Source organism: Trachymyrmex cornetzi, unplaced genomic scaffold (genome assembly GCF_001594075.2).
Source record: "Trachymyrmex cornetzi isolate Tcor2-1 unplaced genomic scaffold, Tcor1.1 scaffold124, whole genome shotgun sequence".
Classification (NCBI taxonomy): Eukaryota; Metazoa; Arthropoda; class Insecta; order Hymenoptera; family Formicidae; genus Trachymyrmex; species Trachymyrmex cornetzi.
The window spans coordinates 279067-383722 of NW_017295806.1; the positions used below are offsets into that span (position 1 = coordinate 279067).

General features: G+C 30.6%; 4 protein-coding genes across 8 annotated transcripts in view; 1 reads left to right on the plus strand and 3 right to left on the minus strand.

The window, feature by feature from the left end:
- The window catches only part of Pfas (phosphoribosylformylglycinamidine synthase), a 10258-nt gene extending 5546 nt beyond the window's left edge, over positions 1-4712 (minus strand). The window contains exons 1-6 of the mRNA XM_018521805.1: positions 4253-4712; positions 2261-2402; positions 1937-2087; positions 1205-1595; positions 667-779; positions 549-562 (exon numbers count right to left, since the gene is read on the minus strand). Of these exons, the coding sequence (XP_018377307.1) occupies positions 549-562; positions 667-779; positions 1205-1595; positions 1937-2087; positions 2261-2402; positions 4253-4509 (1068 nt within the window). The 5' untranslated portion in view covers positions 4510-4712. The remainder of the gene's footprint in view (positions 1-548; positions 563-666; positions 780-1204; positions 1596-1936; positions 2088-2260; positions 2403-4252) is intronic.
- A 2409-nt stretch (positions 4713-7121) lies between these two features.
- Positions 7122-10132, plus strand: LOC108770310 (spermatogenesis-defective protein 39 homolog). Of its 3 annotated transcripts, none has more exons than XM_018521826.1 (9): positions 7122-7266; positions 7326-7470; positions 7879-8081; positions 8181-8317; positions 8480-8507; positions 8571-8715; positions 8783-9027; positions 9094-9270; positions 9370-10132. In XM_018521826.1, exons 1-9 carry the CDS (start codon positions 7186-7188, stop codon positions 9493-9495), a joined length of 1287 nt encoding a protein of 428 aa, XP_018377328.1. In that variant the 5' UTR covers positions 7122-7185; the 3' UTR covers positions 9496-10132. The 3 variants fall into 3 exon arrangements, with proteins under 3 accessions (XP_018377328.1, XP_018377329.1, XP_018377330.1); XM_018521827.1 differs by having other exon boundaries at positions 7885-8081; XM_018521828.1 differs by having other exon boundaries at positions 7122-7257.
- A 20548-nt stretch (positions 10133-30680) lies between these two features.
- Ecr (ecdysone receptor) lies at positions 30681-90749 on the minus strand. 2 transcript variants are annotated; one of them, XM_018521835.1, is made up of 5 exons: positions 90299-90749; positions 51960-52417; positions 44649-44906; positions 39760-40135; positions 30681-32640 (listed from the first exon to the last, which is right to left on the minus strand). In XM_018521835.1, exons 1-5 carry the CDS (start codon positions 90747-90749, stop codon positions 32396-32398), a joined length of 1788 nt encoding a protein of 595 aa, XP_018377337.1. In that variant the 3' UTR covers positions 30681-32395. The 2 variants fall into 2 exon arrangements, with proteins under 2 accessions (XP_018377337.1, XP_018377338.1); XM_018521836.1 differs by lacking the exon at positions 90299-90749 and adding an exon at positions 66410-66940 and having other exon boundaries at positions 32396-32640.
- On the minus strand, positions 80234-87174 carry LOC108770315 (uncharacterized). Of its 2 annotated transcripts, XM_018521838.1 has the most exons (6): positions 87099-87174; positions 86952-87014; positions 85877-86505; positions 82497-82575; positions 82134-82419; positions 80234-80626 (listed from the first exon to the last, which is right to left on the minus strand). In XM_018521838.1, exons 3-5 carry the CDS (start codon positions 86392-86394, stop codon positions 82417-82419), a joined length of 600 nt encoding a protein of 199 aa, XP_018377340.1. In that variant the 5' UTR covers positions 86395-86505; positions 86952-87014; positions 87099-87174; the 3' UTR covers positions 80234-80626; positions 82134-82416. The 2 variants fall into 2 exon arrangements, with proteins under 2 accessions (XP_018377340.1, XP_018377339.1); XM_018521837.1 differs by lacking the exons at positions 80234-80626; positions 82134-82419 and having other exon boundaries at positions 82426-82575.
- Positions 90750-104656: the final 13907 nt, after the last annotated feature.

A 104656-nucleotide genomic window follows, 5' to 3' on the forward strand; every position in this document is an offset into this window, starting at 1 on the left:
AAAAATAGATGAAAACTATACTTATCCCCCCTAACAGTTAGTAAATAATCGTAAAAAGCGATAAAAGACACGTGTAAGTGAAAATAAGTTACGCATGCGTATTGAATAAAAACCTTTCATGTGCCTTTTATCACTTTTTACGATTATTTACTGACTGTCAAAGAAAATAAGCATAGCTTTCGTATTTTTATAAATGTTTTAAAACAATCTCATTATTTCGTTTTATCCAAATTGTTTTTATTTATAAATGGTACATAATAAAAATTAACGTGTCATTTCTCGCTTCTGACGTTACAATTCAATATGGCTGTGACGACTACTCAGAGCTTTAAAGACTCATAACTCTGAAATTATGAGGAATGTTCTTAAGTTTTTTACAGCACAATACACTGCACTCTTTTTTCTTTCTTATGTAATTTTTTCATAACTTTTTTGCGTATTTTTATAACGTTTAAAATAAGAATTTTTCCAGTATGGTGGGATTTTGGCAACGAGGAAATTCGTTATTGCATCGTTATTGCAATATCGTAATGTCACTATAATGGTACTGTAATATTACATGCTATGTATACGGATATATGAATATGTCATTTGTCTTTTCACATAAAGCAATTTCCTCTATTAAAATTTATAACTTCAATAAATAAAAACACATAGATAATATACCTGGAATACAGAGATTACCAACACTGTAACCAGCAGTGCCTGCTATGTAATATCCAGCTCTACCGATTCCTTGAATGTCCCTCAATCGACCTCCAGTACCTGTTGTGGCGCCACTAAACAGTTTATTACATGTTTAAATAAGAGCACATGCAGACATAATCATGAGAATGCATCCCTAATTATTAGAATGCCAACGTTTCAGTCAAAGTAAATTGCATTGTTCAAGTGAACAGTGCAGTTCACTTCATCACGGTGAGGAGCAGCTTGACACTCCACCAAGTATCAGTGAACTACAATGTTTACGAAAAGTTAATGTAATAATTGATAATTGAATAAATAATATTCGAAATATTTTAATTTTTAAAAGATTATGTAAGAAGTATAACTTTTATATTATAGAAATAAACAGAGCAATAGGGTAAATATAAATATATTATAATCGTAAAGGAGATAAGTAAACGAATTGTAATGAAAATTTAGAAATTCAGTAATTTTAACTCCAACTTCTTAAACTTTATTACATTTTATTTAAATTTACCTGAAAGGTGCAACGCCAGTTGGAAAGTTATGTGTTTCTGCTGTAAAAATAAGATGCTGTTTGATATTTTCCAGATGGAAGTTACTGCATTTATAAGTATTTATAGGACGTAAAACAGGAATCTCAAATCCTTCTATCGCACTGCTATTGTCGCTGAATTTTATTACATTATTTGAATTAGAGTAATTTTGCGTATCCATAATCATGTCAATCAGAGATTGTTTTTCTTCTTTTCCATTCAAAATGATGCGTCCTTTAAAGAACCAGTGGCGACTATGTTCACTGTTAGATTGAGCAAGATCGAAACATTCTACGCTGGTTGGATTCCGTTTTAATTTTTTAAGAAATAATTCTGTATAAAAATCTAAATCCCAGTCATCAAATGCCAAACCTGCAAAATAAAAATTTAAAATAATAAAATTGTAGCAGCATACCCTGTTCAAAAGTGTCCAATAAATTAAAATGAGTCCAATTATTAAAAATAATAAAAATTTGCATCAATTCAATAACAACAAGAATATAAATTTTATTATATGATAATTTTATCACATGTATACATTTAACATTAAATTTTAAAAAAGAAAATTTATTTAACTTCCGTACTTTTTATATCTTTATTTTTATATGAATAATATATTCTTTTTATTTTAATTCAGAAGACATACATATTTCAACTATGTGTGCTTTTTCGTTTAATTAAAAAATGTTAGTCTTTTAAATATTACTACTTACCCAATTTAAAATTAACTTCTTCCAAAGCACTTCTACCTTTTTTAATTATATCAACTTCAAACCATTTTTCTGGTCTAAAACCATGATCAAATGTTTCAATAGGTTTCATATATCTATATTCTGTCATTCTATCTCCCAACACATTTATAATCTACAAAATTTATAATATTTTTTAAACATAGAAAACGTCTTGTAATAAATGACAATAATAAACTCGTCAACAAAATTATCGCAATAAATAAATTCTATCAAAATTTTTTCAACCATCTGCAAGAAAATTAATATCAAATATAATATCTATATAATAAAATAAAAGATACATACAGCGTTTTCTATTTTTTCGTTTAATCTTCTTTTATGTTTAATGCAATATCTGATTGCTACTTCTACTCTTTTTACTTTATTTAATTTGACAGTTTTGCATATAGAAACCACATTGGTAGAAAATGCAGTGGAGAAATTCAATCTACAACAGAAAGTTATTGATATACTGAGTATACCAGAAGTAGGTAATATCAGAAGATATGGTAGTGTCTCGCGCTAAGACATGCGTAGCGACATGTCAGCGCGAGACCGGCCGTGTAACTTTACGCGAACCGTACTACATACATAGAGCGTCCCCTTTTAAAAAAATACATTAAGATTTCTTGAAAACTATAGTAGATACGGAATAATGTTTCTAACAAGAGTTGTATGGTTCGAAGGAGGACATATCCAGATAACAAAACGTTCCTTGGCATAAGAAAAGAAATAGGTGTTTAGCACAAATTTCTCTTTAATTGCCATCATGTTGCTGTCACCAGGGCAATAATAATTTCGTTTAGAGCAACCTAGAGCAGACAATTGTTTGCGCAAACGAGCGGAAATGCTATAACAAACTTATTGCCATAAATATTGCTATAATCTGTTGGAAATTGTTTTCGTAAAATACTATTTAGTTCACATTTCTGTCAATTGAATAGAAATGGAGCGTCGTCAAGCAAATGATAGAAAAATTGGCCAGTCATTTAAAAATTAAAAATGAAAACGGAGAAATCTTAAACTATTTAGGAGATTTCCGAGAATATATATAGGCTTTTTCTCGTATGATGTTCTATGGCGTGCCGCAAGTAGCCATAAACCATTCTCTTGATGGAAAAGTATGTGTGGCTCTGAAATAATTTCACCTATTGCATCAAAATTGTTACAGTTGTCTCCGACATCCTGTGCTTACGAAAGAAATTGGTCAGAGCATGGAAGTGTCCATTCTTTGAAAAGAAATAGACTGAAACATGAAAAAGTATCGAAGCTTGTCGCAATGCAATTTCTTGAAAATAATAAAATTAATTCCTCATAATTCTCATAAACTCTCTGTCTCTGTCTTTAATAAGAATGCTACCAACACTGTTATGAATGACAGTTTTACTTCCGATGATGAATCATATAGTGAGAGATGAAAAATGAAAATTTTTTTATCGTAATAATTCTCATAAGAAGAAATTATAATTTTACAAGATAGATTTGCTTCTCATGAGAAGAAATCGCCCAGAAGTTCTATAAGAATTGGCGTATGTAAATCGAATAGGCAAATCTAGAGATTCCCAAGCTCTTTCGGAGTGTGCTTTCTGAATCTCTATATTTTTTTGACTATTTTATAACTTTCTCATTTTGAAATATAAAGCTAATCAATAATATTTTAACAATACGAAAACTGTATTGATTGTTTCCAATTTTCATCCTTCTTTCTTTTGTAAAATTACTTTTTACTGTAAATAACAATAGTAATGTGAAAACATTAAAAATAATTATAAGGATAATTTGCACACTATTTATTTTAGAAAAAATCAAGTTCGAAGAAATGTAAAACAATTACTTATGTATAATTATATATGAAATTATGCATAATTGTGTATAAGCAATTTTTTTTATATTTTTCCGAACTTGTTTTTCTCTAAAACGAACAATGCGAAAATTATCCCTTCAATTATTTTTTATGCTTTCACATTACTATTGTCATTTTTATTATACTAAAAAGTAATTTTACAAAAGAAAGAGGGATGTATGAATATGTATGGACATATTTCATATATATGATTATATATGTGTTTATGAATATTCATGTATGTTTATATACTTATTTATACATATTAATGTATGAAAAATTTTTTACCAGGATACTTCTATATATTAATACTAGATATTATATAATTATATTATATATATGTATGTCATACGTAATACATAAAAAAATAATATATAATACAAACATCAATGAAAGTTATGAAAAACAAAACTATAAGGCAAGATAAAATATATAATTGTGAGATAAAATTTTACCTGGGTCCAATTTCAATAACATGGTTTTGAGTATCACTGAACATACTATCACATCGCAAACATTCTCCTTCTAAGAGAGGTGACAAGATCCATTTTAATACTTGCACTTCATCTTCCTCTAGTGATTCTGTTTCTACATAATAACACAATTCGGTCTCAAGGCTGGTCACTGAGGCTTCGATTTGCAATACCTTATGTAGTTTATTTTTCAGTTGGCCTGTCTTTAGACCAGGCGTCTTAAAAAATTTCAAGATCATTTTCGATGGTCTGTAAAAAAGATGATGGACTAAGGAACCATGTAACGGACACGCAGAAACTATTTAAGGTTATGAATATCTAATATGCTTTAATACGTATCTACTGTTGTTTGGTGATAAGCACAGACGATATGGATCACTTTCAAAGCTGACATTTTTAATTTAATCTTGTTTTTCATTATGTATATGGATTGCGAAAGATTGACATAATCTTCATTACGTCAGTTTAACGTAACAAAAATTACATGATAAAACCAGTTATTAATTGATAAAACGAATCAACATAATAAAATTGGTTTGCTCAATTTAATTTAATATTCAATTTAATATTTTTGTAATATAACTTATTTTAAATAGTCACTTTAATATTTCAAAAAGAATGCATTTGTAACAAGGAAAAACTTTAAATAAAAAATATCTAATTTTAAAAGAGACAGCTTTTGTTAGCATGGTTTTGTCTCTTATAGATAAGGATGTACCGAAAAAGTCACTTTTATTTTCTTAAACGCACAATCATATGCTTTAGTTACATGAATCAGTTTATCACATCTTATATGTATAAAGTAAAATCAGCATGAAATACGAATATGAATATGAATATGAATAATATGTTTTCAAATCTTCTAATATAATATAGTCACAAAAGTATCTCTATAAAACATTTATTTCGTAATATGATTAAAATTTATAATCACTAATTAATACAGTTATATTCTTTAAAATTTAATTTAAATCTTTTAAAGTAATTGTTAATGCAAATATATTTTTAATATAAATATTTTTTTGCTACGTTGTTATATTTTCAAAAGAATTTTAGCTAATAATATTATTTAAAAGCAAAATAGCCACATGGCAAAAATTGTATTAATAATGTTAGATATTATATATCTACAAGATGTGAAATATATATGAATCTTCTAAGAATATAAGACTTAAAGATTTATTATTTCAAATAACTCTAAAATCTCTAAAAATCAGAGAAATACTTAAATGCGTTATGCCATGAAAAGTCACTGACAAGTTTGATTATCGTTTCAAGTCGTTATACGCAATATCAATATCGTAACTACTTCATCGATGTCGAAACTTGAAAACATAACAATATAAGGTCAGCCCATAGCAAGATTATTTAAATTCAACTTTAGAGATTATTTGAAGTACTCGTGAAGTAATCTTTGATTAATAAGAATCTTGTTTTAGATGATACATGTGAGAACACAATAATCGATACGAACTAGAAATTAAATGTCTATAACGATCGAAGTTGGATCTTTAATACTTAAATAATTCAATGTGAATTATATACTATATATATTTTTTTTTCATACGTATGAAAAAAAAAAATATATATAGTACATAATTCACATTGAATTATTTAAACGTAATTAACGTTTTTCAAAATATATTTTTTGAAAATATACACTTTCAACAAAACATAAAATAAATATTTTTAACAGAATACTTGCTTGTAATATATGTACATACGAGATAAACAACAAGAATGTAATGCGATGCACAGCTAGCTGTGTCACACCGTGTCATGTACGTGTGTCTCTTTTGTTGGAAGGCACCCATTATTATCAATTTCTCACATCACGTTGTTTGCTTAAAATGAGAAATTACAGAATAGACTCCTTAGTTTTAGAGAAAATATTTTGTAAATATTCTTTATATTGAACTAAATACACGTTCTCTGAATATACTTAGAATATGAAAAAGAATATTTATTCCGACCTATCTGGAATATTTAAATTGGTCTTATTTTGATATTTTGTGTATGTTTATAGAATATTTTTTAATACATTGTAAGAATATTTTAATATTCTCAACGAATGTTTATAGAATATTTATTGAAAGTGTTTGTGTTATCTGGGAAGTGTATATTTTCAAAAAATGTATATTTTGAAAAACGTTAATTACATTTAAATAAAATTAAAAACTTGAGTTGGCTACTTTTTGGGCTACTTTATTTTCAAAATCGGCTACTTTTCGTAAAGTCACTAAATTGTTAAAGTACCGCAATTGATTTCAGAAATGTCGCGTTAAAATGGCCAAAGTGCACATAGTACACGATTCGAAGTACATCAGGGTTCAGCTTTGGGTCAATTGGGTACAGCTAACCTAACCGTACATTTTCGAGACATTTTCGTCAATCTCGAGGTTGAAGGCGCAAATTCATTATCATTGTGTGTTGATATTAACACAATATAAATCTCTTAGAAGTATGTACTTATTGTACATATGTGTCCTTCGTGCACTTTTATGCACAAAACTTCTACGACAAATAAATCCGTATTAAACTAAAGAACACATAAATCGAGCATTCGTACATATTCTTTTGTTCATAAATAAACTAATTACAATTAAAAAACATTGATTAATATACTTGACGGCTTCATTTTCCCAAATAAAGCACGTAATACAAATGCATAAATTTGAAATGGCCGCGTTTCACGTGAAAATGGATGCGAGTTTGCGATACTTTAACAATCTAGTGACTTTAACTTTTGGGCTACTCGAGCGCCACCATTGGGCTACTTCTAACGAAAAATATCTGGCAATACTGGTGCTGTCAAGTTGAGTCTCCTTTTATCTTTTACTTCGTGGCGGTGACTTAACAGTGACGGACTTTCAGTGAATCTGGCTTGGAGTTAAATAGATATTCTGAAATCTGAGATGAACGCTGTGAAAGACGAAGATGATTTTTGGTACAGCAGCGAGAGGCGGTCGTTCTGCTTTGAGAACGAAGTTATGATTGTAACGAATTGTAAATTGTGAATTCTCTGAGCGGCAAGTATTTGAGAATCAAATTGCAGGTGGATCAATTGAAGAGCGACACGCAGAAACTGTGGACCGGAATTTTTAATACATCAAACCTTGAAAATAGCCTTCAGTCTACTAATGATCTTCAAACTACAAAATCTCTTCTCTCAGTTATATCTGAAAAGACGCTTTCACGCAGTATGTCAAGAGTATTTTTTAGAATTCTTCTAATGTTAATGACAAAGCGTTATTTGCATTTTTGAGATGATTATCAACAAATAATGAATATTCTTATTAGATGTTTATTAATATTAAAAAATTATCAAATTGCTTGTATGACTTAACAAGTAATATTATATATTACTATTCTGATTCTGTGTACGAGTATATTTCAAGTCCGGAAAAACAATTCAGCGCATGGATTGTGGAATCAGAAATGTATATAGTTCATACTAAATATAAATTAAAGCATTTAAAATCTACTTTGATCAAAAATGGAAATTCTTCATACTGAGTTAGTTATTCTATTTCTTTAGTCCTATTTCAAATAATTGTTAATGACAAAGTTTAAAATATTTTTGTAAAATCTTTTTGAGCATCTTGTAGTTTTAGATGCAGATAAATCAAAAAATGGTCATTCAAAAATAGAACATAAGTACCTTGAAATTGACGTTGCGCAGCCAGACATCACCTTGAGAGAGATATTGCTCGGACAATCATATTCATTAGAACGATACAAGTCTCTTGCTAGCAAAACTGCTTTATTAGATGCTGCTATCTCAAATGGAGATGGAAATTCTATTTTAATAGTACGAATTTAAAATATTTATACAGCTAAAATAATAATCTTGCAATAAATTATCAAGAAAAAAATTATAAATCTTGTTAATGCTTGGTTAACGTTGCAGATAATTTTATTTCTTATAAAAACTTTAAAACGATCGTTAGTACAAAGACTATTAGTGGAGAGACCGGATGCGGTAAATGTATATATTTATTATCTGTTTATAAGGCTGCAAACAAGTGAAATAACTGATATTTTAACGTAAGTAATATTTCTATAATATATTAGGTACCACGAAAAGTTCGTGTCGTTTTTCCCCCATAAACATCTTTTGAAAAAACGACACGAACTTTCCACAGTACTAATACCTAATACAATTAATGATTTATTTTAGTACTTCTTTTAATACTTGATGTTTTACAGAATGTTAGATCATTCCTCAACTGCTGCTGTAAGTATTATTATAAATATCATGTAATTTAAGTTGCAAATTTTATTTGCTGGTTGATTACAGATGAAGAATCTGCATATTATTATAAAAAACACAAAAGATCCAAATAGACTATGGCAAAAACTTCACAATTGTTACAAGGCACTGTTTACTATGTTACCCAATTGCAAAGAAACTATGTTTCTGGAATCTTATATTAAGTTGCTGGGTATGTTCGTATTATCTCTCTTTTGCTATCATGAAAAAATTATATTATTGGTATCGTAAATTGTTAGAATGGCAATTGGCGATCAAACAAAAAAAGAATGATGAGGAACTTCCGTTAAATTCTTCTATTCTGGAATCTCTATATCATGCATGTAAACACCATTGCAATACACCGAATGATTTTGTCACGATATCACCCATGATGCTCTCTCGAGATCATAATATTTCTCCTCGACTATATCAGAAGGTCACTTTACAAGTTAAAGCCGCCTGTGGTGGATGGGACGACATTGATCGTTTACTCTTAACAAAGGTAGAGTGTTCATTTATGTAAATCAATTTTTATGTATTCCATCAGAATTATATCAATTATGTTTAGGGAATACTTGGTAATACAAAATTACAAACGCATTTGTATATAGAAGATGTTTTGAAAGTTTTATACAAATATAATGCGCCACATGCTGTTCTCGAAAAATATTTAAAATTTATCGACAATCTAGAGAAACGATTGGAATTGGCAAAAAAACTATCTTGCCATACAATAGTAATCGATGTACGTAGATAAATACTTTTCTAATTTCTAAGAAAGGAGATTATGGATGAAAGAATAATGATATAGGATAGTACTACATTTATATGTATATGTTTCTAGATATTTGTTCAACAAGGGGATCGTATGGTACTGATGGATTACAAAGCAAAATTACAACCTCAATCTGAAGACTATTTTTATGCTGAGAGTGCTTTGCATTTACCAAATATTAAGTGGAAAAATTAAACATATATAAAACATTATATATACTTGAATTGTATATTTAAAGTATCATTTCTTGTGTGTTGGGTTACTTCTCTGATAAAAATAGTTGATAGAGAACAATAGAAAAATCCTATTATTTCGAATATGAGTCTGGTTCGTGAATTTACTAATTTGAATCAAATCTTGTAAGAATCTTATACAAATCTTATAGAATCCGATAAGTACGATAAGATTCATATCCGAGCAATCGTGATACTCGCGAGGTTGATGTTAGAAAATGATATAAATATTAGAAAACGATACAAATAGAGATTCTATCGTTCTCGCAATCGTTCCCTATCAACTTTTTTTATCAGAGTTTGCGCTCGCAACGTTTGCAAGCATTATTTAGCCTTGTTTAATTGTACAACTTTTGATAAACCACAAGGATGGAATGATTTCATAAGTATTGCAAGCGCCAAATGAAATGTCCTTTATGTCCATGAGATGCTACGTCGTGATCATGTAATTTCAATGGCGTAAAGTGAAATTCCACAGAATTTTACGTATCATTTGTATAAAAGATTACCTTTTTAAAAAAGATAAAAACAGTCATTAAGAATATATATATACCTTTCGAATAGAACCTAAGAAATACATTACGTATTTTTTTATTATTCCAACCCAAGAAGTAGTAGTTTTAGTTGTTCAAATATATTCTTATTGAAGATCTTTTTATTCCAACTCAAGTAATGGCAGCTTTAATTCTCTATTAAAAATTATTACTCCTCGAAAAAAATTATTATACCAAATTAAAACCTTAAATAAGTCTTAACTAAGTTAAATTCTATCAAATTAAAAAGTAAAATCCAAAAATAAATAAACTATTTTTGTTATTTACTTAACTCTAATGATATGTATCATTTGTATAAAAGATTTGATATTAACCTGACGCCAAATTACATGTAACATTCAGATTAAATTCGGATAATTATTTAGAGTACCCCCCTCCCCCTACCTAAAATTTTAATAAAAATATACTCACTCGACGCGTTCTCACTCAAAACAAAAGAATCTAACAGAGAAACATGGCGGCCAGCCTCGTGAATCGAGTTATTAAGCGTCAAAGTTCGAGACTTAAGGCGTTGTCTACAATATGCGAAGTAAGCTTGGTTTAAGTAGAGGCCTAAATAACAGAGATGCGACATTGAAGGGTATGGTCTGATTGGCTGTCTTAATCACGTGATCAGAGAGCCATTTTAATTCATTACTGCGTATGATTAGAATTCTAGGACTCTACGTATAGAGTCTAATAATATATGTACGTATAATGTATATACTATTAAGTACATACTATAAGTACGTACTATATTTTCTTCTTTTTCTAACAATTTAATTTTCCTCATGTAATGCATCAGCTGTCATCAGCTTATGCAGGTGCCTTTTCATGCCGACGCTCGACGCTCATTATCGGCGTCGAAATAAATCACGTGATAAAAATTGGCGAATATCAAGCGTCAATTTTGATCTTATGATTTATTTTGACGCTGAAAACAGCTGAAAACGATCGTTAAGCGTCAGCATGAAAAGGCACCTTATGATTATAAGTACTTATACTGAATTAAAATGGCGATGACAACTTAACCCATTCTAGAGTTCTAGATTTATCAAAGAGGCGCAACCGATGTTATGCATTCTGATTCGCTGTTGCAATCTAACCAATTGTATGACTTGGCAGCCATTTATAGTACTAGTGACATATTTCTATTTCATTTTATCCTATACATTCTATCTCACATTATTCTACACGTTTTATCTTGTTGACATGGCAGTTTCATAACATGTATGATGTAGGCCATGTTTAGTACTCTCCTTAGCACCTTTGTCATACTGACTTAAGCCGGTTGCGCCTTTCTGATAAATCTAAGGGTGGAGTCCCATGAAGCGTATTTGCCGCGTATTGCGTAACCGCGTAACCAATCAATAATCAGTAAAACACGAAATCACAACAGCGGATCGCTTCTGATTGGTTACGCGGTTACGCGATACGCGGTAAATACACCTCATGGGACTCCAGCCTGAGACTCTAACCTAATCAACGCAATGTCGCATCTCTGGTATCTAGGCTTCTAGATTTAAAAAGTAACAGTAAGAAATTGATCAATCACAGTCGATTGTGAAAAGAATAATTGACTATGGTTGGTCAATTTCTTACTCTTCTTACACCAAGCTTACTTCGCGTATTGTAGGTTAACATACCATCCCGATTCGATACAGCATTATGTATACGTTTTATGTATACCTTTGTAGTTATAATATGTAGTTATATATAAACCAGAGTTCCAGGACACTGAAAATAAAATTGTTACAGTCAATAAATTATAGAAAACGTTTTTTTTTTACACTGTGTGTGTGTGTGTGTGTGTGTGTGTGTGTGTGTGTGTGTGTGTGTGTGTGTGTGTGTGTGTGATGTGTGTGTGTGTAATGAATGTATGAATATAAGGCCTATTCTTTTTGTCTGAACTTTTGCACCAGTTCATCTTTCTTCTTCTTCTTTCCTGCTGGAGAGAAAAGGAAAAAAGATGAACTGGTGCAAAGGTTCAGCCAAAAAGAACACGCCTATATATATCTATATACTTGTATTACTACATATTTGCCGTCGATGGCCCCAATGCGCGCAATGGGGAAAATTTCATAATTGTTCGAAATTGTTTGCAATAGATAATCACTCTTCTTTTTCCAATCTTGGTGGAAGCACAAGACCATTAAGACAAAACCATATGGCTTCACAAGTTTCCTTGATGACGTTACAGTTGTTAAACCTCGCAAATACTGGTATTGAATAGAGCTCATCCCTCCAGATGCTAAATATTTGGTGAAAGAGATATCAGTTTTTAGTATTATAATTTAAATAATTTTGAATTAAATAAATGAAATAGATAAGTTAAGGAAATAAATTTAATTCGATTACCTCAATGTTATTGCTAACCTCTCTCCAGGACTCACAGCTTTTCTTATATCAAATTTTTTAGGGGCATTGACCACGTCTCGATTGGACACCACCAATCACAGCGACCGGTGCTTAGGAGCTTTGTAGTCTCAAGCGCTGTGAGTGGCTCGTGTCCAATTGAGCCGTGTCCAACTGGGTGCCACCCAATTTTTTAATCAATATGAGGACCAATGATCAAAAGCTCTTCAAATTGAATTGATGAAAATTCACAATAAAAAATGGAGGATTCCATTAAAAAATTTTATGTGATATGGACTTGACCTTAAGGACTTCTTATCAAGGTTCTTATCAAACGGAACCAAGGTCACCGTCTTTTTTCCCCCTTGAAACCATAAAATTTTTGTCTAAAACATTTTTTGAAAAAATTTCTCCTTTTCAAGATATTCGCGTGTATTGATTAAAATGGCCTATCCTGTATAAGTAAAAGAGAGACATTATTTTTTTAAACTTATTTTGATAATAATTTTACAATGAATGGTGACCGCCGCCGGAGGTTACTCAGGGTCATGACTTCGATAATATATGTCAAGATCAAGGTCATCGGCGAGGTTTAACCTTTCCGCAATAATTACCAAAATATTTTTTAATGAATCTTCACGACAAAATATGAACAAAATCTAAGGTAGCTTGTAAATCATTAACTTCTCACTTTAATGTTTTTTGTATACAACTCGAGCGCGAGCACATTGGTCTACCATGCCAGAGGTCCCAGGAGGAACCAAAAATATTTACGCTCATGTCTTCTCTCGGAAAAGGTCGGCAATCTCCTGAGAGTATTTTTGCTCACAAAAACACCTCTCGAAAAATCTGCCGTTCGGAATCGGCATTAAAACTGTAGGTCTCATATATTCGTGGGTGCGTACCACAAGCATATGAGAAAGATGTAAGAGGCCAGAGACCTAACGGAAGAAGAAGAAGATATACAGAATCATTATGGAAATTAAATTAAATAAAAAAATCACATAATTATATTTCAAATCAAATACTCTTGAAATCTTCTTCATATCTCTATGTACAATGACAGTATTAATACTGCATTACATATTTCTTGAAATTACAAAATCTTAAAGTTTCAACTTTTTCTGTTATTTAGAGTATTATATATATAGGGTATCTCGAACTTTTTTGCCAATCACTTTTGTGTAGATAAAGCGGACTAAACTGAATCGAAAAGTCCTATACCATTTTGCAATTTTCGCAGTAGTAACAAGATATTAATTACTAAAAATTGCCAAATATTAGTCTTGAATAATTTTTTACTCAAATACTCTTTACGCAAATGAACTTTATAGAAAAGCTGCAAAAGACAAAAATAATTTATTTTCTTCTCATAAAGTTCTGAGAATTTTTTCAGAATTTTTTCAGAATTTTTTAATACCGTATTTTTTTATGTTGATAAAAATAAGAAAATGCAATACTAAAAAGTTGATAAAATATTCTGAAAAAATTCTCAGAACTTTATGAGAAGAGAATAAATTAATTTTATCCGTTACAGTTACAGTTTTTCTGTAAAGTTGATAGTATTTGAGTAAAATATTATTCAAAACTAATATTTTGCAATTTTTAATAATTAATATCTTGTTAACTATTGCGAAAATTGCAAAATGGTAGAGGACTTTTCGACTCAGTTTAGTCCGCTCTATCTACACAAAAGTGATTGTCAACAAAGTTCGGGACACCCTGTATAATATTAGAGTGCCCGAGTTACAACAGAAATACTTTGTATTGTATACAGAGTGTCCCGTAATTATTAACGCAACGCTTATGGACTAATAGAGTAGAACTGAGTTGAAAAGTTATCCATTTACAATTTTCATGATTGGGCGAGTGAACGTGGGTTCATTTGATAATCTTTGTTAATTAATATCTCGTTAATTATCGTTCATGTACAGGTAGAATAGAATAAACTGATTCGAAAAGTTCTGTGTCATTTTGTAATTTTCGTAATAATTAACGGTCGGTGCAAACGAATATAAACGAATCATTCGGCAATCTTTAAAAATTAATATCTCAACTATTGCGAAAATTGCAAAATGGTACAGAATTTTCCGATTCGATTTAGTTCGTTCTGTCTACCCACAAGAGTTGTATCAATAATTACGGGACACCCTGCAAATACATAGATACAAATACATATGTATACATAAGAAAAGTACAATTTTTTGCGACTATTCGGATATCATTTTATTTTTGCAGATCCTGATTCGTATTTTTCTTCATGGAAATTGAAAATTATTATCATAATATTGATGATTCAAGGAAAAATTGCTCCAGTAGGACATGTTTGTTTTATGTACATTTTTTCGTCTGTAGAACATTTGATACGTTTAGAAAACGTATATAAAATATATATAAACCAATAGCTACCAATGTTACCTGGGTAAATAATATTATTATCAAATCATTATAATTTTCGGTTTCCATAAAGAAAAATACATAAGAAAATGTAGAAATAAAATCCTTAAACAATTACAAGAAGGTGAAAGTTGTACCGTCCTTCGCGCGCGCGCATTTATGTGTACATGCGTACATATGTGCCTGCGTATGTACATGAGTGTGCATGCGCACGGGTATGCGTACATTTACATACATGTATAAAACTTTCTAAATAGAAATAATATATTTGCCGATTAAATGATTCAGCTGAAACTTTGTTACTCTTTTTCTTTTCTTAAAATGTATAACAATAATTCAATCTAATACATTCCAAAGCACCAATTCATAAATTATTCAATCATAATTCATACTTATTATTAAATTTCTCCGTACCAAAACAATACATTTTTTACTTTTCGCTTACTTTTTCCTAAAAAGACTAAAATCAAATTGCATTTAAATGCAAATAAAAGTCACGCTAAAGTTTACAAAGAATTTTTTTCCTACAATATCAATTTGCTTATGTAACAACTTTCTTTCTCATACAAAAGTGACGCTTGCAAATAAATATACTTTTAAATCTATAATAAAAAGTAATATCAAATGTTTATAAATATCACCGATTTTTTGCAATAAAAATTTATAATAAAAGCACATAATACCGAGAATTTCTCATTCTAATAAACATTAACATATACCGAATATTAAGAAAAATTATCGAGAAACAATCGAGGAAAAAATGTTTTATACATATATAATTATATGAAATCATATAACATTATATATAAAAAATTTTACTTATACAATTATATATAATTTTATATATAAATTAGATAAATATATACAGTCGTACAATATACAATTTTATTATATATTGTATATAATTATATATTGTACAACATTATATATTATTTATGTACAATATATAATTATATAAAACATTTTTTCCCGGTAATACCGGGAACAAAGAAAGATTTCTGAGAATATGAATTAACGATACTAAAAAAATCTGTGCATTTGTGTATTTTATGTTAATGTGTATGTGTGCACTTGTATCATTGTCCGCCCACAAGTATGTATAAATGTGAATGTAAGTAAAAGTTAATAAGAGTTTAGTAGTATCAACGGTAACAGTAATAACAATAATACAGTAGCGATAGTATCAGTATATAATAACAATATGTAGTAATTTATATCTGCGATGGCCTAGTATTAATCGTAGCAATAACAACTGTCACAGTTAATAATAGCAGTATGTTTTATGCAAGCAATATATATCATTTGCATTGCTAGTATGAATAACATAAATTATTTTGGCGACAATTTTTGAAATACGAAATTTAAAATTCTCGATAATTTATTACAAATATTTTCTAAATGCAAATATGTAGTATAAAGAAAACGTGAACAAACTTTTTTGGATTTCAAGTCAAGGTCCTAAGAGATTTCTTGAATCTTAAATTAATTTTAAATTCTTAAAGTTTTAATTTAAAGTTCCCCCTATTCACATAAAACAGAAACATTGAAATAACATACTAACAATAAGTTGAACAATTTAGATAATATACCAACTCACATAATTTTAACCAAATTGAATCGTTAGTTTAAAAAATTGATTTTTTTTAAATTATTCCTTGTACCTACATTTCTTTCTAAAAATTTTTCAAAACAAATACGCGATATACATAAACATCCAACTAAATAATTATGTGTATGTTGCGTGCGTGCGTGCGTGCGTGCGCGCGCGCGCGCGCGCGTGTGTGTGTGTGTGTGTGTCCATACATATATGGATGATTCTAAAAAAAATTGGAATTATTTGATAATAATTTTGTTCACACACACTTTTTCACTAAATTTATGAAATGTGATAGGTTTAAAATATGCCGTAGGACATGTTAGTTTTGTTACAAAAGCAGTCAGACACAAATAAATAATATAATGATAATGTAATAAATTATAATATTATGATAATGTAAAATAATAATAATAACGATATGATAATATTATATAATGTATCTAATATGTCTGTCTATACAGGGTGTCCCGCAATTTTTGATAAAGCGCTTTTTTATAGATATAGCGGACTACACCGAGTCGAAAAGTCCTGTACCATCTTGCAATTTTTGCAATAATTAACGATATTAAAAAAATTAACGATAGTATAAAAATTCGCCTGTCCTATCGCCAAATGCAAGCGCACGGCAAGATAAGACCGCCCAGAGAGATGCACATATTTTATCGCTAGACACGTTGTTTGCGAGCGACATCGGCATTAGTGTGCCTTAGCGACGGCAAACGCGCGCCTCACTGGGCGGTTCAAAGAGTAAAGAGAAACAGGAGAGAATGTTTGGTTCTAAGCAAGCGGACGGAAGTGACATATATACTAGCATAAAAAGTAGACGCTTAAGATGGCTGCCATGACGTACATCCGTCCGCGGATTTAGCTACCCCCACTATTGATACATTCCCTCCTATTTCTCTTTACTCTTTGAGGCGGTTTTATCTCGCCGTCCGCTTGTATTTGGTGGTAGGCCGGACGAATTATTTTCATAAATTAATATCTCGTTAACCATTTCGAAAATTATAAAATGGTAAAGGACTTTTCGACTCAGTTTAGTCCGTTCTATCTACACAAAAGCGCTTTGTCAAAAATTGCGGAACATCCTATATAAATACAATAGACATAAATACAATAAACATTTTCATCAGTCTCCTGGGTCTACATATCTGATACTTTTTGATAGGGGGACCAGAGAACTGAGAATTTTTAGATTAAATGTGAATAATTTCACATACCGAATTAATATTTTATTCTATATAATATTAAAAAGCAAGTTGAACATCGGATAGCAGGTTGTATTTGGTTACGTTAAACAAAACATAGTAAAAATAGTAAAACTGCAGAAAAGGGGAGCAACAGCTGATGAATTTGACCTTGACATATTGTTAAGATCATGACCCTGAGTGACTTTCAAGATTTTAGTTGTCATTATTCGTTAAAAAGTCATTAACAAAAAGTTTTCTTGACTTATTTCTGCTTTATATGTATAATATTAAGAACTACTCCGCACTCGACCTGCCTAGGAGCATCAGACGTTCCACGCGAAACGGCTTCCACTCTGCCATCCCCCTCCCCCTACCAAGGAATCCCCCGTCAAATCATATGCCCCTTAACCGGGGAGGGGGGAGCAGGCGAGCTGAAAGTTGCTTCGCGTAGAAAGTAAGATACTAGGATATGTAGGTATTCTTATCCGTCATCTTGGTTTCACTTGATTGATGGATTATAGTCACTGAACTATATATACACTGGAATGGGCATCTCCGCTGTGAAGCATAGAAAATCGTGGCACCAATTGATCAACGCCATTTTAATTTGGTTAATATAAGAGTGAATCAGAAGCTTCCAGGTGCTCATGCGCACTTACGTTTAGCGTTTTATAGTGAGACTCATATGTCAGCAAGGTCATCGTATGTGGGGTTATATTTGAAAGTTACTTTAAAAGATTATAAAATCGCGTGACTGTAAAATGTGGAAAGCATCAACATGAAGTGCCGTGTGCCTGGGTGGGCAGAGAAGTAAAAAGGGCATTTCATTTCATAGGTAAGAATTTTTGTATTTAAATGTATCAATTCCTGCACATGTGTTAACGATGTAGGATATGAAAAGTGTTATTAATGTTATTTTATTGAATATACTAATAAAATTGAAGTGATATTATTTTTGTTTACATACCGTTCATGTCCATATAGATTTCCATCATCGATAGTACATCGATCGATACATCGATCGCAGCGCGCGCGCGCGGACGCTTCCAATTTGGTCAAATATCGTCCCAATAGAACTCGTAGCGGTCGTAGAGTCTTAAGTCGTAAAATTGATCAATCGTAGTCTATTATTCTTCTCATGTTCGACTGTGATTTATTAATTTTCTACGACTTAATACTCTACGACCGCTACCACTTCTATTGTAGACCCCGCATCCACAATTGATCTGTACAACACCTATTAATCATCTACGGAAGCTCTATAAAACAGCTATATTTAATCCATATAATGTCTTTTAAATATCTATTAGAGCTCTATAAAACATCTACTTTTAAATCGTATAACGTTTTTTAAACTTCTAATGGAGCTCTTTAAAATATCTACAATTGATCCATACAATATCCTTCCGAACTTCTGCTGGAGTTCTATAATTCATCTATAGTTGATCATTTAACGTCGTTTGTCACCCTAGACGAGCGCTGTAAAACATCTACAATTGATCCATTTAACGTCTATTATATAGACATTTTTTAATACGTTGAATGGAGGTCTTATCGACGTACAAAGTGCGGAACTCTGGATTTTTAGTAGACCACTTTTTAGTAGTCCACTGGAAGTTTCTCGGACATCTAATGGAGGTTTCGAATCTCCATGATGGATGTTTAATGGATATCTAATAAATGTTTTTGTTCTGTGTGGGCTTGTATTTTAAAAGCGGTGAATTTGTGTTTTTAAAGCAGTGAACTACTGCTATGATAGATTTCCTAACCCGAATAGTCGTCGACTTTAAGATTAATATCTCGGTTTGCGGAGCAAAACGACACCTTTTTCTTGTCAAGTTTTTATTTTTACGCAAAAATGTAACGATTCAATGTACTTTTATCAAAATTTGAGGTGAACGAGCTCTTCTTGATTAACATTTACCTTTGCCACTAATTATACTATAACGATCAAGTGGAATCAGAAGGCGAATGAGAATACCTACATACCTAGTGCCTTAGTAGAAAGTCAAGAGGGGAGGTGCAGTGAAACTCGCTTCGCGTGGAAAGTCGTAAAATATATTTTAAAGCATTTCTGTTTTATATGTTATACTAGAAAAAGACATCATTTTTCAAACTTTTTAAATAACTTTTTAATGAATAGCCACCAACACCTAAAACCTGTTGGTTAAATTCAAGTTTCTCATTTTCTATTGGTAATTTATTGCATCTTTAAGGGAAAAGACTTTCCCTTAAAGGATAATACCCAAACACAACTTTTCTTCTCATTATTTTTTTCTTTTTCATGCTCTAATTTTTTTAGAATGAAGGAATGATAAATTCCAGGTAAGTTCTGAAATTTCAGGGGTTTTCCTAGGAATTTTCTAGAATACATAAAATTTCAGTATAATTCTAGGATCCCAGGATATTCGAGGACCGCTGGACACCGATCTTATGCGTAATTTACAGTGAGGTCACTCAGGGTCATGACCTTGACAACATATGTCAAAGTTAAGGTCATCAGCGGTTGCTACCCTTTTCTGCAGTTTTACCGAAATAGTAAACGTTAAATATAATACATACCGTGGAACTGATAAGTTGATTGGTTTAGCACTTTTTCAGTAGCGAATATGTGGCATTACACTATAAATAAGCATGGCCATCTGTCAAAACCTAAGCTGTGCACTAATGTGGTGTCTAGCAAAATCTAATCAAGGATAATTACAGGATATTCCAGGTAAAAATTCTGTTTTTTTCAGGATTTATCCCATCGATTAATTTTCATTATTTAATTAATTTTCATCGATTTGCACAATATTATATGCTTTGTATTTAAGTTAGGATTTTATACGAATGAATTAAAATGCTAACAAATTTGGAACGATATTATTTATTGCTTTATAAATAATTTCAAACGAACATTCCATCAACACAAACAATTTTTCTACTATGTTCTATTTTAGACGTTAAATTCAAGTTTCTCATTTTCTATTGGTAACTTATTGCATCTTTAAGGGAGAAGACTTATACTCAAACACAACTTTTCTTCTCATTATTTTTTTCTTTTTCATGCTCTGATTTTTTTAGAATGAAAGAATGATAAATTCCAGGTAAGTTCTGAAATTTCAAGGGTTTTCCTAGGAATTTTCTAGAATATATAAAAATTCAGTATAATTCTAGGATCCCAGGATATTCGAGGACCGCTGGACACCATGACCAATCTTATGCGTAATTTACAGTGGCAATAACAGTAGTGGATGAGACTGAAGATTAAGAAATTGATCGATCACAGTCGAATGCCAGAAGAATATTCAACTGTGATTTGTCAATTTCTTACTCTTACAATCTTATTCATTACTGTTATTGCCATTGTAGACCACACATTACTTCATAATTTATAAACATGTGAAAATCGTTCTTTGCTAATACCATTTTTTAAGAAACAATCTTATAAGCTGGGAATTAAGACTTAAAACTAGTGACAAAGTTGAGGATATTTTTTGTAAACAAAATTTAATCGAATAAAAAAATGGGAATGATAAATATGACTAATATAGAATATACATAAAGTGAAGAAGTTAGTAAAAAACTCTAAATTTATATTATGAACATGGATTGTAGTATAAATTTCATAGCTGCGTGTGCCCGCGCGCGCGTGTGTGTGTGTGTGTGTGTGTGTGTGTGTGTGTGACACTCCAGGAAAATGAGATTTTCATGCATAAAAGTTAATTTTTAGACATTAGTAAATTAAATTAACGTCGATTTTTTATTGGTTGCCTATACAGGGTATTTGGAATTTAAATGTAAAAACTTCTGGAGCGTGTAGGGGATCGATAAACTAAGAAAAAGTCTGTAGAGATAATCGTTTTTGCTTCGTTTTGGAGAAAATTGCAAAAAAGACAAAATGTAGTTTTCACTTTTGTACTTTCTCATTACTTCACATTGTATTTATTCATTTGTTTAATGTTAAGCCTGCGGCACACGATGCTTGTTTTCCTGCTGGATTGCTAGCTGGATTAGAATCTTGATAGATATTGTTCAAAATGTTGACCTCTTGCAGCAATGCAAGCATTGCATCGAATACGAACAGCTCGTGTTGTCAAACACTGATCTGATGATATTTGATGCACTGCAGCCTCGATTCAATTTTTCGATTGTTCTCTAGAGTTGATTGACGACGAATAAACCTTCTGTTTCAGGATCCCCCACACAAAGAAATCCAGTGGTGTCAAATCAGGTTATCATTGAACGATTTCAGCGACGATACTTCAGAGGCAGTGCGAGAATGAAGTAACTACGTTTTGTCTTTTTTGCAATTTTCTACAAAACAAAGTAAAAACGAGCATGTCTCTACAGGACTTTTTTTCGTTGTTGATCTCCTACACGCTCGTGAAGTTTTGACATTTAAATTCCAAATACCCTATATAGATACCCTGTATATAGTTATAATCTTCCTCTGTGTTAAAAACTAAATATAATTTAACATATTTAAATGTATTTAAAAAGTGTGTGATGCATAAATTCCAATTTTTTAAAGAATCACCCACATAAATGGATGTATTACAACTTTAAGAAAAAAAAAACAAACTCGATTCTATACTTGGCAGTATTGTGAACAATCGCCCGATAGGCGTTTAACTGTTTTCCTCATTATACTTGATTTCCTCTTTCTATATCGTGCGATTCTTAAACTTCAAAAAAGACACCTCAACACCATGAGAATGACGTAAACGATGAACGTCCTTGGCAGTGATCGTAGAAGTGCATGTTCGTTTTGCCTTTCTTCTATACATGACTCCGATATTTTTCGATACACTTTGTTAAATATATTTCATATAATTATAATTTTATCTTTTTTGCAACTTAACAGCATGTATTATTATGAGCGTTGTTATGTTAAAGTAACGTTTAAGAAAAGTAAAGCAGTAAGATTAGGTACACGTGTTATTATATAAAATACGTCGTAGTTTGAATTCCTGGATTCATGGATTATGAACCTATTGAATACATAGATCACTAAATTTCAAAATTATTTCATAAAGCTCTAGAATTATTTCAAATTTCTAGATTCCTGACTTTTCAAATCTTTTTAATGAATTTAACAATCTCTTTTATCTCCAAATTGGGTAAAATCTTGAAATATTAATTCCTTTGACTCTTAGATTTTTGCATTCACTAGATTATAATGTAATATTAAAAATTACCTTTTTATAAATTTATTTTAAGTACATGAATAAGAAATGATTACTTAATAATCATTTATTATTTATATGACTTAATAATTAATTTAATTAATTGAATTATACTCAGATAACTAAGCGTGATTTAGCATATTGAGCAAACTGATGCATTGTATGAATTGTCTTATATTTGGCATACATTTGCTGACATCAAAATAGGACATGTTACAATGCATCAATATAATTACTCATGCATGCAATCAGTTGACGAAATTTCAAAAACAAACAGTCAGCAATAGTGAGACGTTATACTGTCGGCAAGATGACACCAACGTAATAGCAAGTAATGATTAATCGTTCCATCTTGAGCATTATGACGAAAATACGATGGCAACAAAACATATGTAACGATATTTATCCGTTGTTGCATATATGTCTTAATGTAAGCTATGAAGTTTTTTAATCAATGCTATCATAGTTCCTTGCTAACAAAATGTTATTACAAAAATCACTCACCCGCACGAGCATTATACATCTTAAAAAACTCAAAGAAACTTGCACAAACAGGAATCGCTCGGTCACTAGTGATCCATGTTAGTAAGGTAAGGGTTAAGATCGGTTCTTATGTCTTGTCTAAGAATTCTGTGTTTGTTTGTAAGTTAATGCCATTAGTTTGTCGCTTTATGTGTGTAGACTACATTCTTCTTAGACAATTTTGGAACCGGATCTTTACGAGCTTTTACAATGTCATTAAGTTTAGTCATACTAAAGAAAGGAAGTCTCATATTTAGATCTTTGGTAATATATTTAAATTTGTTCGAATTATATTCATTGAATGTATTGTGAACCAAGAATTTTTTATTTCGTCTACATTATTAGTTTTTTTAATGAGTATTAATGTTTTTTTGTTAATGAGACTTTTCATTCTTTCAGATATGGTGTCAAATGTGAATTTTAACGGATAGTCATTATCTAAAAGAACTTTTATAATAAATTCAAAGTTTTTTCTATGGAATTCTGTATCCGATAAAAAGAAAGTTCTATCCACTAAGCCTATTATCGTGCCCTTCTTTTGAGAAAGAGGGTGTTCTTTTGAGAAACATTGCGGATACTAAAATAATGGAAAACATACCGTAGCCTAATCTTATGCATCTCATCGCTTATTTAATCACATGGATTCATCTGTATATACTGAAGATGACTAAAAAGTTAGCCGAAACATGTATACAAATTTGTAATTAAATATGATAGATACAATATAATAATACCGAAATTTATCGCGCACGTAGTACAGTGCTATTTCCTAATAGTCAAATTTATTATAATTATATTTTTTATATCAGGGAATTTAGATTATCATTCATTAGAACAATTGTTATTGCAATATTTTTATAATATTACGTATTGTACACATATAAGTACTCTGATAGCAAAGCCTGCAGAAACAGATTTTAAGCAGGGCCTGCTACCAATTTTTTATTGCAGAAAGGCAACAAATTGTACCTAGAATTTGTATTATCTGACATTGTCAGCGAATTACTGTCAGAAATATGATAAAGTCTGCTAGATATGCTTTGCCAGCAGATTGGTAACAGAAACCAAACAAAGTCCTGCATAACTTGACAGTAGATTGAGAGCAGAACCTGATTCGAGCAAACTCTGATCGATTTCTACCATCAATCTGCTGGCACAGCCTGTCAACAGGCTTTGTCGACAAATCTACAGCCAAATGCGGACACAGATGGTTATGATTTTGTCAAAATCTAATCGAGTTTGCTGCCAATTTGGCCCCAAATTGCTAACATTTTGCTATCAAGGTAATTAATATCGGAATATATCACAAAATATCATTTCAACAATAAGATACTACGACGTGTGCCAGATGTCAAAACGAATTCATAATTATATTCATTTGCCTTGTATAATAAGGTAGAGCGGGGCTAGTTGCATAGGAGCAAGTTGGGCAAATGCAAATATCTAAATAACTAAAACATATATAGATACGTCTATGCTTGCATAAGGTAGCACAAAGACAGAGATTACTGCGCTTAATACAATAATTTATGTCCGGTTATTAATAGCAAATACGTGCGCTTTTTCGTTTTTGTACATCAAAAGTCAAATTATTAAGTGAGTATTCTTTTTGGTCTACGTGGTAATTAAAGCGATTAATGACAATCAAATATTTTTTAGATATAAGTTATTACCATATTTTTTAACTTTAATGTTCAAGTTGATATTTTATTTACTGTTTTTCAGTTATAAAAAATATTTCAGTCGCCGATATGGGGCTTGTTGGGACAGTATCTCATAACTAACCTTGTAAATTCAGCTGCTTAAATGAAATCTGTCTTTATCAATGCTTTTTATTCTATATTAACGATTAAACGTATATTTTACGTTTAATTATTATTATAAAGAGTAAAGATTTTATTGTAGTTTTTCTAATTTTGTTAATTAAAGTATTTAAAAAGAAAGAATATTATAAATTATTATACTTAAGATGAAAATAATAAAAATTTAATTAATATACACATCCTTTCATGTTTTTAATAATACATAACCTCATTAAACGATTATCTTCATGGCTCAACTTATCTTTCAAGGATGCTCAACATGCCCCATAGGTGGGGCATATTGATCGACTTTGCATCCTTATAATTAACGTAATTTTTTTCTTATTTATGACACATATTAAGGATTTATTAGTACTTAATTATTGAGCCAGACAAACATGCAACGTTTTAAAGCATTCACCATTAATCTATCATAATTGTGTGAAGATTTATAATAATTTAAAGAAAAAGTGTCACAACACACTAGCCCTGCCCTACACATTTTTGTAGTAATATTGATAGAGGAGTTATTTTTTACTCGAAAAGAATTTAATATGTTGATAAAGTAAAGTTAGTTGAAACATTGTCAAATACCTATTTAACTCTAATGCATTTATATAAAATTATCTCCACATACATTTCTTAATAACTATAGCAAAATATTGAAAAAAATCAGAGGTATAAAAATTGATATAGATCACATCAAAACATATGTGCGTATTATTAAAATTGCAATTGCATAGTATGCTGATGACAAGTTGCCTTCAAATAACAAGTTACCTCCAAATTGCTGTCTTTAGAATTAGAATTCTATTGAGTTCAATGTGACAAACATAATGCTATCTCACTTTGTTCCGAGTTTATCGAAATTAGTTGCTCCCACGATTTTCGGAAACATCAGCAAATTTGGCATCTGCCGCATTTGGCTATCTGGGAAGTTTAGTTCTTAACAGTATAATCTGTAAAGTTTGCCATATCAAATACTAATAGCAGAAAGACAGCAGAAATCAAGCATGATCTGTTATTACATTGTGACAGCGAAATTGTGACAAGGCTACAGCACGACTTATTATATCGAAAACTGACAGTAAAACTGCAGCAAAAACCGAACACAGCCTATCGTCATGACTACAAAAACGCGGCAGATATAGAGCGCAATCTGCGTTATCAGCTACTGAGGGTAAAAACGCAGCAGAAATGACGCATATTAAACAAACATAATTTATCATACATTTAACTTTTATTAAATTAAATAAATACATTTTTATTAAAGAAGTATATTTAATCAAAATAAGATTTTGCTAAATAGAAATTGTACTTTTAATTTTTTTACGTCTTAAAGTATTAACAAATGAACATTCTCTGTATTGAGAGAATTATTGCTCGGTTTTCAAAAAATCAATTTAATATTCTGAATTCTCTATAGGAACTGTGTTAGAAAATAAACTCGTAGGTAAATACTACATATTTTTAATGTTTTTATTTTTATTAGCCGCATCAGGGCTTGCGTATAATAGAACAAATATTAGGAACAAGAATAAATATTAAGATTTCAACCTACCAAATACCAGTTACACTAGAATACACGGTTTCTGATAGGTTGAAATCTTAATATTTATTTCTATTTTCCTAATATTTCCTCCATTGTGCGCAGAGCTCTATGCAGTCTTTATATTTGTCCGTAACGGAGATCTGCTTTTTTTAGCTAAAGTTCTTGCATCTTTCTTCTTTTTCTCTCCACGTTGGAAAGAAAAAGAGAAAAGAAATTGTGCAAGAAGTTCAGCTAAGAAGAACGGGCCTAGAAATTTAAATACGAGATAAATATTGATAGATACGTCGCATAGCGATAAACGGAAGAACTATGGTCTGATATAACATTTCCATGCTGTGTTTCTGCTGTATTTTTGATGTTACTTTTTGAGATAACAGTACATGCTTGACTTTTGCCACGTTTTCGCCTTCATGCCGTGCAGATAAATTCGATTTATGAAGACATTTACTAGTATAATATTATAATATTACGTTATGCTCAATTTTGGTTTCTGATAATATATTGTCAGCATGCAATGTTCAAAATATACTGTTTTTATGCTAAGAATTTCTACTTAATTTTTGCAAAATTTTTTATAATATATTTTGATATTGAAACTGCTCGAGTTCTGTCAACATATTACGTAGCACATAATAGTAATACATGATCTTGGCAGACTTGACTATCTGGAGTAATATCTCGCAATATCGATTAAATTGATATGTTGTGATTTATTGTTCCGATATTCGTATGTGTACAAATACGTTGCGTATAACGTAGAAATTATTTCTTAATAAAAATATCGTTACATATTTGTATGACAATCTTGACGTTGTTAAGAGAGCTTTCGTAGAAGCCTCTTACCACTTATCATGTCATCATGCCTGAGCGTAGGAAATATCGTTTCGTGATTAATGAAACTTAATCGCTAGTAATTCAAAAACTATTATGGTCTCGAAATTTTCGTATTAGGTTTGTCTTAAAATGTTTCAAAAGAAAGTTTTATTGATGTTAAAAAACCTAGGACATTTATAGTTATTCAAAACTATCAAAGTATGTTGCCCTACTTATCCTACATTTTTGATAATAAGTGTCTTCTCCCTATCTCTAACCGTTTTAAAAAAAAACGTGGTGAACTTTTTATCACTCACCCTGTATATATAAAAATATATATATATGTCTGCCCTTTTTTTGTTGAACTTCTTGCATCGTTTATCTCTTTCTTTTTTCTTCAATATAAATAAAAAAACGAAAAAAATAAATAATAGAAGTTCAGCTTAAAAGAACCGATCTTATATATATGCATACATATGCTTACACATTATATTTACATCTTATATTTATTTTACATACTTATTTTACATACTTATAAAAGTTACAATAACCAATTTTACATACAAAAGTTAGAATAATAAATCTTTCACAGAGAGTTTAAAAATAGTAACTGTTTCACACAGATATTCACCTTTTAAACGGTTTCTTTTTTCGGTGATGATATTTCCAGCTCGTGAAAATAATCATTCACTTGGAACGGAGAGATCGCAATTATACTTAAACATTTTATAATGCTGCGTTTTGTAATTCAGAATGCATATTTATTAGCTAATATTTTAATGAATTGTCATCTATTTTCATTAGTCATCTGGAGCCATATGCCATATCAAAAGTTCAATATTGCTGCTGAAATGGTGATACATTGTAGTATCATTGGTTAGCATATCGCTAGACTGTGCCAATAAGTATTGATATTTGAATATCGATGCTAAATCGCCTACTGAGTATGTATGTTCGAAGACACAAATGCCTTAACATCCCCAAAGTTGCACGCGTTTCGGAGAAGGCATGAGAAAGAATGAAAAGAAGGCATAAAGAGGCATTTATGTCTGCGTGTGTACATATGTATTGCGTGAGCCATGAATATGTGATGCTTATTTTTTTCCGATTTAATTAAACAAGACACTTATTTAGAATAAAATTTGATAAAAACAAACAGTTATGAATCTTTTCATTTCAGACTTAGAAGATAAGAATGAAGAAAATTAAAAAATATATTGTCTATATGAATCAAAGGATTTCATTATTGAAGGAAATCATTAAAAATTTGAAAATCTTGGAATCCAATATTTAACAATTTAACCGCTTCGAGAAGGAATGTGGAATCTAAAAATTCGAAGATTTAGGAATCCAAGAATTCTTCATCTCATCGTTATCTTTTAATTTTAATAATTTTAATTTTATTAGAGATTAAGTATTTTCTTGTATTAGCATATTCTGTTATGAATTCTGAGAATCTTTAATCAATTTTTACCTTTAAATCTCATCAATCCCTTTTTTCATAATTATTTCTTAAAACGTCCTATTAACTATATCCATCCTTAATAATTCATTTTCACAATTTATATTTTCTCCTGATTTCTCTACCTACTTCCTTTTCTCTATATTATTCTTTTCCCTTTCCCCTTTGTTGTTATTGTTACTACTCTAATAATAATACGGCCAACACTCATGTGATTTCTCTTACTTTTTTTATAGCCAGTTCGTTTTTTATTTCATTAAAAGATTAAAACGGACGGTTAAATTTCAAGTATTCCTTTTTTATTTTTTATTCTGTTTGTTGGTGAGCCGATATTCGCTGCTGAAGGCACAAGGCTTTGCACTAGAACTCGGTCACCTAATCTAGCTCACTCAATTACGAACTAGTCTCATGTTCTTATGGGAATTTTTTTAAACCTCGAGCAGAAGCATATATAATACCGTATCAATCGATATCTTGACATATTTAATAAAAATAATATAAATATTTGAAGTTAAAGACTTATTTTGAAGAGTATTATACAAATCTGTCATTTGATAGACCATGTTAATGTAATAATAAATAACAGCACATTTCAAATGATTGACTATTTTCTTAAAAGTGCAATCGCTCGAGAATTAATTCAATTCGACAAATTTCATCACTTTTAAACTACACATTACTGTTTTTTCTAAATTATCAATCGATCGCTACGCTCCCTCGTCAGATTGCTTTCAAATTTCCACCGAATTAGAACGAAAAATAATCGATTCATCTCAACCATATCATGCATCTCATTCGTCATTACTTAACTATCTTATAAAATTTAATCTTCGATCGTTTAACGGATAAAGGAAACCAATTTTAAATTGTTTCATTCCATCGAAAATTGTAGTCTACATAATAAATATGTTGGAATAATTCCGAAATTTTTAATTTTTTTAGTCTTGTTTACTTTCAGATTTTTAGTTTCTTTTGCACCATATGTTCTTAATTTAATTTTCTTCAATAATATATAGAATAGGAAATAATTGTAAATGTATAACAGATGCGATATCTAGTGAATTTGTACTGCGTTATTACTCACTATACAATTTTCGACTTAACAAACATTCAAAATTGATTTACTTTATTTACTTAAAATATATATTTTCATTCCTTAATAAAAAAAATATGCGTTTTCCCATATTTCTGTTTGAAAACAGTTCATTCAGAGATCTATACCATTTGCCCTCCCACCCCAAAAAAACATCAGTTATATTCATTATGAATATTATATTTCTTCGCACATCTTTGCAGGACGTCCCATACATTTCCTTTTTATTTACTAAAAATGCATTTTAATAAAAGTTTCTGCTATAACGAGATGTTAAAAAAATGAAGTCATATAGCATACAATTACATTTAGCAAATGTTCTATTTTGTTTTTTGTATATTATTTATATATTAATATTTCTATATTCCTTAAGAAAATAATACATTTCAAAAAAATTCCTGTTTCATAATATTTAAATAACATTTATATATATTCACACAGTGTATCTTAAAAAAATATGTCTTTTGCGAAGATAATATCATTCCTTTTTTTTCTAGGGACGCCCTGTACATCTTATGTAGTTTGTATTAATAAAGATATTAATACACAGACGCGCCATCTTGCTGACGTGTAGATCCTTTCCAATCTTTCTTTCTTATTTATTTTCACTCAAGTCTCTCCTTCTCTCTCCCTCCCTTTTCCTCTCTCTCTTTTTTACATACACACGCGCGCATACACACGCTTATTCCCTACACTCTTTCTCCTTCTGTCTAGTATAAACAATGCACATGCTAGCAAGATATATTATGCTGTATGAGTGATATAGACTCTATGCTATTGTTATATATATCATATCTATTTTCTTTTCTTTTTCTTTTTCGCGTTTCATTTATGCGAAGCTGCTTAACAGTTATATACGTTAAGGACTTCATTCCTTTAAATTTTTTTTAAGATCAATATCTGGAAAAATGCTGTTATTGATAACTACAGATTTTAATCTTTGAATTTGTTGCTCTTCGTCAGCAACATCGGCGATTGTTTAAATCATTTCTTCGCGATCATTCACGATTTTTTACAATTAGTCTCATCCTGCCAACATAATTTTCTATCTTTTCCCTTTCTTATATTAACCGCGCTTGCTGCTATTCATTTTCTCATGAATGACAAATGTGACAACACACATTCTTCAAATATATCAATACCTTATTATATAATACATTACATTTACATATCGATTGTGTGTAAGGATGTATCCAGGTAGAGGAAATAGCGATAAAATGTAAATTGCAGGTAGCTTTCTTTATATACCTTCAACCTCTGTTCTCTATGTATCACAGCCTGGGCCGCGCCACTGCCTTTTTCTTACAACGAAATATTTTTATTCCCATTCCTTTCCTTACTCCTATTTGGAACATGTGTGTATCTTTAATTTTCTGCGTGTATCTTTAATGTGCGAGGCCTTTCCTGTTCCGCGTTTTTGAACCAATCCCACACGGTTCACGTAAATTTAACGCAAGCGACATAATATTTGCGATTATATGAATAAAAAAAGGTATTGGTACGATTAAGTAAGTATAACTGTTTCAATTTAAATAATCATAATATATGAAAATTATAAAAGTTACAGATTTGTGTGTGTGTGTGATAAATGGTTACCTTCAAAAGATCTACAAAAAACGATAGTTTCATGAATCATACAGATATATTCTTTGAATCATTAATAAAGTATAAAGCAGACATGTCCAATTTTAGCTCCAAAGCCTAAACGCTTCCCTCACTCTAGTCTCTTACGGAATGAAATGAAAAAGATGAAGCGTGAGATAGATGCTGGAACGCCAGTAATGCTGGCGCACCAGAGTATTTATCTCATTCATCATCTTCTGTATTTTATTTTATTTGATTATAATGATTATTGATTTGAATCAAATCTTTCTAATCACAATATTTAAAAATATTTAATCGTGTGTATCTTGATCAATACTTTTGTTTTCAAATGTATATTTTATCATTAATCATTTTCACACATTTATAACTTTCCTTTTTTGCAGTATCATATATACATAAATCTACAAAGAATCTTTATAAAGAATACAATGACTTTCTTTGCGTCACACATAAGTCTCACGCGAATAATGTGGGACCGGTTTACATATGCTTGCCTTATAAGCCATATGAGGATCGATCAATCTAGGGTGACTAAAGATGGTCAATCAAGAAAAAACAAATGATCAAAATAAATCTAAAATAGCACTAATACAATATGTTGACTTGCGATGTTGAGGCAGTGGCATAATGGTGCACTAGTATAAGAATTACGCAGGCCGTTTTCCACGTCCATGCGTCCATCGACGTCGTTGTTGCTATTGCTGCTACTGCGACGTCAAAAGATTTATTCAGCCGACCGGCGCTATCGCCATTAATCGGCGACAGGGAAACTAGGGCACCACGTCCCAGATTTCGGCGAGGAAAAGTGGCAGCTTCTTGTTCTTAAATTTCAGGTTCAAGCACATTTCACTGTTTTGATTACCAAGGGTTCTGAGTTCGGTTAGAACTGATAAAAGTTTAGCGAAGATCGTACCGGACTTCGGTCGACGACGATTATCCACATATGCTTTCAGAGTCTTCAAGTAGATTTCTTGAAGTTTCTCCACTTTTCTGCTTTCCAACAAATTGGGTCTTTCTGCAAAGCAATAACCATTATTACATACAGCACAGAATTTTCTATTGCAACAATGTTATGTCATTGTAAATTGCAATATAATTTAACAGAGATGTATTATATCTAGAGTCCGATCGCGAAACCAAATTTTGTCCTTCGGTCGAAATCGAAAATAAATATTCGGTTGTCATTCAATTTCGGCCGAAAACGAAACCGAAACCGAAACTTAGATAAGTTAGATAAGTCTTACAAAAAAAAGAAGGAGAGAGAGTAAGAGAACGTTAAGCTAACGGAGTTACATTTTTTTCGGCTGGAGTTGAAACCGACTTTTTTGGATTAATTTTACAGAGATTTACGTATTATTTTCAGAAATCATGACAAATTTATATACTCTTTAAAAAACGAGATTTTATTAAAATATCTAACTATAATAATATAATAATATTGCACACTCAACTTTTAAAGAAATCAAATTACAGTTATTATTAGGATCATATCAAAGTTTGTACTCAAATTGTCTTAAGTTAATCAACGAGTTAATAATTAAAATCGAACAGTTGTTTTTTGAACGCTAACTGGAGCGTTGCAATTTGTATAGTTTCGATTTACCCACCGAAATTTCTTCTTAATTTCGGCCGAAACCGAAATCAAATCGAAACATTGATTTTTTACCGAAATTGACCGAAACTGAAATTTCGGTCGGACTCTAATTATATCTATTGATATTTGGTTCGCCATATTAATATAATATTAAATAAATACAAAAGAAGGGACGGCGAATCTAAATTGGATGTTTAATACTATATATATATTAACAAACACAGAAATTATAAAATCATAACAGATGTTTCTCAACTTCCATCGGGTCATTCTCAATGTTCAAATAGAATTAAAATTTAATGAATGCGGAACATTATTAAAACGGCAATTAAAAATTATTGAATAAAAATCCTAATAGTACAAATTACTTTCTTATATATTGATGTCATTCGTAATTTTTGTGAAAAGTAGAATAGATAAACAGCCGGTAATTCATAAATAGGTTAGATAATCGTAAAAAAAATTAAACAATCGTTGATCTTATTCGCGAAATAGCTCGTTGGAAAGTTTCAGGAATAAGATCAGGTTCGTATCAGGAAGAAGAAACGATTATTAAACGCTTATAAAAGAATGACACGAGTTTTAAGATGTTAACAGAGATTCCGGGGAAAAAGTTTTGTATACATATAATTATACAGGGTGTTTGGAAATTAATAATAAAGGGTTTCATACATGAAATGTATAACAGAGCATAAGCATAACATAAGGCTAAAGCGGGGAGCACAGACTCTTGCATAACGCATAACACGTAATGCATAAGAATATGTACCAATCGAAGTTCTCCGTTTCTTTCCCTTCCATATAATAGAGAACTCTGGTTGGTTCAATTTCTTATGCCTCATGTGTTATGCGTTATGCAAGAGTCTGTGCTCCCCGCTTAAACCAATGAGCATCTTATGTAAATCAATAAGGCGACATTATGGTAGATGCTCATTGTCCAGCAGTCTTATGTTATGCTTATGCTCTGTTATGCATTTCATGTGTGAAGCTCTTAAGTCTTTCGCACAGGGGTAGAATGGACTAAACTGAGAAGAAAAGTCCTCTACCATTTTACAATTGTCGCAATGATTAACGAGTTATTAACTTATGAAAATAGCCAAATTCGCTCAGCTCACCGCCAAATACAAGCTCGCGACAGGATAGTACCCGCTCCGCACGTTGTTTATAAGCGGCAATTGCTGTCGCTAGGCATTACGTGCCTAGCGACGGCGAACGCGCGCCTCATCGCGCTGGGCAGTCCCATGATGTAAGAATATAAGGTGTTTCACTCCCGAGATGCGCAGTGTTGGCCAATCAGAAAGTTGCCTCAAATGCAAAAAAACATGGCTTCATCAGAAAGTTGCCTCAAATGCAAAAAATATGGCTTCATCTATGATCCGCAACAGGATTTGTAACCGAATTTACAGGGTAAGTTACATGTTAAGTGATATTACTTGGATTCCATTCCGTTCTTAATCGTCGACGGTCGTGGTAGCGTCATTCCGCTGAGGGAGGATCGTTCTTATTCCTTATTCTAACAGTCACCTAACCTATTGGCTGAGGGCTTGATTAGTCCTAATTTACTGTGATAATTCTTTAATATTTTGTTCTTACAGAATCGAGTTTTCTATTATATCTTAAAAAATAAAAAAGAAAAATAAGGTTATTGCGTATTTCTTCATGTATTAATGTTATTCATATCTATGACAAGTACACCGTTTCCAAACAATTTGTTGTACAATTACGGTTTTTTATAGTAGTACGTATGTGTATTTAACATTAATTTCAAATCAATACATGAACATATTTGCCCTGAAAGAAGCAAACTTATTATTATTCACTATTATGAAAACTTTATATATTTTTTAAGCTTTTATTCACATTATGTATAATACTTAATTTGAATTTCGCGCTGCATTTGGGGCTAAATTTTGATTGGCTGCTCTATTTTTGGCCCCGCCTACATGTGCAATGAAACACCTTATATTCTTACATCATGGGCAGTCCTATCCTGTCGCGCTCTCGCATTTGACGGTGGGCTGGGCGAATTTGGCTATTTTCATAACTCGTTGATCATTGCGACAATTGTAAAATGGTAGAGGACTTTTCTTCTCAGTTTAGTCCATTCTGCTCCTGTGCGAAAGACTTATCACTAATTTCCAAATATCCTGTATATATTTATATATGTATGTATAATTATATAAAATCATATGTAATTATATATAACAATATATGGGATCATATATGGCATATTTTTGCTATATGTATATGAAATATGTTCATACATCCTTCTTTCTTTTGTAAAATTACTTTTTAATGTAATAGAAATAATAATAGTAATGTGAAAACATAAAAAATAATTAAAGGGATAATTTTCGCATTGTTTGTTTTAGAAAAAATCAAGTTTGAAGAAATGTAAAAAAATTACTTACGTATAATTATATATAAAATTATGCATAATTATGTATGAGCAATTTTTTACACATTTTTCCATACTTTTTTTTTTCTAAAACAAACAGTGCGAAAATTATCCCTTTAATTATTTTTTATGTTTTCACATTACTATTATTATTTCTATTACACTAAAAAATAATTTTACCAAAGAAAAAAAGGAAAATTAAAAAAATAAAATTTTTCTACTATTTCGCAAAAAAAGCCATATAAAATATAGTTATTAATTAAAAAACATTGGTGAATAATCGCTTCCGAGTGCAGTGCAGAATTTAATATCGCTTGGAGAGCGATCACTGATTGTCAATATTTTTTAATTAATAACTGAAAAACATAGTCTAAAAAAGGTCGTTTTTTTGCCAACTAATACAACAATGCAAAACATAGTGAATCTTATATAGATTTCAACCTACACTGTGTGAACACTGTTATTAATTTATAAAAATAAAAATCAATTTTACATCATAAATAAAGTGACCGTAAAAAAAGCTGGAATAGTGACTTAAGTTCAGCTTTTTTTATGGTCACTTTATGTACGATATAAAATTGATTTTGATTTTTTATGAATATAAAAACAAAATAATAGTAAATTAAATTGATAGATAAAAAACAAACATTCTTAATACTTTCTGCTTCTATAACAGACACATTTTTCCTAATTTTGGACTTATGCCACTTGTCAACTAGGGGGTTCAAATAATTCATTCATATTGAAATAATGCATATTACCAAGAGGATGAAAAATAGGACTTTAATTCGAAAAACGACGATATCTCCCGAATTTTCAATGAAAGCTAATAACACCATCATGTTCAACAGGTCGAAATTTATAAGATTCACTATTTTGTACTTTTGTATTAGTAGGCAAAACACGACTTTAGACTATGTTCTTTTATACAACTTCTTTTTTGCAAAATAGGAAAATTTTTGTTCAGCTTCACTTAATTATATGTATACACAAGCGTTTTGACATCTATCAGAAAAGAAAGTTTATATGCAATATGCTTTGCTTTGCATCGTCACGTGAAAAAAAAGCAGAGCTTTTATTGAATATGGCTCATCACTCATCGCCCATTGCGTCCAGTGTGCAGTAGGCATAAACGATAACAGCGACGTACAGGAACTGCCCATACTAGATTATGGATGCGTTTCGAATTGCGTTAAGTGCACATAGTATCTCTAGACTGCGCATTCGAGGAGTGGGGAGTAGTCCTCATTTAGAAAAGGACCCACTCACTTGGCGTTCTCTCTAGTTTCGCGCACGCGTGTAAGGTGTATCTGTCATGGTATATCCATACAACTTACATAGCCACATAAACGTATGCATAAAGAAAATTATTATTATTATAGTTATGGGTGGATATACTCTGTGAGAGGGGATCGAAAGCACGAAGAAGTTCTGCGGGCTAGGGTGTGCAAATTCCCCTCTTAGAAAGGAGGAAGACAATTTCAGCGCCACCTGTGCTATGACCCGGATAGGTCGAACTAAAAGCGGTCAACGTGACAACGAATGGGGATACGCCACATATGTGTATATGGGTTTGTTCGCATCGCATGCTCCAATATGTTCCAATATGCTCCTACTATAGCTCCTACTTACTCTATCAAGCGCGTTGGAGTGAGTAGGAGCTATGGTAGGAGTATGTTGGAACATGGAGCATGCGACGCGAACAAACCTTATATATACTTATATATATATATATATGCATATAATATCAGCTAAGATTCTTAATTTTGCTACAAATATTATTAGTTTCTGTTTCAAAAAGAAATTATCTTAATATCTTCAGCTGAACATCATTTTACTGTAGCAGTGAATATTTTTCGCTGTAGCGCCTAAATTTTAGCAGATAATAAATTGGGCTTTGGCAACAATGACATTAGCTGTCCCTATTATAAGAACACATTTTAACTGCCACAGCTATATTTTAACTGCGTTGGCTAATCTTTTCTCTGCGTGTAGACTGATTGGCCGGAAAGATTTCGTCTGGTCGTAGCTGTCTTTACCCAGTTTTGATATAAAAACCACTTTTACCTGAGTTTCTAGAATGTATCCCAGAGCTAGATTGACTTTAAACAGAACGATAAGTCTGTTAGCCAGAATACATAATTCTTCTTGTAGCATAGCCGATATTATTTCATCACATCCAGGAGCCTCAAATGGTTCAAATTTGTTAACCGCCCATACAAGTTTTCTCCTGTCTATCACGAAGATGGCAACCTTCCAGTCATGCCTGAACGCCCACGTACAATATTAGTCGAGAACTTTACTGATGAGAGAACTCGGCTATGTTTTTGATCATCTCGCTACGCGAAAATAAAAAGAAGAAGCGTGTATCGCTAACGATGCTTCCTTATGTAGGAAAATCGTGATCTATGCGTGGACCAACCACCGCAGTAATAATCGCAGATTGACAGCCGATGCGGTTAATCAATTACAAACGTTCGTTTGGTAACACTCCGTTCTGCAACGTTGAAGTGGGCCCACTATTGCATTTTTCATCGCAATAGGGATCTTCCCTAACATCGATACCATCAAGATCATAAAAAAAAATTAATTTACGTTTATATGTTATACAATTTTATTTAAAAAATAAAAAAAGTAATTCTATGGTAGAAATATTATTCTTGAAATTATACAATACATATATATATATATATATATATATATATATAATTTTGTATAACATACATAAATATATAATTTAGACTGACAAGAAAAAAAAATCTCGGACTCAAAATTTTGTCATTTTTTTCAAATTAATCGGGCTGTATTTCTTAAAGCGTATATCGTAGAACTAAATCAATTATTGCATCGTATTCAGCAACCAAAAAAACATACAGCACCATATTTAAAATCAGGATTAAGCCATTTTTGCATCAAATCAAACATGTATTAAAGAAATTAAGCGAGTTAATTATTAATAAAGTGGTTTTGTTAACCATATTGGTTTGCACAAGAATTATCGTGCTTAACTCCTATTGCCCTGTTTTATCTAATCATTTTGTATTAAAGAAAATCGAAACTTTGATTTAAGAATCGTTCACTAGCGACTTCTAAATCTTAATATTTTTTGATAAAAATTTAGGGATGATTTTTTGAAAGTTTTTGAGCCGAGAGGCCGATTTAAAAGAAATTTGTTTTCCTTGTCAGTCTAATACACACACACACACACACACACACGCGCGCACACACACACACAGCTTAAACAAATATAAACCCAGCAAACACAAAGTTACGTGTAACGTACCCGTTGTAATTTCCCACTCGACAATATAATTGTAATATAACACACGTGTTAACTTTATTACACATGGTTGAATTCATAAAAAAATAATCTTTAATTTGATAAACAAAAAATTTGAAAATTTAAGATTTTAGAAATGGGTGGTGGGGGTATTTTGTTAAAAAAAAAAAATTTTTTTTTTTCTTTATATCTTTAAAGTAGTCTTGAAACCGTACAATTTCTGTTTAAAAAATTTTTTTCTATCTTTTATACTTTCGACGATATTCGCCTCGAAAGAAAAATACCGCTTTTCTTTCAAAGGGGTGTTTTACCCCTTAAACATGAGTTAGGGTACGTATAAAAAAATACGTGTCTCTTAGATTTTCGTGTTTAACAACATATTTCATGGAGAATCAAATCGGTTCCGGACAGTTGTGAACCTTCCCTTGTAAATTTTGGTTCAAAACTCTCGTTATTACGATATGACGTGACTCTTTAATAAAAGTGTGAAACACAAATGTGCTCACGAGAGTGGGCGAAGAACAATAAATGACGAGTGTGAATAAAGATAAGGTTACTGTTTTAAATCAATAACGAGTTATTCTTCAGAAAAAGAAAACGATAATAAGTTACTTTTATAATTTTCTTAATCCTAACTTATATTTATTATAAGAACTATCTACTAATTCGCAATCATTACCCATTGTCCTTTTTGCGCTGTCAACTTTTACCCAGATAGTCATAAAGATATTTTTTAGATATGCGTGTTTTCTGGATTTACAATACGAAATGATTCATAGAATAAATATTTAAACTAAAAATCGCATTTATTTGAATACCTGATATATTTGACGCAAAACGTTATTATATTTTTTATACATACCTGAAAAGATGACAATAGCTGTGAGCAAAGCATATTCAGCATTATTAACTCTCATAGCATACATTTGTCGACAGAATCGCAAAAGGTCTTCAATGGTCTCTCCCATTCCGGCAACATTATAACTGTCACGTGTATACGATTGATTGTTAGCAAAAATGATGCTATCGGTTTGCACATCATACTTTCTTGCCATCCGTAGCATCATCACCTCACTAGAGCATGCTTTCAGTAGAGTGATTTGATCTTCACGTAACAACTCATTAAAGCCGGGTAATCTCTTTGAGAATTCGACGATCAATTGAACAGTCAGAATCGTGATTTCAGTAATATGCCTGAAACTGTAATCACTCGGATCTTCGCCTTCCATTGGTTGATTCTAAAAAACAAAACATTTCATATCAAATGCAACATTATTTATCACATTAGCCTTATATTTATGTACAAATATTTTAACGTTAACCGTGTACAAGGATTCAAATACACCCCACTCATTTTTAGTAAAAAATGGAAAGAAATAACTTTGGCTGCGTAAGTATCTTTTTGTATTTTTTTTATTTGGAGTGTACTGGAATGAATATACACATCTGTACACGGTTAAATGCTCAGGTGTTCTTGAAAGCCACAATACTATATTAAAAGTCACCAATTTCAATGAAGTTTTTTTAAATTTTATGTAAAACATATAAAAATTGTGTGTGAAACATATGACAGATAGAGAGCATTCCTAAAAAAACTTTAATTTCCATTCAGCAACTTTTATTTACGTTTTTATTAGCCTGGAGTGTGTTTTTTGTACCCCTGTACACAAACAGAAAATTAACAATTAAACATAAAATTAGGAATCTATAATACAATACTATAAATAGAATAATACAAATAAATGAAGTATAATAGCACATTGAGAAAAATGGTTTGTTTATATAAACAAGACGTATACGGTTGAACGCATTTTGGTTAAATTAAACAATTTCTGGTCATTTGGTAGAATTTAAAATTTTACAACCAGAACAGTTGATAGATTATACTGAAGATTTGTTTTATATCTTTCTGTTGAATCTACAAAACTTCTAGTTATATTCACTACTTTCACTAGACTATGCAACATTACTAGAGTTCTTAACATTAACCTCAGGGTACCCTAGTTTTATTATTGTGCAAGTCGCGAATAGGGCAAAGGTAAAGATGAACACATATTATTTAAATTGTTTTATGTCATGAGTGTTCTTAGTATCTTGTAATGAAGTGGAACGATTACTAGATTAGTTGGATCAACCGACGAGACACCATTAAAGATCGACATTCTTACAGGAATTCGCATTATAAAAATAGAATCTTTTAATTATACAACAAACATCAGAAAGACGCCATAATAAAATAAAAATGGCAAAATTTGCAATATCATATACGAGGGTCGTCTGAAAAGTTTTGAGCCTCATCATGAAGATGGCGTTACTGGTCAAAGCCATTCTGGTATTATAATCGTGATACTTACGGAAGATATCTGTGACAATTGTGGCCACTTTGGAAGTTTAGTTCTTGTTTTACAATCATTTGTGTCATTTTGTAAAAATGGAAAAAATTGAATATCGTGCTATAATTAAATTCTTGCATTTGAAAGGCAATACGTCTACGCAAATTAAAGTCGAGTTGGACGCTGTTTACGGGGACTCTGCCCCATCATTTGCCACCGTGAAAAGATGGGTAGCTGAATTTAAACGTGGTTGTACCAGCTTAGCTGATGATGAGCGTTCGGGACGGCCAACAACTGCGACCACCACCGATAACATCGAAGAAATTCATCAAATGATAATGGACAACCGTCGAATTAAGATTAGGGAGATAACAGAGGCTGTTGGCATATCAAAAGAACGTGTTTGTCATATATTGACTGAAGAATTAGGCATACGTAAGTTAACCGCGCGTTGGGTGCCGCGCTTGCTCACTCTGGATCAAAAACGCATTCGAATGAACATTTCTAAGGCCTTGTTGGAGCGGTTTAAGCGAAACGAGTCGGATTTTTTGCGTCGATTAATAACGGTTGATGAAACTTGGGGTCCACTTCACTCCTGAAACGAAAGAACAATCAAAAAAATTCAAAACAGTGGACTGCGAAGGGTGAACCTGCTCCGAAGAAAGCGAAGACGGTTTTATCGGCGGGAAAGTGATGGCGACTTTTTTTTGGGACAGTCATGGAATTGTGTTGATCGACTATGAAAAAGGTAAAACAATAACAGGAACGTACTACGTATCATTGCTTGACAAGCTGAAGGCAGAAATTGAGAAAAAACGACCGCATTTGAAAAAGAAGAAAGTGCTGTTCTAGCAAGATAACGCATCGTCTCACACTTCGGTGGTCGCTATGGCAAAAATTCACGAATTGCGGTTCGAATTAATTGACCATCCACCGTATTCACCAGATCTGGCCCCCAGCGACTTTTTTCTGTTTCCTAGGCTCAAAGTTTGGCTCGGAGGGCAGAAATTTTCGTCGAACGAGGAGGTCATCGCATTCATAGACGCCTATTTTGCAAAGCAAGATGCTCAGTATTATTTGAATGTATTAAAAGGGTGGGACCATCGCTGGAAAAAATGTATCGACTTAAAAGGAGATTATGTGGAAAAATAAAATTGAATTTGATCGAAAAATTACTTGTTTCTATGTTAGGCTCAAAATTTTTCAGACGACCCTTGTATTTAAAATAGAAGTGTGTGCGCACGCGCGCATGTGCAAAAAATATACTGTACCACATTTAAAATCTGGATTAAGCTATCTTTGCATCAAATCAAACATATATTAAGGAAAATCAAAACTTTGATTTAAAAATTGTTCACTAGCGATCTCTAAATCTTAATATCTTTTGATAAAAATTTAGGGATGTTCTTGTGGCATGAAATGGAAGCTTTTGAGCTGAGAAGCCGATTTTAAAAAAACTGTTTTTTTTCTTGTCAGCCTAGAGAGAGAGAGAGAGAGAGAGAGAGAGAGTGTGTGTGTGTGTGTGTGTGTGTTGCGCGTGCGTGTAACTTACTTTGTGTGTGTACTGTAACTTTTAAATGCCATAACTCGGAAAGTTCTTATGAAGAAAAGGTTTGTAACCAGTGTTTTGGAAACGTCTCAACGTCAGCTATAAAGATATACTATGAAAAATAGGGAGTTTCGTTTAAGATTTTTGTGTTAATCTTGAAAGCACTTTTCAAGGTCAAATTAATATCATCATCTGATAACTTTTTTAACACCCTATTACTTTCGTTTTAAACATTTTTTAGATAAATCAACATTTTTTGAGATATTAACCGTTCTAGAACCTTTACCATGCACTATAATACTAAATTTCTCGGAACCTACGACCTATACGCTCCCGCCATTTCCCTTAATTTACATCTTATGCTGTCAACTTTTAGTGATATCAAGAATTTTCATTAACTTGTTGTACAAACCGAGATGGTCCCTTGTGAGTGGAAAGAAGTGAGGTTAGAAAGAGAGTAAAAGGTGTAAGAGGAGGAAGAAGGGGAAGGAGAAGGGAACGGTGTGAGTGCGGGAACGAGAAGGCAAGGCTGGGAGTAAGCTTTAGTGTAGAGAGGAAACATAGAGAATAAAGCACGTGCGTGGGACTGAGAATACGCAGTAGGTAGAGGGGTGAGCGAGCGAGAAGAGAGCAGAGGTACGAAGCAAGTGAAGAAACACAGAGAAGGGAGATAGGAAGGAGAGATGACGTCCAATGAGAGTGATTGGAGAAGTGGTGAAGAGAAAGAAGGTATGATGGGAAATAGAGGGAGATTCGGAAGTGTGAGTAGCGGGGAAGTTAAAAGGAAGAGAGAGGGGGGAGAAGATGAGGTAGGGAGGAAAATAGGAGAGAAGCAAATAGTTAGGAAAAGTCAAAGATATAGAGAATGGACTGCGCAATCCGTGTGTCAAAATTGTCGATAGGGATGAGAGAGAGGGACCGTGGCAGACGGCCATTTCTCTTTCCATTCAATGGTGTAATGGGAAAGAGAATGAGAGGGAGATTGACCGTCTCGCACGGTCCCTCTCTCTCATTATTGTCGACCACATCTGGTACACTACTTAGATACGGATCGCGCAGTCCATTCTCTATGTCTTTGGGAAAAGTAGAAAGACGGAGATCACCTATAAAGAATGCAGGGGAGAAGGGGGGCATATTTTGGATATATTAGGAGCTCCGCACAATAAAAGGAACAGGGAACAGAGAACAGAGAATAAAAGAATAATACACACTATGTATTCCACAATACATGATTTCTGATAGGTTGAAATTCTTATTCTGTTCTTTGTTCCTTTTATTGTGCGAAGCCCCTTAAAAGGATGGATGGAGGAAATGAAAGAGAGGTGGAATAAGATGGAGGATAATCTGGGGAAGATTAAGAAGGAACTAAAAGACATAAGGGTGAGAGAGGAAGAGTGGAGAAGGGAGTATGAGAAAATGGGAAAAAGAATTGAGATGTTGGAGGAAAAATGGGAGGAGGGAAAGATAGGTGAGGGGGGGGGAGAGAAAAATAGACGATAGAGGAGAGAGTGAAGATATTGGAGGAGAGAGGGAGGGATACAGGGTTAGGGAGGATAGAGGGAAGGGATGGGAGGGGAGAGAAAGGAATGGAAGGAAGAGTATGAGCAACTTGCGACGAAAGCGGAGGTCCGGCTGTGGGTGTGTGTTCGGAATTAGATTAATTGTAAATTAGGTTTAAAATTAGTTGTAAGATTAGAGATAAGACTGGATGTAAAAGTATTGGAATTGTATCCCTGAGAGGAATCAATAAAATTACTACTACTACTACTACTTAAGTGTATTTTTCTTCTATATATTAATATATTAAGAAGATAAATAATTCAGAATAAAAATTTGTAGTATATATGAAACATAAAATATAACACATACAGTAATTCTTTTCAGATCCTCTTCGCTCGGTTGTTCGAATTCACATTGAAAAGACACGAGCCTATTTATCAGTTCTTCCTGTTCAGGACTAATAGGCTTAACGCAGGTGTAAGGACTGATAGGAGTGAGAATGCCGCTACTTCCGGACATGGATAACGACTCGGCTTCCGCTGGTTCAATTTTGACGCCCATTTGATCGCCCATTCCAGCGCTGCTTGGTGAACCGTTCATTGTCGTACTGTTTGGTTTATCTTTTTCCTACAGAATATATTAAGACAGATATATAAATAGCTCCATAATAGAAAAGCTCCATAAATCTAAGAAATTAAATGTGTAAATTAAACGTGTCTCCATGCAAAATAATTTGTACAGCTTTCTGAAATTGAAATTCCACCAAATTACCTTTACTCTATATTTTTAAGAAATGGGAATTGTTTACACCATGTACACTAGCAATATACATTACATATTTTTGTTTAAATAATCACAGTACAACAAAAGTACAAAAATAAAAGAAAAATTATATATAATTTTTACAAATAATTATTTGTACAAGATAATTCCACAAAACGAATGTAAAAAATTTTAATTGATCGTTTGGGAGTCTATTCTGGGTATATTTAATACGATAACATGAATGCCAACGATACCGTAAATATTGCACATAAAATTTCTCTAATGTGCAATTACATATTTTTCTCTAGAGTAAGTATATACATATATTTATCTCTTCTTTACATTAATTAATTCACCTTATTTTATGCGTACTAGTATAAAAATACAATTAAATTAAGTAAACAATGAATAAACCTTTTGCGAATTATTTTTTGAAAACAAAAAATAATTCGCAAAAGTATAGAAAAAGTATGCCAAAAGTATAGAAAAAAATATATCTTGTAAACTATTGACTTTAAAAAATTTTATTTTATTACTTATGTACAGATTAATTCGAAGCATCAAATTAATATACAAACCATATAAATCAATTTTAAAATATTAATGTTGCTATCTCCCAAGAAATACAATTTACAAGAAATTCTATATACTCTCTTTTACCATTATATTTGCTCCGAGGGATAAACCGCTGATTAAAATTGTGTACATCAATTGCTCATTGTCAGTAACACCAAATTTTTTATGCCCATTAATGCATAACCTTATATTGCTTATTATAATACACGCTTATTATACAATAACTCTTTTAAGTAATGTTCAGTAATGCCTTAAATCTGTACATCGCAATGCTCTCTGCGGTTTACCGTTTGATATGTTCCTTTGAATACTTTTAGTGCAACTTCTTGTTAAGTATTTTCTATATTTACCAAAAATAAATTATTTTTGATAATAATTTCTAGTAATTAACTCTGTAAAAGATCAAAAAACCCCTTCAAATTAAAGTCATATATTAAAAAAAAAATGTTTTATTATCTAAAATACTTATTAGATTTGAATAAATCTTCCACATAAAATATGATTAAAAAATGATTTTGAAACATGTTAAATTAATATAAAACACATTTTGTACAATCAAATATTTATCATTATAGGATAACTCTGATGTATACGCCGTATATATCAAAAACTTAATTTATGTGTATATTTAATCTATTTACTATATTTACAGGGTAAATGAACTATATCAAAAACTTTATATTGTCTACTTCTATGAAAAAAATATTAAGAATCTGAAATATTTATTTTTTATATCAAAAAAACGCTTTATAATCTGTTGCATTTTTTCTGAATATTCTGTAGGAAATGTGCAGCTACTCATAATTAAAATATACGGCTCGTGAAAAATTTACGAATAATATTTCAAAATAAGACATGAAATGACACAGTAGTTTATAATGTAGTATATTGTATTTACAAAAAAGTTGTAAAATAACAAAAAAAGTTGGAAAAAATAACGTCTTATTTCTATTGGGGTGCGTTCAAGAATTATGCCTAGATATCTTTGGAATGCTCTAGTGTGTTTGGAACGCTTAAGGTATAAGTTATACCTTAAGCGTTCAAAAACTTCAGATATAACTTACCCAAAGCATTCAGAAACATCTTGGGTCACTCTGACATCATTTTATCATCAATATTCTCGTTTATTATCGTTTATTCTAAATGAACCATCTTCACATAAAGCAAAAAAGTTACCCCTACTTCTTCTCTAACTGTCGACAATACGGAAATCCCCAGGGTATATTTGCACCGTTTTTTCGGAGTATATTATATTGGACCATAAACTTAATAGCAAACTTCACCTCAAATATCTTATCAACGAAGGACAAAACATCATTAATATCAACACGGCTTTATCAGGTCAAATGGGACTCACATCCTGGTCTGTTACTCACCATCTACCGCTCTGTCCTCAGAAGTTCAATCGAATATGGCTTCCAATTTTTCTCATGGAATACCCAGTCCTCAGACTTTATCAAGCTCAGGCTTTATCAAGCAATATAAAGCTATCAGAAGGGCCATGGGATATCGAATATCAACATCTATCAATATCATATTAAGCGAAGCAAGGGAACTCCCACTGTACCAAAGATTTACTCTCTCCATCTCTAGATACATATATAAGTCTATGGCCTACAAGTTCAGCCCTACTTATTTAGCCCTAAAGCAAATGGATTTGGTCACCACCAGCAAAAACCTTAAAGTAGAAGCCATCCAAAGATCCAGTCTTTTCAAGGCATATGTTCCCTCCAGACACGAGGAAAAAATTATCCAGCTGTCTTCTGGCACGAATTCGAAGTCTTTTCCATCGAGATCAACTATGTCAAGGTCATGCTAGACTGTGATACAAGAAACCCGCCAGGATTCATTGTTGCACAGTTTTTACACAAATCTCTTAATTACAGACTAAATGCTATCTCCGTCTTCACGGATGGTTCTAAGAAACCTGGCAACTCGGTTGGAGCTGGGATATTCTCACCTGACCTGAACATCGGTATCGCTCACAAACTTCCTACACAAACATCCATCTTTTCTGCGGAACTCAGGGCGATCTACCAAGCGACTCTACTTGCCCAGAGAATGTGGACACAGCCGCGTTACCATCTTCAACGACTCCAAGAGCACCCTGGACGCAATCAGCAACAAGGGCACTTCCCAACGTAACTACATTAAACAAACTATTTGGAACACTTCCAAGGAAGGTACTTCTATCACTCTCTTCTGGATCCTATCGCACACTGGTATTTCAGGAAACGAAACCGTCAATTCAATTGCTGAAGAGGCCGCAATTAATGGCTCTACCCCCGAGTTTCGCGTGCCACATGATGACCTTCTCAGTGAGTCTAAAAGTAAGACTTCATTGCAGTTCCAAAACTACCTCAAAACAGCAGCTTCTACCAAGGGAACCCTTTACTTCGCTCTAAGAAAACTTGGTTCGAAGACACTTCTCTCAACAGGGAAGAAATTGTTATGGTCAACCGGCTGAGATCTAACCACTACAATCTTCATGAAAGTCTATTCCGAGTTAACATTGTAGATTCGCCTTCTAGTCCTTGCGGTGCAATAAATCAAAATATCGACTACGAGTGTGACCTATATTCCCAAAAGCGCATTCATTCTTTTCTACGTGATAAATTTGCTAATTTCCCCGATGACATCTTTTCTCTCCTATCCCAATCTCCCCCCAAATTATGTAGGCTTTTCACAGCCTTCATGAAGGCTGCTGATCTCTTCTTTTGAATTTCCCTCTCCCTCCTTTGGTGCGCCGCTACCGTCAAGCGGCGGCAGGCGTCTGAATGGAGGAAAGTTGTGACAAGCTCGCATCATATGCAAACCACATCTGCCCTGTCATCTACTCCACACCTAATGACGCAGACCTCAATAGCCCAGTAACGGTCCGATTGATTGCAGGGCCAATCAACAGGAAGAAGAAGAAGATGCAATCTCATTCGCTTGGCGACCCACGGCATCGATAAGGGACGAGGATCATTCTAAATAATATATAAATTTTAATAAATTGTAGTAATAGTGTACACCTTCCATTAATCCAGAATAGTATAAATCATGTTAAAACGCAACAGTTTACGAGATATTTAATTGTTTACGATTTTTCATGCGCGTTATATACCTCCTTCATGAACTCGAGTCGCAAGAATAGTTCAGTAGAAGTAGAATTTTACCGGAAAAAAATTATAAACCAGCATTTCTCTTCACGAAAATCTTCGAAAGGCCATCAGAAAAGAAATGCGTATGTTTGAGACTTGAGACTTGTAAAGAAAATATGCGAAAAAAATCGAATAGTTGCAAAAAGCACGTAGTGAGAGACACGGTAGTGTAGCTAGCGCGAGACCGCCCCGTGTCTTTACACGAACGACGAGTTGCGAGCACTCGAGATTATCGGATCATTGCGAATATAAAGTTGATCGATTCTGAGTAGTCTCAATGGACAACTCGGATTTAAATTATATAATTAAAATGTTTTTTTTATTGTCTACGTACTCTACAAACAGAGATATCGCGATGCGAAGTCCAAAATGTCAAATTTTTAAGATACGTTATCATCGTTCTTGGAAATGTTGTCCGTTTCACATTTTAAACAGCAGATGGCACTCACCTGTTGCGTTCATAATGGAAGAAGATAGATGTCAACCGGATTAATGAACTGTACGAAATACATTTTAGATATTACTTCAATGTCTTTGGTACAATCCGTTACCGCCGTCACCGTGGGGAGGAGCCCTGGACGCAGAGACATTGGATAAGACTAGTGATACATGGTCATAATAGCGAACTTTGGATAGTTCTAACACTCAGGAAACCTCTCCTATAAAGTTGGGTTTATGGAATTTTTGATTCTCTTTTGATATTTTAAAATTTTAGGTATGTCTTAAAGTTGTTCCGGGGCCCAAATTCCCCTATAAAACTGGGTATAGTCCTTTCTTCCTTTTCTTCATAAATTATGTATTATAATACATAATGACATGTGATGATAGAATGACAGGAAGGAGCCATGTTGCTTTTTGCAAGATAACTAGCAATTCTATTGGTTGATTACTGCGCATCCCTGAAATTGTTACATCTTATCTTCTTCCACCATGGTTGTAACAGCGAGACGAGGAGCTTGTGCAGCTGCCAGGGAAACTACGGGAGCTCAGATCACAATAAAATGTCCAGATAAGTTTTTTTTTAGAAACGGAGTCACTTTTAATTCTAGGGGTGGCGTGCGTGATGATGCGTTTAAATTTCGCAAAGAACTCGGCTATAAGTTAAAACCCGAATCCGACGAGCGACGAAGCGGCACCGTTACGCGAATTCTTCCCGCAATTCGAGCTGATCGCGCGAACGAATCGCTGAAGCGAAATGACGAAGACCATCGCTTCAGCTTAGAGATGAAAATTACCCAATTTGACAATAACTTACCCGGTAAATTACAGTAAATTACTCGGTAATTTTTTGAGGCTGGTAAAATGGTAATTTTAAAAAATTAGAAAAATAGTAATTTGATACAAAAGTATTTAGTCATTAAGTTAAAAACACTTTATTTAACTTAAATTTTCATTTTGATACTACATACTGATATAATAATTAGACAACCGACAATGTTCAGGGCAGGGATGTCAAATCAAGGAGTGCACTTGCACACAGTTCAATTTCACAAACTCACATTAATCTGTTCCTAGTAATTTTTTATTGTTTAACCAACGAGATATTATTTTTAATTAGCCAATTAATGATGTGGACAATTGAAATATACACCCGTTTACATCGCGATCAATATAATCGTTTTGAAAAAGATACTCGCGTCCGTGTCAACAACTGATTCAAACTCGAATCTGTCAGATTAGACTCCAAAACACGATCAATCTAGCTTGTCATCAAGAAACGCTCACAACTATTTTTTCAATGCCCGCTCAAACCAAAGAAATATCTCTCGCAAATATTATTAATACATGTAAAAATGTATTTTTCTGTACTAAATGTCTAATAACTTTCCCGACAACGCTCGTGAGCAGGTAAAGCGGACTAAATTGAGTCGAAAAGTTCTTTATTATTTTGTAATTTTCTATATTTTTTTGTAATTAATAATCTTTTTTTAATTACAATGTGCAAAATGTTTAAAATCGACGCATAACTTTAAGATATATTTAGGAGTTTTTTAAAAACATCTTTAAGAAGTTTCGTAAAGAACTCTGAAAAATATTTTAAAGTTGTCTTATGGATTTTACTCGCTCATCTTTAGAATATTTAATATTTCGTTACTGTTGAGAACATTATTCAATAAAAATAACACCAATATACAAGTAAAATATTAAACAATATGTTGAATTAAACCACAGAAAGTTACATAGATGCTCGCGTAAAAATCAAAATGATAAAAAAAATACAAAATCTGTTATTTATTGCCAAAATTTTTTAGCTTTATTGGGGCTACTTCGCTATAGATACAAGAATAAATATGGAGGAAGGAATACTAAAAGCGCTAGTGTCGCAAACAAAAACACGATGAAGAAATGTTCGTTTGTTCATGCATCTAGGACCTGGGTTAGTTTGATCTCCACGCGACTACTGAAGGGTTAAGACAATAAGAAGTCAACAATTTAAGAGATACTTTTCTTCTTGCAAAAATATTTAAATAATTCTAAATAATTCTAAATAATTCTAATTAAGTATTTCTTAGTTATTCAATGCATTTAAACGATTCAATTAATAAAAAACGCCAAGATATACATTTTTTACATAATTTGTTTTTTCATGATATTTTACGATAGAATAAAAATGTCACAAAAAATATCAACATCTTATAAGATATTTCATAGTTATTCCGACGTTTTTATAAATATAAAAAGTATGAAATATCTCACAAAATATTCATTTTTTGATCGTTTTAATCTTTATAAAATAATGATATAAATCATTAGAGAGAGAGAGAGAGAGAGAGAGAGAGAGAGAGAGAGAGAGAGAAAATAAATTTAATTAATCAAGACATAAAGAAAACACATAGTTATTTTTTAAAATGCATTTACTATTTCATTTAAATAGTATAGAAGTATAAATATTATAATTAATAAAATAAATATTTAAAAACATACAATTGCAAATTATAACTTTTTTTTAATTATATATGTACTTTCTTTATACCAACCGATTTATTGCATTATTTTATATAAAAGAATTAAGATAAGTTCAAAAAATAAATATTTTTTGGATAATACTTTTTTATACAAAGTATTTTATATTTTACATTAAAATTCATAGTATTAGATGTTTTGCATCAAATAATTGCTGAAGAAAAATATTTCAAACTTATAAAAATAATTCTCAGAAAAAATATATAGAATAGTACGATATGATATCTACCTTTTGCGCTTTTTTCTCTTTTCTTTTTACCGCACATTGATACTCGGGCACAACACATTCCGGCCTCATGCCAACCGTTAAACACTTCTTTAGTCTGCATTCCTGGCACTTGCGGCGCATATACATGTCGATCTCGCAGCCATTGCCGTATTTGCACTGATATACAGCGTTCCTAGTGATGCTTCGTCTGAAAAACCCCTTGCAGCCTTCGCATGTAAGGGCGTTGTAATGATAACCAGACGCACGATCGCCACATACAAGGCACAATTCTTCTTGTTGTCGAGGTGTGGGACCTTTTCTTTTCTTTGCATCAGGTCCTTCACCACTTCCAACCCCGTTGCCTCCGCCACCGCTGCCACCACTGCTGCTACCACCACCTCCGCCACCTCCGCCGCCACTTCCCCCAGAATTATTTCCGTAACCGTTTATTGAACCTGGTTGAGATAGTTCATCCCTTCCTGAAATTAAAATTAAAAGGGTTAGCCCTTTTAATTTATTTATTTTTAAAATATAAATTTATTTATTATAATGACAAGGATTTAGTTGTATTTAAATGAATTGATTGTACGATGTGACTGATTACAATGGTAGAATGGAATCATTGCTAGCACACGTGGGAATTTCATATATTAGTATTGAATACTGGCAAAGTCCTGATCATATATCAAAAAACGAGTTCCATATTTTAGTTCTGGCTCTGACTAGAGCATTAAAAAATATTATTGATTAATGGGTGAATCGTTATTGAATAGGGATGTGCGATCTCCGGATCGATTCACTAAAAATAAATTTTTGCAAAAAATCACTCTTTATAAAAAAAAAAATAGTTCTCTTTGTTAAAAAAAGAAGCGATTGTTTACAAAAGTAGATTTTCAATACCGCATCTATGCTGAAATTGTTAAAAATAGTGTACTGAGTGGTAGCATCAAAATAGTATCGATACTGTCAATGTATCTGTGGTAAAATCATTGAAATATAATACCTACTGGAACGCGCGCGGACCCTCACCGCCTTTGTTAGCAATCCGAGAGAGAGCATTTCAAGTGGTACCTTTGTCCTTTTCGAAGTTATACTGCGCATGTGCAGTAAACAGTAGTGGGGCTCGTACAGTCTCGGGAAAAGTTAAAATTAATAATATACGTAGCATGCCAAATGTCAAATGTATGTTGAATCTCAATTATTATTATTTAATATTTAGATATGGTAAAATACTGTTGTATTAAAAATGACAATATTGTACTAAAAAAGAACAAGGATACCACTTGAGATTCTCTTTGTTGGATCGCGAAACTAGCGCCAGCGCGCGTTCCAGTAGGTATTGTATCTCAGTGGGTACAATTCGTAAAAAAATTTATCAAATCGATATATTGTCGGTAAATTTTTAATTTCGCATCTACACTAAATCAAACACATTAACATAATATATTAATATAACATATTAACATAACATATTAACATCGCCGATAGATGGACGTGGAATTTTATTTCTCATAAATAAAAAACATACAGGATAGAATAAAAAGTCGCAGTATTATGAGATTTCTTACTCATATTATAAAACGACAAAACTATGTTTCGAACATGAATCTTTAAAATTAGTCAAAATAAAATCTCCAAAATAGAAATAAATAAAATGTTTGATAGTTCTCAGTATATCGTACAGTATTATTACTTGTTAGGTTAACATTAAGAATTAATATCAATATTATTGTACGATATTTGGTACAATATAGACACCTTCTATTTAGTGACACAAATCAACACAAGTGTCATTCTATTTTTTTTAGCATTTAATGGAATAATAAAGATATAGAATAATTATGCATAGTTACGATAGCTATGAATTTTCACGTTGTGACTATGTTTTGTGTTTAGCTGTTAGTTAATTTTTTTTGCTACTGAGAGAAGTGAGTGTTACATTGCTAGCAGCATAGTAGCTAGCTAGAAGTACTAGCCAGTGACTAGATAAGACACAACTTTTTTATCTCATGACTAGATCCGCACGAAGTTCAATTTCTGCTCGGGCATTTGTTTAAATATTTTAATTCTTTTGTATGAAGAGCATGAAAGCCTACACTGGATCTTGATGTGGAAAACTAATCGCTCCAAATTAATGTTTATAATATTCGTTATGATATCTATACATATATCCTTTATACACATAAATGTTTCGATTCTCTATCGAATCATCTTCAGTATGTTTACAATAAAATTTTAAATATTCTTTGGTATATAATATTATCTCTAATTATCGGTTATTAAATTAAAACATTTTTTGGTTCGCTTACATCTTAGTCGCATATATAATTGGTCGTTCTTATCGCTCTCTAAACGGGTTCACTAAATGTTGCAATTAATTGATAAAATTCTCTGTATTAGTTTCTCTATTTTTGTCTGCGGTCCGAAAGTAATTTCATACGTTTGTAGTGGTTGAAATCAGTTAAAGCTAACGCCCTGGTTGTGCATGAAAGTGCAAAAGTCAACTTAAATATTTTATTTTTGCAAATATATAAACACAAATGCAAATATTCTAGTGATATATTAAAAAATTGGTAACTTTTGAACAAATCAATGAAAATCTTATATCTAAAAATGGAAATTAAAGGAGGATAAAATTACCGGATTTTGGTCAAAACGAGATCCTTTCTTATGCATGTTTTCTTGTATTTTTTGATATGTTGAATTATTTGCAAATGGTTATTTTAAATTGATGAGAACATGTTGAAAATCGCATTAAAAGTAGCACAATTTCATAAAAATCTGATCTTTAATTGCAATTTTTAATATTTTCCCATTAATTTAGCTTGAAATTAATTTGCAAATGTTAATTTCAAGCTAAACTGATGGGAAAATATTGAAAATTGCAAAGAAAGATCAGACTTTGATGAAATTGTGCTGTGGTGGCTTAAAAGTTTCCATTTCATGCAAAAAAAACACTTCTAAATTTTTATCAAAAAGTCAGGTAACGCGGTAGCGTCGCAACCAATGCATAACAATATAAAACGAGCTGCTTAACATGAGAATGTCTTTACGTATATGTTCGTGCCTTTGCAAAATTTGCGACGCTACCACTAGCTTTATCTGCAGTTTTGACATCAACAAACTTTAGATTAAAATTATTCAGAAACTAAAACCACAATCAAAAATCTAAAAACACTTTTATTATAGTATAATGTCATCGATATCTTTCGACTGCGACCAATTGGAATAAACTTTGTGCAGCCGATATCAAGATTCGGAAGTTGAGTCCCGAAAAGGGGCTATTTCAGATTTTTTTCAGTCGTACGTGGGATACATATATGTAAAGCGTTTTGTCCATTAAGCTGCCTTTCACAATGCCTTCTTTCAAACAATATTACATTAAAATTAGCAATATAAGTGAACATTAATGCACATATATATGTAATAATTATCAATGTACAGGAGATAAACAGAGACAGAGTGAATGAGTAAGTGAGTGAGTTTTTAATCTCACTTACTTAACAAGACCAGTTACAAGGATTCATTTTCTCTCATAAGAAAATACTTATTTTATTTTATTATTAAAGTCTTTAATAATAAAATAAAATAAGTATTTTTTTATGAGAAAATGAATCCTTGTAACTGGCCTTGTAACAGCCTTGTAACTGGCATGGAAAGATATATTCTCGACAGAGAACTTAATTTGGCTTCCCTGGAGACTACAATAAATAAATTTCACATCTTCTGATCTTTTTTATACGTTAGGCAGTTTAACCCTTGCGTACGCACCCAACTTTACCAACGTTATTACGCACCTGATGCGGTGCCCACCTCTCATCTTCTATAAGAAAGAGAAATATTAACTGTATTAAATAAGGAAAGGTTTAGTACCAACTTCACGACGCAAACAGGTCGGTATTCATAGTCGACTCTTACATTTAAGACCGTCTTAAATACAGTCATAAGTCAATCCGAGGACTGTATTAGCATCTTAAGACATTATTTAAGATGGTTTTAAAATCAGAATTAACGATTAACGATTACAGTAAGAATTAATAAAAAGATTAACGATCGATGAACAACTTTGTCCTTTTCGCGGTCACACAAAGTTTACGTAGTACATTCCTTCGAAGCCGGCCAAATATGACATCAAGATTTGATGGATTTGCGACGCTGAAAATGCCTATCTCTTGCACGGCATCATTTACATAGGCAAAACAGGTAACGTTCGAGAGAAAAACCAAGGAGAAAGAGTAGTAAAACAACTTGCAGCCGCGTACTGAGACAGTGGTAGAAATATTGCCATGGATAATTATTTTACAACATTACCTCTTGCCAAAAACTTGCTTTCTTGGAAGTTAACTTTAGTTGGTACTTTCAAGAAAAATAAACCTTACATTCCAAGTGTGATGGCTCCGAATAAATCGAGAGAAGTATACTCTACTGTGTTTGGATTCCATGAAAAAATAGCGCTGTGCTCCTACGTACCGAAGAAGAAAGCAGTAATTCTGATATCATTCCGACATGTGAACAATGATGCTAAGAAGAAGCCCCACATTATTACGTATTATAATAAATGTAAGACTGGCATCGACACCATGGACCAAATGATTAGCAGATACACTACACAACGTCGCACTTTGAGATGGTCGCTAGTTATGTTTTTCAACATGTTAGACGTTACCTCACTCGCTTCCTATCTAATCTATTATGAAAATAATAAGACTACCGAGAAAAACCAACCAGCGGCGGTTATTTATGCGCCAATTGAGCGAAAAACTTGCAAAACCAATGATTGAGGATCGATTTCAAAACTTGCAAGTAATGAGAAATTATAGCACCAAGATCGCTATTGAAAGTGTGATCAGACGGTTAGTAAATCCTGTAGAGGCTGCTCCAGGTCTGGCAGTTGAACGAGGTGCATCAGGAAGGAAGAAAGTCACCGGTTCTTGCCGTATTTGTTATAAACAGACAATCAAGAAGAGAAGGAAAACACAAAGACCTGTTCCCAATGTGATAAGCCTGTCTGCAATGAACATGCAGTAACTTTTCTTAAATGCATAAAATGTAAAATAAATGTTTTTTTATATTGATTTTCATGTATTCTATTATTACGCAACCTATTTTACGTGCATGAATCAAATAAATTAATAAAAAACTAATAGTCTATTCAAAATTGAATTTTTCTATGGTAGGTACCCGGTTGCTTCCGCGGCGTATAGGTATATACTTTGAATATATAAAGACAATAATTCATACAGTATTAGTTTTCACAAAAAAATTCACGAAAATACACGACAGCCTTTTTTTCGGCCGTCACCTTGGTGTTCCCCCTTAAAAGGATTAAATTTCTAATCAAACAAAGTTTATTTTTAAATACCCTTTCCCACTTTATCAAAAATTTTATCAATTCTAAAATCCAAATGAAATCCGTTCAGACACTTCTCGAAATAATAATTATATTAGTAATAATAAAAATAATGTTAATAATATAGCGCATTTGAATTATTTTAACTCTTAGTTTGTTTTTATTATTGACATCGAACTTGACTTTTAAATGATCGGCGAGCTCTCACGAATTATCTCATTTTACTGTTTGACTATGTATGGTCGACACGTTATTCTGTACTGTACATTTCATTTATTATTTTATAATTTGACTAAAAAATCTTTAATTGTTTGATATCTTTACTATCAAGACTTTGGATTAGCAGTTTACATTATATGTGCTTGCAGTTTCCACACATTATGGGTAAGTTTTTTTTGTACATTCATTTTCCCGTGCTAAAATATTTATTTAATTTTGTTATTAAAGGCACCGACTTTGTTATTTCCATCCAGCCTTGTAACTGGCATAGGAGAATGTATTCTCGACAGAGAACTTAGTTTGGCTTCTCTGGAGACTGCAAAGAATAGATTTACATTTTCCAATTTTGTACGCGTAGACAACGAGCAATATTAATTGTGTAACTTTTTTGCGTATATTTTTCGCTGAAGAAGGTTAGAAAACTAACCAAAACATACGAATTTATTATCGTTTTAACGATTATGTTTGTTCTACGGTCTCTTCAATAAATTTAATTTGAATATTAAGAGATATTCTTGAACAATTTGCTCACTTTGAACAGCGCTTATTCCCTCGAGCCCTTTTATATCTGTTATTACTTAATAATAATAACAATAAATCTATTCAAAATTATAAATTATCCAAAAGTGAACATGAAATTAGTTATCCAAATTATGAAATGATTAAGAAAAATGATCCTCGATATCTTAAAAATAATTCGGTTAAAAACTTGTGGCGCAATCTTGTTTCGGGTACTTAATGTATTGATCCAAAAACGGACATTCATTTTTAAATAAATAGCCGTAATTCGTGACAATATCAATATTCTAAATTTGTATATTTAATATGATCTTAAATATCACATATCACTATCTTTTACAAATCTTAGAAAAGAAAATCATAATTCTCAATTTAATTTTTTTTTAATTTAATGTTTAGAGCAAACAGGTTCAAAGTTATAAGAATACATGATTAGAAATTAAGAATCGTAATTAATGCCAATTTTTTGATCTTTTTAGTTAAGAAGATATTAGCTAATAATTCTAAAAAATAATGTAAAATTGGATAACATACTATCCATACTGATGTGTGTGTGTGTGCGCGCGCGCGCGTATGTGTGTGTGTACAATAAATAAATCGAATATACAGTTTATATGTGTCATTGTTTCAAAGAATTCAATATTACATTAATTTATATCTATCAGTACTATTATAAATTGTGTTTCTGTATTAAATGTAAAGCAAGCCAATAAATATTTACAAAGTAAAAGAACGTAAATTTTGAGCCTTGATTGAATATTACGTACATTTTTACGTTAAATCGAGACAGACAACGTGCAAAACGTTGCGAGTTTTAATATTCGTTAGCAAGGTTTCCATGTTGGTTAGTACTTCTCTATCACGACGTAGCAGTGAGCGGCCTTGACTCTGGCTTTCTTGGTGAATGTCTATACAAGTGAACACACACAGTTACTCGTGTCCTCCTTGTTCTCTTGTCTTACCTAACAAATAGCGAGTGTTTCCCTCTCTATTTCTCCCACCGCACTGCGCTGTTTTCAGCTCAGAGACGAAAGCTAAAACGGGCCAGTGAGCACTGCTTCGTTTCCTTCTAGACTGTAGTTAAGCGAGCGTGTGAAAAGAGGAAGTGAAAAAACATAGACGTGATCTCGTACATAAAGCGAGAGAAAAAATTAAATTTGCGTGCAGGAATCCTTAAAAAATACGGATTCACAAATATATATTTTCTAACAGGATATTCATTTAAATTTTAAAAAGATGTTTCTAAAAGCTTCATTTTCCATAAACATGTACTCATATAAATTTCTGAACAAAATGTGTAATTTTTTATGCAAATCAAAAATAAATTTTATATTTTTATTATATTTTCTTCTTTTTTTTAAAAAGTTCCTTCGTACACGTATAATCACGAAAAAAAAGATGAAGAACTATCCTCTTTAAATCACATATAAATTATTTAAAAAAATTTTTTTTAAATAGACATTTTATAGCTTATAAAATTTATATTCTTTTATTTTTAAAGAAAAAGTAATAAAATAAAATTTCCATATAATAATAAACAGAATATCATAAAGATAACCTAAGGAGTCATACTTTAAACATTTACGTACAGACTTAAACATTTCGAAAGATAAAAGAATTTATATTTTTCACTCATTTAAAACCATTCAAAAGAAACCGGTATAGATTACTTTCTCAAAGTTTTTATAAATATTCTAAAAAATCTATAAAAATTACAAAATTTACGTTCTAAAAAACATTGAAACAATATTTTTTAAAACAGTGAGCACGATGACTTAAACGGTTTTATTCGATCAATCTGAAGTTTTAAAATACCTATTTTTAATAGTATTTCCCGGCTCGTAGTTCATGGAAGCTTCTTATTTTCAATTATTTTCATTCAAAATTATAACAAAAAAGATCGAAATATTTTTAATTTCTTAAAAAATTTTTCACGCAATTTCAATTTTAAATGTTTTCAGCTTCGTGAAAAATGAAATTTTGGAAAATCTCTACGTAAGCACTAAAAATGTCAAATGTAGTTTAAAAACTACCTACTTGTTAATTACTGTAGCTAAAATATTAGCCAACATGCGGGCGTATATGGATCGCAATAATTATATTATTTAAGACGTCACTATTATTTATTATTTTAGTATTTCTATTACAATTTTAAATCATAATTTTATTATTAAAAATATGTTTTTCTAACAAAAAATACTATTTATCTAACTTTTTAAAATATAAATATAGTAAAAGTATAAATGTAGTCAAATTGTTCAAATGTGATTTGTTAATTCTTTCTCTGTCCGAAATCTCGGTTTTTAGCATCGCAGACATCGGGCTTAAGGTGTCTTTTCATGCCGACGCTCAACGGTCATTTTCGGCGACAAAATAAGTCACGTGATAGAAATTGACGAATATCAAACGTCAATTTTGATCACATGACTTATTTTGACGCTGAAAATAAGCGTTGAGCGTCAGCATGAAAAGGCACCTTTATAAACGTCACATAAGAGGCAAAGGCTGCCAACTGTAAAACGCGAGATATATTTCGTATCGAGAAGTTGGCATACTCAATCTTTCCTTGTCTAACATACTTTATAAAGCATCTTATGGCGTTTTCGGCCCGACTGAATTTGCACCAACCTGGGTTGAAGTAATGATGTTTCGTACTCTTCTATTGATAGAGCGTATAACGTCAATCAATAGCGAAGCATTTTCCAACCCAAGTTGATGCAAACCCGGTCGGTCCGAAAACGCTATGAGTTTCTCTTTCTAATCTTCATAATTTATGTCTTAAATTAAATAAATATTAAAAGAATAAAGAATTAAAAACAATGATAGTGCCAGTAACCAATATGGAATAAAGTAAAAGAATATCACCAACGCAGTAAATACCATATTGTTAACTAAGTTAGGAAATGATAATGACAAAGCGATTTATTCGACCTCGATCTCCATTTGTTTATAACTTAATATTTAACAAAAGGAGATCGAATGGAAACGAAATTAGAGGCTAGTAATTGTTAACTAAGCTAAGAAATGATAATGAAAAAGTGATTTATCTCTATTTGTTTATAATTAATATTAACAAAAAGAGACATTATTTCCTAGCTAGATTAACAATTACCGGCGTATAATTTCGTTTCCATCTAATCTCTTTCTGTTAAATATTGAGTTATAAACAAATAGTGATCGTTATCGAATAAATTGCTTTGTCATTATCATTTCCTAGCTTAGTTAATAAATAGCAGTGTATAATTCCATTTCCGATCTTCTTTTGTTAAATATTAATTTTAAATAAATAGAGATAAATAATTTTTTCATTATTATTTCCTAGCTTAGTTAACAAATACCAGTGAATAATTTCGTTCTGATTTCTTTTTGTTAAATATTAAGTTATAAACAAATGAAGATCGAGATCGAATAACTTTTTTTTTCATTATCATTGCCTAATTTTTAGCAATTACGAGCGTGTTTTATTATTACCGACTTTATCGATCCTGTTGTTTTGAAAAAACCGACCGAGACACTATCGTAGTACAGACTCACGCCGTGCTTAGCGCTGCGACACTGTCGTGTCTTCAGATCGCAGCGCTCGCTGATCATGTATATCACTAGCGCTCCTTGTGTAAAGAATGTCAGAAGGACACGAAACTAGCGCTCCTTGCGTAAAGAATGTCAGAAGGACACGAAAGGAATGTGTGGAATGCGATCGACGATGACGACGTATCTTAAACTGATCTGAAAAGTGGCAGTTCGGAACTTTGCGTCGCGGTATCTCCGCTTGTAGGGTACGTAGAGAAAAAATAAAAACACTTTCATTATATGTATATTCCGAGCGGTTGCAATCGATTGAGCACACTTAGAACTTGATCGGTTTAGCCCTTATTGAGTTTCCGATAATCTCGATCTGATGCAACTCGCCGGTTCGCGTATAAAGCCGGTTCTACATTCATTGCAAGCCAATCGCAAGTTTGTTGTGACAGCCAATCTGAAGCTTGCATTTTGAAATCAATGCTTCATATTGGCTGTCGCAACAAACTTGCGATTGGCTTGCAATGAATGTAGAACCGGCTTAAGAGGCACGTTCGTGTTTCGCGTCATAGCTAAGCGCCGGGACAATACCAGTGTCTCCAGATTCGTTATATCCCTAATAGAAGTATTATAAACGTTCAATAAATGTAAATCTCAATATTACAAAAAGTCATTAAGAATTTAAAAATCTATAATGTTGCTATAATATCGCTTTTAATTTATAATAATTAAAATAATACTTTTATTTACAAAGTACGTAAAAAATCTAAAAATTTATACACTTTGTCTAAAAATTTATACTCGGTCTAAAAATGTATATACTTTGAATGGATAAATATTTGGAAATTTCTAAAAATATTAAGTATTTTACATTGTAAGATTTTATTATATATTAGATGTTCCGGTTAGTTTTCAGGACTCACTAGAGATGGCTGTAGCTACAGATCTACTAAAAATATGTATTTTGAAATTGAGTATGTCATTTCAAAACTTGGACATTTCTGCAAATAATTTGACACAGGTTTCGTACATTCATAAACATAACCATACTTTTTAGTGCGATTGAAAATGGAACATGATAAAGAACATGAAAAATGGATATATTATAACAATCCTAAACGTAAAAAATCGTGAGTAAATCCAGGACAATCGTCGATATCGACTCCAAAACGCAACATCCATGGAAGTAAGACTTTGTTGTACGTTTTATGGGACATGAAATGCGCCGTGTATTATGAATTGCTGAAACCAAATCAAACAATCATTGCTGATAGCGTTATCAACAATTAATCGATTTAAATTATGATTTTTAAATCAGAAACGTCCAATAATAGCTCCAAAAAAAAAACGTAGAATGATTTTGTTGCACGACAATGCTTAACTACACGTTGCAAAAACAGTTAAGACACGTTAGCAGCATTTTAATGGAAAATCTTACCACATACCGTGAATTCATCAGACTATGCTCCTTCGGATTATTACTCATTTCGATCGATGCAGCCGGAGTGATCCCGATTGACCACGTCTCGATTGGACACCACCAATCACAGCGACCGGTGCTTAGGAGCTTTGTAGTCTCAAGCGCTGTGAGTGGCTCGTGTCCAATTGAGCCGTGTCCAACTGGTTGCCACCCGATGCAGCCTTGCTGACCAGCACTTCAAAACATATGATGAAATAAAAAAAATGGATCGATGAATGGATTGCTTCGAAAGACGAACACTTTTTTATAGCGAAATCCACTTATTGCTAAAAAAGTGGGAAAATAGCGGTGGAAAATATTTTGAATATAATATCTTCCTAAAAAATAAACGTGTTTTTTGACAAAAAAAATCCCTCAAAACTAACCGGAATACCTAATAAATATGTCTAACTTTTTATATAACAATTATAAAAAGATATAGCTAGTTTCCAAAATGCCATCCAAAAAAGTCTGCTCAAAATCCTTAATGTCATCCAGTAAGCTAATATTTACAAAGAGATTTCGTTTACCTGATTTATCGAGTCTTTTTCTTCAAAAAATAAAAAAGTCGCTTTATGTTATTAACTGCAACAAAATAATTTTCTTAAATATTATATAGAAAAATTTAACTTCTAAATATGTGCATATCACACATATTGTTATCCCGTATGTGCATAACAATATAAATATATTTAATGTGAAACGATGTCACATCTCTTGATAACCTGACGATACTTTATCCAAACTCAAAGTTCAACGTGGCATTTTATACAAAAAAAAAATAGGAACTCATGAATTGATTGAAAGAATATATGATGTAAAACATAAACCTCAGATAAGTCGACTACTTTTGAAAGTCAAATATCAAAATATAATGATTTTATTGCGCTACTTTTTCGTAAGAATAATTACATCTCGAAATTTATATAACTTAAAATAAAAAAATAAACGATTAAAATTCGAGAAAAATTAAAATTAATGATATCTAAAGTTTCAATACAAAAAAATATACATATAATGTAAAAATAGGGAATGTGGAATAGGCTACTAATATGTAATGGCTTATTTTCTAAACGAAGCATTGCAATCTAGAAACAATCATTGAAAGTTCTTGCAATTGCTAACAAACGTGTCATAACAAGCAATGAGCTCAGTTCGACACAACGTTTTATCACAATAAACATTTATTTCTTTTCGTTGCGTCAGGAGATTCGGCAGCTTTTTCTAAAAAGTATTCTTAAAAACTAAAAGTAAGTTTGTTAATGCTTATATTACACAAACGCTTTTAATAATGTTGCATGAACAATATTATGCAAATAAATTGCGATTTCTAACTTGTTTATTGCTACGGAAAGACTTTGTCATATGACAACATGCAAGTAACGTGAAATATAACGTGGACTCTGTCCACACGTTTCTATTGGACACGTTAATATTGGACACGTATCACATGGACACGTTAATATTGGACACATATCATTTGGACACGTTAATATTGGACACGTATCACTTGGACACGTAAGTATTGGACTAACCCTAATCCTAATTCTAACTTAACCTAGGGTCCTACATCAAAGACAGAGAATGGACTGCGCGGTCCATATCTAAGTAATGTATCAAATGTGGTTGACAATAATGAGAGAGAGGGACCGTGGGAGACGGCCAATCTCCCTCTCATTCTCTCTCCCATTACACCATTGAATGGAAAGAGATAGAAATGACTGCCACGATCCCTCTCTCTCATTTCTATCGACCATTTTGACACACGGATCGCGCAGTCCATTCTCTATGTCTTTGTCCTATATTAACGTATCCAAGTGATATGTGATCAGAATTAACGTGTCCAATATAACATGTCCATTTGCAACGTGTCTAATTGTAACATGTCCAAATAAACCTCTCCCATATCTAGCGACGGTAATTGCCACTTATAAACAACGTACCTAGCGACGGCGGACGCGCGCCTCGCCGCGCGGGGCGGGTACTATCCTGTTGCGCGCTTGCATTTGGCGGTGGGCTGGGTGAATTTGGCTATTTTCATAAGTTAATAAACTCGTTAACTATTGCGACAATTGTAAAATGGTAGAAGACTTTTCTTCTCAGCTTAGTCCATTCTGCCCCTGTGCGAAAGACTTATCACTAATTTCCAAACACCCTGTATAGATGTGCGGTATTAAAAAAACAAGTACACCAGATTTTGTTGTTTTTGTTGCTCTAGGATAATGCAAACTGCGACTTGAATCGTTCTTCTCACTTTCTTGATATAAACCGTACTTAGTATATGTTATGTTCCAACATACACTGGTCTTCACGCCTCACGCGAAATAGACCACTTTTCATTCATTTCTTGACATAAACCTTTCTTCATGTTTTTTTCGATATAGCACCTCCTACAACTCAGGCGTCGATTAAAGCAACTATAACTTTTATGATTAAAACAAATGTATATGTATATACAATAACCTCCATAAGTTTGGGAACACTACGTTTTACAGGAAAGTCATTACATGACAGAGATCTGTACATGTTTTTGGTTTAAATACTTCATAAAACGTCTAAATGACGACAAACATTTATCTAGAACACCTATAAGTTTGTACATGCCGAAAATATGTTGGACAATCATTCGCCGTTGTTCAATTAGCGCGCCGCCGCCGCCACTGTTGAGTGAGGCGCGATGGGTCGTGCTACGAATTCGTGCGGTGCGGCTTCACCGCACATTGGCTTATACGTTTCCTTTTTTAATTCGAAAACTACAGCGAATATCTCAAAATGGTATCAAATTTTTTTGTTCCCCTTGACCCATTCTACGCCCTCAATGCGGTTCCTATCCTATTTCTGAAACACCCTGTATACACAGGTTATTTAATTGTAGTTTTACGGTTTCTATAAAAGTGGTAAATTGTTTGAGTCACAAGTTGATTTCAGACTCCATAAAAATTGTAAAATGACCCCGAAGAATCAGATTCATATGAACTGCATTTTAATCAAAATTCTATATTTTAATAACATGTTATTAAATCTTTAATTGAAAAAAGACGAAATAAAAGTACATAACATACGTACGTTATTTATAACGTATATAAGTTCTTCAAACAAGTGTAAAATTTACCTAAAAACCAATCAGTCCCATGTTTCTTTTCCATTTATATTTCAAAAGAATGACATAAAATTATTTTCTGACGTGCAAAATTACCCCAAAAGTCTCCAGTAACATTTTTTAGAATAGAAGTCAAGTAAAAATATCACTTTTTAGTAATATTAAAAAATTCTAAATATTAAAATTTATGATGTAAATATTTAAGACTCAAAATTTGAAAATCGTGCTTATAATTTCATAAAACTAGTAATAATTATGCCCATTATTGTAGAATTTCATAATATTTCGTCTTTGACTGCATTTACCTTGAACGGCAGAGAAAGGTGAAGCTGGATGATCGTTATTAACTAATTCTGCAGCGCTGGTGGTAATGGTGCTGTAATGATCAGTTTTAGATTCTGTTTTAAGTCCTCGATGAAGATCCAAATCCCAAAGTTGAAGATCTTCTTCACGCACTGACGCGCCCGAATCTGCTTGAAAGCTTGATGAGAATGTATCGCTACTCGACACTTCTGGACTAGATTCTTGAAGATTTTCAATATACTTGTTGCTCCACCTTCTCCGTATTCCCGCGACAGGTATCCGTGGCATTGTCTGCAGCATTTCACCATTCACCACCACTTTTTAACTTTTTCTCTAGATACAATATTTTTGTATTGTCACTGTTTTTATGACCACACCCACAATCAAGAATCGTCTTCGATAATCCACGTGAGAATCATAAAGTAATCATAGATAAATATGATCGATTGTACATGAAATGTCAATGAAGATTTTTTCTTCATGTCCTTCATTAATTGATGAAAGCACAAAAACACAATTTTTTATGCAATATTCTGAGAAGAAAAGAACCGAGATCAACACTGGAAGTCGATCTTACATCCATTTTTCTTTCCACATGTGATGCATTTTTGTATTCCATTTCTCGTAAGGGTAAGAATAAGTTAAGCAAATTTATACGTATTGTGTGTGTGTGTGTGTGTGTGTGTGTGTGTGTGTGTGTGCGCGCGCGCGCGCGTGCTTGCGTGCGTGCACGTGTGTGCGCACACAGAATGGTCCACCTAAAACACTGAAATATATCGAAAACTAAACCCAGATATAGGACAAAATATTTAAAACAAAAATTGTATGGTAAAGGAAGATAAATAATGACAAAATTAATTTTCAAAAAAATCGATTTTTTAGGGTCACCTCCGTTTTTTTTAATGAAATTGCCGTTTTTACATGATAAATATATATAATTATAATTGTTCTAAGTTATTATCCTATAATTATTTTAAATATAAAAGTATTAAGATAACTAATATTAATAATGTTTGAGTTTTTTTATTCTGGCATACACACATTGACATAAAAAATTAAATATCTCATAAATTATTTATTGATTTTTATAATCATATCTGATACTTTCATGCACAGTATAAGATACATCACTTGGTGCAAAGAAAATACATAGTTACTTAAAGAAAATATGTAATTGCATAATGCAATATCGCAAAATATTGTTTTTAATAAGCAACTACGTGTTTACATCGACTAATTCATATCATTATTCTATATAAAGAAATATTAAGGAACAGTTAAAAAATAAATAATTTATGAGGTATTTAATTTTGCATGTCAATATATAAAATATTGTACTATATATGTAAAGTAACTCAAAACTATTTGATTTTTCGATACCCATACCTTAATACTTTTATATACAGAATAATCAGAGAAATCATATTATGTAAAAAAAAATCAGATAATATTTACAATATGATTTTTTTCGAATTTTAGTACTTTTTTCTTGTAATCTTAATAAAAAATCTTTGTTGTGACTTTAACAATGATAATCAACTGGGGGAGATAAAAAAATGTGTAAACTTCCTATATTTTTTAACTATTTATTTCCAATATAACTTTTTGCATCTTCCGACATTACAAATTTGTTATTTTTCAGTTTCCTTCCAGTCTGCCCCACATTCGATGCGTCACAGCATTTGCCTTGCAAGAAATTTTGTAGACATTTTTCTTTACGTCTCTTGGGAGAATGTCTTCTTGCAACACACTCTAAACCTATCCAATTTAATTAAATTAATGAATACTAATTATGTATTAAAATATTTACTAATTCTTTATCTATGTTTATCTATATTGTATACGTTGAAACAAGTTTAGGTAGTGCCCTATAAAGAAAAATCAAATGACAGAAAAGAAAGACTATCCAGCGGCGTATATATCGGAGTTAAACTATTTATTTTCATTTTTTAATCATTAACAATTCATCTAATTGTTTAAATCAAACGTATAAGATCTCAAACGATGCATAAAAGCAAAACACACATGTTAAAAAAAAGTCCTCTAGACCGATTTTTGTGGAAAATACTGTAAGTTGACTTTAAAGTTAATGCAGATAGTGTAATATAAGGGAACTCAAATGTTTAAGCTGTTGGCACGGGTACCCGTTGCAATTGAGTTGAAATTTGACTGGAATTGTTTTTTTATGTGGATTGAGACCATTCTAAAGGATACCGCGAAAAAAATTCGAAAGTTAAAAAAGATGGACCATCCCAATATGTATGTGTGTATGTATGTATGTATGTACATATACATAAGGTATCTCAGCTAAAACAAAACATATATATGTGTGTGTGTGTATATATATATATATATACATATATAAATACGTGTGTTATACGTGTATGTAGTTGACTAAACAAACAGAAAATAGAAAGCGTATAGCAAATAACAAACAAAAGAATTCAAAAATCTAACATCCAAGAATCAAGTTAAAAATCTTTCAAACTTTCTAAACAAAAGACATAAAGACGTAAAGACTGTAAAAATCGAAAGATATAAAAATCTGTATACATTTGTACATAGATTTGTATATCTGTATATTATAATCAATTCCGCTTCGTTCAGAAATTTTATTTAAAAAATGATAAAGACATGATTTCAGAAGAAATATGTAAACAGATTAATATTTTATTAGAGATTGAGTGTGCTTGGTAAAATTAAAAAAAAATAAAGAAATACGTAATAAATTTATTAGATTTGAAATATTTATTAATTTTCTTAGGAGTTTCTTATAGGTTTTTAATTAAAACTTGTAAGTAAAAATAATTATATACTTTTTAATGCACAGAATATTAGTTTGAAAATCTTAAAATTTATGGGAGAGACCTAAATCGGACCCTCCGTGTTCCAAATAGGACCTTTTTAATTTAAATGAATACGATTAAGCAGATTTGCCTGCTATTTATAATGTAAAGTCCTCATAAGACACCGAACATGTGACAGCAGTTTGACAGTTCTCTATCATAACATTCATAGAATAAACGCAATATATATTTTCAACCATTGTGCGAAAATTTTTTTAAAAAAGAAAATTATATCTTGTAAATCATTATTTAAAACAGTACTGGGATTTAGTTGCACATTTCGTCTGATTTTCAGCTAGGTTTCTGCTAATCCCAGCTGATTTAAAAAATTAAAAATTTGAAAGATAATTGATTTAAGATAATTAAAGAGTGTAGAATTAAAAAATTTTTTGTGATCATTTTTGCAGTTTATTGTAAAATTTGTTCCAAAGTTCGAAAGGACCCATGTTCAAATCGGACCTCTTTTTGAGTGTTCAAATTGAACCTACAGTACAGTAGATAACTTACAAGCCTGGCTGTAGTACTAGTGATCAGCCGACCAGATCTGGTCCAAGGAATTAAATCGGTAAAATATCATGAGTTATCAAATTCAGATTAATTGAGTTTTATTGATTTCAATTTTAATAAAAAAATATAAACTGTCAGTAATTTTTTTCTGAATAAAATTTTTATCTTTGTCAAATTACTTGTTTTTATTCAATACTAATAAAAATACATTAAAATATTTAAAAACTCTATCTAAAAGTCCATAATAATAGGAGTATCCGATTTGGAACCACAACAGTTCCAAATCGGACCGGAAAAAGCGTTTTTACATTTTCCATTATAATTCAATACAAGTGAGAGATACGTCAAAATAGTCTCAAGCAAAAAGAGAATTAAATGATCTTTCCAACGGCACCTTCGGTTTTACGATCGAACTTTATTTACACCTTATAGAGCGCAAAAACTGCAAATAGATCCGACTATAACCCCACTCTTCCCTATATATTTATCATTAAAATTAATCATATTCATTTAGCATTAAAATTAACTGAGTTCCATTATACTATTACTTAAAACCGGCAAACACTCTACATATTCTACCTCTGCTTAACTGTCAGTGATAATTCGAAATAACATACACTGAAATTTACGGAAGAACATTTTTTATTTAGGCCGGTTCATAGTCCATCCATTCTTATTGCAAGATCTTAAGTAATGTTTTAAGACGCTAATACGGTTCTATGAGCGGTATTCATAGTCCGTTCTATTTTATGATGTCTTAAGTAATGTCTTAAGATGCTAATACGGCTCTTTGTTTGGTTCATGACATCTTAAAATTGTACTTAAGACAATCATAAATATAAGAATTGACTATAAACACCACCCTGTGATTGGTTTATAATCTCTCAAGACTACTTAAGACGATCTTCAATATAAGGACTGACTATAGATACCAGCCTTAGTGTATGTATATAACGATTAATTTCTCAACAAATTAATATCATAATTATTATACAAATTTTTCTAAAAAAACATGTAAAAGTTTTAAAAAACATGCACATAAGATATGTTAATATATTCAATGTATCATTATCAAATCATTTGAAAATATTTTCAATATATATATATTTAAAATAGTATCTATACGTATATGTATATATATTACGGGAAATTCAATTAATTGGACATTATGCTTAATGACCAGTTAATATAATACATAATCACAATTTGTTTAGTCAAAGTAATTAACAGAAAAGAGTCGATCAAATTTTCCAGTCATTGCAATGAGGAAAATAGCTTGTTTGTATCAACAAGACATGTATGTTTATATAAATTTTTGTTAAACCAAACAGAATTTCTAGTTATTATAACAAGACTTGAGATTTTACAAGTAGAACGGTTGATAGATTATACTACAAAAATTTATTTAATATTTTCCTGTTGGATCCACAAAACTTCTAATTACATTCACTAGATTATTAAATATACACAACATTACCAGAATTCTTCTTAATGTTAACCTTAGCGTACCTTAGCAGGTTCTGTTATTGTGCAAGTCGGCGCGAGACACGAGGGGGGTAAAGGCGAAAATGAACACGTATTGTTTAAATTGTTTTGTGTCATGCGTGTTATTGTAGTATTCTGTAGTGAAACGGAACAATTACTGGATTTGTTGGATCAACTATAATAATAAGTCGTGATACTATCATCCGCCTGAGTAGATGAAAAAATCGAAAAGCGGTTAAGAAGAAGAAATGGAACAAACCCAGGTAGCCAAACCTGCAGAAATAGAGTTTAAGCAGAATCTGCTATATGATTTCTAATGCCAGAAAGGCAACAAATAAACAGAAATTGTTCCGTAAGCACAAAATGTTAGTAGAATGTCAGGCTGGCAGAAGATTTAATCAGAGAATGTTAACAGACTACTTCAACTGATGTCGCATTTTGCTTCCGTTCTGACGACAGCACGTGAATTGACATTCTATGTTAGCAGTTTTGCAGCAGAAACCGAATAGGATCTGCTGATAGATTATGAGAAGTGTTGCCATACTTGGTACTTGGTAATTGTATCAAATATGACACATTTTTAACTATATTGACACTTCATTGTACATTGCAAAAAAACAGTCAACGAAAGAGATAAACCAAAATTTTTTGTATATTTTGACTCAATTTGGTACATTTTTATCATTTAGTTGTACATTTTTCAACAAAATTATAAAGGCTCACCTGTTTCTCCCTACAAAAATAGACAAATTTTAAGATACAATAACTTCGTAAAAAATCATCATATCGAGATGTTTAGGAAAGCATTTTACAGCTTGAAATTTCTACTTTTTAGATCGGTATTTTAGAGAATGGTCTTACTAATATTTTATAAAGTTACACAAACATAAATGAAAATGCATCAAGTCTCAAAATTTTTTACGAAATTTGCGAAACTTTACGGCACGAATTAAAAATTGCACACAAATGCGGTTTACAGCTTTCGAAAAAGTGAATCTTTACCTTTAATTTGCTTTTTTATTAATCTCTATACGATTTTTTTTTATCGAGTCATTCAACATCGAAGCAAAAAAGATCGTTTTTCGAATTGTCGAAAATCACTCCTAAAACGGTTATAAAGAACAAAACGCAATAGTATCTCTTTCGAAAGTAGCAAATTTGAACGAAAATAATTAAATAAAATATAAGAGATTAACAAAAGGACTTATTAACTAATACCTAATTTTATTAATTTATCAAAAAAAGATTAAGTATTTAATAATTAATAAATAATAATAAAACAATAAGAAAAAGGACGACAAAATAAAACTAGATTAAATTTATTTTTGTAAATTATTCATATCAATTAGTTTTATTATCAGTCTTATCTTGCGTTAGTACGATTTAAGAAACTTCATAGATTTTATAAAAAATACCAACTTAATCTTTATAATAATTGCAAATATATATACAATAAATATATGCAAAATAATCTACAATAAAGCTTCTTTTATGGAAGTATACAAATTCAGAATACAACTGTATAAACGTATTATTATATTACATAAATTAGTCAAAACTTAACATCACTTATACTTGATTATTTTTTGTAGAGTTAGCGCGCACAAAACAAGATATAACTTGTTAAATCTTTGTCTTTATTATTTATTTCTCATTTATCTCATACTTTTGTTAGTAAATGTTGCTCATATTAAGTAATAATGTAAAATATTAATGGGATATGATTTAGGTGACCCACATTTAGTAACTCTCCCCTATGTATAAAGAAAATTAAATGATACAATATGTAACATTAAAAAAATATATACCATCTTAAAATGACTTTGTCATAAACTTTCTCTTAACTTTCTTTTATATATTCGCCTATATTCTGATTCCCTTCGAATTCTTTTAATTAATAAAGAAAAACATATTTCTTCACTCCAACGACTTTCCGACATAAATGCATTTAAAATTTAAAATGTGAGATACTTCATGTAGCTTGTTTAGTAAATATACTAAAAAAATAGAGAAAATTTATATAAAAGAATATATTTTGGAGTAACGCAGCATAATTTTAGACATGATGTAACAGCAGAAGTAAATATGATGTTATTTTTCTTGAAAATTGTATAATATACAATATAAAAAAAAATAAATATATATATATATCAAGATCAATATCTTTCTTGGCTCCATTTTTGTATTTATGATTGCTACAGCTTTCTCTCTCCTATAATTTCAATTCCATTTTTCTCTTTATTATGCATTTCTTGTTATAATATATCTTTGCATAAACATTACCTATAAGTATATATTTTATTTGTTTTCTTTATTTTTTTTTATTTGTACCACATCTTGTTTATTATAAACATAAGTTGATTATTATGATTAATTATTATGACACAAAACGAATAAATTCTTTACACACATATACACGCATAAGCACACATATGCATGCATACGTACATAAAAGAAGAGTTATAATTACCTAATGTGTACTATTAAAACACATTTGTAACAAAACACTTTTATATAACAAATAGAAGCATAAATAATAAATGTAATTGTGTGATTGTTGTATATTTTATTTCCTATTTTTATTTTTAATAGTATTTCGAGAAAACGGTTTAAAAATGTATATTCAAATCTACTATTCTATGTTCACTTTTATCATTTCTTTATTTTGTTATTTTTTCACTGTGTGTGTGTTTTTGTTTTACTATATTTTCTTACAAAATAAAGAGTTATATGAAATGAAGAGAATTTCAAATAATAGATATTAAAAAATATAACATACAGATTGATAAAACAGAAAAATTAAGAGTTGGAACAGAGATAATGTAAATTATAAATTTTCGAAATTCTCTCTTATGTAACTACGTGCCAATTAGAACAGAAACGCGAATTAAAACGAAGAAGAGGAAAAAATGTAGATAATAAATTGAATGTTCATTTTTTCCTAAGATATTCAGCTCAGCCTGAAGATCCTAAGCGAAGCAGCTGCTGCTGCATCATCGCGTTGCAGTGAGTATCCACTAGTGGGGGTGTAACACGTTTAACACATGCACGTGTTCTCTCGGCAGACACGCACAGAAGAATGGCTCCGACGCCATCAATGCATCACGACGACACGACTCGTCGTGAGAGAGAGAGAGAGCGCGCGCGCGCGCGCGCGCACGCGAACGACGTATCGCCATTTTATATTATTATTGTCTTTCGTTGTAAAATTTAGCCCACAAAACGATTAGTTAGTCATTAAATGCGATAGGTACGATAGACTTTAAGATCATTCAGATTAATTAATTCTTGGATATGTATGATTTTTGGATTGTTGAAACTCGAGCTATACGTTTCACATTGTTAACTCATTGAATCTATATACCTTCAACGATGCACAAACGCTCACCAAACGATCACATCGATACACAAACACTTCCATGCGATTTTTCGCACTATTATACGCATATCGATTATCCGAAAATCATTAACATTCAATGTCAAAATTGAAAGCCGCAACGAAAGGACGAGCGTCCAAGTTACAACTCCGACGGTTCACCTTCGACTGAGGCCTGAGGCCAGTGGCGGATCGTGTCGTGTGGAGTCGCTTGAGAGTGGAACGGCAGACACAAGAGAGAGCTAGTGGCACCAATAGCAACGATTTGCTGAACCGAAGTGGATTCGTTTTTGGAACTTTCACTGTCAATGCGCGCCTTGTATCGCAGTGTGCTTTATGCCTGAATAAATCTGCGCGCTCATGTGCTTGTAGTAAATTCTGAGTAGTAAAAAAACTTTCACCGCAATAGTATAATATAATAAATTTTTTAATTAGTTCTATTTATTACTTCTTTTTACATTATAGTTCAAAAGAGTATTAGAGAAAAAATGGAGTTACATGAACGTAGTATGAAATTAACATGACTAATTATGAAAGTCCAGAGCTCGGTAAAATAACTGATACAATTTATTTAAAATAAAAAATATAAAATAAATTTCAGAAACTTATTGAAAATATAAAATCGTACGAGTCGGTAAAGTAACTGATACGATATTTTTTATTTGAAATAAAAAATATAAAATAGGTTCCGAGAACTTATTTAAAATATTAAATAAGAAATAGGCCACAAAACAAATAATTTAAAATATAAAATAAGAAATAGGAACACAAAACAAATTATTTAAAATATAAAATAAGAAATAGGACCGGAAAATGCATTTATTTAATTAAAATATAGAATATTTTTATTTAAAATAAGAAAAATAACTTGTCTTTTATTTTAAATAAGTTTTCAAAGGCGATTTCTTATTTTAAATAAGAAATTGATTTCGAAAACTTACTTAAAATATAAAATAAGAAATATGTACAGTGAGTGCAAAAAGTATTCGTACAGAGAAAATATTTTTTTAAAAAACTTCATTTTAAGAAAATGTAAACGTTATTTATTATTTATTATTTTAAACAACTTCTTCTGACCTATTTCTTATTTAATATTTTAAATAAACTTATTTAATGTTTTTTACTTTAAATAAATTGTATCAGTTATGTTATCAATCCGTCAGTAAAAGTGACGGTAAGTAGTTAAATTATAGTCTATTTATGATCAAGTATAACATGTGTGGGGTATATGATCCATGTTTCAATTTTCCACCTGTGGTTAGCGAATGGTTAATACTATTAAATATTAATTATAGGCTATAGTTATAAAAAAACTGATACGTTATACTTATAAATGTATATTCATATATTCAAATAAACAAAAAATCATTAAAATATTTTATATTCACTGTTTGAAATGTTTATTTAAAGTACATATTTCTTATTTTATATTTTAAGTAAATTTTAGAAATCAATTTATTATTTGAAATAAGAAATCGCCTTTGAAAACTTATTTAAAATAAAAGACAAGTTATTTTTCTTATTTTAAATAAAAATTATTCTATATTTTAAATAAAAAATATGCATTTTCAAGTCCTATTTCTTACTTTATATTTTAAATAATTTCTTGTGACCTATTTCTTATTTAATATTTTAAATAAGTTCTCGAAACCTGTTTTATATTTCTATTTCAAATAAGTCGTATCAGTTATTTTACCGATTCGTACAATTTTATATTTTAAATAAGTTCCTGAAACTTATTTTATATTTTTTATTTTAAATAAGTTGTATCAGTTATTTTACCGAGGCTTGCTTGGATCCAATAATCAATCACATACAAGATGATATCTAAAAAAGCAAAATGTCTAATAAAAAAAACTTCCTAGCGATCTGCGGGTAAAAATAATTTACTACATGACCTCATTTACTTGTTACATACTATATTAAATTAACGAGTGAATACGAGATATTTTACATATGCACAGGCGCATATGATGGACGCAAGAACGCATTGCACATGTCGGGATAGAGTTACGAATATGAGGGGTATTAAAACGGGGCTGAGAGCTACTATTTAGCTGGGAACTATCGGGGTGGGTCATGGTCAGAGAAAGGAGGGCAACCCTCGCTATACCCAGGCAAGCCTGGACAAACTGTGCCATATTAACCAGCATTTCAGAAATACTGCATCCGAAATTTCCAATATGTAATATAAGAATGCGACAAAACTGTTTAAATATTTTTATCTATTCAAGAGTACAATGACATTGCTCAACAATTTTTTTCAAGCATAAAAATGAAAATAATTGTTTTCTGTTTTTTGGGTATTGAATATTATTTCATTAAATTAAATATTATTTTATTAAATTATTTATGTCATAATTTTGAAAAATTAGATTAAAATATTGAAAGAAAACAATTTTAGTATATGTATACTTGCACATCATAACAACGATATATATTGGAGAAATTTTATTGTAATCAAATAAGTATGTTTTAGAACTTGTAGTCCTTAAAAGAAATTTGTTGTATCGATGACGATTAAAAAAAATATTTATAACTATACTATAATATACATTCTATCGCATCAAAATTACGACATACATATATGCTATTAGGAATCCATTAAATGTTTTTTAAAATTAAGATCTTTCCAGAACGCTAAATACTAATCTGACGTCAAAGTTAATAAATTCAATTTAAATTGTATAAAAAAGCTCCTATACATAAATTATTTTAAAAATTCGAACATTTATTATGATATATTTATTATATTGATTCCATCATTTCTAATATAAATTCATCTGCAAAAAAAAAACGGTACACTGAAAAATTAGGAAAAATTTACCAAATTTCAATGATCATAACTTGGTGAATAATGAAGATAAAAATATGTTTAAAAATGCAAAATGAAGCTTGAAATGTCCACTTTAAGAATATTTGAATGAGATTTATACTGGGCCGTTATTACCAAAATATCAGATGACAAAGTGAGAAGATGAAAAGTTGAAGGTCCGTGATTGTCATGATGCATGGAGTAAATCAGATATGATAGCCTAATGGGACAAAATACATATGAAAGTAAGAATTTTATCTTTAAAATGCTTTTTTACGGAATTCGATACGAATGAGGTTCAATTCCGATCCGTCAAACTCTACAGTTCATATTGAGATGAATTACAACCATAACTTTTGAGCTAATGACAACAGTACCTTAAATTTGGAATAACTCAGTGAAAAATGATCGTATCGAAGTCCGTAAAAAAACATTTTAAAGATAAAGTTCCATACTTTTACGTGCATTTTGTCCCATTAGGCTGCCATACCTGATTTACGCCATGCATCATGACAATCACGGACCTTCGATTATCAACTTTTCATCTTCTCACTTTGTCATGACATTTTGATAATAATGGCTCAGTATAAATATCATTCAAATATTCTTAAAATGGACACTTTAAACTTCATTTTACATTTTTAAACATATTTTTATCTTCATTATTTACCAAGTTATGATCATTTGAAATTTGATAAATTTTTCCTAATTTTTCAGTGTACTGCTTTTTTTGCGGGTGAGTGTATTACCTTTGACATAAGATTAGTATTCACTAAGAAATCTTCAAGTAAAAATAACATAATTTTAAAAATATTTGATAAATTCTTAATAGCATATGTAAGTCGTAACTTTAACGCAATAGTCTCTATTAGTCGCACAATTATTTTTTTAATCATAATTGATAACACAACAAATTCCTTTTAAAATATGAAATTCTAATAACATTTAACTTCGATTGTAATAAAACATGTCACATATTATAGTGGTTGTAATAGGTATACCAAATACACTAAAATAGCCCCTTTTCCAATTTTAACGACAAATTTCTCAAAATTATTACATTTAGGACAATAATTGGTAAGCGGAAAATCGTATTAGCTCAAAAATTATTAGAAATGCTTCATTCTTGTGCATTTTTTGATTGTTGAACAATATAATTAATTTATAATGTGTTTTACTTGATTCTTATAATCTTTTGTTTTAACTAATATACCATAATCGGAATTTAAATTATAGAGTTTTACTCTGTTTTACGTGTGTGTACAGTGTTCCTCATAAAATATGCTTCCTTTGAACTGTTAATTCTTTAGTTAACTTTAAGTTAATGTTTCTTTTACATAATGTATACTGGTATATAGTCATAAGCAATTAAAAATATATCTGAAAACTAAATTTCATAGAAATAAATGAATTAAAACATTACACTTTCAATTTTTCAAATATATTTTATTTTTTTAAATTTAGTTTAAGGCTTAGTACAAAAATATATAATGTTAAAAATTAGGAAGTAAAAGTACACTAATTTTCGTAAATCATTTTATTTACCTATATTATAATCGTAATATATGTACATAAAATCGTGTATTAAGGCTCCTGAGTAGTCAGTATGCGATTCAAAATCAGTCGGCGGCCTGGCGAAATGTGGCGAAATCGGTAGCCACACACACAAGCACGAGCCCATGTACATGTGCTCTCGGCGCGCCGAAAACGAGCACATGTACATGGACTCATGTTTGTGTGTGTGTGTGTCACAACGCCACGATAAATGGCTGAACTTATAGGCGTGGAAAAGTGACGTTTTGACGACGAAATTTGTGCCGCATGCTATTTCGTTATTATTTGCTTAATTATGAAAATGTGACATATCTCGTACTTATAAAAGTCCTAAAAATGGGCAGAAACTATCGTTATTCTGGAATTTTATATGTAAAAGCGTATATCTTATTCATTTCAACAGCTGTTCGAACCGTGTATTTCTGCCCGAAATTAGGCTCACTTTACCTGCCTTTTACGACCATTTACTGACTATTAAGGGAAAAAAGGAAAGTTTCTGCCCATTTTTACAGGTATTTTAAAGCAATCTCGTCATTTAGATTTATCCAAATTGTCTTTATTTACAAATGGCTTGCAGCATAAATTAACGTGTCATTCCTCGCTTTTGACGTCACGATTCCAACATGGCCGCCGCGACTACTCAGGAGCCTTAAGCAATAAAAAACAGATTTTGTGCCTAGGGGCGGTGAGTTTAGGAGGGCGGTATTTTTTAAAAAGAAGTTCTAAAAGATAATTGTTTTTTGTCAGACGTGAATAATTAAGAAAATTTTCCATCGATCACTAAAGATTTGTTCACGTCGCTCCAATATGCTCCTACTCATTCCAACAAGCGCGTTGGGTAAAAAAAATGTATATATGAAATGAAAACAGAAGGTTAATAGAGTATCTCATCGGTGGTGCAACACTTATACCAGCAATAGCGCAACAGATGTGATGCGTATTTGTGCTAATAAAAGCCAATCCTGATAGTTCTCATTAGCATATATATGAATCATATCCATTTTTGACACTACGATTTTATCGATAGTTTCATAAAATAGATGTAAGCAAAAATGACCATTTTGCTTCAACGTTGAATAACTCAGCGAAAAAAAATCGTAGAGCTTTGTAAAAAAAGCATATTAAAGATAAAGATTCGCTCTTTCGAATGATGTAAATCGCATTTGTGTACAATTTTTAGTCCACTCCGTGGAAATTTCTCTGCAAATTTCGTAAAAAATTTTGAGATCTGATATATCTTCATTTATGTTTGTGTAACTTCATAAAATCTCCATGAGACCGTTTTTAAAGTAGCGATCTGAAAAGTAAAGGTTTCAAGCTGTAAAATGCTTTTTTAAACATCTGGATACGACGATTTTTGACGAAGTTATTCTATCTTGAAGTTTGCCTATTTTTGCAGAGTAAAACAGGTGTTGCGTTAATTTTGTTGCCCAGTGTATAAGAAATCGTAGAACTTCTTGTCTTTCATAGCTTTGGACGTGAAGGTGATAATGGAAAATGTTGTAAAAAACTTTTATATCTTTTGCACAAATACTTAAGATTCATTCGATATATTTCTTGTCCATATGATGCCCCCACACACCGAATCCATTATCAATAAAGTGATTTCTTGCTAACTCGAGCAAGTGCGGCATATCTGTGTGCAAACATAGAAACCTTTAACTTTTCGTCGAGAGAGTGCTGAAAATAATTAAGGAGCAAATTTTCAAAATGCGTTTTATCAAAAATTTATAATTTTCAGAAAACGAGAAAGAAAGTCACAAGAAAACTGTATGCCTTACAAAAAATAACAATTTGCCAATCAATAAAACGTGATAATGTTCAACAAAATTGTTAAACAATTGCTAAAAATTTAAACAAATACATTTTGTTTATCTCTAGTTACAGGACATAATGCACTTTGGATGTAAAGGTTTTTTTCAGCACATAAAATTGATGGTATAGAAATACTTTTAAAACATCGTAAAGTAACTTAAAATATGAGTCTATCAACACTGAACACTATGTCACCTTTAACTAAAAAAAACTCAAATTTTGGACAAAATGCATTTTGGAAATCTGCTCCTCAATTGTTTTTGGGAGCAACTCTAATTTTCAATTCAGACTACAGCACGATGTACAGGTTCGTTGAACCTAAAGAAGATTAGATAGAGTGGAAGGTCCTTATAAGATCGTAATATATTTTCGCGTATACTGCTATCAATGCTATTTTGTGAGTCTGATGCTGCATTTATCAATAATAATAGCGACGAAAAAATTAATAAAGATAAACGGAATTCGAACTCGGTATCTTTCATTTTCATACCTCTCTCTAAAGCTGCATGGTCACGAATACTTTATTACAACTAATATTCCGTTCTGTCTATATAAAATAAAAATGAAATTAGGAACGTAATTGTGCATCGGACCATGATGGAATCAGAAAGGTGAAGCATTGCGCATGATAGAGTGGAGATGGACGAATTTTGACCAATCAAACTCTATCGGTATTGCATTTTACTGTATTTTCTATCAATTGAACTCTATCGCTTTTTATTGTCTACAGCGCATCCTTCGGAATGCTTCACCTTTCTGATTCCACCATGCATCGAACTCGACAGATGACTCTCGTCATGATATACGAACCTTCCGCTCTATCTAATAGCGTTTTCGGCCCGGCCAGGTTTGCACCAACCTGGGTTGGATTAATGGCGTTTTGCTCTCCTATTGGTAAAGCGGGTGACGTCAACCAATAGGAAAGATTAATCCAACCAAGGTTGGTGCAAACCCGATCGGGCCAAAAACGCTATAATTCTCTTTGGTTGAATCCATATTGCACATCATGTCAGCAACAGTGTAACCTATATTATACAATCATGAAATAATGCACAAAGATGTATTTCTGGTCATTGCCGTATCATAATTATAGTAATCGGTTGTTTTCAATTAGAAAATATACTACGGACCATTACACACTGGCACAACTTGTGTGATCCAACAACTTTCTGCAGTTTTCGATCGATAACAATTTTATTGTATAAGTAGATTTCATCAAATGTGAGTATAACCAATTTTCATGCGTTTACATGCTTTTTCCTTTACATTTCATGCAGATAAGGATTGTATTTAACATGCCAGGATTTATGTTGATACTACATGCCCACTTTCTTAGCATTGAAAAAACAGGGAGAAACATTTTCATAACACTTCTCATGTACCGGTAAGCTTTGGGACTGATGCATCGTAAAGACATAGCGTTCGCTATATCTTCTGAAGACCAGTTTATGTGTGTCACGTTAAGATTCAATAATATTCGTATTTGACCCGAAAACTTTACCTAAAGATTTGTGTGCATTTTGACTTCGCACATTTCAATGTACCAAGATGAATTTTGTTCTTGCTGCTTCAATTTTTTTCTTCACTGCAACCACTTGCAATTTAAGATTCTCACTGAAAACGTAAAGCAAATAAAATACATAAATGCAAATTCAGTAAATACTGGAGTAATAATATAAATGTAACTTCACCGATCTATTCAATTTCTCTTGTAGTTTGAATTTTGCAAGTTTCTTCTTCAAGGCTTCCAATTCTTGTTGCAAGTTTTTTCTGAAAACATGCAATAAAAATGATATTCTGCAATCATATATAAAAAAATATATATATATATAAAACTAATACAATGCTGCAAAAATTAATAAACATTGTCAAACAATGAAGGAAAAGAATAATTGGACAAAAGGTCCTTACTTTTTTATATTCATATTTTATTATAATATATATTTTTATATTTCTTTACATTTTTCAAAATTATAATTTATATTTTATTATAATATATATTTTTATATTTCTTTACATTTTTCAAAATTATAATTTATATTTTATTATAATATATATTTTTATATTTCTTTACATTTTTCAAAATTATAATTTATATTTTATTATAATATATATTTTTATATTTCTTTACATTTTTCAAAATTATAATTTATATTTTATTATAATATATATTTTTATATTTCTTTACATTTTTCAAAATTATAATTTATATTTTATTATAATATATATTTTTATATTTCTTTACATTTTTCAAAATTATAATTTATATTTTATTATAATATATATTTTTATATTTCTTTACATTTTTCAAAATTATAATTTATATTTTATTATAATATATATTTTTATATTTCTTTACATTTTTCAAAATTATAATTTATATTTTATTATAATATATATTTTTATATTTCTTTACATTTTTCAAAATTATAATTTATATTTTATTATAATATATATTTTTATATTTCTTTACATTTTTCAAAATTATAATTTATATTTTATTATAATATATATTTTTATATTTCTTTACATTTTTCAAAATTATAATTTATATTTTATTATAATATATATTTTTATATTTCTTTACATTTTTCAAAATTATAATTTATATTTTATTATAATATATATTTTTATATTTCTTTACATTTTTCAAAATTATAATTTATATTTTATTATAATATATATTTTTATATTTCTTTACATTTTTCAAAATTATAATTTATATTTTATTATAATATATATTTTTATATTTCTTTACATTTTTCAAAATTATAATTTATATTTTATTATAATATATATTTTTATATTTCTTTACATTTTTCAAAATTATAATTTATATTTTATTATAATATATATTTTTATATTTCTTTACATTTTTCAAAATTATAATTTATATTTTATTATAATATATATTTTTATATTTCTTTACATTTTTCAAAATTATAATTTATATTTTATTATAATATATATTTTTATATTTCTTTACATTTTTCAAAATTATAATTTATATTTTATTATAATATATATTTTTATATTTCTTTACATTTTTCAAAATTATAATTTATATTTTATTATAATATATATTTTTATATTTCTTTACATTTTTCAAAATTATAATTTATATTTTATTATAATATATATTTTTATATTTCTTTACATTTTTCAAAATTATAATTTATATTTTATTATAATATATATTTTTATATTTCTTTACATTTTTCAAAATTATAATTTATATTTTATTATAATATATATTTTTATATTTCTTTACATTTTTCAAAATTATAATTTATATTTTATTATAATATATATTTTTATATTTCTTTACATTTTTCAAAATTATAATTTATATTTTATTATAATATATATTTTTATATTTCTTTACATTTTTCAAAATTATAATTTATATTTTATTATAATATATATTTTTATATTTCTTTACATTTTTCAAAATTATAATTTATATTTTATTATAATATATATTTTTATATTTCTTTACATTTTTCAAAATTATAATTTATATTTTATTATAATATATATTTTTATATTTCTTTACATTTTTCAAAATTATAATTTATATTTTATTATAATATATATTTTTATATTTCTTTACATTTTTCAAAATTATAATTTATATTTTATTATAATATATATTTTTATATTTCTTTACATTTTTCAAAATTATAATTTATATTTTATTATAATATATATTTTTATATTTCTTTACATTTTTCAAAATTATAATTTATATTTTATTATAATATATATTTTTATATTTCTTTACATTTTTCAAAATTATAATTTATATTTTATTATAATATATATTTTTATATTTCTTTACATTTTTCAAAATTATAATTTATATTTTATTATAATATATATTTTTATATTTCTTTACATTTTTCAAAATTATAATTTATATTTTATTATAATATATATTTTTATATTTCTTTACATTTTTCAAAATTATAATTTATATTTTATTATAATATATATTTTTATATTTCTTTACATTTTTCAAAATTATAATTTATATTTTATTATAATATATATTTTTATATTTCTTTACATTTTTCAAAATTATAATTTATATTTTATTATAATATATATTTTTATATTTCTTTACATTTTTCAAAATTATAATTTATATTTTATTATAATATATATTTTTATATTTCTTTACATTTTTCAAAATTATAATTTATATTTTATTATAATATATATTTTTATATTTCTTTACATTTTTCAAAATTATAATTTATATTTTATTATAATATATATTTTTATATTTCTTTACATTTTTCAAAATTATAATTTATATTTTATTATAATATATATTTTTATATTTCTTTACATTTTTCAAAATTATAATTTATATTTTATTATAATATATATTTTTATATTTCTTTACATTTTTCAAAATTATAATTTATATTTTATTATAATATATATTTTTATATTTCTTTACATTTTTCAAAATTATAATTTATATTTTATTATAATATATATTTTTATATTTCTTTACATTTTTCAAAATTATAATTTATATTTTATTATAATATATATTTTTATATTTCTTTACATTTTTCAAAATTATAATTTATATTTTATTATAATATATATTTTTATATTTCTTTACATTTTTCAAAATTATAATTTATATTTTATTATAATATATATTTTTATATTTCTTTACATTTTTCAAAATTATAATTTATATTTTATTATAATATATATTTTTATATTTCTTTACATTTTTCAAAATTATAATTTATATTTTATTATAATATATATTTTTATATTTCTTTACATTTTTCAAAATTATAATTTATATTTTATTATAATATATATTTTTATATTTATTTACATTACAAAAAAAGGTCTGTTTCAAACTCTAAAATGACAATATACTATTATTCTCTAATAATCATTCTTCTTTTATAATAATTATTACGATATTGTTTTTTTTTACAAAAGAATCTGTAGATAACAAAATTTAAAAACACGAGTAAAATTTCATAGTTATATTCATATTTGAACATTAGGATGATCTAGATAAAGTATTACTTACATGGAATCAACGCCTTTACTTGAGCTATGGAGATTTGTTATAGATGATACAGTTGGTGTTACATGCACGGTATTGTCCACATTACATACATCCATAATACTCTTTGATGCATCTACAATTTCTTTTGATGTGACATCGATGTGTGTTGACGCAGTCGACATTTTTTTAGACACATCAGCAAAATTCATTGACACATTTTCTATAACTGTATATGAAGGAATCATTTCTTCCGATGCAATTTTCATATGTATTGAAACATTCGACACTTCTTGAATAACTGTACCGACACAATCCACTGACATATTTGCTACAACTGCAGTTGAATGCACCACTTCTTGTGGAATAACATTGATGTGTATAGATGCATTCAACACTTCTCCAGGCATATTGGTATTAACAATTGACACATTTGTCATTACTTTAAACGCATTTGCTATCAGTGATGTAATCCCTCCTTCATCAAAGTAATTAGGCCATTGTGTATTTTTCACATGTGAGTCATTAAATAAATGCAACATGGGAACTGCATTATTGTTCGGTTTATGAACTTTTCAAAGAGTACCCCGGCAGTTGCAATCGAAAAGATGTTTTAAAGCATGATGGTTCAAAATGTATTGAACATATTCATCCTAAATAAAATAATGTATATTTAAGTTATGGTCCATCAGATTATTAAATATTTTCGAATTTTTATTCCTATTAAGAAAAAGGGCACATTCACACTTGCAATTCGTCGAAATTAACTTTTACAACATAACTTTATAACCTATAAATCTGTACAGCGTATAGATTATTAGATTATACAAAATAATTATTTTTCTTATTATTAAAAATTATGCTTTTTGGGGTAATTTGTTTAAACTGTGAAATACAATAAGAAGCAACAATGAGCATGAAACTATTCATAAATAAATTAAGAAACAAAATTTATTGTCATTTTCTTATACTATTTATATTAAGAATATACAAAGTGTGTGTATAATGATGGGAAGGAGCAATTTTTTGCACATCTCAAAGATACTAAATTTGCCATTGTTATATATAACACCGACTTGATTGTGTATTATTTCCTTACCTTTGGTAACGGAAATATCTTGATTTGTACTAATTTCACATCACTTCATGCAAACAGCTTCGTCTTTTGGAAGTGAAAAATATTTCACAATTTCAAATAAGATTTTTCGTTTTCCTAAAATAGTTTTTATAGTCTTTCACTGCCCACCTTATTTTTAAAGTATGATTACATTTATGATGTGATAAACACTTGCTACTTTCACGTGCTCGCCGCGACCGTGACAGGCTTATGGCCGCAGCGCAGACTTTCGCATAACACATAACGCATAGTGCATAAGCGAATCAACTAATCAGAAGCTTTCCTTTCCTCTCATTCCATAATAAAGAAGAATTTCGATTGGTTGATTCGCTTATGCACTATGCGTTATGCAAAAGCTTGTGTCTGGGCCTTAAGCGTTATCAGAGGAGTTGTGATTCGAACGCCACCTACCGAGCACTACCAATACCAATTCAGAAATCTGATTTTGACCACACTTTTTAAAGTCTAGTTCGGTCTCTTGCTCTCTATTCTCCATGGTGGAAGTATATTTGGGCTACATTCCGTTGCATGCATAGTGCGCATGATATTTTGACTCTTGCAGAGTCAAAATCGATGTAAATTTATCCACGTGAATTTCACATTACTATTTCCTATTTTTATTCCCGTTAAATATCATCAGTAATTCCACGTGAATTATACGTACTAAAATCTATATGGAAACGTCTATAGAATCCACGTTGAAATTTTGAGGAAAATTTATTTTGATTTGGCAACGAAATGTCAATGTCGCATTCACGTGAATATTATGTGAATAAATTTTTAATCCACGTAGTCCACATAAAACACGTGAATTTTACGTGGATTCCGCATACATGTTCTCACCGTGTTGTTTTCTAAATGTAGTTGTAAGTGGTTGTAGTTGTAAGAATTGACTAAAGGCCCGTCTACAATACACGGAGTAAGAAGTAAGAGTAAGAAATTGACCAATCACAGTCGATTATTCTTCTCACATTCGACTGTGATTGGTCAATTTCTTACTCTTACTTCTTACTCCGTGTATTGTAGACGGGCCTTAATCAAGTCGAAAGTGAGGAGAATACTCGACTGTGATAGGTTCATTCTTACGGCATACTGCTCACGACACCGACATATATGACGTATTGTGTAACAGGCTTTATGTTAACGCGCGGCTCATTTTTAGCCACATTTCAAAACAGGCCACGTAATCAAAATTGACGCTTGATATTCGCCAATTTTGACCACGTGACCTAGTACTGAAAATCTGTAGTGCATGTTACGTATACTATAGATTTTTAGTACTGGCAGTGTATTTCGCGTGCAATTATACAAGCGTTGTGAGTGGCTAGTGGTCAAACGCAAAGTGATCGAACGGGCGTCACTCCAAATATTGGGTTATTGCACACATTATATTTATTGATTATTCATTAAATATGACCTAAAAATGACGATAAAATGACGGTATATTTATAACGATAATATATCGTCATGAATGTGTTACGTTCTTTTTATATCATTATTTAGTCCACTGACGTCAAATGACGAAAAATTACCTTAAATCGTCATCATAATGACATCTTGCTACTTGGGTAATTATTGAAATGTATGCATAATTGTTATGGCGCGATCCCACGGTGCAGAATTGGCGCAATGCGAAATTGGCAGAACGTTCGTAATTGGTCGTGGCTTCATTCCACCGATTCCGTTCCGCTAATATGTGTTTTCCTATGTCTTATTGAACGGAATTTGCGGAATGAGTAATTAGCTCTGACCAATCGTAAGAGTCTTTCCGTAGATTACTTTCGTTAGATCTACCAGAATAGCGTTTGTCATTGGCTCGCATTGATTGCGCATCCGCAAGTTCCGCTCAATGGGACATAGGAAAATGAATTCCTGCAAATCGGAAATCATACATGATAGGGACATTGTCGACTTCGTTTTGTGTACCCATTTTGATTTTGATTTACATTTTTGCCTTTCTGTATACTATTTATACATTCGTATTCTAACCATATTGATCTGGTTACCTCTATATTTATCTGGAGACTTAATTAATTACCTTCAGGGTTATGTTCAGATTATCATCCGAGTGCCACCCAGATATCACTCCATTCTTGTTATTTATCGAACGTTAAATAAGGATGACATGACACCCGGAGAACACTCAGATGGAAATCCGACACGTCTCAGCATGTTGATTAACCATGCGCTTGTATAGAAGACATTTTTCTCCGTTTAAATCGGATTAACGAGGTAATTTTTTATAAATACATGTATGTACACGCACACACGCATGCATCAGCGGAATCCATAAAATAAATTTGCGCAACGGAAAACGGCGGAATGAAGCCACGACCAATCACGAACGTTCCGCTAATTCCGCCATAATTATGGCCGGTATTCCATGGGACCGCGCCATAATTATGGCCGGTATTCATAGTCAGATTTTATATTCAAGACCATCTTAAGTATAGTCTTAAGAAGTCACGACCCAATCAGAGGGCTGCATTAGCGTCTTAAGACATTACTTAAGACGGTCTTGCAATAAGAATCAACTATTGGCCCTTATAACAAAGTTTCTTGTTAATTCTTGAAATGCCAACGTTTCGTGAACCTTGCAGTCCAGGCTGAAGAGCAGCCTGATACCTGATATAGTATCAGGCTGCTCCTCGCCCTGATAAAGTGGACTGCAAGGTTCACGAAATGTTGGCATTCCAAGAATGGATCTGGACACGGAGGAAACCCGTGAAATACATAATCTTTACATATAAAACTAATTATAAAAAGACCATGTGTTTTAAGGGAGAGCTCGTAATTTTTTTTGGAAAAAATTCTGTTTCAAAAATGAATAAGACAGTTTTATTTTTAAACGCGTAACAAGTCCTATGCTCCTAGGCAGAGAGGAGAGGTGGACTTTGTTTCGCGTTAAAAAATGTATGCGTGGAGGCAGTACGCCCCTGCGAGGGGTGGCATAAACTGCTGCCACCTATACACTTTATAACACGGAACGAGGACTTTTTATCACTTATTCTTATCTTAATAAGACTTAAAAATTCGTACAATCGCATATTGAAAGCTGTTAACGAACTGCGAGAACTATATCGACTGTTCACAAAATACCTGCGACTTTCCATAATTTTCTCTCTCTCTCTCTAACTTTGTTTACATTCTTTAAGAGATTAGTATAGCATATATAAATTTCACTATTCGTGATATACTTCTTATACCATGTTATCCTCTACACATTATGAAACTTTAATTTACTATATCTCCTAAACCTATGCCGTATTCTTGTATCTCTGAAAATATTTTTTATAATCTGCAAATTTTATTAAAACAATGATACTTACCTATTTTACCGTTGGGGCTATATGGATCGTAACTGCTGGTACTCATAGGACTCGCGTATCCATTATTGCTAACTTGCTGTTGTTGATGTGCGAGCGGACTGGAATGGGCCATAGGAGATTGCTGTTGTTCCGATAATTGCTGCTGGGAAGTAGAGTAAACCACGTTCTGACTTGGTAAAGAATTCTGCGGCGATTCCGGACTGTCCGCTGCTAGCCAATCGTCCGATCTAGATATTTTATTGCTGTTAGCAACACCGGTAAAAAGATTACTTCCGGTGACAATTGGTCCAGTAGTTACAGTAGATGACGTCGATGTCCCTACCAGATGATCTGGTTTCTCGGCCTTAACCAATGTCAAGGATGTAGTGTTGACAGAGGCAATGATACCGATGCCTGTAGAAGTAGAACCACTGTTATCAGTGTCCATATTCGAATCGGCACTGGTATCCATACTGGGAGTTATCGTCGTCGCTCTCTTCGTAGTTGTCGTCAATAGATTTATTGTACCTTTTAACCTGGATGAGGCTGCCAGGACGACATTCTCCGTAACAACCTCCGACCCTTCATTGCATCGTACTGTTACATTGTCACTTATTAAATTGAAAAACGTGACAGATCCCGTAATATTAAATGTTTTCTTGACATTTCCGTTTCTAGACGTTTTTGTTTCCTCTTTTTGCTACACTGGAGCTTATGGTTTATATTTGTACATATAATATGTATATATGTATGTATGTATATATACACATATATGTATATGTAAGTATATGTATACATACACGGTGTCCCAAAAAAATCGGGACACTTAAATATGTCAGAAAATAAGTTTTTTAAGAAAAGTATTTCAGACAAAAGTTGTAAGGTTCCAAAAAATCTATTTCCTGATCTTATCAATTTGACCTTAAGTGGCGTCACCAAGGTCTGGTCAAGTTTACGTTAATTTTTTTTAATAGCACACCCTATTTTTGATTCCAAAATCTAATAGCCAAAAACTTTTCAAAATACTACAATATAAGAATTGAAAAGAATAAGGGCGCTAGGATAACACACTTATGAAGCGTGAAAATTCTTTATTCACTAAACGCGCTTACATGTTCCGTTTATGTTTGCTCTGAAGAAGACTCAAAAGTGAGCCGAAACATGTAAGTGCGTTTAGTGAATAAAAAATGTTCACTCTTCATAGGTGTATTATTTGCGCGATGTCTTCTGCGCCTGACTCCTAGCACCCTTATTCTTTCCAATTCTTTGATTTATAAGGAGTCTTGGTTAGTTTGATTTGTTATACGGATTACCTACAATATAGTTATTTTTCATAAAGTACTTTTCGAGTTATAAGACTTGAAAGTTACAATATCGTCGGTATTAGTATTATTTTCAATTTTACATAAAAATAAATTTTCAATACAAAAATGAAAATAAGAGGAACAATCTCCAGTGATCTTAAACGAATGTTATCCAGGACATGATCCTGAACAACATTTAAGCCATTGGTCGAACACCTTGCGTAATGCTAATGCCGACGGTACTGTAACTTTTAAACCTCATAACTCAAAAAAATACTCAAAAAATAACTTAAAAAATTATGAAAAATAACTTTGTTGTAGTATTTCGAAAAGCTCTTGACATCAGCTATTAGATTATGGAATCAAAAATAGAATGTGCTATTTAAAAAAGTCGATGTGACCTTAACCTAACCTTGGCGACGCCATCCAAGGTCAAATTAATAAGATCACTAAATAGATCCTTTTGAACCCTACAACTTTTATCTGAAACACTTTTCTGTAAAACTTATATTTTCCAAAGTATTCAAGTGTCCTGATTTTATTGAGACACCCTATATATTAAAAAACTAAGAGAATTAAAAATTTTTTCACAATTGTTTTACTTTTTCAGTTGCTTTTTAATGACAAAAAATTTCAATAAGTTTGTCGTTTTTCAAACTTAAACCATCCTTAACTTTTCCAATTAATGAAAGCACTAGAGTATCTCTCTCGATACATTGATATATCGATCATTAAATAATCTTTAAAAAAAAATTACAGTTCCGAACTATTCGATTATTCAAACTTAAAATAAAATAATCACAGCCTCAAACATGTGCGTGTATTTATTATATCTTCGTAACTGAAGTTGTTGTTCGCTACTCGAAAAATCTGTAACACATAAAATAAAATGATTTCTTAATTTATATTATTATACAATATATTAAATAACTGCAATTAATTAGATCATATTTTAAAATTTAAAAAACTTAAAAAGGATGAAAAGTGTTTTTTTTATAAACATTTGTATTAAATTTATACATATAAAATTTTTCTAATAATTCTACTTTCATAATATTTATCTACTTAACAGCTCTTCAGGTGTCCTATTTCGATTTTAATGAAACTTAGTGAATCTGTAAAGGGGGCTAAAATGTTCAGTACATATTTTTTATTGACAATCAAACATGCAGTTTAAAAGGAGCGATTTCCGAACTCGATCGAGGTTGATAGACTTTTTTAAATTCCAAATTCGATAATGGTGACATCTTTCGTTCATCTTTAAATTTAACGTTCGATCTTATTATGTGTATCGAAAGTAATATTTATAAATTGCCTATTATATTGATGAGCGGATTTCGATCTCGAATCACTCACTTCCTGTATTAAATAACTTAGCTTCTTGTTCCCTACATTGTACGGAGGTAGATAGGAGTTTGTCACAGCTAGCGAAAGATACTAAGGGTTTTTTAAGGGATATGAATAATAGGGTTATTTTTACAATTTTCGTATATAATTTCAATTGTTACTACCGGCGGACGTAACACTATTTATGACATAATTTTCGTATATTTAATCTGCAGTCTTTGATCAATATTTATAATTTATTGTTATATTTAAGTTCTAAGAATAATTTTAAGGGTGCGTCCCAATGGAGAAAGAAACAGCGGAATGGAACAATAACGAAAAGGAAACAGAGCTAATCAATCAGAATTATTCCGTTCCGGGTTTTCGTCCCCATGGTAAACTTTATTTTTTCGCAGCCGCAGTAGGATACATAAAGATATATTTAAATGATTAATCTTATTTTAATTTGTTACAATCGTTAGTTCCAACGAATACATAGACAACACAAATGTTTATTTTAGATATATATGTATACATCGAAAACAGTGACATACGTTTATCATATTAGTCTCTTGTTAACTGTTGGAACAATATCGCTAGTTTATTTTAAAGACTCTAAAAATAGTGGATCGCAAAACTACATATTCGCAATTTCAAAAAGTAAGTCAATAGTAATACCACTGCAAATTCTTGCATTTATGAAGTTATTTAATCACGTTTCAAATCACTGGACACAACGATGAATGTAAACGATTGACAGACCAAGTATTTTATCAAAAATTGACTACACGAGTTTCTCGTCAACAATCGAGGAACTTTTACTGACTTGATTGATCTTTGTAACCAAAACGGATCAATATACAATTAAGGATCACTAGAGACCACTGACAAGATTGCAGACAATTGAATTATTCTGATTTATTTGTGTCTATATTTGGGAATCGTTTCGGGAAATTTGGGAAATTTTAAATATTTGGGTAATAGTATTTTCCTTGTTATTGACAAATTTTATCATGCGTCAAGTTAGCAGACAGCGATTGTATTTAATATATTTTATGAATGAAATCGGTTAGAAATCATTTGTGTGTGTGTGTGTGTGTGTGGAGAAGACGTCTTCATTATTATTTTCATTTGAGAAAAGTCACTATTAGGTAATTCAATAGATTTACACATTACAAAAACGAACAAAGCCCGAGTGTAGTGGGTGTAGTACATAATATCTCTTGACATATACCTACTGCACACTGGACACGATAAGCGATGAGCGACGAGCGATATCCAATGAGAGCTTTGCTTTGCGTCGTCACGTGAGAAAAAGCGAAGTTTTTATTGGATATCGCTCGTCGTTCATCGCTCATAGCGTCCAGTGTGCAGTAGGCAATATACATATTGGCTCGTATTCAGAACGCGCTTTTATCTCTGAAATTCTATAATATGCGTGACGTAAAGTATAGTATGTTAGCGCACTAACATCATTCTGAATACGGGCCATTATATGTATGTATGTACAGGGTGTTACGGATACGTACTAGGCAGTATGACGGGTTGCATAGCAGATTTTGCGGGGGCATGGCGCTGTTCGGTGGTAACGACTGCGCGGCGTAGGTAATGACCTGCCTTTATATCAATAATATCAGGAGCGTTCCAATTATGACGGACTTGAATAGTAATCGTTGTGAACATTATAAGAGGAGCCGAAACGATAATTAAAGATGAAAAATTGAGTTTATTAACAAGTTATGAAATAAAACATTTTTTCCATATAAGAACGTCATATATAAATATATATAAACATATATAATTATATATAAAATATTTCCGTATTACAAATGTGTGTATATATATATACACGTCTAATATAATAATTAATAAATTAAACCAAAGTGAAATTGATTTATAATAAAATTATATTAACTGAATAGCGAATTTTGTTAATCATTAGTGGACTATAAAAAATAAAAACGCATGAAACCCGATAAAACTCAATAAATACCCCAAAAAATTAAAAAAAAAAATCCTAATGAGGATTTCAAATATTCAAAATAAAGAAGATATTGTGTAATGAAGTAATTTTTTATAATTTAATAATTGTTGCGCACCTCCTTCTGTACTGACTCTCATTAGCCTTGAATTTATTGTTTACTTTTATTTTGAAGATTGAGTCCTGTTCTAAATACTTATATTTCTAAATGGGTTTTTATTTTTTGGGATTTTTTTTTAGTTTTATCAGGTTTTATGCGTTTTTATTTTGACTTTGGTTATTTCAAACCCTGCTGATTTAAGAATTTAACTATTTAGAAAATTAAACTATCTGAAAATTCATAAAACTATGTAAAAAAATATATAAAACTGGTATATGATTTTAAACTATGATTCTAGTCAAAAATAAAGCCAAAAACAAGTTCTAAATTACAGAAGCTATACGTTTAAAAATAAAATGATAAAAAAGTATTCAATTTAAACAATCATTGAATCAAAATTACACGGGATCTGAAAAATTGTATGTGTATTACAGGTTTGATCCCGTAGGAATGTAGTCGACCATGAGTGGAAGGATATAGAAAAAAAGCGGGAAAGATCGAAGAGGAATAATTTACGTTCCGGCGTTTCCCGTCAGCAGCTATGAGAAGCGAAAGTAAGAACAGCGGTCTCAATCGGCCTTGAACCCAACAACAGGATCGATGATCTCATCTCCAAATACGTTCTGCCCCAGCATATGTTAACATAAATATTCACATGAGAATTGAATACACAAGGTGAATACACCAGAATGTTCCGAGATGATTGAATATTTTATAAACAATTATGAATAAATTATATTTAACCCTTAATGCACACCTTCGGGTCTTTCGTGTCCTGCGCATTTCTTTTCTTTAAAATACTATAAGAGCACCTGATTAAATTCCGGTCTCTTTTCTATTCCTAAAAAAAGTTTGGCATCTATATATATAGAGAACAAGTTTTGTACGTTATCGGCCTCAATTCATGCATATCCTTTAACTGACATAACTCCGAAATTCACCTCTGGGTCACAAATAACCCAACGTGTGTACAGAGTGTACATTTTTTGTAACTAAAAAATTTTTATTTTTTTCTTTATTTTCAACTAATTCTCGGTTGTATTGTGGAAATATTTCACGAATTATTAAAAAAAAAATTTAACCCTAGAACAACATATTAGCCCGTAATTAACACAATTTTTAGCATTCTTATGCTAAACATTGTAAGTAATATTATTCATTATGTTATCTGTAATGTTATAAAGAACATTTTCCTAATAAATTATTAGTTTTTTTTAACACAACAACAATAATAAAATGCATTGTTTAAAATGTAAATACAATAAATCTTCAATTTATACCTAATCTTCATTTTATAGCAATTCATGCATATTATAAAAACATCATTTTCAAATTACTTAATAACTAAACTTTTTTGAACAGCCGACACTTGAACTATTTTTTTTTGTAGTTTGGAATATCAATTTTAAAATATTGAACTATATTTTTCCTTTAAACATTTTTGTTTCAGAGTTTTACATTTTTATATGAAACAGTGCATTTTTCTCATTTTGTTAACCATATTTAGTTATAACAATTTATCTACAATTTGTTATGAATGTATAACTACAAATACTTTCTAAAGATGTCAAAATATATGTAAAAATTATTTAATAATTTATATATACTTGTAAAAATGATGAAAATTAATCCAGGACACGAATGACCGAACGTGTGTAGTAAGGGTGCTAAAAACTAAAATGTGTACTAAGGGTTAAAAAATGTTTCCTATAAAAATAATTATGAAAAAACTATTATAAAAAATATTTCCTATAAAAATTGTAAAGTTTGAAGAAATTTGATTAGGGATATGCTAATTTTCTAAAAAGAATCCATTCCCCAAACAAAAAAAGTCGATTTAAACCGATCATTCCTTTTTGCAAAAAATGTATTTTCCCAAGCAAAAGAGACTATTTTTAAACAGATCTTTTTGTGAAAAATTGGTTTTTCTTAATAAAAGAGTGGGTTTTAAATCAATCTTTTTGAGAAAATCGGTTTTGATAAATTGAGCCGAAATCGGAATATCCCGGATCTATAGGCATAGCTTTTTAGGTCTATATGTTTCTCATACTACAAAAACATTTTTTTTTAATTGACCTTACTGGCCTTGCATTTACATCTCTGTACTCTTCAATTGAGGAGTGTTCTCGAGAAAAAACAATAATAAATATATTCTGCAAATTTCAATAGAATTTTTCAGTCAATTAAAAAAAAGTGCAACACTTTTGATGAAATTACTTTGATAGTTTGGAAAGTAGGTTTGGAATAGAAAGTCATATTTTTCTTCAAAGAGCACATAAGCACGTACAATTGACGTCTTTTTTCCCTTGCCAAGAAGCGTACGAGTTTTCATTTAGGTAAATCTTGTCTAGCGTAGAAAGTCAAACGTCCCTTGACAGGAAGGGAGGTCGGGTGGAACTCGCTTCGCGTCGAAAATCGGATGCTCCTTGGTAGGAGAGGGGGTTGAACTCGCTTCGCGTGTAAAGTTGTAAAATATATTTTAAAACAGGAAATTTATATTTTATATATAATAAAAAAGACACATCACTTTTCAAACTTTTTTTGGTAATAACTTTTTAACGAATAACGAGCGACGGCTAAAATTTAGAGGTCACTCAAAGTCATGACCTTAACAACATATTATTATACAATAAGTATAGTTAAGTAATGTTGATGCAACTGGGCATTAATGGGTTAAATAAAAAAACAGTGGTATGTAATATAATTAATAAACTAAGTATACTTTTCTAACATTTTCTACTAAACTAAATTTTTTTACCGTATAATAAAATAATTACAGAACAGTGTCAACTTATTTTTATATTTAGATACGCTTAGAAAAAATATCCTAAATTTAAATAAATATTTATTTGAATACTGCCAACAAAACATTTAATTACAATATATAAATATTTACTAAAAAGAAGTGATTGTTAAATCAAATTAATGTTTCTTGTATATACCAAATAAATATATTTTTATATTTAATAAATATGTAGTTGGTACTATTCAAATAAATATTCATTGAAATTTAGGATATTTTTTCTTAGTGTAGTATATAAAATAAAAGTATATGACTATTGTAGCGTTTGTAAAAACATAGTAATGAAATGTCTAATCAGAACACAATTCTAATTTTCATCACGTTTTACATAATATCGTTTTTTATAACTTTGATTAGCTTAAATACAATTGTATACATAAATATATGCATATAAATATATATTAGGTTGAGGAAAAAGTTCCTTCATATTTTTTAAGTCAAAATTGTATATACAATATCTTCGTGAAAAATGAACGAAATTTAAATTTAAAAAAAGAATTTTAAAGCTTGAAATCTCTACTTTCGGAAGGTTACTATATTTTTGAGTTTCTGTGAGATTGGTTATTTTTACATTTAAAAAACTACGAGCTGAAAAAGATAAAAAATTTTCTTTTCACTTTGGAGGTCTTTCACGTGCCTAAAAAAAATTTACGCAAATTTTCGACAAACTATCGTGAAAGCTTGAAGCTTTCCCTACAAAATCATTTTTTTTAATGTTCCTATGATTTTTTGTTCCTGAGTTATTCGCGAATTAAGTAAAGGAGCATTCTGATTTCAATTGCTCATAACTCGGATAAAAATCATCATATCCCAATTTTAAAAACAGATTTTTAAAGCTGAAACTTTGCTCTAGCGAATGATATAATTGTAATGAAAATTTCGCAACTAATAAAAAACTTATTCAAAAAAATTTTTTTAAATACGAAGAAACTTTCCCTGGCCAAATAGGTATATAAAAAATAATTTTTAAATTATCAATTTTTTTCTTTCACTGTAATAATTATATAGATAAAAAAGCTAAAAAAGACGATTTCATACCATAAGTTAGTCAAGTTAAATTGAAACAAGATGTTATTCAATGTGCATGTTGCCGACAATATAGCTACGAGGATATTGATTTCTAGATATAAATAGTCTGTGGTATCTATTATTCAAAATGCTCTCAACCTCGTTGGATTGATAGTGCCAGCTCGTGATGTTTAACAAGCAATTCTTACAAAGGACAGTTCAAATGTAAATAACACAAGAATTTAATATAATTCTAATATTAAAAAATTAAATATTTTAAATCCATGAATTTAGGAATATTAAATTTCAATCTGGCAATTTAAAATTCTATAAATGTAAACTCAATAATTTAATTTGTTTTTAAATAATAAAACAAGGAAGTTTCTAAAACAAAGAATACCGACAAAATTAACTATGATAGCGAAGAATTACAATTAAATGACGGTTTTTAACTAAAAATAAATGTAAAAAAATATAAAAAATTTTAATAGAGAGAATCGAATGATAATGGAAAAGAGTAGAAAGAAGAAAAAGGAGAAGATAGAGTATAAAACAGAAAGGAATTAATAAAAAGAAGAAAAGATGAAAGAAAAAAAATAAGAAAAGACATCGAATGGACGTGTGAAGGAAAATGTCTACAACATACTAAAAATAGTAAATATCGAAAAAATTAGAGTGACTTTTACACAAATTAGGGCGTATATTGAATATCTAATAAATCTTCGCCTACAAAATAAGTGAGTCTACAATATATTAAATATAATACTAAAAGTAATAAAAATTGAAAAGATTAGACAGACCCTTACGTAAGGTAAGGTCCATTCTGCAATTACGTAAGCATAATTGAAAGTGGCTGTAGTTGTAGGAGTTAACCAATCACAGTCAAATATGAGAAAAATATTCAACTGTGATTAGTCAATTCTTATAATTACAACCACTTAAACAGACGTCAACTTCAAGGATATACCTTGCATTTAAATGCAGAGTGATACATTTTTCTGACAGGTTTGTTCGTTTTATTTAAAAATGCATTATTTTTTAAATTAAAGCATTAATTTAATACTTTTATATGTAGAATAATTAGAACAGTTATGTTAAAAAAAATCACATAATCCAATTTAAAAAAGACAATATTTTATGTGAACTTGAAAAATTATTTTCTAGAAAATGAGCCTGTTGAGATTCGTCAATATATGTATATGTAAAGAAAAAAGAATGCATGATAACAGTGATCAGTGATTAATAACTAATTTATCTTTTTAAAAAAAGATAGAAAAAAGCGCTAATAAATTCATTAAAAAAAAAAATTGTATAAAATTATAAAATCCAAGTGGTATTATCTCTATTGCACTAAATTAAAAAATAAATAAAAGTGGTACTATCCTTATTGTATTAAATCAAATGACAAAATCCAAGGTGCCATTTTTATTATTTACTTAACTTTAATAAAACCCTAATGATACTATTTGTATTATAGATTCTTCTATATTGCTTAAGTCAAGTTAATTTTTTTCTATGCAAAATAGAACAATCATATTTAAAAAATCACATTATTATAATACAATTTAATAATAGGGGAAATCGCGGAGCACCATGGGTCACGGGGTACCACAGGTCATCGATTGTTTAACATAATCTAGAATGTGTTTAAATTAATATTACTGGTACAATACGACTGTTACTTCGTTGCCCATATTTTTTATCTAGGTGACAGTGATTAAATTCCATTGTATCGAAAAGCATCGATCATTAATGATTTTCGTGGTGCAATAGTAACTTTTTAATCGTATAAAAATGTTTTAATATTTAAACAATAATAAGAATAACAATTAATGTTGAAGGACTCCTTAATATTAGACAATATAAAAACTAGGATGTAACGGGAAGTAGGAGCGCGGTACTTAGTGCACAAGTATAACAATGGAAATGTTTATAAGTCCATTTTTAATATTAAAGTATAAAAAGTTCATATAAAGTCCGTACGCGTTTCGACTTACTTTAAGTCATTCTCAACGGTATTAGTATAATTCTAATTCAGCAGAAATAATGCATCAACCATGGTGTCAACCATCCAACATCACAAAAAGCCTTCCTTAGCTTCATCCCAGTTTACAGGCCAGAAATAAAATAAGTTAGTGTGAATAAGTTGGCATCCCATTTTGAAAAAATCGATATTTTATACACAGTTCCGTTTGCACCCACAATAGTTCTACAGTTCCTGCTAAGTTTTAACAATAGTTCCGCTGATTTAGCTAAAAAAAAATTTTATAAATGGAGTGCCAACTTTGCGTGGCACCTCAAGTATCACAAAAATTAATTTTTATCACGAAATTCTAAAGTTCTCGAAGAGTTCTACAGTTCCTGATAGGTTTTAGCGACTGTTCGGCCTCTAAGTATTTTTAAACAATTTTTTAAAGTGAGAGCCAGCACCCCACCGCAAGAGTTAAGTACCGCGTAACGGTCGGTTCTCGCCGACTTTTTGCTATTTTCCTACAGTTCTACAATAGTTCTAACGCTTTCTGTAGGTTTTGCACAGAGTTCTGGCCTCTACGTATTTTTAAACAATTTTTTAATGTCAGAGCCAGAACCGCACCACAACAGTAAAATACCATGTAATGGAACGCCTAAACAATATTTCAGGTTTAGAACTATCACCCCTCAAAATGGTTCCAATCCACCAAAAAGTAATTCCTGTAAAATTTCAGTTCGATGGAAAATGGGAACCCGTACCGACAGCTTGTCAAAATTACTCAAACATTTGCGTTCCCTTATAGTAGACTAATAACATTGATTTTTAAAACGCATTTTCTACAAAAATTGGCCTAAAGAACTTTTCTTTTTTTTTTTTAACATGTGTGCCTTGCTTTTCTGCATTGTTTGAGACCTTATACGTCTCATTTAAACAATTGAGTGAATTGTTAATGATTAAAAAATAAAAATAAGTAATTTAACTCCGATATATACACCGTTGGATAATCCTCTTTTCTGTCATTCGATTTTCCTTTCCAGGACACCATCTGAACTTGTTCCAACGTATATAATATAGATAAATAGTACTCGTAAAATTTTAGATTGAGGAAGTTCGACTGTTAGTCGAAAACTAATTTAGAGACTTAATTTCTTTATATATGATGTAGATAAATGTACACAAATAGTCCTACAATTTGAACAATATTGACCGTATAGTTTTCTTATAATGTTATTCTGAAATTGACCATTTTAAACATATCGCCTTATGGGAAGCGATCGTTTCAAAGATAATCACCGATTTAATACATACTCAGCCAATTTAGGACTTCGAAAAACTAAGATTTGCCAGATGAAATATCAACAAAAAAGAAAAATCGGAGTTTACTGTATAGATTTAAAGCTTTATTGTCACAAAGTTTACCTTTACCTCAAGGATCGCATTAGTTGTAACAGACTTGGCAACGCCGCAGCTGATACGAAGCCAACTTCATATAACTTAGAATCCATAACCAGTCACTGCCCGTCACATCGCGAAGTGTAACGTTGCCAAATATACACTCAACTTCCCGAGTCATTGACAATCTTATACATTTGTTAATATCCTATAGACTAATAATTTATTAAGAATATAGTATAAATATTATAGTATCCGTAATTCATGACACTAATATTGCAAATGATACGGAATCACTGTAATGACAATTTATTTCAAGATTAAATGACAATTTATTACAAGATTAAATGACAATTTATTTAAAAGATGACAATTTATTACAAGATTTTATTAAAATATCTAATTATAATAATACAATAATATTGGATCCTTAACTTTTAAGGAAATCAAATCACAATTATTAGGATCACATCAAAGTTTGTACTCAAATTATCTTAAGCTTAATCAACGAGTTAATAATTAAGATCAAACAGTTGTTTTTTAAACGCTCACTGGCGCGTTGCAACTTGTACTGTTTCGGTTTAGCCACCAAAATTTTCTCTTAATTTCGATCGAAACCGAAATCCTGATTTTTTACGGAAACTGAAACCGAAACCGAAATTTCGGCCGGACTCTATTTATCTATCAATTCAAAATGTAAATCTCCAAAAGGTAAAACCATTCTTTTGCACATGTATGTGAAGGCATTCAGATATTAACTGTTTATTCAAAAAACGCTCAACATTAAATTGGTACTTCGATATTCTCTCAATCAAAATCATGTTCGTAATTAATTCTATGCTCCGTAATCATTGAATGATTATTAGTATTCCAATTTATGTGATTTCGGTGCTCTGAAATCCTTCTTTATGCTAGTTTTATCTAGTTTTCAGTTTCCTTACACTTTGTTCCACATACGATGCAATCGCGTGTGACAGGCCTTACATAAAATTTTATGGGCATTTTTCTTTACGCCTCTTAGGAGAGAACGTCTTTTCGCATTCTAATAAATCTGTCCAATTTGTCCAAATTAGTGAATACCAATTTTGTACTAAAATATTTACTAATTATTTATCTATATTCATTTATATTGTATACATTGGAACATGTTTAGATGATGCCTTTAAAAGAAAAATCGAATAACGACCCATCGAAAAAGGACCACCCAGCGGCGTATATACTGGAGTTAAACTATTTATTTTTATTGTTTAATCATTAACAATTCACGCAATTGTTTAAATGAAACGTATAAGGTCTCAAATGATACAGAAAAGCAAGGCATACATGTAAAGAAAAAGAAAAGTCCTCTAGATCGATTTTTGTAGAAAATACACTTTAGAAATCAATGTTGATAGTGTAATATAAGGGAACTCAAATGTTTAACGAGCTGTGGCACGGATTCCCGCTGTCCGATCGAACTAAAATTTGATAGGAACTATTTTTTTAGAGATTGGAATCATTCTAAGGGATGCCGCAAAAAAATTTTTTAATTAAAAAAAATGGACCACCTTTATATACAGGTGGAACACCCTATTTTTGATGGCAGAAGCTAATAGCTGGTGTTAAGAATTTTTCAAAATACTGTAATAAAGTTATTTTTCATTATATATTTTTCGAGTTACAAGGCTTGAAAGTTACAGTACCGCCGGCATTAACATTACGTAGGGTGTCCGACCAACGGCTAAGACCTCTTGAATGTTGTTCAGGATCATGTCCTAGATAATATTTGTCAAGATCAAGGCCACTGGAGATTATTCCTCTTATTGTCAAGGCTAGATGTAAATCAGCCAATGCGAGCCAACATAGGTTAGGCGTGTGTGAAATCGTATACTTTATTCTTGAGAAAAATTGACAAACGTTTCAACCCTTTAGATTGGGTCTTCCTCAGTCTAAAAATAAAAATAAAATCGGTGACGTACAAATTTAATATAAAAGATGCTCCTCTTATTTTCATTTTTGCATTAAAAACTCATTTTTATGTTAAAATGAAAATAAAAAGTACAACCTCCAATAGCTTTGATCTTGACAAATGTTATCCAGGACATGATCCTAAACAGCGTTCAAGAGGCATTCATTTAGCCGTCGGTCGGACACCTAGGGTAATGCTAATGCCGACGGTACCGTAACTTTCAAACATCTTAATTCAAAAAATACTTAATAAAAATATTTTCTTATAGCGTTTTGAAAAGCTCTCGACACCAGCTATTAGATTCTGTCATCACAAATAGGGTGTCCCACTAAAAAAAATCGATGTGACCTTGACCTGACCTTGACGACGTCACTCAAGGTCAAATCAATGGTACCTTCTTGGTGTCCCCCTCCGAACCATACAACTTTTGTTTGAAACATTTTTCTGTATCTATCCATAGTTTTCGAGAATTCTTAATATATCATTTAAAATGGGACACTCTATGTATGTATATACATATATATATATATATATATATATATATA

What these genes read in the sequence shown, in the direction of transcription:
- LOC108770315 (XM_018521837.1), bottom strand. Translation starts at nt 86,394, where the DNA reads ATGTTGCATTTATTTAATGACTCACATGTGAAAAATACACAATGGCCT. An exon ending in AGTAAAGGCGTTGATTCCAT is followed by an intron (nt 82,576 to 85,876) that starts GTAAGTAATACT and finishes GCATGTTTTCAG; the next exon opens with AAAAAACTTGCAACAAGAAT.
- Ecr (XM_018521835.1), bottom strand. Translation starts at nt 90,749, where the DNA reads ATGGATACCAGTGCCGATTCGAATATGGACACTGATAACAGTGGTTCT. An exon ending in AAGAGAAAAAAGCGCAAAAG is followed by an intron (nt 44,907 to 51,959) that starts GTAGATATCATA and finishes TATATTCTGTAG; the next exon opens with GAAAAAGATAAACCAAACAG. An exon ending in AGGATCTGAAAAGAATTACT is followed by an intron (nt 40,136 to 44,648) that starts GTATGTGTTATA and finishes TTTGTTTTTTAG; the next exon opens with AATCAACCAATGGAAGGCGA.
- LOC108770310 (XM_018521826.1), top strand. Translation starts at nt 7,186, where the DNA reads ATGAACGCTGTGAAAGACGAAGATGATTTTTGGTACAGCAGCGAGAGG. An exon ending in ATGGAAATTCTATTTTAATA is followed by an intron (nt 8,082 to 8,180) that starts GTACGAATTTAA and finishes TTAACGTTGCAG; the next exon opens with ATAATTTTATTTCTTATAAA. An exon ending in GCCATACAATAGTAATCGAT is followed by an intron (nt 9,271 to 9,369) that starts GTACGTAGATAA and finishes ATATGTTTCTAG; the next exon opens with ATATTTGTTCAACAAGGGGA.